This window comes from Moschus berezovskii, chromosome 20 (genome assembly GCF_049115385.1).
Source record: "Moschus berezovskii isolate FMDL1 chromosome 20, NW_MosBer_1.0, whole genome shotgun sequence".
NCBI lineage: Eukaryota > Metazoa > Chordata > Mammalia > Artiodactyla > Moschidae > Moschus > Moschus berezovskii.
Genome location: NC_142479.1, coordinates 62,026,675 through 62,168,814, shown reverse-complemented (window position 1 = coordinate 62,168,814; position 142,140 = coordinate 62,026,675). Strand labels below are relative to the sequence as shown.

At 50.2% G+C, this 142,140-nt stretch overlaps 2 protein-coding genes across 4 annotated transcripts; both read right to left on the bottom strand.

The window, feature by feature from the left end:
• Positions 1–3,011: 3,011 nt before the first annotated feature.
• FASN (fatty acid synthase) lies at positions 3,012–21,781 on the bottom strand. 2 transcript variants are annotated; one of them, XM_055408286.2, is made up of 42 exons: positions 21,625–21,781; positions 19,589–19,726; positions 18,640–18,792; positions 17,106–17,279; positions 16,669–16,869; positions 16,433–16,555; positions 16,233–16,348; positions 16,008–16,142; positions 14,824–15,286; positions 14,533–14,720; positions 14,245–14,434; positions 13,558–13,652; positions 13,283–13,417; positions 12,973–13,176; positions 12,749–12,864; positions 12,349–12,521; positions 12,073–12,264; positions 11,912–11,992; positions 11,608–11,796; positions 11,270–11,449; positions 10,989–11,192; positions 10,096–10,400; positions 9,403–9,795; positions 9,156–9,320; positions 8,920–9,038; positions 8,684–8,838; positions 8,330–8,533; positions 8,019–8,169; positions 7,755–7,933; positions 7,545–7,664; positions 7,226–7,348; positions 6,884–7,107; positions 6,592–6,793; positions 6,304–6,455; positions 6,102–6,193; positions 5,741–5,892; positions 5,413–5,655; positions 5,010–5,198; positions 4,553–4,783; positions 4,241–4,461; positions 4,051–4,149; positions 3,012–3,967 (listed from the first exon to the last, which is right to left on the bottom strand). In XM_055408286.2, exons 2-42 carry the CDS (start codon positions 19,713–19,715, stop codon positions 3,578–3,580), a joined length of 7,548 nt encoding a protein of 2,515 aa, XP_055264261.2. In that variant the 5' UTR covers positions 19,716–19,726; positions 21,625–21,781; the 3' UTR covers positions 3,012–3,577. The 2 variants fall into 2 exon arrangements, with proteins under 2 accessions (XP_055264261.2, XP_055264262.2); XM_055408287.2 differs by lacking the exons at positions 19,589–19,726; positions 21,625–21,781 and adding an exon at positions 19,025–19,160.
• Positions 21,782–24,931: 3,150 nt separating this feature from the next.
• On the bottom strand, positions 24,932–141,479 carry CCDC57 (coiled-coil domain containing 57). Of its 2 annotated transcripts, none has more exons than XM_055408285.2 (19): positions 141,355–141,479; positions 127,198–127,612; positions 119,258–119,366; positions 109,534–109,635; positions 107,995–108,152; positions 107,769–107,843; positions 106,223–106,423; positions 100,572–100,730; positions 98,061–98,223; positions 97,526–97,660; positions 93,725–93,944; positions 92,940–93,089; positions 89,036–89,139; positions 85,708–85,908; positions 80,300–80,486; positions 60,381–60,481; positions 55,842–55,961; positions 55,221–55,437; positions 24,932–25,437 (listed from the first exon to the last, which is right to left on the bottom strand). In XM_055408285.2, the coding sequence occupies exons 2-19, from the start codon at positions 127,602–127,604 to the stop codon at positions 25,238–25,240; spliced, it is 3,009 nt and encodes a 1,002-aa protein (XP_055264260.2). In that variant the 5' UTR covers positions 127,605–127,612; positions 141,355–141,479; the 3' UTR covers positions 24,932–25,237. The 2 variants fall into 2 exon arrangements, with proteins under 2 accessions (XP_055264260.2, XP_055264259.2); XM_055408284.2 differs by having other exon boundaries at positions 141,287–141,470.
• Between the last annotated feature and the right edge of the window lie 661 nt (positions 141,480–142,140).

The following is a 142,140-nucleotide window of genomic DNA, read 5'->3' as shown; positions in this document are numbered from 1 at the left end:
TGCTCCATGACATGCTGCTGCTGCTGCTGCTGCTAAGTCGCTTCAGTCGTGTCCGACTCTGTGTGACCCCATAGATGGAAGCCCACCAGGCTCCCCCATCCCTGGGATTCTCCGCAAGAGTACTGGAGTGGGGTGCCATTGCCTTCTCCATCCATGGCATGAGATCCTCCCAGACCAGGAATCGAAACTGTGTCTCCTCTATGGGCAGGCAGATTCTTAACCACTGAGCCATCATGGAAGCTCTACAACTGGGTTTTGTATATTGATCTTCTCTCCTGCAATTTTCCTAAATGCACTCGTGAGTTCTAGCAGATTTGTAGATGTCATCAGCTTTTCTACAAAAACAATGACATCATCTGCAAATAGGAGAAGTTTTATTTCTTCCTTTCTAATCCATATGCCTTTGATTTCCTTTCTTGGGTTTACTGAACTGGGCAGAACTTCCAATACAGTGTTGAGTAGAAGTGGTGAGACTGGAAATCTGTTTTGTTCCTGATCTTGGACAATATATTGTCTTTCACCAGTAAGTAGGATGTTAGCTGTATGCTTTTCATAGAAATCCTTTATCAGGTTGAGGAAGTTTCCTTCTATTCCTAGCTGGCTTCGAGTTTTTCTCATAAATGGTTTTGTATTCTGTACATCTGCATTCAATAGATGTTTTCTACATCCACTGAGATAATCATTATTTTTTTAAATTAATATGGTGAGTTATAGTGATTGAATTTTGAATGTTAAACCAGCCTTTCATTTTTAGGAAAACCCCATTTTGTCTTAACATTATACTATGATTCTACTTGCTAAAATTATTTTCAGAATTTTTGCATATATGATCATGATAGATATTGGTAGTTTTCTTATAATATTTTGTCAGGTTTGGGTATCAAAAGTAATGCTGGCCTTACAGAAGAGTTGTAAATTATCCCCTTGATGCGGACCCTTGAATTGGGTCCTCCCCTCCCCCATTCAAGTTGAATGTGACTGTATTTGGAGGTGAGGCCTGCTGCTGCTGCTGCTGCTGCTGAGTCACTTCAGTCATGTCCGACTCTGTGTGACCCCTTAGATGGAAGCCCACCAGGCTCCCCCGTCCCTGGGATTCTCCAGGCAAGAACACTGGGGTGGGTTGCCATTTCCTTCTCCAGTGTGTGAAAGTGAAAAGTGAAAGTGAAGTCGCTCAGTCGTGTCCGACCCTTAGCGATCCCACGGACTGCAGCCTACCAGGCTCCTCCATCCATGGGATTTTCTAGGCAAGAGCACTGGAGTGGCTTACCATTGCCTTCTCCGGAGGTGAGGCCTAGCAGGAAATAAAAAGGTTAAATGAAGTCATAAGGGTGGGGTCCTGATACAATAGGATGGATGTCCTTCAGTCAGTTCAGTCGCTCAGTCGTGTCCGACTCTCCGCGACCCCATGAATTACAGCACGCCAGGCCTCCCTGTCCATCACCAACTCCCGGAGTTCACTCAAACTCATGTCCATTGAGTTGGTGATGCCATCCAGCCATCTCATTCTCTGTCGTCCCCTTCTCCTCCTGCCCCGAATCCCTCCTAGCGTGTCCTTACAAGAGGGAAAAACACTAGGGCTTGTGCTTACTCTGCCAAAGGACATAGCAAGGCAAAAAGGCAGCGTTCACCAGGAACCAAATTGACAGGAACCTTAATTTTGGACTTCTTAGCATCGAGAACTGTGAGAAAACAAATTCCCGTTGTGTGTCACTCAGTCTACAGTATTTTGTTATGGCCCCTGAGAAGACCAGGACATCCCAAAACGTTTTATATAAGTTGAATTCTTTTGCAATTATTGAGGTTGGTTTCCTCTCCAAAATTCTGAAAGTCTGAATAGAACTGGTAACATTTTCCTGTTAAATCCGTCACTCACTCCTGTTAAATAGTGGTAGAATTTGCTGTTCAGGCCTGGAATTTTCTTTGTGGAAAGATTTCTAAACACAAACTTATTTTACTCAATAGATGGAGGATTATTCAGGTTGTCTATTTCTTCTTGACTTTGTTTCACATGGAATTTGTTCATTTTTAAGTTGTTCAATTGTTTGACATAAAGTCATTTGTAATATTCCATTAGCCTATTTTTTTGGCCATATCATGCAGCCCACAGGGTCTTAGTTCCCAGACCACGGTTTGAATCCACACCCCCTGCTGTAGCACAGATGCTTAACCTCTGGACCACTGCAAAGTCCTTAGCCTTTTAATATATGTATATTCTTAGTTAAGTCACCTCTCATTTCTAATAGAAATCTAGCAGGGGGCCTACTCCCCCTGCCCAATTTAATCCTGGCTCACTGCAGGGCCCATCTCTCTCCCTGTTCCAGCTCACCTCTGTTGGCCCAGAAGCCTCCAGCCCAGTGGGTCCACCTCCTCTCTTGGCTTGGAGGGGCTCAGCCTTCCCCAGGGCCTCCCTGCCCCTCTTACTCCCTTTCACCCAGCCTTCCTTCCTCCTAAACCTGTGTGGACAGGGAGGCCTGGCGTGCTACGGTTCATGGGGTTGCAGAGTCGGACACGACTGAGCGACTGAACTGAAATGAACTGAAACCTGTGTGAGTCAGTGATGGTCTGCCGCTGGACTCGGCCAGTTAAGCACACACTCATCTAAGTGTTGCTGTGAAGGTATTTGGTCCATGCGGTGCAGGTCGACAACCAGGTGACTTCAAGTAAAAATGACTCTCAATAATGTGGGTGGGCATCCTGCACTCAGTTGAGGCCAACAAGAGAAAACCCAAGGTTTCCCTGAGGGAGAAGGAATTCTGGCAAGGCTACCCTGGCGGGGTGGGCCCTCCACAATTACGCCAGCTGATTGTCAGATTGCCTACCTGTCTCCTCCTGGTCAAGTTTCCCTGATCCAGAGCCCCTTCCCTGGAGGTGTCCAGCCTGTTTTCTGGAGCCAGGTATCACCCCCCCACCCCCCACCCCACCCCCACCTCCTGAAGGTGGTACTCTCTGGGGCACCAGGGTAGTGGAGGCTCACAGAGCTGATCAGCAGGCAGGATGAAAGGATGCCCAGATTCCAGAGAGAACTTGCTGTTTAATCATGGGAGACACCTTTACCAGGGTGGTGTAAAAATGAAAGAGTACAGACATGGATCTTTACACAGACAATTACAGTAAATTTCAAAACCCAAGCAGCAATTTGAACCTCATTTCTTGAAAAACGAACACAGACAAATAGGGTGGGTGCCCAGCGCCCAGGGCTGCTCCGCGCGACCTCCGGCATCATGGGGCCCCGGGCGGGCTCCCGCCGCCAGCCTCACAGGTGGACCGACCGGCACCCCTGCGCCCCCCACCGCCCCCCATGGCAACGCAATAAATAGGAGAATCCAAACAGAAAAACGACCACCACACCTGTGCGGCAGAGCCCCTGCGGTTCTGGAAGCTCCGCCCGGCTAGCGGCTCAGCCGACTCTTCACAGACCAGGCAGGTCTCCGAGTCGGCGGCGCCGGTCTCGGCCCTGCACCCAGGGCAGCCGCGGGGTGGTTGTGTGTGTGCGCGTGGGGGTGCTGGTCCTACGGGCGCCTGCGCGCAGGGTGTGGTGCCAGGGTCGGCAGGTGGGAGGCGGGGGCGGGCCGGTGGCCTAGCCCTCCCGCACACTGACGCGCGGCTCGGCCAGGGAGCTGTGAATAATGCTAAGGATGGACTCCAGGCCGCTGCCTTCCAGCAGCGTGTGGTGGTCGCCCTCGATGATGTGCACGGACACCTTGCCGTCGCACACCTGGGACAGATTGTAGTCGGCCCCCAGGCCCTCCCCGTAGGCGCTGCCCATCTTGGCGCGCAGCAGCGTCACGTTGCCGTGGTAGGTGGCCCGCGGCGAGTACTGCTCCGCGGCGCGCAGCTTGTGGTAGAAGGAGCGAGCAGCAAAGCTGAGCGCATGCCGGTCCAGGCCCTCGTGGCTCTGCATGATCAGCTCGACGGTGGCTGCCACACGCGCCTCCAGATCCGTGAGGGGCAGGAGGGTCTCCAGCACCTGTAGGACAGGACAGTGAGCCAGCGGCGCTGGGGGCGGGGGCAGGGGCATCGGGAGGCGGGCCTCACGCCGGGTGGACTCACCCTGCTGTGCTCCGCCTGCGTGAACTGCTGCATGAAGAAGCACATGGCCTGGGCCTCCGCCTCAGCCTCGCAGGCGGGGTTCAGCTTGGCCCGGTAGCTCTGCAAAGGGAGGAGGAGCTGCTGCAGTGGCAGGTACAAGGGGCTGGGCCTGCGGACCCAGGGACTCCCATACACTGCCTGCCGCCCTCACCTGAGTGTAGGCCATCACGAAGGTGTGGGAGCCGTCAAACAGGAAGAGGCTGTTGTTTGTGGGGCCAGCGCTCTGCTGGGCCTGCAGCTGTGAGCACATCTCAAAAGCCACGCAGGCCCCGTAGGAGTAGCCAGCGATGCGGTAGGGCCCCTCTGGCTGCACCTGCCTGATGCACTCGATGTAGTAGGTGGCCAGGTTCTGGATGCTGTCCAGGGGTGCCGCTGTGGGCACAGCATGAGGCTTAGCCCTTGTCTGCAGGTGCCTTGCCATCCCCAACCCCCTGGGGGGCAGCCCCGTAGGCCCCTGACATACCTCCTGTACACTGCAGGCCGTAGGTGGGGATGCTGAGCTTGGCGGCCAGGCTGTGGAACACGGTGGTGGAGCCCTCAATGGGGTGCACCAGGAACAGGGGCCGCTCGGAGCTCTGCACCGAGTTGAGCCGTGTCAAGGTAGGGCCCTCGGGGTTCACCAGCAGGGTGTTCAGGTTCAGCTGGGTCTGTGGCTGGGCAGGGCTGCCCAATTTGGGTGTGGAGTCCATCAGCTCTGTGAAGAGGAGCAGATACCAGGGACTATACCATAGGGTCCCCCGCCACAAACACACAGACACGCAGACCTGTTGGCCGCGGGTGGCCAGGGCAGGTGGCTGGGGGTCACTGGGCGCCCAAGGAGGGCTCTCAGGAAGGGGCCTGATGGGTAAGCCCTGACCTTGTCAGAGGCCAAGAGCCCTGAGGGGACAGTGTTGCTTTGGGGACACCCCCTCCATACCTACCATCAGCTGTGCCAGCCTGCGTGGAAACCTCCTGCAGCTTGCGGATTGTGAGCTGCCGGATCTCCCGCATGGACAGCACCAGGTTGTGCTCACGCTCCAGCATCTGGCGCACCTCCACGCCCATGAGTGAGTCGAGGCCAAGGTCTGAAAGCGAGCTGTCCAGGTTGACGGTGGCCAAGTCACGGATGCCTGGGAGTTGGGGGGGAGGCGGCTCAGTTGGCCATGCGGGAGGGGCCCTGGGTGGGTATTGTACCACGGGACCCACAGCCCCCACCCAGCTCTGCACAGACCGCCTGTCCTCCCCCTCCATGAGCAAGCCCAGCATGCCTCCCTTTGGCAGCCTGGGAGACCAGACTTGGGAGATGAGTGTCCGCCGGTGGGGAGGGGCAGGGTGCTGCCTCACCCAGGATGTGAGCCACAGCCTTCACCAGGTCTTGCTGGCTGTCGCTGGGGCCATGGGATGCGGCCTTCTCTGCCAACACAAAGCTGCTCAGGACGGGGTAGGGCTGGTTCAGAAAGAGGTCTAGCACCTTCAGGCAGGAGATGATGCGCTGGGGCAGTGTCCCGCCGACGACTGTTTTGTTAGTGCCCTTCAACTCCATGATCAGGCCCACATCAGCAATTGCACCCCACTGCACGGCGAGGCCTGTGGGTGGGTAGTGGCGCTGGGGTGAGTCGGGGCAGGTGTGAGGGTGGTACTGCGGGAGTTGGGGGGTGGCAGGTGGGCTCACCTGGGAGGCCGTCGTGCCGACGCTTCTCACATATGCGTTCCATGGTGGAGTTGGCGAACCCGTAGTTGGTCTGGCCGGCATTGCCACGCCCACAGCTCACCGAGGAGAAGACCACGAAGTAGTCCAGCTCTGGGCATGCCTCCCGGGTCACCCTGTGGGTTCTTAAGTCACCCCCAGCCGGCTTCCCCAGCCCACCGGCTGTCATGCCCAGGACTCCTGCTTGCCTGCCAAACCGCTTCCCCTTCCCTGGACCTGTGGTCAGACCCCAGCAGAGGCCCATGGCCAGGTCTCTGGACACCAGTGCGAGGGCCGTGCAGGGAAGGGTAGGGAGGAGGAGGGAGAGGAGAAGGGAGGAGCCCACCTGTCCAAGTTCAGGGTGCCATTGTACTTGGGCTTGCTGACGTCCTGGAAGAACTCAGGGGTCTGGTTTTCCAGCATGGCATCTCTCAGGACCTGGGGTGAGGGGATCTTAGCACCTGCCTCGGCCCCAGGCCTTTGGAGGGCTTCTTGGGAGGGGCCCTTCCCTGGCCAGCTGGCTCCAGCCCCTCTAAAGCCGTCCTCACCACGGCCAGGTTGAAGATGCCTCCTATGGGCCCAAGCTGGGCGGCCTCAGTGATGAGGCTCCGGGTGCCATCCAGTGAGCTGACATCACGGGCCGACACCAGGACCTGCACACCCTGGCGTCTCCACTCGCGGACCTGCCTGGCTTGGTAGCCTGCGGGACACAGACAGTTGGGGGGGATGTGCAAATGAAGGTCTGGCCCCAAGCCTAGGTTCCCTGAGCACCAGAAAGGGGTCTGAAGGAGGCCCTTCCCGCTGCCCCCCCTCGTGCCCACCCTGGGGCCACTCACCTGTGCGGATCCCGGAGCGGGAGGTCAGCACCAGCTTCTGGGCCCCTCGCTCCACGAGCCAGTGGCCCAGCTCTAGGCCAAAGCCACCCAGGCCCCCAGTGATGATGTAGCTCTTGTGGGCTGGGCAGAAGGTCTTGCACAAGGCTGCCATCTGGGTGGGCTTGGTCCCGTGCAGCACTGCCTTCTGCTCTTCCTCACGTACCTGCAGCCCAAGCAGTGCCCCTGTTCACGCACTGCTGGCAGGGGCAGGGGTCAGGGCTGGGGACGGAGGCCCTCAGGGCCCCCCACTCACCTGAATGACCACTTTGCCAATGTGTTTGCCCTGGGCCATGTAGCGGAAGGCATCCTCCACCTGGGTCCTGGGGAACACTGTGCGCTTGAGAGGCTGCACCACACCGTCCCGGATGCCTGCCTTCAGCAGCGTCGACACTTCCTGCCACATGGTGCTGTTTTCTTCAAAGAGTAAGTCCAGTAGGATCCCGTGGAAAGTCACGTTCTTGAGGAAGATGGCCATGCCTGGACAGGTGGGCAGGCCTCACCACATAGCCCACAGCCCACCACCCTGCAGACCCCCACTCTGCCCACCAGGCCCCTGCCCACCCAGCCGCCCACCAGGCCTGCCGCCCCATCTCACCCAGGGGGTGGTTGTTGGAAAGGTCAAATTTGCCAATTTCCAGGAATCGACCATGCTGGGCCAGGCACCGCACACTGGCCTGCAGCTTCTCTTCCGCCAGCGAGTTGAGGACCAGATCAACACCTTGGGATAGGGGAGCAAGCGGGGTCCCCATAGTGAAGATCATAGCCCGGCCAACCCGACAAAAGTCTGAAGGGCTAGACCCTGTCCCAGCATGGGCCAGTGTCTCCTCCAGCTTGGCTGTTGAGTAGGGGATGGAGGAAAGAGGGGGCTGAGGATACAGGTGGATGGTGGGTGGTGAGTGATGGGGACCACTCACCCTTCCCGGCTGTGTGCCACAGGACATGCTGCTCGAAGGATGTGTCCCGGGAGTTGGCAAAGCTGCTTTCATTGAGCTGGGGGAACCTGGACTGGAGGTATGCCCGCTTTTCGGCTGACCCTGGCAGAGAGAGGCACACCTGGTGAGTCTGGGCTTTGGCAGCGCTGCCAGGTGGACAATCCTGGGCTCTGGGAAGGGTCGGAGGCTTACCCACAGTGGTGAAGATGCGGCAGCCCAGGCTGAGGGCAATGGCAATGGCAGCCTGGCCTACGCCGCCGGAGCCTGAGTGAATGAGCACCGTCTCCCCCGGCTGCATGCGCCCGCGGACTATCAGCGCGTAGTAGGCTGTGCTGTAGACAACGGGCACCGAGGCGGCCTCCTCCAGGGTCCTGAGGGCATGGTGCAGGGGTCAGCTCTGGCCCGATGCCCGGCCACGCCCACGCCAGCCCCCAGGTCCCAGCCCTGGTGACTTACCAGTTGGAAGGCACGTCCCACAGGAAGCTCTGAGGCACCAGCGTGGAGGTGGCCAGGCCTTCGGCGGGTACCAGCCCCATCACACGCTTCCCGCTGGCATCTCGGCCAGAGAACTCCATGCCTAGCATGCAGTCCCGAGAGGCCCAATTTCCTGGGGGCAGATGGCGGATGAGTGAGTCCCTGACCTCACTGGGAGAAGCCTCCCAGGTTCCTGAGCACTGCGGGGTGAGGACCCCTCTTGTCCCAGGCCCTGGCCCTGGGCGGGGCAGGGGGGGGTCTTTGTTCTGGTCCCTACCATGGGCTGCCTGTACCTGGGATGGCGTCGGGGGACAGTTTGCCCGTGGCCAGCATGATGTCGCGGAAGTTGAGGGAGGCATAATAGACGGTGCAGAGCTGGACGCCAGGGCCTGTGGACTGGGTGTGGCGCAGAGGGGAGCAGACCCAGCGGATGGAAGACAGGTCCCCTCTGGTGAGGACATTTATGAAGGCGTGCTCCGTCTGCTCCTCAGGCTTGTCTAAGGGGTGACAGGAAGTGGAGCCCCTAGGATCACACGTGGCCCTGGCCTGGAGCAGGGATTCTAGCCAGACTCCTCTTGCCCTCTCCTCAGTCCACCCAGCTGGGAGGTGAGAAACCTGGAGGAGCAGGGCAGTCCCGGGGGGCTCACCTTGTTCCAGTGGGAAGTGGTGGAATGCTCCCCAGGCCCCATCACGGTAGACGTTCATCACCAGGTCACTCTGGAGCACCTTCTGCAGCTCCAAAGACTTCGGGTCTGTCTCAGGGATGGGGGATGTGCTGTTGAGGTTGGACACCAGGACGCACCTGTGGGCAGCCAGACAGGTGAGGGGAGGCTGTGGTGGGGTCCTGGGGGGCAAGGGGCACGTAGTGCAGTGGGCATCTCACCGAATCCGGTGCCCACCAGGCTCTTTCTGGAGACATTTCACCAAGCCCACGACCCCTGAGGTGCTGCAGCCAACAGCCATGAGCCAAACGGGCTGGGAGGAGGAATCAGCCAGGATGTTCTATAGAAGGACGAGGGAAGGGTTGACTCGGGAAGGGCTGACTCCGGTGGGGGGTTCCCCAGGTCCCGGCATTGGAGCCGGGTTAGCCCGGCCGGGTGGGGGCTGGGAAGGACTGACCTTCAGGGAGTCAACCCATTGGAAGCTGGTGTCCTCCACGGGCAGGAAGATAGGGCTGTCACGTGGGGCCAGCCGACGGCACAGAAAGAGCACCGAGCCGTAGAAGGACTTCTTCAGGGCCACCAGGTGCAGGGACGCGCCAGCAAACAGGCTCTCCCACTCATCCTGCGAGTTGAGGGGGTCAGGGCTTGGCAGCCTCCTGGCCCCACCCCCAGCCCTGTCCACCCAATCCCGGCCCGGCCTGCACCTGGCTCAGGAGGTGCCGTTGGCCTTGTTGTGGCTCAGGGCAGGTGAGGAAGGTGACAGTCTCTCCCAAGGGGTGTCCTCTGAGCAGCGTGTGCAGCAACAGGAAGCCTCCCTCCTGGAGGGCAGCCACCATGTTGCTGACAGCCGTGGCTGGGTCACTGAGGCTGGCCAGGGCATAGTTGCACACCACAAGGTTGGCCCCACCCAGGTTGCTGGGGGCCGGGTTCAAGGGGTCCCACTGGCACTGGGTTATGTTGAGCTGCTGTAACTTGTCCTGGGCAGCCTCCAGGGCCTGGGGGTGGCGATCAGTGGCTGTGTAGTCCAGTTGCAACAGGGGCTGGGTGTTGAGCAGCGTGGGGATGCGGGAATACAGCTGGCCGTCACCAGCTAGCACCTGGGGTGGAATAGCTTCTTGGATCAGCTGCCACTGGGCAGGCATCCCCCCACCTCAGCTGGGTGTTTCTGGGAAACATTTCGCAGAGGTCACTGGCCAGTGCTGCTCTGCCCACCACACCCCTGGAACCCAGCTCCAGTCCCTTCCCGGTGCCCTCTTCCCCTTCGGTGTCTGGGCAGCCTCAGCACCATCTCGAGTTGGGCAACCTCACGTCTGAGAGGCCCTGGCCCTTCCTTAGGTTCGGGACTGCCTGTATCTGAGACCTTGTGCACTGGGCCTGCGGCCGCGCGGGGTACCCACCTCCACCACCTTCATCTTGAGACCATTCGTGTTCTCCAGGGCAGTGTCCACGCACGCCTTGAGTGCTGGGGAGTTGAGGAGCCCACTGAGCAGTGGGTCGTCACACAGCAGGGCTCTCTCCTGGGCTAGGATCTGACCCATCTCCATCTGTAGGTTCCCGTTGAGTTGCAGCTGGCAGGCGGTGGCCAGCAGCCGAGGCAGGCCTTGCTGTGGGGCCTCCTGGGGATCCTGGGCACCGTCCAGCCCAGGAACCACCATCTTTATCCCCTGCTGGGCCACCTTGGTCTGCAGTGCCTGTGCCAGCCCTGGGGAGGGGAGAGGTGTGTGTCAGGGAAGAGCCTCAGTTGGGCTGGGGTTCCTGAAGCTCCCCCCAACCAGGAACTGGTGACTGCTTGGAGCAGAACCCACTACCTGGTTCTGCCCACTGACAGAGAACAGAGGGATGGAGTGGACCGTCCAGTCCTCCAGGGCTGGAAACTGGCATTGACCATTGGTACACTAGGTAGGCAAAGGGCGGCCCTGCCCCCCATGCAGCTGTGAGCCCCACAGAGTGTGGATTCCCCAGAGGGTGGGTTCTGTGCTTTGCCGGCCCTGGCTGCCCCTCCCCAGCTCCCACCACCATCCTGCACCCCTTAGCTTGGGCGTGAGCCCTGGGGAGAGGGTAGTCTCACGCCTGTGCAGCTGGCTGGCCGCACAGACAAGAGGCGCGAAATCTGTCATCTCTGTGCCGAGGCCCCCTCTGAAGACATCAGTTCCAGTTGGGGGAAGCCAGGGGCACTCACAAGGGAAGGCAGATGTAGACCCCACACATAGGAGAGGCTGTGATGGGATAATGGGGCTCGGGAACTGGGAGCTGGACCCCAGGATGAGGGTGGTGGGTGCAAAAGACTCACCTGCACACAGCTGCAGCTCCTCCTGCAGGGCCAGGTTTCCGGTCAGGCACCCGCTCTCCATGTGCGGTGTGAAGCAGAACTTCTCCAGGATGGGCACTGGCTGCTCAGGCTGATGCCGGGGGGCCACCGAGGTGTGGATCTTCGAGATGTAGACGCCGCCGGCCACCGTGGTGTCCAGACACCTGTTCATTACCATGTCGGCCACTGTGGGGACACACTGGGTGAGGGTGGGCAGGGCCTGGCATGGGGAGATACACGTGCGGGGCCAGGGCAGGGCTGACCTTGTGTCCCATCCTGCAGTGTGTATAGCTTCTGCCGGTGGGTAGCCGGGTGGATGTAGACTGCGGTGATACGTGTGGGCAGGCGCAGGCTGCGCTGGCTCATGGTCAGGACAGACATCTGCAGCATGGCATCCATGAAGGTCACCCAGTTGTCCTTCCAGAGCAGCTGGGCCGTGTTGCCTGGGGAGAAGGGGCTGTCGGTTCGGCCAGGCTGGGTCTCTTCCCGCCGTGGGCCCTCTCCTCCATGTGCCCCAACCTGGAGGGCCCCTCGTGGTTCCCTCACACAAGGCAGCAGGAGTTAGCCCCAAAGCACAAAGTGGGACCTCCCTTGCACCTACCTTCGGAGTTGGCCTCGAGGATACCCTGGAAGTAGGGGCCGTAGTTGAAGCCATGCAGCTGCAGCTCCTTGTACACATCACCATGGCGCAGGTGGATGGCAGTCGTGGGGTCCGCAGGGGTCGCAGGGTCCGTGCCATACTGGTTGTCAAAGAGCTTGGGGTCGGGATCTTCCCACTCGTATACCTTCCCTGTGGGCGGGGGTGGCAGAAGGGCCTGAGTGAGGGCAGGGCTGAGCTGGCAGCCAAGGTCCACCCAGAGACCCCCAGCAGGGACCCTGTAGCCTGGTCCGGTGCCCCTGCTCACCGCTCACAATCAGGTTGCCGTTCTCAGACACCTCGAAGGTACAGGAGGCTTCCAGAAGCCGCACTTCCAGGACCGTAGTCCCTGTGGGCAGCAGGGGCAGAGTCAGCTGCAGGGGTCAGCAGCTGGCCCTCCCGCCTCATAGCCTGAGCCGCCCGCCTCACCTGTCTTCTGCAGGATGGTAGCCTGGTGCAGCATCACGTCCTCGAACACTACAGGCATGTGCTCCATGTTCTGGTCCAGGGCTCGGGCCAGTGTCTTCCACACCAGGAACAGGTAGCCAGTGGCCGGGAAGAGGACGCGACCGTCGACGCAGTGATCCACCAGGTAGTGGTCAGGGGACTCGGGGTTGATGTCTGTGGGGCCTGGGCCTTAGTGCCACCGCCGCAGAGTGGGGAAGCCACCCCGCCCCCCTCCCTGCCTGCATCGCAAGGACTCACCAATCTTATAGACGGTGGCAGAGGAGCTGTTGGAGCCGCTGGGGAAGTCCTCGGCAGCGGGCACATCCCAGCTCTGGCTGTGGTCCCACTTGATGTGGGGGGAGATGAGGGGTGTGCCCCGGGGAGCCGGGAACTCCGCAGGTGGGAACAGCCCGTTGGGGTTGACGTCAATGCTGGAGGGTGGAAGTGGGGAGCTGTGACTGCCCTGTCACACCCGCTGCTGACCCACAGTCAACCCGTCTCCCCGGAGACGGCTGAGACAGGGTGGGGTCGGGGGCATGGCAAGGGTGTGGAGGTGGCCCAGCACCCAGAGGTCCGCTTCCTGGGGACAATCTCAAGGCCACCCTGTGGCCTGGCTGGCGAGGAGCCCCCCAGGGTTGAGCAGGGAGAGCGGACGCACCCGGTCAGGTAAAGCCGGCCCACGTTGCCGAGGAAGAACTCCAGGTTGTCCTTGTGGCCCTTCTTCATCAGCGGGATGATGGTGCAGCTGGACTGGAGGCCTCTCTTCAGGACGGCCTGCAGAGGTGGAGACAGGCTGGGCCTCCCCCTGACCAGTTCCCACCGGCCCCCTGCTCGGTCCCACAGAGCCCGGGCAGCCCGCCAGCCCGTTGGGACCGCGCATACCTGCAGCAGGGCATGGGGCGCGATCTCCAGCACCACAGCGTCCTCAGGCACACGCCACAGTGCCTCCTGGAACAGCACGGGGCTCACCAGATTGTTCACGTTGTACTCGGCCGAGAAGGTGCGGGCCAGGCTCTCCTGCCACTGGGTCTCGGGGATGGAGGTGCTGAGCCAGCGTGAGGAACGTGGCTGGGGCTCCCGGATCACCTGAGTGCAGGGCCGGCGGGGTCAGCCTGAGGGAGCTGGGGCCTGTGCCTTCCCTGCCCGTCCTCAGGGAGGGCCCCCGCTGCACATCACGTGGACAGCCACCCACCTTCTTGAGCTGCTGAAGCAGTGTGGGGGCGATGGCGTCCATGAAGTAAGAGTGGAACGCCATGCCGCCCGTCCGCACCTCCTTGGCAAACACACCCTCCTGCTTCAGCTGCTGCACGAACTCCAACATGGCGGCCTGGGTGGGGGCACAGATGGGGAGGGACAGGGGCGCTGACGGCAGTCCGGGCCTGGGCTGGTGCCTGGCTCCCCGTGCAGAGCACGCCTTGCGGGGGTAGGAGGGGACTTGGGGATGAGGCCTTGCCTCCCAGGGCCCACCTGAGGTCCCGAGATGGTCACAGTGTCGATGGAGTTGTGGCAGGCAGGCACGATGCCAGGGGGGCAGCGCTGCTTACACTCCTCCCAGGTCAAGCCTGGGAGCAGAAGAGAGCCTCAGACGGTGGCATGGGGAGCAGGCACCCCCACACAGCCCTCCCCAGGGACGGGAATGCTGCCCGGGTGGCCCTAATGACAGCTGCCGAGCGGCACCTTTACGAGGCAGTTTCACCCTTGCCGTTGTCTGGTCTCAGGCGGAGGTGTCATTAATGCCGTCCTACGGGCAGGAGCCAGTTTCGGGTCCCACGCCTGGCCCACCAGAGAGGGCTTTGACCTTACTTTCCCAACAGCCCCTCTGGCTCTCTCCAGTCTCCTCCCGTCCCCAACCCTGCCTGTGCCAAGTGTGAGCAGGCCCACTCCTCCGTCTGCAGCATCTCCCCCCACAGGGATTCATGTGAAAACCACGCTGGCCTCTACTGACACTCATGGGCAAGTATGCCGGGCTCCAAGGCCATCCGGGGCATAGCGGGGCAGGCTGTCAGGGTCGTTCTCACCCTGTGGTGAGCTGCCCCCAGGCCCTGGCCTCTGCCAGCGCCAACCCAGAAAGGTGCCAGGACAGATGCCCACCTTCCATGGAGACCCTCAGGCCCAGGGGTGGAGTGGGATGAGGGAGCAGAGGGCAACACCTACCTACAGCTGCCATGGCCCCAGGCGGGATGTTGGCCTCCTTGATGCACTGGCCCCTCCAGTAGGCAGCGAGGATGGCCTCCTCCTGAGAGATGCAGCCATCGGCATAGCCGCAGGCCACCTCACCCAGGGAGTGCCCAATGATGCCGTCGGGTCGAAGGCCCATGGAGGTCAGCAGGTCTATGAGGGCGATCTGGGGGTGGGGTGGGGAATAGGAAGGGTCATGCCAGTCCCGGGGACCCCAGGCTCACTGCCCTGCCAGCTGGCTCACCCCAGACCCCAGGGGCGCACCTGGATGGCAGTGAGGCTCACGAAGGAGATGACGATGTCGTCAAAGATGGCCTCGTCTGTGCTCTGCAACAGCTGTGACACCTGCAGTCCCAGAGGCTTCACGGCCTCGTCCGAGCGCAGGATGGAGTTGCGGAAGCTGCTCAGGCGCATGAGGCTCAGCCCCATCCCGCGCCACTGTGTGCCCATTCCTGTCCCGGAGGGAGATGTCAGGGCAGCGCCATGCAGTCCCAGCCCGTGCAGCCCTCGGGGACGACCTGGGGTGGGGTGAGGTGGGGTGGGGTCGGGGCTCACCGGAGCAGATGAACCAGAGTGGGCGCTTGCTGGGCGGCACCTGCTGCACCTCCTGGTTGCCCCCCTGGCTGCCCAGCACGGCGTAGCCACGGAAGGGCATGGCTGTTAGGGAGGAGGCCGCGATGTCATTGAGCATGCTCACAAAGGCCAAGTTCTGGCTGTGCTGGAGGCCTAGCTCCAGCAGACCCTGCACGCCCTCCAGGGTGCGCCCACTGGCCCGCAGCAAACGGGGCAGGGCGGCATGCGGGGCAGGCGGTGGCGGTGGTTGAGAGTTGGGCTGGAGGATGACGTGCACGTTGGCGCCACCGAAGCCAAAGGAGTTGATGCCCACGTTGCCCCCGAGGACGGGCAGGGGCCGGTCCACCACCTGCAGCCGCCCATCCTGCAGTCCTGGGATCTCGGGGTTTGGGTTGTGGAAGTGTAGGTTGGGGGCCCAGAGCCCGTGCTCCAGGGACAGCAGCACCTGTGGGGGCCTCACAGTCAGCAGGGCAGCCGGCCTTGGGCTCCCTTCCCCTGCTGATCAGGATGGGCTTCAGATACGTCCCCTCCTGAGGACCCTCTGTGCCACCCCAGAGGCCCCTCCCACTACAAGCAACCTCCTTCCCTGCCAATCTTGCCCTGCCCATTGCAGAGGTCTGGTGACCAAGCCACATGCTCTGTCCCCTCTCAGCCTTAGGCCTCATCCAGGGCCCTGCCACCCGCCGAGGGCTGCATGGGCTGGGACTGCATGGCGCTGCCCTGACATCTCCCTGCCCTGTGGGTCTAGACAAAGGCTCCTCAGCCATTCCCCACCCCATCTCCCAAGCTAAGAGCTGCAGACAAGTAGCTATGGTGGCCCAGGGAGCCGAGACCACCAGGAAGCTCCCACCACACCCAGAAGCTCAACCAGTGGTGACCTGGGTCCTCCAAGCTACCAGCTGGTCAGGAGGCCACAGGGAGGGTGAGCCTGGAGAGGCGGGCTGCCCTGTTGCTTCTGCTCCCTCTGGCTGGCCCCTTGGGGAGTAAGTGTTGGGTGAAATGTCTGGCCCCGTGAAGCTGGGCAGGGGCTGGCCACATGATGGCAGCCTGCTCTCTAGGCCTCAGTTGGCCCATACCCCATAGCACAGCCTGGAGGGAGCCTCCCCCAGCAGGCCGTAAGAAGCTGATGGGGCAGGGACAAGATGGCCCTAGACTCGCCTGCCTACCTTGGCCAGCGCCGCGAGCCCCGAGGCAGACTCCGGGTGTCCCATGTTCGACTTGGTGGACCCAATCAGCAGGGGGCCCTGGCGGGTGCCACACAGGACTTCCGCGATGCTGTTCAGCTCCTGGGGGTCGCCCACCTGTGGGGAACCCAAGGAGGTCAGGACCCCATCATGGTGCCTCTCTGGCGTGGGATGTGGGGTGTGAGCAGGGCCAGGCAGGGGTCTTACCTTGGTACCAGTACCATGGGCTTCGATGTACTCCAGGGACTCCGGGTCCAGCCCAGCCGGCTTGTACAGGGAGCTGATGAGCTGCTTCTGTGCCTCTCCGGAGGGGAAGGTAACGCCTAGGGGCAGGGCATGCTTCAGCACACCCAGCACCGCCTGACTACCCACAGCCCCACCCTCGCCCGCCCTAGGCCAGCTCCCACCTTGCTCTTTGTAGCCGTCCGTGTTGGTGCCAGCGTTGAGGATGGTGGCGTACACCCGTTGGGCCAGGGACTTCTTGGTCAGAAAGACGGCTAATATAGCCTCTGAACGGCAGTAGCCATTCCCTGGGGGTGGAGGGTACCTCAGGTTCACGAACTCAGGGAAGGGCTCAGGGGCTGGTGCCGGACAGAAGCGGGGGTGGGGGCACTGCCCGAGGCCTCATGCCCACTGCCCTCACCTGATGCATCGAAGGACTTGCAGGTGCCCTCGGGGCTGAGCATACCCAGCTTCATGAACTGCAGCGAGGTGTTGGGCTTCAGCAGGACGTTTATGCCGCCCACAATGGCCATGGTGCACTCTCCTCTCTGGATGGCCTGGTAGGCGCTCTGCAGGGCCAGCAGGCTGGAGGAGCAGGCCGTGTCCAGGGCAATGCTCGGCCCTGCAGGCAAGGATACAATGCAGCTGTGGGACCGCCTCCCCACCCTACCACCTTGGGGCCCTGACAGCTCTATTGAGCGTTCTCTACGTGGAACCCACAACACCAGAACCTCGTTCCTGATGGCCTTCCTGGGGGAGGTGCGGTCAGTCTGGAAGGGTCTCAGCTGTCATCTGGCCCCTGCCCACCACCCCGCCCCTGGCTCAAGTCAGAAACAAAAGGGCTGTGTGAGCACCCACCTTTGAAGTCAAAGAAGAAGGAGAGGCGGTTGGCCATCATGGCACGCTGGCAACCCACCATACTGTAGCCCACGAGGGTCTCCGGGTCTCGGCTCAGAGCCTCTGAAGCCTCAGAGCCACTCACACCCACCCAGACACCGGTGTTCGTTCCCCGAATGGAAGCTGGGTTGATGCCTGTGGGAGGCAGAAGTCAGACCTGCAGCTGTGCTGTGCCCAGCCTGCTGTCAAGCTCTGGGAGGTGAGGCATCCCCCCTTGGCCTCTCTGGCCGGGGTGACTACGTACATGCTAAGTTGCTTCAGTTGTGTCCAACTCTCTGCGACCCTATGGACTGTAGCCCCCCAGGCTCTTCTGTCCATGGGATTCTCCAGGCAAGAATACTGGAGTGGGTTGCCATTCCCATCTCCATGGGATCGAACCCAGGGTTCGATCCTACGTTGCAGGAGAGAGGAGGTTCTGCCTTGCCTGACTCTGGAGTGGCTGGGGAGTCAGGGAAGAGACAGCGGAGCCAGAGTCGGGTGGCCGGTCCGGGTAGGGTTGACAACAGATAACCAGGTCACAGGAAACTGGTGCCCGGGGGACAGACAGGGTGCCAGGTGGGGCTCCAGTCTCTGGGTCAGGCAGAGGCCAGAGACAGCCGGAGGTGGGGACAGAGGACAGCGTTGTCCTCAGGCTACTCCCCTGGGCACTGGTACTGCTGGCAGGGTCTGATGAGCCCTGAGAGCGGCCTGCTCTGGGCGGGCCAAGATAAGAAGACAGAGAGAGACAAAGGCCGAGTGTCCAGGCTTGGGGAGGAGGGAGAGACACTGGCCAGCCCCTGGAGAGTGGCATCCAAGGTCTCCGGGTGGGGCCTGGGCAGTGGGAAGGCCTCTGCCTCCCTGCTGCTCCCCCCAGGCAGTGCCTGTCCAGGACCCTGTCACACTCAAGTGTCCCGTGTTACACTCAAGGGTCAACCCCAGGGGCTACTAGCATCTGCTGCAGGACAAGAGACCTGTAAGGCCAGGGTACCTGCCCTGCAAACCACAGGTGGCAGTAGGCAGGTCCTGGGTTCCCCGGCTGCCCACCTGCTGAGGGGCCTCACCCCCATGGCCAGCCTTCCCTCTCCCACTCAGCACAACTTCCATGTCCCTGGGACAAGTCTGTGCCCTCGAAGGACTTTTCCAAGGCTAGGCACAACCCAGCAGAGGGGAGTGGAGGGTGAGAGTCCTGGGGCCAGATCCTGCCTCCTGCTCTGCCTGGCACCTGGTGTCCTGCCCTCGCCCCCAAGATCAACCATGCAATGAGGAGTGAGGAAACTGGGGCAACGGGACATGCCCGGGATACCACTGGTGTGTAGTTGTGAAACCTGAGTTGCCTGAGGCCCACACCTCCCCATCCCGTCGGCCCCAGCCCAGGACTCCGCTCCCTCCTTAGCACCTTCTGTTTTGGATGTTTTGTTACGAACACACAATGCTTTTAGAAGCAAAAAGCGAGGTTTTCAAGAAGGGCAGCAGGAAACTCGGGGATAGGTCCTCTGCAGCCCCCCAGATAGCCCACCTGCATCCACAATGGCCTCGTAGGTGACCTCCAGCAGCAAGCGGAGCTGGGGGTCCATATTGTGCGCCTGCTTGGGGTGGACCCCGAAGAAGGAAGCGTCAAACCGGGACAGGTCCTTCAGCTTGCCTAACCGCCGAGGTAGGCCATACAGTCCTAGGGAACACACACAGGTGGGGAAATCAGTCACAGGACATCATGGCCCTGAGTGACTGATTGTTGGGGGGGGGGGGTTCCCGCTGCAACAGTGAGCTGAAGCTCCCTGGGATGGGTGGACCCACTTCTGAGGGACAGCCCTGGTGGGGGAACCTCATGGGTGATGGCCCCAGAGCAGAACAGAGCATTGTAGGGGGCAGCGCTAATTCCTCCCACCTCCCACTGTCCTGACCTGGCTAGAGACCTTCTGCCTGGCCCCATCCAGGCTTGGTAGCTAAGGCCAGCCAGACTCTGCCACACTGACTCACATCCTGCAGATCAGGTGGAGCCGCTCTGCGGGAGAAACTACTGGGCGTGAGGGAGTCAAACCAGCTTCCTGGGGGAGCCTGATGTCTTATCTGACAGCCTGGGACAGCACATGGGCGGGCCAGAGGGCAGGCAATGGCTGGTTGGAGGTGTTCACCTACCTGGTCTTGCCCTGGCTCCACCTCCAAGCAATGCCCCTGGTCTGTGAAAGGGGCAAAGGCCACACCCAGGGAACCCCAGACTCCCACAGGCTGGAGTTTAGTCCCTAGCCCACTGGCCAGAGGTCCCAGGTTCCCCTAGCCCAGAGCCTTCTGGTACCATCTCCAGAAAGAGGCTGCAACATGGCCTCACCTTAGGTGACCATTGGCTCTGACAGTGGGACCGGAGTGCAGGCCAAAACAGGCCTGCCCTGGTAACGTGGGAGATTGTGTCCACAGAAGCGGTGAGAAAAGAACATCTCGAGTAGGCGGGGAGCCCCAGGCCCGCTTACCTGCCTTCCACCGCCTGTCATCATCTGTCACCATGTCCACACCACCAATGAGATTGGCCCAGAACTCCTCCAGGTTCTCCGACTCGGGCAGCTTCCCGGACATGCCAGCGATCACCACCTCCTCCATGGCTGCTCTCTCTACAAGGAGGGTGGCGCGGGGGCCCAGACACCGGTCAGCCTGGGCCCCAGCACTGCCAGTCTACAGCCTCGCTGGAGACCCAGCTGCTCCCCAACCCTGGCTTTCTGGCCCCTCTCCTCCATCTGGCCCACCCAAGGATCTGAGAACAGCAGCTCAGAAAGCCCTGCAACAAAGATCCACGTGGCCAGCTCTGGGGCTGTGTACCCGCTGGAATGTTGTGTGTGTGCATGTGTGAAGTGTATGTACGGTGGTTGGGAAAGGGGAGTTCACTCTGGTCCAGCCTGCTGACACCTCGCACTGGGCTCTTTGGGCATTGGCCTTGGCCTGGGGTGACCCCACCACAGCCCTGCTGCAGGAGACTCAGGAAGGGGCTCCAAGGTGGGAGGCAGGGCCCAAACCCTTCTGAGGAAGGGACTGCCTGGCCGTCAGCCTGTTAAGAGTTGGCCCAGGGAATTTAGTAGGCGAAGGAGAAAGGGCAAATGTGGGGGTGGGAAGAAGCGCCCACACTGCCTAGCTGGCTCGGTGCTCAGCATCCCGAGCTGCCCTTCAGGCCGGAACCACAGCTTGGGCTCCTCAATAGTGCCAAGGCCTGGCGGGGCTCTGGGGAAAAATTGGTCCCTATCCCACAGTGGGCAGCCCCAGCCTGTACGGCCCCTCTAGCAGGCTCCAACCTGGAGAACCACTCTTGGTTGGCTGCCAGGCAAGCACTACCCAGACTCACACATCTGCACAGATCGAGGCCTCAGGACTGCGCTTGCCTACTTCCGTGCAGCCTGCCTGTCCACCCTGACCCAGGTATCCCAGCACCAACGAGGCAACCTAGTCTACCCTGAGCCTGGACCCAGGATGGGGGCTCCTGTGCAGTCCCTGAGGCAGGGGGAAGACCAAGATTGGTCCTGCAAACTTCACCAAGGCTCCAGGGCCTCATGGCGCCGAAGACTGGTGAACTCGCCAACTACCGACCCTTCAGGGTTCCTCTGAGCATGGGAAAGTAGGAGTGGAGAGAGCGTCTTCCTTGGGTGGCCTGATCGCCCTGGCGTCCCGGCAGAGGGAGCCCCCTCCCCCAGCGTTGAATAAAGAGCCCTTTGCCGGCCCAGAAGCACCAGCTCCCGGGGCGGCTGCTTCTCCAGAAAGCGCCCGCTCTGTTCTCCCCCTACTTGCTATTCACGCGGAGTCCGGCGGGACGAGGCAAAAGGGTGGAGACCCCCGCGGCGCTGGCGAAACCGCGCGCGCCGCCGCGAGGTTGCACCCGGCAGGAGTGGCTCTCCCCCCAGAACTTTGGGGGCTCCAAACGGAGCCCACGTGGTGGAGAAGCCGTCCTCATACGGCCCTGCGCCTCCTCCATCCACCTCCCCTCTTCTCAGGCCCTCCGGTCGGCCGAGACGGCGATCCTGCACCCGAAGGCAGGGGGATGCCGCGGGTGGAGGGGCTCGGCGGCCAAGCCAGAAAAGGAGGCCCTCGAGGGCGCTGGTAGCCGGCGCCCACCTGGCGGCTGGGGGCTCCAACAGGCCCTCGAGGGTCCGCAGCCGCCCGGCCCAGCCCAAGACCAAAATGGCTGTTCGCGGCGTTCCCCGGCGTCTGCCCCTCGCCATCCGCTCACCTGCCCCGCGGGGCTCAGGCACGGCGCGAGGGCCCTTCGCCGCCTAGCCTCGGTGTCTCGTGGGGCTCGAACATCCAGACCGGAGGCTCGGACCCCGAGACCAGGGCAGGCTGTGCGGGATGAGCCCTCACCATCAGCGCGCCGAAACATGCGCACCCAAGGCCAGAGGATGCGGGCCGGCGGCGCCCCCTCGAGCCCGGCCTCCTTGCTCCCGCCCCAGCCCCTGGTCCAGTCCGGCCCCAGGACCCGGTTCCCGACTAGCAACTTCCGACCCCGGCCGGGCCTGGCCGCTTGTACCTGGTCTGGGCGCGGGCGGCTGTGCGAACGGCTGGGGGAGAGAGAGGATGGAGCGCGCGGTGGAGGGGAGGCCGCTACTGTCTCTCTGGCTCCCTCTAGGCCCGCGCCGGCGCTATTTAACCGCGGCCGTCCCCGTGCGGACACGCCACATGGGCTGACAGCTTGGCTGCGCCGCCCAGGCCAATGAGCGTCGGGGCTGCGCCCCGGGACCAGGCGCGCCGCCGCCAGTGGGGTGATGCGGCGCGCCGCCGCCGGGAGCCGGGACCCTGCGCGGGGGCGCGCCCAGGGGGCGCCGGGTTGGGGATCCCGGACTCGGGGGGCTCCGGGGCGGGGCACGCCCCCCCACTTCCGTTCCGTGCTCCACGCCTCCCGGGGCCACCCCACCCCCGGGACCGCGGGGGCCACGTGTGCACGGCGCGCGGTGGAAACGGAACGGGGCTTTCTTGGGTCATTCTGGGGGGTCATACTGGGGCCACACGGGGGGCTAGACGGACCCCCAGGCGTACGAATTGACCCGCCCGCGTCCGGGCTGCGCGGAACCGGGCCGGGGGCGTGGCTCTCTCTGCAGCCGCAGCCAATCGGGGGCCGGGGGCGTGCGAGCTGGCCCAATGGCGCCCCTCGAGTGGGCGTTGCTAGGTGATAGGGTGATGGGCCGGGCGGCCCCGGGCGCTGCGCGGGCCGCTGCGGGGCGAGCGCGGTCATTGACCCGGTCGAGGGTGCCCCGTGCGGGGTTACTGTCGGTCACCGCAGCGCAGCGCCCCGGGTCCTCCCTGCCTCGCCGCCGAAATTCTCGGGGCGAGTGCGGGAACCCGGGGGACGCTCCGAGGCCTGGAAAGGGCCTTCCGCAGATGGCCGCGGAGACGGGGCGCGGCCATCTGGCGAGCGGGCTGTGCACGGACACCTCTTGGTGTGGTTTGAACAAAGGAGCCTCCATGGGCAGAGGCACTCGCGCGCACGTGGCCACTCTCACCCACGGGCACGCACACGAACCGACGGAAGTGCGTCTCTCCTCGCCAGCACGCCTTCCTTCTGTAATTCTCGTGCTCAAATGTTTATCCATCTTATACACACACAAAAAAATCCTTGACTTTCCAGCCTGAAAACAAGACAACACGTCTCGGGAATCACGTGAGCCCAGGAAGGACGGCCTGGTGGCCACGCCCTGCATGGCCCTTACTATCTCCTGGGACCACTGATAGACCCTTGTGAGGTCAGAAAAGCCCTGGCAGAGGTGCCCGGCCGCTTCCTCTTGTAATCAAACGCTGCTGCTCTCCTCCTCTGCCTCCTTGCAACCGCTCTTGTCTTGCTCTCAGAAACTGAAGACTGTGGAGCATGGCACTGGCCACAGAAGTTGTGGGCAGGACAGAAGGGGACTGCCGCGTCAAACCAGATAACTTGGCTTCAGGTGCCTCTCCCTCAAACCCTACAGTGCTCCCTAGCCTCCAGGCAGTCCCAGTGGCAGCTCATCCCTCCTGCTCTAGTCTTCTGTTGGCATTGTCACTGGGGCCTTCTGGTTTGCACACTGTGAAAGAAAGGGCAAGACAGGAAACAAGGAGAGGGCAGGGAGATCCCGCAGCTCAACTGCTGTCCCAAATAGCTTTGTGGGATTTTCTTTTCCTTTCTACTTAAGAACTTTTCAGACACCTGGTATCCTGGATCAGGAGCGGGTAGACCATGCTGCACAAACACCCTCACTCTTGGTGTCTTAAACTATCCCAGGCTCACTTCCTGCTGGTCAGTGGGGCTCTGCTCACTGCAGTCTACCAGGGGCCCAGGTGACGGGACGATTGCAGGCTGGGTGGCTGAGTTCGAGACTCTTGTTTGCACCAGAGGGATGGTGACTTACAGGATCTGTTTCTAGCAAAGGGGACAGGGCTCACTTTTTCAGCTAAAGGAAGTCACATGGCCACATCTCATTTACATGGCCATGTGCCAGACAAAACAGTATGGAGAGCCTGCCACCCGGCAGCAAAGCTACTCCTGGCATGCTCCTTCTTGGCACATTGGAAGAGACCTGCCATTTTCTCCGCAGCTCCCCAAACACTGTGTGCCCAGGATAAGCAGTGCATCGGTGGTTAGGACGTCAGTGTGCCTATGTAGATTTTTATCTTCCTTCTTTTCACAGAAATCAAAGCCTGAAACCTAGATAAACAAGATGACATTCATGAAATGTATGCTTTCAAAGGAGCTTGTGGGGGGTTCTGCCCCTCTGTAGGCCAGGCTAAGCACCCCACCATCCTCCTATGGAGGGGCCACCCACCTCCGCACCTAGCCAGGTTGCAGACTGGCAGCACACATGCCTTGAGTGGCTGCCCTCTGCTCCTCTTGGCAGGAGGGACGCTGTGAGTGAGGCAATGCTCTTCCTTTCCATAGAAATGTGCCCCCTTGGGAGGGCTGCCAATTGGCTCCAAGCACAGTAGCTGCAGGTCTTGTTCCAGGCCCCAGGCGATGACCCTGAGGACCCTGTGGGCTGCTTTGGGAACCCCCTCCCAATCCCCTCACTCCTTGTCCAGGACAGACATGCCCTGCAGGGCAGGCACACAGCACTCAGGGCTGGGAGTGAGCTTTGCACAGACCTACTGTGTGCCTAGTAGCTGCCCACAGCTTCTCTGCTGCTCCCTGTCTGATTTCAGCTCAAGTGGGGAGCCTGAGGCTGGCGAGGAGGCCAGGAAGCCTCTCCCGGGGCCTGGGCCCCAGAACAACTGACCATGTGAACACAAGCATGGCATGTGCTGAGTGCCGCCTTGGTGCCAGGCCCAGCTCTTAGCGAAGCTTCCTGGACACACATCCACCTCATGCCCGGGCCCTACATATGGGGTCCCCTGGCCTGACACAGAAGTGGTGCAGCTGGGCTGAGAGCAAAAGGCCAGGATGGTCAACCTGCAGCCTCTGGGCTCTTGTCCCTCTGTCAGGCCTTCCTCAGGTACTGCCAAGAGTAGGGCTCCCGTGGAGCTCTGAAACCCGACCTATGTCCCAAGCCTTGAATTGGGCCCCCCTTCTGTGGATGGCTGGGCTTTTCTGCCCACCTACAGGGCTCCCTCAGTCCCCATGTGGACCAAAGAAGGCTCAGCCCTGGTGGCAGAGTGAATCCTGAAACCCACATGTTGGTAGCAGGGTCCGTGGAAAGTTGAACAGAATTTTATGCTACGAGATCCCTTGCTCACTCGTGTGTGACATCTGTAGTTCAGGATTGTAAATAGCTCTATTTTAAACTCAGATATAAACAGAGTAGTGTGTGTGATGGTACCAAAAGCACTCATGGTCGAACCTTTGAAACACAAGAAACCGGGCCAATGAGAGTCACATGTGCAAAGCCCTGGAAATCTTTTACTATCCTTCCCAAGTTCAAAGAAGAATCTGGGATTCGGTGGTCAGTCTGTGAGGTGCCTTAGCAGTTCACCACCCCCACTGTATACACACACACACACACACACACGCACGCGCACATGCACCCCTGACATGAAGACAAAAGCACCAAGGAGGAGAAGGGGAAGAAGACTAACAGATTGGATGGAAGGGAGCAGGAGGGGAAAGGGGAAGAGAGGGAAGTGGGGGGGAGGAGAAAGGAGGGCATCAGAAGGGGGATGGGGAGGCGTGGGGTGGGGCAGCGAGGTCAGTCCTTGGAGTTGTAGTTCCGAATCTTGGGGGGCCGCTGGCAGCCTTTATGTTTTGGAGGATGAGCCCTGGGGTGTCTAGCAGGCTTGCCCCTTGTCTGGGCTTCCATCTTCATCCCTTCAACGCCAAAGGCTGCCCACGTCGCAATGGGGCTCCCCTTGGGGTGCTGGAGGCTACAGGCTGTCGGTGCTGGGTGCTCTAGCAGGTGAAGAGAAAAGAGAAAAGAGGGTGAGTCATCACAGGGCAGGAGGATGCGGTGCGCACGGAGAGCTGGTTTCCCCGCGTGCTGGCCGAGCTTCTCACCAGCAGGAACCAGAGATTCCGTGCCAGCTTTCCTGTGGGAGCCCATGCAGGCCAGTGTCCTCTGGGGTAACAGCTGTATCTGGAGGACCTGGCCCTGGTGTCCTGCACAGAGGGTTTGTGTGGACATGTGCTCTCCAGGTGTTCTGCAGGGCCTGGACCTGCCCCTCCACTGGGCACACAGGATATTTGGCTGTGAAAAACATCTCCTGTCGTGATCATTTCGTAATGGGTCCCATGGAGGTTCTGAGGTTAATGGTTGACTTACGGCACTTCCCAGGCCGTCACCTACCCTGTGCCTTCTGGCGATGCTTGCCAAGCATTTCCAGCAGCACAGCAGCCCTGATGCCCGTGGCCAGGCCCCGGCCAATGACCCTGGAGCTATAGCACATGCTCTAAGTGTGGGCAACTGCTCCAGGGCAGCCGTCCCAAAATACTGGCAACAATTGTCTTTGCACGAGGGCACTCTAGGTGATGTTTGAAAAGTCCCTTGAGCTTTTCACTGTTTTCCTAGTTTTTAAAACTAAAAATGTATTTCTTTTTTTAAAAAAAATGTACCAGGAAGATGTTATTAAAAAGCAATTGTGATGCTACAAGACTGTATTGTACAACATGTGGAATATGGACAGTATTTTGTAATAACTGTAAATGGAGCATAACTTTAAAAAACTGTATAAAAATAAATAAAAAATGAAAAAAATAAAAAGCAGTGTTGAGATGATGCAAATTCAGCGGCAGCTCTCTTTTGTGGGCTGGCCCAGCATGCAGGGCCAGGGTCTGGAGCTCCAGGACGGTCTGCGCTAAAAGAGAATGCGGTGGTTAAGACGCTGTGCTTCCAATGCAAGGGGCATGAGTTAGATCCCTGGTTGGGGTCGTGATCCTGCATGCCATGTGGCTCACCCAAAAAAATAAAATGTAAAAAGTAAAAGAACGCTGACACAGGGCGTCAAGACAGGATAGGTGGGGCCTGGCTGCCTGGTACTGGTATCTCACACATGTGAGACACACTTCAGGGACGCACACCATCTGCCCAGTGTCACCGAGCCCACCACCCTGGGCCTGGCGGTGTGACGCTGAGCAGTCTGGAGGGGTCTGCCCAGCACATGGCCACGTGCTGCACAGGTGGACAACAGGGACCAAACTGGCCCAGACTCCAATCTGGGGAAAGGCCAGCAGAGCAGCTGCACAGCCTCTGGAGGGAAAGAACAGGGCTGGCATGGAGCTGGGTGACGGGAAAGGCCGGGACTAGGAAAGCACACACAGGGCTGTGAGCCAGGCTTTCTCCAGTGACTCCAGCACCATGAGCTGGGTGTGGGCCAGGGGCGCCCCGCCCTGGTCCCCTCTCTCGCCTTGTGCCCCTTCTGCTCCTCTGGCCTCTGGAGATGTCTGGAGCTGCTTCTCCTTTCCTGGGAGCTTCAAGGGTCACACCCAGTGGCCTCCCCGTGTGCCCTCAGACACAAAGCTGGGCCAGGTCCTGCTCTCCCCCTGCCCTCTGCCTCCCAGCGCCAGGTCCTGGAGCGGGGTGAGGATGTGGGTCCCTGGAGGTCCCCAGGTTTCCCTTTACTTCCTTTGGCCATGGCTGCTTCTCCCTCATTGAGAAAGCGCCCGTGTCTTCGGTTCTTCAACCCCAGGTGAATTCTTTCTCTCTACACAGAGACCTTCTCACCCTAGATGCCTTTACAAGTGCTTATAAAGGGATCTCTGGTCATCCCTGTCCTGCTAACTTGGTTTCCTTCTGGAAGGCCATTACCACTGGGGAGGGTCAGGGTCAGAAGCCTGACCACTGCGATGCTGGGGGTCCCTCCCTACAACTTGAGGAACCAGCCCCTTCAAGGGTTCGTGGGCATGACCTGAGTCCATCCCATTGTCTGCCTGGGGGACAAGGTGTAGGGAGATGGGCCAGCCTAGGGCCCGAGACGTTTGCTTGGGAGGCCGCACTCCCTGTGGCCAGTGGTTAGGAGCTGATTGCTAGTTCAGCCGGATGCCAGGCAGGTGGTTCCAATGTTTCTGATGGAAGCACAGGCCAGGCAGACCCACTTGTCTGCCTAGGAGCAGGGCCTCTTAGCTGAGAGGATGGCACAGCCAGCCTTGCAGGGCACTGGTTTCTGTCCCTCTCCCTGCAAAGTCACCCTGAGGGGGTGACTGGCTCCTCAAGGACAGGCGTCCAGGGCATGGCAGTCCTGGCTCAGGCATGAAGCTGAACAAGTCAGGCTTGCTTGCCTTAGGACACTTCCTGTGGCTGAGCAGTGGTCTCTGCTTGAGTGATCTGTGCCCTCACTCAGACCAGGGGCTGGGGTGTGGAAGTGAGGCCCCCATGGTGCTCTCTGCTGCCTCCTCCTCGCCTGGCCTGTTCTGCTCTCTTTCTGTTCTGGGCTCTGATGAGGCTTCAGGGACATTTAGGGGCATAGCACTCGCCTCCTATGGGATGCTGGTACAGCCCCAGCCTTCAGGAAGGTTCAATGAAATGCCCAAGACCTGGGGGCCCGGCAGGGGCTGACTGAGTCGAGGGGGTTGTGGGCCTGCCCTTTTGGTGGGTGGTCTTCCCCATGACCTTCCTGGCCCCTATTGACCAGGAGCCTGGCACATCCCATGGACCAGAGCCCTGGGGGGAGGAGGGTTAGTCTCCTGTCTCGGGGCCTCCTGGGGCTCTCTGCGCACAGGGGGTCCCAGCTCTCTGGCTGCTCGGAGCTGCTGCCCAGCTCCCTTCTAAGTTGTCTTCCCATCTGCCTGCCCATCAGGGTTGCTCTGAGCACAGGCACGTTGGGCCTCTACAGGCAGTTGGAAAGGCATTCCATGAGCTCCTGAGAAAGGGGATATGGAGCCATGTCCGCCCTGGTTCTCCAGAACCTTCCGTGGAGCTAGGGCGCTGCTCGAGACTCAGGTCCCAGTTGTAGCCTTGGCCACAAGGGGCGGGACCTCCTCAGGCTCACTTCAGCGTCTGCTGGGCTTGCTGGGCCTTCCCTCTCCTCTCTGGGGTGACCCCTCTGGGTGCTGATGGCCCCTCGCTTCTGCTGAGATCTCTCTCCTGCTTGCCTGGGAGCCCCTCGAGTCCCCAAGTTCCACATTTCTCAAGTTGGGGGAATTATACCCCCTAGGGCTCCTCACCCTCACCCTGGGCATCCTTGTGAATCAATCAGTGGTTAAAAGTTAGATTCTGTTACACTCCCCGCCGCAAATCCTGTGGGAGAGAGCCCCAAGCCTTCAGTGTATGAGGGGTGTCGATGGTGGGTGACGTAGACCCCTGAGCCTGTCCTGAGCAGCCTGGGTACTGCTGCAGGCCCCTGGTGCAGAGGCTCTGGACTGATACTTCCAGGCTTGACTCCCTTCAGTCAGGGTGGAGGAGGGGCAGGCAGGAAATGCCAGGTCCTCAGGGCCCTGCGGCCACTCCCAGCTGTGGGCTGGGGGCGCTGACCAGACAGCCCTGGTTAACAGGCCAGCATCACCACTCCTCCCCTCCACTTCCTGGGGGGGAAGTTAACGCCTGACGCCAACCCCTAACTGCTCTTTCCTACCATCATTTTTTGGGGTACCTCCTTCCTGGTTCTGGGCTCACCCAGGACTGTCTGCTAGTGCCCCTGTGTGGCCCCGCGTGGCTCCCATCCTGGGTGTCAGGAAGCACCTCAGGCAGGAGACTTAGAGGGGAAATGCTCTGTGGCAAAGGAGAGCCGGCACTGCCTCCGTCATGACCCCGCCCCTCTCGGGCCCTGTCTGAGGCCCAGCTCCTCAGAGGAGAGGGACTGGGAAAGGCCACGTCAGGTGGCTGGGCAGAGTGGGCAGGCTTATGAGTGCAGGCGCAAAGTGGGAAGGGGAGAAACAGCGCCAGGACAGAGGGCAGGATGGTGGGAGCTGAGGTCAGGGAGGCAGTGGGAAGCAGTGGCTGGGCCTTCAAGCCTGGTTGGTTCCCCCACTTGGAGGGCGGAGGGCAGTGGGGCTGCCTGGACTGGGGGAGCTGAGTGCCCAGGCTGTACCCAGACAACTTGTGTCCTCTGTATGGTATGTGGGGGGACAGCAAGGAGGGCACGGATGGGCATACCGGGTGGGGGTTGGATGTTGATCTGCCTTCTTTTCATAGAGGGGCTACCCTGGTGGCTCAGATGGGAAAGAATCCTCCTGCAGTGTGGGAGACCTGGGTTCGATTCCTGGGTCAGGAAGATCCCGTGGAGAAGGGAATGGCAACCTACTCCAGTATTCTTGCCTGGAGAATCCCACGGACAGAGGAGCCTGGCAGGGTCGCAGAGAGTCGGACATGACTGAGCGACTAACACACTTCTTTCCATAGAGAGCAAACAATGAAAACCAGATGAACAAGGTGACATTCATTAAAAGGTACACTTTCACAGGTGCTCTTGGAGGCTCTGCCCCTCAGTAGGTCAGACCAAGTACCCAAGAATCCTAGGGTCCTCCCATGGAGGGGCCGCCACCTCCGCACCTAGCCAGGATGCAGACTGGCAGCACACATGCCTTGAGTGGCTGCCCTCTGCTCCTCTTGGCAGGAGGGACACTGTGAGTGAGGCAACGCTCTTCCTTTCCATAGAAATGTGCCTCCTTGGGAGGGCTGCCAATTGGCCCCAAGCACAGTAGCTGCAGGTCTTGTTCCAGGCCCCAGGCGATGACCCTGAGGACCCTGTGGGCTGCTTTGGGAACCCCCTCCCAATCCCCTCACTCCTTGTCCAGGACAGACATGCCCTGCAGGGCAGGCACACAGCACTCAGGGCTGGGAGTGAGCTTTGCACAGATCTGCTGTGTGCCCAGTAGCTGCCCACAGCTTCTCTGCTGCTCCCTGTCTGATTTCAGCTCAAGTGGGGAGCCTGAGGCTGGCGAGGAGGCCAGGAAGCCTCTCCCGGGGCCTGGGCCCCAGAACAACTGACCATGTGAACACAAGCATGGCATGTGCTGAGTGCCGCCTTGGTGCCAGGCCCAGCTCTTAGCGAAGCTTCCTGGACACACATCCACCTCATGCCCGGGCCCTACATATGGGGTCCCCTGGCCTGACACAGAAGTGGTGCAGCTGGGCTGAGAGCAAAAGGCCAGGATGGTCAACCTGCAGCCTCTGGGCTCTTGTCCCTCTGTCAGGCCTTCCTCAGGTACTGCCAAGAGCAGGGCTCCCGTGGAGCTCTGAAACCCGACCCATGTCCCAAGCCTTGAATTGGGCCCCCCTTCTGTGGATGGCTGGGCTTTTCTGCCCACCTACAGGGCTCCCTCAGTCCCCATGTGGACCAAAGAAGGCTCAGCCCTGGTGGCAGAGTGAATCCTGAAACCCACATGTTGGTAGCAGGGTCCGTGGAAAGTTGAACAGAATTTTATGCTACGAGATCCCTTGCTCACTCGTGTGTGACATCTGTAGTTCAGGATTGTAAATAGCTCTATTTTAAACTCAGATATAAACAGAGTAGTGTGTGTGATGGTACCAAAAGCACTCATGGTCGAACCTTTGAAACACAAGAAATCGGGCCAATGAGAGCCACATATGTAAAGCCCAGAAAATCTTTCACCATCTTTCCCAAGTTAAAAAGCAAATGCTGGGCTTCCCTGGTGGTCCAGTGGTTAAGAACCTGCCTTGTAATGAAAGGAACGCCAGTTAGATCCCTGGGCAGGGAAGATCCCACACACCTCGGGGCAACTAAACTGATACACCACCTCAACTGCAGCCTGTGCACCTTGGAGCCTGTGCTCACAAGAGAAGCCACTACAATGAGAAGCCCACACTCTGCAACTGGAGAGGAGCGCCTGGTCACCATAACTAGAGAAAGCCCATGTGCAGCAACAAAGAGCCAGAAGACCCAGCGCAGCCAAAAACAAGAATAAATACATAAAACAAACCCCTCATTTCCCAGCACATTTGTTACTGTGCTTACTTGAAGAATGAATGGCATTCTTATAGGATGTTAATGGAGGACATAATTTGGATATGCTAAACTTACACATAAACTTCTACATCTTTGTACTGAACTCTGTTAAACACAAACTTTAAAATCCCTACCGGGATGCAGGCAGGAGGGTTTCTCAAACAAGTGGGATAAAAATTCTGGTTCCGTCTAAGGAGCCACATTGAGAGTACTCTTGGGAGAAGTGCTTACATATGGAGAAAAACAAATATAGAAGAAGCTGCCGGACACTTGGGAAATAGGGAAATCAAACTTATACAAACCCACAACAACCCAAAATGAGAATTCCAGATATTGTGGCTGTGATGGGGGTGGGATGGTCAGATGTAGGGAGAAAGGGAGCACGTAAAGAACACGCCTATGAAGGGAAACCAGAAGCAGTAACAAGTGTGAGAAATCAATAGGGCTGTGTGAACACGTTTGAGTGAGTGAGATTATCCTTGGGCAAAAGCAGAATGGGTAACTTATAATGCAGCAGAAGGAAACTTGATTTCTCTGATGAAAGGTAGGAATGTAGAAAAAATAAACAGAAATAAAGCAAAGAGATGAAAAATAATAACATGGAGAATTAAGCCCAATAGATAAATGAGTTAAATTCAACCAATGAAGAAAAATTCTCAAATTGGATTTATTCAAAACAAACAAACAAGATTCAACAAGATGTGTAAAGATGTTTTAAACCTATTTAAAACAAAAGACAGGGAATTCCCTGGTGGTCTAATGGTTAGAACTGTTTCCACTACAGGGGGCCTGGTCAGGGAATAAGGTCTCACATGACTTGTGGTGGTGTGGCCAAAAACAAAAACAAAAAAGACACATAAAAATTGAAAACAAACACAAAATAAAATAAAATTAGGCACAAACTGTCATAAGGGGTAAAGAAGAACTCTGAGTCCTGGTGAAGGGACAACTTCAGAACATACCAAATAACATCTGACAGAGCTGCAAGGCAAAGTAGATAATCCAAAAACAGGTGGGTGGAGGTTTTAATCACCCCTATTGATCATAAACCCATACAGAGATGGCAAAGACTTAGTCAACGGAATTAATTAGCTTGAGTTATTAGACACAGAGATGTCTAAACTAGTAGGCAGATAGTACACTTTCTTTTTTTGCCGAACACAGACCATGCACAGAATCAGACCACATATACTCTTTGCGGCCCCATGGACTGTATCCCACCAGGTTCTTCTGTCCATGGGATTCTTCAGGCAAGAATACTGGAGTAGGTTGCCATTTCCTTCTCCAGGGGATCTTCCCAACCCAGGGATCGAACCTACATCTCTCATGTGTCCTGAACTGGCAGGCAGGTTCTTTACCACTACTGCCACCTGGAAAGCCCCTCAGGCCACAGGGCAAGTCTCAATTCATTCCAAATAGAATATTAATACAATAAAATTAGAAACCAACATCAAAATCTCCCTAAATCCCTTCTGCTTGGACACTAACTTATTACTGAATAATCCTTGAGTTATGTAGGAAACCATATGGTGAATTCAAAAAATATTTAGAATCGAATCTCAGAATTTGTAGGACATAGCTCAAGCAGCTGCCAATACACTTATCTGGAAATACTAACAGTTAAGACTAACAGGAGATGAGCTAGCCTTCAGGAGGAGAAACTGGAGAGAAAGGAACAGAACAAACTTGGGAACAAGAAAAAGGAAGTCATAGCATTAAAGGCAAGATTCAGTGAAATGGAAACTCCAAGAAAACAAGCAGCACAGAGCATCAACAGAACTCAAACTGTTGTCTGCAGAGATTAATAAGATTAACCTCTGCCAAGATGGATCCAAAAAAAAAGGGAGAGAAAATGAACATGGCAGGAGAATAATGGGTAAAAATGAATGTTATAAACACCTATTCACTAGTAAGTTAATAAAATCTAGATGAAATGGAAAGTTCCAAAACCAGTACCAAAAAAAAAGCATTTGAAATATCCAGTAATTAATAAGAAAACTGAAATGATGATCAAAAACTTCCCTCCCCAAAGACTTGTGGCTCAGATGGTTTTACAGGAGGTTCTACTGAATTTTCAAAGAAGAGACCCAAATTTCAAGGAACAGTCAATTTCTATCTTATTTCAATTACTCAGAAAAGTAGAAAAAAAGCTCATTTTATGAGGTAATCTACATTTCTAAACCAGATAAAGACAACCCAAGAACAAAAATATTTAACTTATAAATGTAGCTATAAAAACTATATAAAGAAACATTAGCAAGCCAAATTAGTATTAAAAATATATCAAGTATAGTTTATCCCAGTAAAGAAAGGCGGGTTCCACATCAGAAAATCTACCACCATAGTTTACCACAATAAGCAAAAAATATATATATGATTATGTTAATCAATGCAGGAAAACATCTGATGAGGTTTAACACTTATTCATGATGAAAACTCTTGGTAAATCAAGAATGTAAGAGAAAATTGTAACTTGATAGAGGTTATATGTAAAAATTCACAGCAATCACTTTAGTGCAAAATGAGCCTCAATCTCTTCAAGTCGGAGAATGAGACAAGATGTCCCTGACAACACTCCTGTTAACACGGTTTCAGGGCCCCAACCAGTTCTGTAAGGAAATTAAATGAAACAGGAGTATAAGCACTGAAGGGAAGAAACAGTCACTGTTTGAAGATACCAGGATCATCCACTCAGGGAAAAGAGCACGCCAAGACAAACTGTCAGTGCGTCCCTCATAGCTCAGTTGGTAAAGAATCTGCCTGTAACGCAGGAGACCCACGTTCCATCCCTGGGTCGGTCAGGAAGATCCCCTGGAGGAGGAAATGGCAACCCACTCCAGTATTCTTGCCTGGAGAATCCCATGGACAGAGGAGCCTGGCGGGCTGCAGTCCATGGGATCGCAAGAGTCGGACACGACTTAGCAACTAAACCACCACCACCAAGGAAGTTCAGCAAGGAGGACGGACAGATGAGTCTGCTGCGTACTACAGAGCACTTCTCTGAAGAACTGTGACCTTCCAGCAAATAGGATAAAGTACTGGAAACCGCAAGAAAACTCTAAGTCAGCCTGCCCTATTTTGAAAATGAAGTCTCACTGGAAGGCAGCCCAATGTGCCCCGTTGTGGCTGTCTGTGGCCAGAGGGTGGCTGCTCTTCCCACTGCTGCTTCTGCTACCAGCCCCTGGGGGCTGTCCCTCTCCTCACAAAGTGTGAAATGTGCAGCCTTCTCCAGAGAGCAAATAACCCCTTATGGATAAAAACAAAACAAAAACAGAAGTGGGTGGGTTTGTTCTATACACTGATTCTATACTTTTTTTTTTTTAAGTTGAGTTACCATTTCTTCAAACAAAATCTCGAGTGCAGGCTTGCGGGAAAGGACAGCCCTGGCTGGGACGAGCGTAGGATGCCAAAGGCTCTTCCAGCCCTCCCACCTTCAGGGCTCTTGAGGCCCTTCCAAAAGGCTCTGGGGCCCCGCTGTGAGGGCACTGTCGACAGTAATGACCTCCCCGAGGAGTCCTGAGTGCCCAGTGGAGGATAATTAAGAGGGCCTGAGTAAATTGATATGAATTATAAGAATTCTGCAAGGATCTGCAGTGGTGTGAGGCAAGTTGACACTGGGTGTCTGTCCTACTTTGGCTCTTCTTGATTTTGCCTGGAACAGACATGGATAACCCAGACTAGAAACCAAGATCAGAAGGGACCATGTAGCAGGAGAGAGACAGAACATCAAGAGCAGAAGGCCAGAGTTCTCCAGAATACGCTGCTCCCAGCTGCTGTCTGGGTGATAATGAACATAGGAGATCTTTTGCTTTTTGTTTGTTTTTTAAAAAAATAACTTCTATTGAGCTATAATTTATATACAATAAAATGTACTCATTTGAAGGGTGCATTTCAATGGGTTGTATAAAATCTATACATCTATGTCTATGGAACATTTCCTTCAACCTTAAACATCCCTGCTCCCAGCCTGAAGCAACCACCGATCTGCTTTTTGTCATTACTGACTATGTAGGTCGTTTCTACAAGTTCACATAAAAAGAGTAAACTAGGGGGCTTCCCTGGTGGCTCAGAGATGAAGAATCCACCTGTCAATGTAGGAGACACACGTTTGATCCCTCATCTGGGATCAGCTAGGCCTGTGTCCCACAGCTGTAGAGCCAGAGCTCAAGAGCCTCAGAACTGCAGCTACTGAGCCCACGTGCTGCAACTACTGAAGCCTTTGCACTCTGCAGCCTGTGCTCCACAAGAGGAGCCACTGCAATAAGTTCATGCACTGCAACTAGACAGTGGTCCCCACTGACCGCACCTAGATGAAAGCCCACGCAGCAGCAAAGACCCAGCACAGCCAAAAATAAAAACATTAAAAAAAAAAAAAAGTACACTAGGGACTGCTTGATGTCTGGTTCTTCCAGAGATCAAAGCAATGTTTCCGAGGTCCATTCCTGTTGTCATACGTACTAGGAGTTCTTCTGCTTGTCGAGTAGTAGTACAGCATACTTGTTTTGTCCTTCAATCGTGTCCGACTCTTGCAACCCCATGGACAGTAGCCTACCAGGTTCCTCTTGTCCATGGGATTTTCCAGGCAAGAATACTGGAGTGGGTTGTCCTTCCCTTCTCCAGGAGAATCTTCCAGACCCAGGGATCCAACCCACGCCTCCTGCACTGGCAGGCGGACTCTTTATCACTGACCATCAACAGATAAATGGAAAAGCAGCACATCACACTGCTACACAGTTCTTTGCTTTTCCACTTATGTGTTGATGCACATTTGTGTTGTTTCCAATCTGACATTTGTGTTAAGGCCTTTGGGGCGTGGATGTTCACTGGAAAAGAGTCAGATGCTGGGAAGGATTGGGGGCAGGAGGAGAAGGGGACGACAGAGAATGAGATGGCTGGATGGCATCACCGACTCGATGGACATGAGTTTGAGTGAACTCCGGGAGTTGGTGATGGACAGGGAGGCCTGGCGTGCTGTGATTCATGGGGTCGCAAAGAGTCGCACACAACTGAGCGACTGAACTGAACTGAACTGAATGGCTGAGTTGTGTAGCAAGTATTTTTCCTTTTGATAGGTAAGAAGTGGATTTATTTAGAGAGACACACACTACACAGACACAGTGTGGACCATCTGAGGAGGCGAGAGCAACTGCAAGTTTGTTTTTTTTTAAGAAACTGCCAAACTGTTTTCCAAAGCAGTTGACCATCCTGCGTTCTCTCAGGCAGTGTGAGTTCCAGCGGCTCCATGTGTTTGCTACCACTTGATATCACCATATTATTGTATGTTCTTGGTTGTCTGAGTGACTGTGCAGTGGCACCTCACTGTGGTTTAAATTTGCATTTCCCTGATGACTAACACTGAGTATCTTTCATGGGCTTGCTGGCATCTGTATCTCTTGTATTTTGAAGTGTCTTCTGTAGTATTTTGGCTATTTTAAAAATTGGGCTTATTTATTTACCACTGAGTTGTAAAGTTCTTTGTATATTCTGGATCAGGTCCTTGATATGTGTTCAAATATTTTCTCCCAGCTTATCTTGTCACCTTCTTGAGAATGTCATTGCAGAAGCAGAACTTTAACATTTTGATGAAGTCCAATCCAACAAATTTTCTCCATTTAAGGTTGAGACATTTTTCTATCCTAAGAAATTTTTGTCTATCCCAAAGTCACAAAGATCTCCTATGATTTCTTCTAGATGTTTTATAGTTTTTTTTTTAATATTTATTTAGTTATTTGGTGATGCTGGGTCTTAGTTGTGGCATGCAGGATCTTGGATATTTATTGTGGCATTCGGGATCGTTTTTTAGTTTCAGCATGTAGGATCTTTAGCTGCAGTGTCTTGGATCTAGTTTCCTGATCAGGGATCAAATCTGAGCCCCCTGCATTGGGAGCGCAGAGTCTTAGCCACTAGACCACCAGGGAAGTCTCTTCCTGCCTACTCTTGAATTTGTGTTTTTTTAAATCCCATTTTATCTCTACTATAGCCCTATTAGCTATACATCTTTGCGCTTTTTGTTTGTTTTGTTGTTTTTGAATGTTGCTCTATGGTATATACATTTTTAATTTGTCACATTCTACCCTGAAGTAGTATTATACAAGTTCACGTATAAGAGCCCAACAGGAGCGTGCTTTCTTTTCCCTTTCCCGTCATTTATGCCACAGTGGCATACATTTCACTTGTGCGTGTATCATAAACCCCATCACACACTGTTATCATGTGTGCTATAAACAGCCAGTGATCTTCCAACGAAAAACGTAAGCCTGTTGCCTTTATTTATCCACAAACTCACCTGCTGCCTCTGTATTTCTGATGACCCCAATTTTCATTTGCCATCATTTCCTTTGCCTGAAGAATGTCCTTTACTATTTCTTGTAGTGAAGGCCTGCTGGTGATGGATTCTATCTGGTTTGTCTGTGAACGTCTTTATTTTGCCTCCATTTTTAAAAGATCTTTTTGCTAGATACAGAATTCTACTTTGTGAGCTCCTTTTTCTTTCAGCTTAGAGACAAACGATGATCCCTTGTTGTCTGGTAGCTATAGTTTCTGAAGAGAAGTCTGCCATAATTTTTATCTTCATTCGTCTTCAAGTAATGTGTCTTTTCTTTGACTGCTTTTAAGATTTTACTTTATTGCTAATTTTAAGAAACTTGATTATGATAGTCCCTGGATTGAATTTGTGCCTGTGTGTTTATCCTGGTGCTTGGGGTTGACAAATTTTTTGAATCAGTGAATTAGGAGTTTTCGTCAAATTTAAGGGGAAAAAAAGGGCTCATTTCTTCAAACACTTTTTCTGCCCCTCTTTCTCCCCTCTGTTAGACTGGTGGATGCGCTCTCTCAGGTTGCCAAAGCTGTTTTCCATGCCCTATGTTTTCTCTCTGTGTGTCATTTTGGGTTGACTCTATTGCTATGTCTTCAAGTTCCTTGTGTTTTCTTCTGCTATCTCTATTCTACCGTTAATCCCATCCAATGTGTTTTCCTTATCAAATACTGTATTTTTCATCTCTGGAAGTGTTGTTTGGTTTTTTATAGTTTCAGTTCTTATCATTGTTTTCCTTTAAATACCTGAATATGTTCGTAACAGTCATCTCAACGTCTTTGTTTGCTTATTTCCTCATTTCTGTCATTTCTGGACCTCTTTCCACTGAATGCTTTTCCTCTTGGCTTTGGATCACATTTCCCTGCTTCTTCACAAGTCTTGAAATTTTTAACTGGCTATTGTACATTTTAGGTATTGTGTTGGAATTTTGTCTTTTTAAGAATGTTGAGCTTTGTTTTACAGGCTGTTAGGTTCTCATTTCGTCAATTCAAAGGCTGTTTTTGAGCCTTTCTAGGGTAAGTCTTGGAGAAGGCAATGGCAACCCACTCCAGTACTCTTGCCTGGAAAATCCCATGGACGGAGGAGCCTGGTAAGCTGCAGTACATGGGGTCGCTAAGAGTTGGACACAACTGAGCGACTTCACTTTCACTTTTCACTTTCATGAACTGGAGAAGGAAATGGCAACCCACTCCTGTGTTCTTGCCTGGAGAATCCCAGGGATGGGGGAGCCTGGTGGGCTACCATCTATGGGGTCGCACAGAGTCGGACACGACTGATGTGACACAGCAGCAGCAGGATAAGTCTAGATGAGTCTGCACTTCAGAGACACTTAGCTCTATAACCAAGGTGTGACTTCTCTGGGTCTCCAATGAATGAAGGTTGGAGACTGACTATCTCTCCAACATCTTAGAGGTCTGGAAATGGTTACGCTTACAAGCTACTTATCTTCCCTTTACCTGAATTTGTGGAGTTTTATTCTGCACATCAATGAACTAGGACACGGTAAAGACTCAAGACAATTCCTATGAGGATTTCTGGAGCTCTCTTCTGCATACCCCTCCCCCCCACCCAAACCCCCTCCCCTCAAATCCTTCCTGCAACTTCTAGCTCCTCTGCCTTCCCAGACACCAGTTCCTGTTTCTTCCTCCAGAGAAGGCACTGAGAGCCCTGCTTGATGCTCCCCTCTCTGTGACTGCAGCCCAGAAAATGCCTTAGGTCAGAAAGCCAGGGGGACCTGACAGGTGCCTCATTTGTCTTCCTTCTTTTAAGAATCACAGTCCTCTGCTACCTATTTTCCAACATCTGAAAACAGTTGTTTCATATATTTTGTCTATGTAGGGGTGGATGTTAATGTATAGTCCTTAGTCTGGCCAGGAGTAGGAGCGAGTGCTGGTCATGCTGTGGCCCCAGAAAAAACAGCACTGAAGTAGATGCAACTTGGCCACATCAAAGTATTTACTTTGTTTTAAAAGTTATTTCAACACAAGTTTGTTTTCCTAAGTGGCAGGAAAAGCTGTTTCATCATATCAACTTCAAAAAAGAGCTAACAGAGATCTATTTGACTGGGTGTGTGTGTGTGTGTGTGTGTGTGTGTGTGTGTGTGTGTGTGCGCACGCATGCTCAGTTGTGTCCGACTCTTTGCGACCCACTGGACTGTAGCCTGCCAAGCTCCTCTGTCCATGGGATTTCCCCGGCAGGAATACTGGAGTGGGTTGCCATTTTCTCCTCTAGGGGATCTTTCCAGACCAAGGGTCAAAACCTGCATCCCTTGCATCTCCTGCTTTGGCAGGTGGATTCTTTACCATGGTGCCACCTGGGAAGCTCCTATTTGACCATATATTTCTCAAAAAGTTTAGAGGATACTCTACGTCCTAAAAAGTCTCAGGTTATAATAAACAGTAAAGGCGGGAAGCTGGAGTTGCTCACCTAATTCAAGATACTGCATGGCTCCCTTCTTGGACCAGAACCCTGGTTCTTAGATTTCTCTGGCTGCAATTACAGAAGATGCTAAAGGGTGGTGCACACTGGTGAACTTGGCTCTCTCATTCAGTCCCATCCTAAGAGGAGTAATGTGCAGAGCCAAGAGGACAAATGTGATGCTGGCAAACAGGGCAGGGCCCTTTTGATCCCCACGGCTCCCCAGAGGATGCTGGGAGAGTCCTGGTCACGCTGCTCAGGGGGCCACTGGTGGTGTTCCCTTGGGCAGTTCCCATCACCATCCACTCACAAGGTTACTGTGAGAGTGGCTGCTTAGAGCATGGGCAGAGCCATTCCAATGACTTGTGTTCCCATTATCACATTAATCTCCCCATGGGTCAGGTTTGCCCGTCTCAGAGCTGGGTCTGCATCTCACTATGATACACTAGGAGCCTGATGTCCACCTTTGAGGACAGATTCTCAGACCCTGGTTTGCATACAGGTATGAGGACCACAGACAGGGAAAAGAGAATATAACACTCCAGGTGTGTTTGCCCTGTTCTCTGACTATTCTTGGAGGTCACCTGCCCTGAGATTTTCACCTTTTCTTTCTTATAAAAAATCCAACCACAAGTGGCTGCTCCTTCCATCCTTCACTCAGTGCAATGCTGGGGTGCCTTTATGTTTACTGAGAAACATAAAGTTTCTGTGGGGAGGCCAGATGATGATGCTCCTGGTCTTGAGAGCATGCTGTGTTCAGAGTTTGTATGTCCTCAGAGCATGGCTGAGCTGGCAGACCCACGGCTGAATCAGTCTGCCTTCAGAGAAAGGCCCCAAACGCTGCTTCTGAGTCCAGGCATCCTTCAGGGGAAGCCTGGAACAGTCTCCACTCAAAAATACACAATGCCAGGGTAAGCTAGTATCCCCAGGGCCCACTCAACCCTATTCAGTGACTGGTAACACCCTGCAGAATGGCTCACTAACCACAAGGATGAGACCAAAGGGACCTGTATGTTGGTTCTGCGGTCAATCACACGTGACTCTCAGAGTAGGAGAATCTCAGTTTGCCTGGCAGTCACTTTATTCTGGGTCTGGGAAGGTGCTTTGCTGGAGGCTGTCCCCTGGGGCTGGAGGCCACACAGACCATGTACCACTGGGCATGGCTGGATCCGGCTCCCAGGGTTTTCTATAGCTTACAGACTGAGCTGCAATTTGGCCTGTATGTTTTAACTAGTTGCCAATATTAACAAACTGAAACATTCCATATAAAAAATGGGGCTTCCCAGGTGGTTCAGTGGTAAAGAATCTGCCTGCCAATGCAGGAGATACGGGTTTGATCCCTGGGTTGGGAAGATCCCCTGGAGGAGGAAATGACAACCCACTCCAGTATTCTTGCTTGGAAAATTCCATGGACAGAGGAGCCTGGGGGGCTATAGTTCAGGGAGTCGCAAAAGAGTCAGAAAAGACTAAGCGACTGAGCTGCTGCTGCTGCTAAGTCGCTTCAGTCGTGTCCAACTCTGTGCGACTCCATAGACAGCAGCCCACCAGGCTCTCCCATCCCTGGGATTCTCCAGGTAAGAACACTGGAGTGGGTTGCCATTTCCTTCTCCAATGTATGAAAGTGGAACGTGAAAGTGAAGTCGCTCAGTCCTGTCTGACTCTTCGCAACCCCATGGACTGCAGCCTACCAGGCTCCTCTGTCCATGGGATTTTCCAGGCAGCGACTGAGCACCATACAAAAAAACATGACTTCTAATACCTCTTAAAAAATGGGAAGATCTGGCTTATTGAACCCGCACTGCTGTGCAGGGATTGCTATGGGGTAGCATTATCAACTGCTTTTGCTGGACAGGCCACTGGTCAGGCCCCCACCACCCGCTGGCCAAGCACTGCCCAGCAGTCAACATCGTCCTGCCTCCCTTCACTCAGCCACCTGTTGCCTGGCACCCGGGGCACTATCATTTGGGACCTTTTTCAGTTCTGTGGACTCACGGGCAGGAGTTGGACAGTTTGGATTCTGATCCTGATTCATGAACTGGGGGCTGTATGACCTCGAGCAAGCAGCATTAACATCTCTGGGCCTGGGTCTCGTCATCTGAATGTCAAGCCCCGGCCTCCAGGAGCTGTTGGCAGAGGATCCGCGGTGGTGGGCAGAGTGATATCTGGGCTGATGGCAGCACTGGGCCCTATGTGAGCAGACACTGAGCTGAGAACAGGAAGTGGTTGGTTACTTGCTTCCTGGATCCTCAGAACAGCCTGGCAACTAGGATTTAGGTGCCATCTCTACGGTGAGATATGCACAGAAATGTTCTCATTATACAGGGTTTAAAAATAACTTTGGATTAGCAGCAGTTAACAGGCTCACGCATGCCTCATCTTAAAATCTTGTGCAACCCTTGTTAAAGGAAAAAAAAATTTAATTTCAGGAGAAACAAATATGATTTTCAAAAGAATAAACATTTAAAGAGGAAAAAAACCCCCAACCCTTTAAAATTTTTGTCCCCTTTTGTTCATCCTCAGTGAGTGGGGAGCACCCAGGGGGAAGAGCCTCTACCACCAAGAATGCAGGGCTCACAGCCGAACTGCTCAGAATGCTGGAATAGGGGAAGGCGTGTCCGGCCCCCAGGGCAGGGCCAGGCGGTTCTTCTCTTTCCGAAGAAATGTTTGCATTCCTTGGGAGCTTCTGCCCATTATCTGTGTGACCCCAGGGACAACCTTGGCCCCTCTGGACCATCTGCCTGAGGATGAGGTCAGGTGTCTCTGCTCTGGAATTCCAGGGGGTGGGGAGAGGGTTTGGACTTGAGAACTCTGGCCTGGGTGGTGACTCACTGCCAGAGGTCTTGCAGTCCTCCTTTGGAAAGGGGACCCACTGACTGGATGGCATGGGTTTATGGTGGGAGTGGATGCCTTAGCACAGGTGGGCACCTGGCAGGCACTCAACAAACATTTGCTTCTAGCTGGACCCTTCTCTTTAAAAATAAAAAAAAATTCCGACTGCATTTATTTGTAAAAATCACGTCCAGCTCCTCCCCCCATCCTGCACCCAAAGCCCTCCCCAGAGCAGGGGCCACAGCCTCTTCTAGAGGACTTTTCTACCCTTGGTGTTCTGACTTCAAGACCACAATGAATATGCATTTTCTTCTGTTGCCACCTTTCATCGTCACCTTAAAAAAGGGTACAAAACTGAATAACACACAAACTACACATAAAATGACCAAATTTAAAACCTGCAAACTAAAACCCATACTGAAATACCATTTTTTAAACCTATCAGACTGGCAAAAAAAAAAACAAAAAAAACGCTTGATAAAAATCTACCAGTACAGGAGTGAGGAGACGTGATTTATACCCTGTGGCACGAACATGAATTGCACCAACTCTCTGAGGGTGATTTGGTAATACCTCCCAGAGCTCAGACCACTCACATCTTTGACCCAGAGATTTCACCTGACTACACATTCCCATAAGCAACCACCCACACCAGCAATACTGAAAACTAGAAGTGACCCAAGTGTCCGTGAATGTCAGACAGATAAAAGGAAATACACACAGGACCACTCAACTGCTTACTGAAAAGATCTGTGAGCTCAGTGTCAACCAAAATGGAGAAACACTACAGACAGAAACTTAAACAGCAGCAAGAGAATATACACACACACATTTAAATATAAGCTTCCATAGCCACAGAGTACAGAGTACGTCTGGAGAAGAGCAAGGGAACCAGACAGAAGGCCAGGTGGGCAGGGGAGGGGTGATGGAGAGGACTGATTTCCACTGAAAACCCTCTACGCTGTTTTGGTTTATTTCTTAGCCAAACGGAGTGTCACTCATGCTGAAGGAGGTCTGGAGCCCCTTTGCTTCAGTGGACATGCCACGGCATCGTGCTGAGCTGGGCTGCCTGCACACACAGCATGAACACTAGGGAGGCCAATGACTCCAACAACCGCTGGGACAGAGTCACCAATAAATGCCCTCCAAGAAGGCCAGGCGGCTGGGCCCCACCCTCCAGTCCCAGGGTCAGCTCTCCAGAGGCTGCTTTGCTGGCAAGTCAGATGCCCGTATTTTCTGGTACTGCCTTGGCTGAGTGTTTTTTGCCACTGTGCATGTATCTGGTCAACTTGGATGAGTTATTTATACATGGCTGACCTTTGTCATGTTGCTTAAAAATGTCTTTCTAGTTGGGTTATTTTTGAGGTTAAAAAATAAATATCTTAGAAATCTGTGATTCTTAAGTTACAACTAAGATGATATAACCTTTACAAATGATATAGTCATTTGTAAATAGTTATAATTCGGTGTATTTTTAGGTTTGATCTAAGGCATTTAGCTGTGCCTGGGCTCAGAGGTTAAAAGCGTCTGCCTCCAATGCGGGAGACCTGGGTTCGATCCCTGGGTCGGGAAGATCCCCTGGAGAAGGAACCGGTAACCCACTCCAGTATTCTTGCCTGGAGAATCCCATGGACGGAGAAGCCTGGTAGGCTACAGTCCACGGGGTCGCAAAGAGCCGGACACGACTGAGCGACGGAACGGAACGGAACGGGCTGCATTTTAGTGCATGGTCTGGATGCAGGCAGGGAGGACAGAAGCATGCTGCATTCCCACCCTGCTGTGTCTGGGACTCTGATTTGCAGACTCTGGAAGGAAGGGCCTATGCTCTGTGCCTGCCCTCTAGCTATCATCAGGCTGGGTATCCCTACTTCCACTACCCCATGCATTTTATTGCTCCCAAACTTGAAAACCCACTTCTTTAGCTTCAAGAGAAACTCTGTCCCTATTTCATTGAATTACACTGTTTACTTCAATTAGGAGAAAACAGCTGTCTTTATAATATTTAATACTCCATCCAGGAAGAGTCTGTCTTTCAAATCTGATACTTTTTAGACAATGCATGGTGGTTTCTCTAATCACACACACTTCCTGAGCCTCTGGATCCTTGTGCTGTGGATACAAGGCCTTGCTGGACTCCCATTCTTTGCAGTTATCTCGCTGCACATCCTGACCGAGCACCTATTGTGTACCTACCTGTCTGTGCTGGCCAGGGGACAAGGATCAAGGAAGTGGCCCCCACTTCCACATTCTTCCAGCAGAGAGGACAGAGTCAAGATAAATGAGAAAAACAGCAAGTGATCTGCAGACTAGCATTTAGTGGGAAGAAGACAAGAGACAAGCAGGGAGCGAACTTTGGAGGAGGTAGTGAGGGAGGGCTTCAGAGAAGAGGCGGTTGCTAGGGAGAGGAAAGTGGAGGGGGCCCACCCACATGCACAAGGGTCTGCAGGCCTGTACAAGGTTGCGGGGGGGGGGGGTGTCCTCAGGTGCGGCAGGGAGCTGGGCTGCTTGTGTCTGGGAAGGAGGGGACATGGGGTCAGAGTCCCAGAGCCACAGTGGGCAGGAAATGGTGGGGAGCAGGAGGGAGAGAGGAGGGAGTGAAGTGGGGGCAGAAGGGGTGGGGAAGGGGAGAGGAGGCTAGGCATGGAGAGGAGGATGGAGGAGGGGGCTACAGTGGCCCTGGGGTCTGGGGTATGGCAAAGCCTGGGGCATCAGGCTGCAGCCCTGCTCTGAGACCAGGCTGCAGCAGGACTCGGTCAGGCCTGCAAAGTGGCAGCTCTGTGTGCTGGGCGGGATGGGGAGTGGGCAGGGGCAGAGCAAAGGTGGGGTGGGGGGACTGGCGAGACAGGAGGGTGGCGGGCACAGGTGGGGCAGGTAGGGGCAGGGCAGAGGTGGGGGGGTCAGCTCTGGTCTCACTTCAAAACCAAGAGGAGTGTGGCTTTTCAGCATGAAAACCTCCCTCTGTCCTGAGAAATACCATATAGTTCTTCATGTTATTAATGCAGATGCTACAACTTGGCAAACTATTTCATTATCACTTTTAACTCTGTTTATGACTGCTAGGTCTCACAGTCTGCTATTCACAATGTGCTGAAAATGTTAAAAAAAAAAGCAGAGGGCAAGACATTCCACTTTCCAGAATGGAGCTTCCAGACTGCTTGACCGTGGACCAATACCCACACCATCCTTTATCATAAATGCTAACATGCTTACATCTTAACCAAAGTTGTGGTTATCATTTGAGTCACCAATAAGGTTTTAAAAAGTACTCTTATACAAAGTAGACATATCACAGGTAGTTAAGTTATGCATGCTCAAACATTCAAGATTATAAGGAGAGCATAAAGAAGCTTTGTGGGAGCTTAAAACAGCTGGTGCTGCTAAGTCACCTCAGTCGTGCCCGACTCCGTGTGACCCCATAGACGGCAGCCCACCAGGCTCCCCGTTCCTGGGATTCTCCAGGCAAGAACACTGGAGTGGGTTGCCATTTCCTTCTCCAATGTGTGAAAGTAAAAAGTGAAAGTGAAGTCGCTCAGTCATGTCCGACCCTTAGTGACCCCATGGACTGCAGCCTACCAGGCTCCTCCATCCATGGGATTTTCCAGGCAAGAGTACTGGAGTGGCTTGCCATTGCCTTCTCCGTTAAAACAGCTAAACTGCATTAATTTCCATCTTTCTTCCAAACCAAATCAAATCTTCCACAGGGTGAACCAAAAGCCTAGGCAGCAATCATTCCTACTTTATTACTGCAAAGAAAAAGCAGCAGCAGCTTCAACCGCTGTGGGCAGGCGTCTCACCACCCTCCCCTGCACAGACTCAGCTGCAGCCCACTTACAGCCCTTTCTCAGCTTTCTTGCCAAGGAATCCCAATGCCGTTTAGTTCCATGCCTGCAGCAAGTTCTCAGGGTCTAAGACAGTCTCCCAGTGACTGGTCAAGTGGGGCCACATGACCCAGGCAGCCACTGAGATGGAAGAGCGAGTCCAGGAGCTCTAGGGAAACATATCCCTTTATAACTAAAAGAAAGAAAAGCAGGAAGAGAGAAGTAGGTCTTCTGATGTGATGCTTGGAGCTGCTGCAGCCATCTTGAAACCATTAGGAGAAAAGAGCCTCAGAGAAGTCAGCTTTTGAAGAAGAGGAGCCATTTACTTTGGCCTTGATATCCCGCTGCTGTACATGCATATTGTATGTCAGAAAGGTTATGAAGATGCTGGCTGCTTTGGCTCCCTCCTCCTCATGCAGTGACCATGCGTGATTATCTATGGGTGCCATGATGAGATAACGGTTGGGAAGATGCTAAATGCCGCTTTCATCAGGCTGTGCTGTAACCTGTAGCCAAAAGCATTTAAACGAACACACACAACCCCTGCCTCCCTACCAGGCCAATTCCACTGCTCCGGGGCAGCGCTGGCAGTGACGCTCCTCTCACCCCATCACGGTCATCACTTTCACCTCCAGCCACAACTGGGCTGTTCTTGCCCTGATCCAGGCCCTGCTGTCCATGAGGCCCTGCTGGGCTGATGGCGCCACCCACCCTTACTTGTCCCTGTTTCACTTGTCAGATGGGACCCTTCTTTTTTCCCTAATATTTATTATTTTATTTATTTGGCTGTGCTGGGTCTTAGTTGCAGCATGCGGGATCTTCAGTTGTGGCATGTGAACTCTCAGGTGCAGCATGTGGGATCTAGCTCCCTGACCAGGGATGGAACTTGGGCGGCTGGTACTGGGAGCTCTGAGTCTTAGCCACTGGGCCACCAGGGAAGGCCCTGTCAGATGATAGTTTTGCACTTCTCTTTCTACCTCCTCCTGCACCTCCTCCTCCTCTCAGAGTCCATGGCTTTGCCCTGTACTTGAAAGGAGAACCTGCCTCTTGAGAAATCTGTATGTAGGTCAGGAAGCAACAGTTAGAACTGCACATGGAACAACAGGCTGGTTCCAAATAGGAAAAGGAGTACGTCAAGGCTGTATATTGGCTCCTTGTTTATTAACTTCTATGCAGAGTACATCATGAGAAACACTGGGCTGGAAGAAGCACAAGCTGGAATCAAGATTGCCGGGAGAAATATCAATAACCTCAGATATGAAGATGACACCACCTTTATGGCAGAAAGTGAAGAAGAACTAAAGAGCCTCTTAATGAAAGTGAAAGAGGAGAGTGAAAACATTGGCTTAAAGCTCAACATTCAGAAAACTAAGATTGTAGCATCTGGTCCCATCACTTCATGGCAAATAGATGGGGAAACAGTGGAAACAGTGGCTGACTTCATTTTTTTGGGCTCCAAAATCACTGCAGATGGTGACTGCAGCCATGAAATTAAAAGACGCTTACTCCTTGAAAGGAAAGTTATGACCAATCTAGACAGTATATTAAAAAGCAGAGACATTACTTTGCCAACAAAGGTCCATCTAGTCAAGGCTATGGTTTTTCCAGTAGTCATGTATGGATGTAAGAGTTGGACTGTAAAGAAAGCTCAGTGCCGAAGAATTGAACTGTGGTGTTGGAGAAAACTCTTGAGAGTCCCTTGGACTGCAAGGAGATCCAACCAGTCCATCCTAAAGGAGATCAGCCCTGGGTGTTCATTGGAAGGACCGATGTTGAAGCTGAAACTCCAATACTTTGGCCACCTGATGCAAAGAGCTGACTCATCTGAAAAGACCCTGATGCTGGGAAAGATTGAAGGCGGGAGGAAAAGCAGACGACAGAGGATGAAATGGTTGGATGGCATCACCGACTCAATGGACATGAGTTTGGGTAGACTCTGGGAGTTGGTGATGGACAGGGAGGCCTGGTGTGCTGCAGTCCATGGGGTCGCAAAGAGTCGGACACAACTGATCAACTGAACTGAACTGAACTGAAAGGAGGAAATAAAAGGAACCCGTGGGGACCTGTTCTTCCCACCACCAGACCTGCTGTCGGGATGGTTCTCCTCCGGCCCTGCAGGCTTCTGCTCTGGACTCTCTCACTGGGTGTCTGCATGGCTGACAGCTTCAGAAGATGAGAATACCACTCCCTTGGGGGCAAAGGGCAGATGTGCCTGTAGCCCAATAGGAAAGATTCGGGTTCCGCCTGTTTGGGGTCACTCAGCTGAGACTCCTGACCTGGCCCATGGGACAGGGGTTGAGGAGACCCTTTGGCTGTCCGCTGTGCTGCGATTGACAAGTCCTCCTTGTCTTCTGCAGGCGTCTGCGAGGCTGTGGCCACTTGCTTGTCAGGTGTGGTCAGCAAAGTTCCCAGTCTGGGTGTCCATTGCCTTCCTGCCTCTGGCCTGTCCGATTAAATCCAAGCCCCTCAGCACACCCCACTTCTCTCCTGAGTTTGCCCTCCTCCCCAGCCACAAGCATTGGCGTATCTCTCCCATCTTCCCCACCTGCATGTAGGCAGGCTGCACCTTCACAGTTTCCTCCAATGTTGCTTTTTAAAACTATATTTATTTATTTACTTTTAGCTGTGCTGGGTTTTCATTGCTGCGGGGGCTTTTCTCCAGTTGCAGTGAGTGGGGGTGCCTCTTCGTTGTAGTGTGGAGCCCAGGCTACAGGCTGAGAGGACTTCAGCAGCTGCGGCGTGTGGGCTCAGCAGTTGCGGCTCCTGGGCCCTAGAGCACAGGCTTGATAGTAGTGGCGCACAGGCTTAGTTGCTTTGTGGCAGGTGGGATCTTCCCAGATCAGGGATTGAACCCTTGTCTCCTGCACTGGCAGGTGGATTCTTTACCACTGAGCCACCAGGGAAGCCCCAGTGTTGCTTTTTAACTGCTGCTTTTCAGAGCAAGACCTCTTCAGTAAGCAGTCCACCTGTTCTTCCCCAGCCTCTTCAGCTAGGAAGAGGATGGATGACAATTACACTACTCCACTAAGACCGCCACAGTGGCATGGAACATTTTTCTGCCCTGACCTTCCCTGACCTCTCTGCCCAGTTGACCACCCCCTTCCTCTTAAAACTCTTCTTTATAAAAGATACCCAAACTACAACAAGCACATATAATATACATGTATCGTTTAAAGAATTTTTTAAAAATAAAGAACTAAACAAAAGCCTGGGTACTCAGCTTGAGAAACAGCATTAATATCACTTGTGCATGTCAATGAAGTTTTATTGGTACACAGCTATGCCCACCACGTACATATTGTCTGCAACTACTTTTGAGCTGCAGGTGGAGATTGCAAGAGAGACCACTGGGTCACAAAGCCAAAAATATTCACCATTTGGCCCTCCTTCACAAAAACGTTTGCTGATGCCTACTCTGGAATTTTTTTTTTTTGGTGAGGGATGTGTGGGCAAAGTTGCTCAGTTTTTACTGTCTGAAAAATCTTTGTTTTGCCCTTTTAAGTGGGATTCTAGGGTGACAGCTGTCTTCCCTCAGCTCAGACAGATACTGTTTCCCTGTCTCAGGCTCCCACTGTGGCTGGTGAGAAGTCCAGTATTCCTCAGGGATGTCTCTTTGAGGGTAACTTGTCTACTCCCTCTGCCAGTTTTCAAAACAACCTCATCACCTCTGGTGCTTTGTTAGGACAGACCCAGGTGTGGGTTTCCTTTAATTATTTGGATTGGGATTTGATAGACTTCCTGGGGTTGAAATTAGTATCTTGCCATACTACTTCAGCCCCATCCCTTCAAATGTGGCCCCCGCCCATCTTCTCTCTCCCGCTAAAGCTCTGACCAACATGGGTCAGACCTTCTTACTCTAGTCTTTAGGCCCCTGACCTGTTTTTATTTCTTTCCTGTTTCTTTTTTTTAAATCTGTGTGTCTCTGGGAAATTTATTCATATTTAACATCATATCATGAGTTCTGTAGTACATACCCTGCTGTTAAGCTCATCCACTTAGTTTTTAATTTTAGTAATTATAATTTTTCATTTATTAGACCTCTGTTTGGTTCTTTTTAAGTCTGCTTGGTCTTTCTTTATATTTCCTTGCTTCTTGAATGTATTTTCTTGCTGGTATTTTACTTCATTATGAAACACAGTTACTTATACCCTGATATCCCAGGTTGCTTCTGCTGGCCTCATTCCTGGTGCCTTGCACCCTGTGTTTGGGATCTGATTTTTCACAGGAATCTGATCTGTGCAAATTTTCTACAGCCTGGGATAAAGGTGATTCCCCCTGAAGTAAGCCGCCACTTGCTGTTGCTAGTTCTTGGGGATGGCACCAGCTCACAATCACTTGAAATGAAAGTTCTAGACACCCAAGGGTTAACTGGGATGAAACCATGAGGAGTGACTCTTGGTGGCAAATTATTAACATATGTAACAATCTTTCCTTTGTCACTTAGTGCCAGATCACGTCCTCAGTCCTCACATCCCTGGCCCCTGATGGCGGTGGGGGTCTACCTGTCCACCTGCACACGGAGACTATGGTCCTTGGAGTTTCAGCTTTGGGAGGTGGGGGGGGGATTGCGCCATCACATTCCTGTCCTGGGTGGGCCTGGGTTTCATCACCATCACCTGTTTTCTGAAGCCAGAGAGGTGACAACACCAGATTTCAAGCCCACCGAGGCTGGCGAAGTCCCTGGTCAAAGGCAGTCTCAGGTTGCTCCTCTCAGCCTTTGCTTGAGACTTCTTTACCTTCTTGCTATTTACTGATGCCTCATAAGTGTGTCTTTCCTTTTTATACAGCGGTTTTACTTGTTCTCTGTGACAGTGTTAATCCAGGTACCCAGCCCGCTACATTATGAGAAATGGAAGTCTGGAGTTTTATACTCAACTAAAATATGTAAATGTGAGACAAAAATACTCTGTTACACAGAGGCCTCAAAGTTTCCTATATAAAAATTCTCTTATATAATTACCTTGGAAGAAGAAAAATATATCTAAGAGGATACTATGAGAGAGCTGGAAAGCAAATATGGATAAATTATAAAGGACTTTGTCAAATTCACTTTTGTTTAAAAGACAATCACCTCCTGCCCAACAGCTCATGCTTTCATTGATATCAGTAGAAAATTAGAAAAATACAGAGGTTGATAAATTTAAGATATGGATGGGTAAAATGAAAATAAGTGGAATCTTAGCCACTGAGGAAGAATAAGCATAGAGAATGTAACTTAAAAACAGGCAGAAGGCAATGGAAATGCGATCTTCCTGATGAGACTGGAGGAAATAAAAACTTTTAAAATCACGCTAAAGACAAAACACAAAGTAAGCTGTTGGAGGACAGCCCTGATACAGGAGCATGGTAACAGAAGAGTAGGAGACACTGAACAGAAACAGGCTTTCAGACCCAGGGAAGGGAATAGCAAAAGGGCACTATGCTTTCTACAAGCGGGCGCCACTGGCAGAAGCAGGCACGTCAGTTACTGCAGTTAGAGCAAAACTATACTCTCAGAAGAGCTGACACCATGGTGATCTTATTCTCTAACCAAAATGTAAATATGTTAGGAACCACTAACTAGGACTTCCCTGTTGGTCCAGTGGTTAGAATCCGCCTGCCAATGCAGGGAACGCTGGTTCAATCCCTGGTCTGGGAAGATTTCACATGCCTCGGGGCAACTAAGCCTGTGTGCCATAACTACTGAGCCTGTGTGTAACTACTGGAGTCAGCATGTCTCGGTGGGAGGGGAAAGCAGCTGAGCTTCATGAAAATGGGCAAAGATAAGTCTAGGCTAAACTTACTTAAAAACACCAACAAGGAAACTGCTAGACAGGACAATGTCCCTGGTCTCTTTTCCCGCACACATTTCCTACAAATACTTGGTAGAGGAAAAATTACCTCTTTTAAAGATGAGGGGGAATAAAGGTACAAAAGTGCTATGAGAAAAAAGGAGGAAGGAAACCAGCAAAATGGCAATGAACATTTACCAAAAACTTCCAACAGAGTCAGTGAAAAGTATAGCAAAAACTTTCCTGAATTTAAAATGTACTGAATGGCTTCCCTGATAGCTCAGTGGTAAAGAATCTGCCTGATCCAGGAAGATCTCACAGGCTGTGGAGCAACGAAGTCCATGTGCCACTTCTATCAAGCCTGTGCTCTAGAACCCAGGAGCTCAACTACTGAAGCCCGTGCACCGTAGAGCCTGTGCTCTGCAATAAGAGTGTGCGTGCAATGAGAAGCAACCACAAAAAGAAGTCCAGGCACCACAACTAGAGAACAGTTCCAGCTTGCTGCAACTAGAGAAAAGCCCATGCAGCAACGAAGACCCAGCATGGCCACAATAAATAAATAAATAAAATTATATATATATACAAAAGACAGTATGGCTTTAAAAATATATATACTGAAGCAGCAGCTTCTCAGATTCATGAGCTTGGGCAGGAGATGTGAGGAGAACAGACCAGTCTGCATCGGAGGAGACTACTTGAAGGCATCACAGGGGTGACTGCTGCCCCAGGGAGCAGAACTCAGACTAATTGGAGGACTCGGCTCCTTCCGGGTGCAGGACCCAAGATTAACAAATTCTGAGAAGAGGCACAACAGAGTTTTGGGGCTGGGACTAAGGGCTGTACAGGAAAAGTAAAAAATAAATAAATGAGAATTACCAGGAAAACTCTGAGAAAGAAGCATAATTGGAGAATCAAAGTCAGCAGACATTATGAGGGACCAGGAAGTGGTAACAATTCAAACAGCACTGCATGTAGACGGACTGAGACCAATGAACCACGGGACAGAACAAGAGCCCAGTGACTCAAGTACACACAAAACGTTTAATATTATAGTGAAAGTAGGATTTCAAACAAGTGGGGAAATGTGAATTACTCAGTACCTGGTGGGGGTGGGGGAGGATATCTGAATTGCCACCTGGGGTTAAAAAATAAAGTTTGGTTCCTATTTCATAACCTACAAGTGTGATAAAATTCCAAAAGGATCATGGATTTAGACATGAAAAAAGGAAACCATAATTGTGTTAGAAGAAATCATGGCAGAATAATCTTTCATCTTGGAGTGGAAAAGACCCTAGGTACAGCAAAAACCCCAGAAAGGATTAAAAACAAGAACATAAGTTAGACTACATTTTAAAAAATGTGCATGACAAAAAACCACCTTAGGCAAAGTAAAAGAACAAATGAAAAACTGTAGGAAAATATTTGCAATTTATGTCTCAGAAAAGGTCTGACTTCCATTATATATAATGAGCTCATATAAATCAATAAGAAAAAGATTATAAATCCAATAAACCAATGAGCAGAGAGCTGAAGAAAAGGAAAAGACATAATTCAAACATGTGAAAAGATGTACAATCTCCTAACAGGTAAAATACGAAGTAAAACGATATCTATCAGACTGGCAAAGTTTACAGTTTGATGACACTGCTGGAGAGGGTCTGGAGAAGAACACCCTCTCAGCTTTTGCTGGGTGGGTGTGAACTGCTGCTTTCTGATGGAGCCCAACTAACAATATCTTCCCCAACTAGACAGGCACATGTGATGGTGGTGGTTTAGTTGCTAAGTGTGTCTGACTCTTGCGACCCCATGGGCTGCAGCCTGCCAGGCACCTCTGTCCATGGGATTTCCCAGGCAAGAATACTGGAGTGGGTAGTCATTCCCTTCTCCAGGGGATCTTCCCAACCCAGGGATCGAACCTGTGTCTCCTGCATTGGCAGGTGGATTCTTTACTGCTGAGCCACCAGGGAAGCCAGAAATGCACACACCTTTGGACAGAACAATCCCCTCTCTGGGAATTTACATTTATACTTTAATTCATGCACTATAGCAGAGTCAGACATGACTGAAGTGACTTAGCAGCAGCAGTAGCATGTACAAGCTAATTCACTGTAACATTATTGTAATGGCAAAAGATCGGGAATAACCTAAAATGCCCATTGGCACACTGGGCACAGTGGGAGGCAGTCACGCATTAAGGCTGAGAATGAGGATGCTAGCTGCATACTGATCTGCAAGGGGCTCCAAGCTCACTCCCCTGACTCCGGTCTTCAAACAGCCTCCCCTTCACCCACCGTGCTTGCTACACCTCGGTCTCACGCAGTTCCCCCAAAGGTGGTGGCCCTTCAGATGAATTTTCCTGATTACCTCACAGTGACATTACCAGGAGCGAGATTCCCAGGGGGCCGAGGACACACTCTTCATGGGCTGCCCCGGCCTCCTGAGGCTGAGCAGAACACAGAACGCTTGCCTCCCCCAGAGTCACAGACTGACCACACTATACCCACCCCTTGAGGGCTGAGGGTCCTTGTGACCCGTGGTCTCCACCCTCAGTAGATCTGGTAATGTGGTCAGCTGGACGTGGGCCTGGGAGACACACTCCTTCCCTGGGGGACGCTCAGGCACCAAGTAAGAGGACAGGACTGCTGTTCTCATGGCCAGTATCCGGACTGACAGAGTAGCAGCCTACCTGGAGGTGAGTCATCCTGGGAAGTGAGGCCAGAAGGGCTGGATCCCAGGTCCAACAACTTCCATGTGTCCTGGAGGGAACTGCTGGCAAGTGATGAGGACTTTCGGGTGTGGTGGTCAGTTTCCTCCTGGAATTCTTGAGCCAGGCGTGGCTTTGGGGACCGATTTTCTTTCTGAGGAGCTGATCTGCGAGTCACTGTGGAGCTCCTGTGTTGTCTCTGTGGAAGAGAGTAAATAGAATTATCCTTGAAAGCCACTCTCTCTCCCTTCCCTCCCAGGGTGATAAGACAGTGAACCTGGCCCAAGGAGAAGCTCTGGACATTCAAACATGGAACATGGGGAATTCCCTGGTGGTCCAGTGGTTAGGACTCCTTATTGTCACTGCCGAGGGCCTGGGTTCAATCTCCGGTCAGGGAACTAGATCCCACGAGCCACGTAGTGCAGCCAACCTCCCCGCCAAAGAAACAGGATCGTGAGGGAGGTGGGACTGGAAATCAGGGCCAATGCCCTGAGGTGAAGACACTCAGGCAGTCACTCTCTGCAACACCAAGTGCTCCAGTTCTGGGTGCTTCCCGAGTGGGGATGTGGGTCACAAGAGCTGGCCCTGGTGGGTCCTGCGTACCAGTCCTGGTCCCGCCGTGCAGCCTGGCCGAGCATCCTTTCTGCAGACTGTCTGTGCCAGGCGGGCTTGGCTCTTTCCTGAGTATTCGGAGAAGCATTCTTTCTTGGCTTTCCTAGGGTCCTGTTGTGGAAATTTAAGTACAAGAAATTCAGTGTTTGTGGGTCTTTGATGGGCTGTGTTACTGAGTTTTCAGTGTTTCTGGTGCTTTGAGGGGGCGTGTTACTGAGTTCTCAATGTTTATAGGGCTTTGATAGGGTGTGTTACTGAGTTCTCAGTGTTTGTGGGGCTTTGATGGGGCATGTTACTGAGTTTTCCCTCAGGATTAGGAAGAAACACCTTCCCCACATTTCTGATTTAGGGAGTTGGCTCTGTGATGAGCCAAAAGTGGAGAACGTGTTTGTGTCCACCAGCCAGTACGAACTTAACAGGCCTCGAGATGGTGATCCAAGTACCTTCCCAAGCACCTGACAGTCACATAACCTTCCTGTGGTGCCCAAGGAGGGCGCCCTGCACCCCACCGGGCACAGGGTGAGGGGCCCTGCAGCTCTCCTTTGTGGCACATCTTCAGTGCACAGCTGAGACCACTCTGGCCCCCTGCAGCCTGAACACTCACATCTGCCTTCTGAGGGGAGGCCTGTGGAAAAGCAGTTGGGAGGGGGAGCCGAGGAGAACCAAAGCCCTGGACTGTGCAGAGTGCCCGGCGCAGAGGGCCACTTGCGGCTGCCATTCTCCTGCTCAAGGTTATGTTTGGATTGTGAGCTGAGTAATGCACATGTATCTTTCAGTTTTAACTTTCAGTGTCTGGGTGGCAGTGATAATGAGCAACTTCTCATGTTTGTTGACTCACTCAATGAGTTTCTTCTTCAATGGCTTCTGAATGTTGCGTATGTGCGTGCTCAGTTGCTTAGTCATGTCCGACTCTTTGCAACCCGATCCTATGGACTGCAGCCTGCCAGGCTGCTCTGTCCAAGGGATTCTCCAGGCAAGAATACTGGAGTGGGTTGCCATTTCCTCCTTCAGGGATCTTGCCAACCCAGGGATCAAACCAGCGTCTCCTGCATTTGCAGGTGGATTCTTTACCACTGAGTCGCCTGGGAAGCCCCTTCTGATTGCTATCCTTTGCATATTTTTCTACTGGTTATCTGTCTTTTTCTTCTTGAACTATAGGCATTCTTTTCTGTATATTCTTCCTATTTCTTCCTACACAGCACCATTTACTAGTGGAAGTAAAGAGGAACTGAAAAAAAGGACCTCAAAGAGTCTTCCTTTCTCAAATTTTAAGATGAGTTATTTCACTGGATGTAATGAATAGCTTTGTAGTTTGAAAGAAATTGAGAGATTGATAAAGTTTAATAAACTACTTAATTTATTAGAAAGAAATGGAGGTCTAGATAAGAGTATATGTGTTTCACCACAGAGGGTAGCAGGCACATTTATTTGATGATTTAGGAGAGATTTCTTCTAATAACACACATTTAGAGACTTAAATGATTAATGCAGAGGACTTGAAAGGTACAAGAAGCTTAGGCAGGCAGCTACTTCGATGCTTTACCACCACTTTCCACGAATGGTGAAGCGGGAAGGACTCTGCGTGTCTTTGCGCACGCGCACACACATGAGCGGAGTCTGGAACAAAGCCTCTCGGGTTCCACCAGACCCACCCAGGTGAGGCCCAGACCAGGGTGCCGAGGCCTCAGTGAACCTGCATTTCTTCTTTCTATGTGCTTTCCTTCTTCCCAAATACATCCTCCACAGGCTTTTTGTCAGTGGAGGAGTCTGTTGGTGGAAAACACTGCTTCCTGGGCCCCTCTCAGAGCCAGCCCTTCTCAGTTTCTCAGGCCAGTGTCTCCTGGTCTGGCACCCTGCCTCCCTAGGTCTCTCTGTCCCCCCGACCCATTCCTGACTGACCTTTGCTGGTGACTTAGAACCCCTGCACTTTGCTGAAGACTTCTTCCTCAAACTCCACATCTAGATGTGTAAGCTCAGACTGAAGGTAGGTGTGTCAATGGTAAAGGATCATCTCGGATCTAAGCCCGTCCATCAGATCTCCAGCTGCTGCCCAGGCCTCAAACTCTTTAGGGAATCCTGACTCGCATGGCACCCTCCCAGCCCCCACCCATTATGATCCAGCCACTGTCCCAGCCTCAGGCCTCCTTACCAGCCCCTCCTCCCACCCTCACCCACCTGCGCCTCTTACCCAGGATGGAGCTTGTCGCTAAAAGCCACATGTCATCTCATGGTGTAACAGGCCATCTATCTGTTACTCGACTCGCTATTTATTTTAAACAAACTGAAAAGACAAACTACACACTGTACAAGTCATCCAACAGATATGGATTAGTATATAGAAAAGCATAAACACCCAAGTAGAAAATCAGCATAAAACATGCATAAATAACACACAAAAGAAGAAATACAAATGGCTGACGAACAGATTAAAAATCTGAACACACTCAGGATATAAGAAATGTTTAGAAGATGCATTTTAAACCTGTTATATTGGTAAAGATTTAGAAAACAATACCTAGGTAGGTAAAGCTATATAATACATATACGATATACTTTATAACTTTGAAAAACTAAGATCATGGCTTTTGGTCCCATCACTTCATGGGAAATAGATGGGGAAACAGTGGAAACAGTGACAGACTTCATTTTTGGGGGCTCCAAATCACTGCAGATGGTGATTGCAGCTATGAAATTAAAAGACGTTTGCTCCTTGGAAGAAAAGTTATGAACAACCTAGACAGCATATTAAAAAGCAGAGACATTATTTTGCCAACAAAGGTCCATCTAGTCAAAGCTAGGGCTTTTCCAGTAGTCATGTATGGATGTGAGAGCTGGACTATAAAGAAAGCTGAGCGCCAAAGAACTGATGCTTTTGAACTGTGGTGTTGGAGAAGACTCTTGAGAGTCCCTTGGACTGCAAGGAGATCCAACCAGTACATCCTAAAGGAAATCAGTCCTGAATATTCATTGGAAGGACTGATGCTGAAGCTCCAATACTTTGGCCACCTGATGCAAAGAGCTGACTCATTGGAAAAAACCCTGATGCTGGGAACGATTGAAGGTGGGAGGAGAACGGGAGGACTGAGATGGTTGGATAGCATCACCAACTCGATGGACATGAGTTTGAGTAAACTCTGGGAGTTGGTGATGGACAGGGAGGCCTGGCATGCTGCAGTCCACGGGGTTGCAAAGAGTCAGACAGAACTGAGCGACTGAACTGAACTGTATATGCTGATAAGTTACTGCTAACTATGCTTTTTTTTTTTTTTATATATAAATATGTTTATTGAGATATTCATTGTCAAAAATCTGTAAGCAAATGTAATGCCCAAATAAAAGATAGTTGTATAGATTATGACACAACCTTATCATGGAATATTAAGCTACAATTTGAAAGACTAAATTAGAACTAAACCCTTTGACCTGGATTACTATGCCAATGGTACTGCTGAATGAGAAAAATAAGACAAAACCTAAATATTTAAAGGGATATATTTAAACCTACATATTTAAAAAACAGAATGTTCATGTATGTGTAGAAATGAATGTATATGTAAAAATGAATATATCTATGTGCGTGTATATATATATATATGAGCACTTACATATAATTATATGAGCATGCCGAAAATTACGAAAAAAAATACATTCAATTAACATGGGTTTGTGGAAAAGGAGGTGATGTAATTGGATGGAAAATATAAATTGGAGAAAAGGGACGTAAGTAAAAAAGAAAAAAATAAGACTGGAGCACCATGAAGTTTTATACATCCAATAATCTCACAACATTATATATGTGCCTTTATTTGTATAAAGATATAAAATTAATTTAAAAATGTCAAGTCCACACTCCTTGGCTGAACATACTTAAAATAATATTCCACAAATTATCTCTGTATTTTTTTTTTTTAATTATTTTATTTTATTTTTTTTGTGACTTTCTCAAAATTTATTTTTTTTTTTTATAATTTTTTTTTCTTTACAGTTAAAAGTATTTTTATTAAAAAAGCACAAATGCAAAGAAATGAACAGAGGAAAATTTATGCGTCGAACCTGGACTGGTCACTTATGATAATATACATGCTACAATTCCATTCTCCCCAATCATTCCACCTTCACCCTCTCCCACAGAGTCCCAAAGACTGTTCTAAATGCCTATGTCTCTTTTGCAGTCTCTTATACAGGGTTCAGGTTACCATTTTTCTAAATTCCATATATATGCGTTAATATACAGTATTGATGTTCTTCTTTCTGGCTTACTTCACTCTGTATAATTGGCTCCAATTTCATCCACCTCATTAAAACTGATTCAAATGCATTCTTTTTGATGGCTGAGAAATACTCCCTTGTGTATATGTACCAAAGCTTTCTTATCCATTCATCTGCTTAAGTGTTGAAAACTGGAAGCTTTTAAAATTGTGTTTGCCATATTCTAAAGTTTCTGTTATAAAAATGCAGTATTTGAGCAATCAAATAAACTTTTAATAAAAAGTTTATTAAAAATAAGTTTCTTAGATAAAGGACTGTTACCTGAGTTGTGAGGCAGGGTTGCCACTGTCCCAAGCATACATCAGGAGCCTCACCTGAGCCCTGCGCCTCAGGGGTACGGAAGGGGTGATGAGGCGGCTTCCCTATAAACAAAATGAGAGAAAGGGAATTTATCCTTTGTGTGCATATCACTTCGGTTCCTCCCGTCCTGAAAACAAATACTCAAGGAAAACAGCATGTGCATCTTTAAAACCAAAGTCACTTCTCTTTTAAGAGAATTTGGGTGGGGGTGGTGAATGGACATGTGTGAACTGTGCAACACACACCAGCATTTCAGCAGACTTCAGAACACACAGAAACATTCCACAAAGGGACATACCCTTGACACAGCTTCTCAGAGTGGCAGACATGAGCACATCCATTAACAGACCCCAAGACATACCCTCTCTGCAGCATAGAAAAATAAGAAGCAAAAGTTTACATATGTATGCTCGAGGATTATTCTTATAATCAATGCTTCAGCAGTCTGCCTTAATTAGATATGATCTAGGCATCAAATGGACATTCATTTGTTAACTCGGCTTGGGTCATATTACCTGAAAACCTTAGAAATTTATCTTTAAGCTGACATACTATGAGAGAAATTACCATTGAAATAACAGTTTTTCAGAATAACGAATTAATTTGGTTAAATACAAGGTTATCGAGGACCCGAGGTTCTGGTTTTTGGTGTGTATGTGTGTGACTTACGTGGAAATTAACCACGGGATCCTCACTAAAATGGAGTTGAGAGGCCGGAAGGGGAGCTCTCACTCATGTCCCGTGCACATTAGTGCAGATCCCAACAGAAGAGGCCACCCTGCAGCTCGGGAAGGAAGTAACACTGCTGGCAGCTGGAGGAAGATTTTATCCCTGCCCGGCAATGGCCCAGCCAATAAAAGCCGCTGTGCTTTGAAATTCCAATTTCTTCCAATGGACTCTGTTTTTAACAGCTCCTACCAACTTCCCCTTCTCTATAAAACAGGCTCCCCTCCTTTGCCTCAACATACTTGCACACGGTTCATTGTAGTTGCATGTCCCAAATTGCAATTCTTTGCTGCTCTTGAATAAATTCATTTGGTGGGTAAAATTACTGGCTGTTTTACTGTTTTTGGTTAATAACTATTGCTATTTACAACGTTGGAAACTGAAGCGGAGAAATTTTTCAAAAGCTTATTTCTCCATTCATTTAAAGATAACGACGATAGACATATTGTGTGTTATTAACATCTGAGTAGTTATGAAATTAGTTTTGCCACCATGGTCCTTCTGAGACAAGGCCTAAAGTAATGTATATTTTTTCCAGGTGATAAAAAGACATATGAAGAACAATGTTTGGAAATGAATATACTTTCCTTAGTTTATAATACCTAAGTTTAAAGGCTATTAATTCTGAAGTTACAGAAATGGGTAACAAGCCAATAAAAAGACGCTCAACATCATTAGTCATTAAGGACATGCAAAATCAAAATCACAATGAGATACTACTTTGCACTTACTAGGATGGCTAAAATAAAAAAGACAGAGGACCTTCAGTGGTTAAGAATCTGTGCTTCCACTGTAGAGGGCATGTTATCAATCCCTTGTCAGGGAAGTTCCCTATGCTACAGGTACAGCCAAAAAAAACAAAAACAAAAAGACATGAAGTAAGTGTTGTTGAGGATGTGGAAAATCAGAACCTCAAATATCACTGGTGGGAAATCAAAATGCAGCTACAGTCAAAAACAATTTGGTGGCTTCTCAATGAGTTAAACATTGAATTACCATGTCACTGCAGCAATTCCATTTCTCGGTATATATCTAAAAAACGGAGAACAAGTTGAAAGAAAAACTTGTACAAGAATTTTCATAGCAGTATTATTCACAATAACCAGAAGACAGAAAAGAGAAAACCCAAATGTCTATTACTAATGAATGGATAAACAGAGTGTAGTCTGTCTATACAAGGGAATATTATTCAGCCATAAAAAGGAATGAAGCACCAACACACACTACAATGTGGTCAAACCTCAAAAACATTATGTTCAGTGAAAGAAGCCAGACATAAAAGGTCATATGATGCATGCTTCCATGTATATGAAATGTTGAGAAGACCAGAATAGCTTTCTTTGCTTTATGTTGACTTTATTACATTTCATTATTAAAAACAAATAAACAAAGCTACCTCCCTTATGGGAGAGCTAAAGTTCTTTACAATGACATTAACTTCTGTGTTTACTTTTAAATGTTTATTGTCACTTTCACCTGAGTAGACAAATACTGTTGTTTCCCAGGCATCCATGATCCTATTTTAGTGTTCAAATCTCCTGACAGCCTTTGATAATTTTCCTTTTCAAACTGAATCTTAGGGGTAAAAATGAGATAAACTTCCAGGATACTCTTTTCACCTAAAATTATCTTTGTGCCTTGGAAAAATCACAGATTTGTTCTTAGAAGTGTTAGAAATAATTAGGTTTATTTGAGGTATTATTATCCATGAGTTTCATGAGAGGAGTTGTTGAGTCCGAAGAAATGTTCAGCCAATCCCATTTTATATTTGTTGGTAAAGTATTGTTCATATCATGTGTTTGGGAACTTTCCAAAGATCTGTCAGGGTCCTAGGTGCCTATCAGGTTTTTCTTCATCAGAGTCCTAAAGTGTCTGCCCAGTGCCATGAGGAAACAGGAGGGGCATAGAGCTTAAAAGTTGGCAGACTAAGTCACTGTTTTAAATATTTACTTGATCACAACCTTACTTCTTTAACTTGAATCCAGCGTTTTGGAGGCCAGGAGTTTGCAGCTGGGCCTTCACATCTCATAGTTAATATGCAGATGGTCAGGACCTGCCCCACAACTCCTGACTCTCTGCTTGATATTCCTGGTATATTCATGGTACATTATGTTTCAGGATTATTTTGTGTTATATCGCAGGAATTTTGCCTCTATAAAAATTATGTTCATTGATTTTCAGAAATCAGATATAGTGTTCACAGTTCAGTTCAGTCGCTCAGTTGTGTCCAACTCTATGCGACCCCATAGACGGCAGCCCACCAGGCTCCCCTGTCCATGGCATTCTCCAGGCAAGAACAGTCTTCTTTAAAAACAGGCATAAACATCTTAGATTAACTTTATCTAAAACTTTTTTCGGGGGCGGCTTTGTTTTGCACGGCACAGAAACAACCAAATATAACTTCTCAGTGGCACTTTTCTTGTTATGAACTCCCATCAGATTTTCACTTTTGAAAATTATCATTAGTATAAGTTAACCATGGCCATATTATGTCTTTGTCATCCATGTGGACAAAAAAAAAAAATGTGGTCTGCCATTTCAATAAACAGAGAATATTGCCTGCCACCAAGCAATCAGCCACGGCAGCTGTCCCAACCTTGCACCCTAACGGGATTCAGAATGGACAAAAACAGGATATTGGCCCTAGATAGTTCAGACGCATATCAGAGGAACGGTTTCAATGGGCCCAGACTCTTGCATCTTTCCGTATATAAAAAGGCACTAAAATTCTCGAGATGTCTGTTTTTTTTTGTGTGTGTGATTAGCAGTACTCTTTCAATGTTTGGCTACATATATATTGTTTTAGCAAAAACTCCTTCATATCCCATTCTCCTTCTTGACCTCTCTGGAACAATCTCTCAGAGCCATCAGATAGGCTGCCTTCCTGGACTGTTGTTGTTTAGCTGCCAAGTCATGTTCGACTCTTTGCAATCCTATGGACTGTAGCACATCAGGCTTCCCTATCCCTCACCATCTCCTGGAGTTTGCTCAAGTTTATGTCTATTGCATCAGTACTGCTGTTCAACCATCTCATCCTCTGTCATCCTCCTCTCTTCCTGCTTTCAATCTTTCCCAGCATCAGGGTCTTTTCCAAAGAGCTGGTTGTTTGCATCAGGTGGCCAAAGTATTGAAGCTTCAGCTTCAGCAACAGTGGACTGTAGTCCTCAGGAATATTCTCGGAAAAAACCTAAGTCTCCACTTTTAGATTGTGCATTTTCTCTTCAGTGAATAACTACAAAGAGTTTGTTTTACTTTAATGAAAAGAAAAAAACAGAAGAAAAAAGAGAGTCAGGCCAGCACAGTGGGAAAACACTGTGTCATGGACATTGCTTAGACCACTATGAGGCCATCCAGTGGCCTGACTCAGGATTTCCAGAACTCTAGTAAAGAAGCAGATGGATTGTTGAGATTTCAGAACCAAGACGGAGTGGAATAAGGATTAATCACCTAGGACTGAAGGAACTGACAAGGGACAATGCAGCTGCTGCTGGGAACACTGTGCATGTGACTTTAATGCTCTTTCTCGATACACAAGGAACCCTTTCTCTTTCCCCTTAAGCTGTGGTGGTGGTTTTAGTTGCTAAGTCGTGTCTGACTCCTTGCAACCCCATTGACTGTAGCCCGCCAGGCTCCTCTGTCCATGGGATTTCCCAGGCAAGAATACTGGAGTGGGTTGCCATTTCCTTTTCCAGGGGATCTTCCTGACCCAGGGATTGAACTCGCGTATCCTGTATCTCCTGAACTGGCAGGTGGATTCTTTACCACTGAGCCACCTGGGAAACGCTGAAGCTGTCTGTAGTCCATACAGATTTAGTGGCCTCTGGTTTTATAAACTGAAATGAAACATTTATAAGTGGTATCTTGTTCTCTTAAGTCTGAGTCCTCCAGAACTTGGAAACTCTTGTTGAGTATTCTTCCTTTCCTGGCAATATAATAATTTGCAAAGGGAATCTTCTTGTTTCTACCAGGATTTGACTGGCAACATGGATTGCGCAGCCAAGCCCTTGCCTGGGTGGCCACAGTGGAGAATGATACTCATTCAATCACCAGGACCCAGCATGTGTAAGAATCTGCAGTTCAGAGATCGAGGCTCACAAGGCCCTCCCAGGAAAACTGCCAGGTGCCAGCCTCATAGGGGGATAAGGAAGTTCATCTCCTGGCAGGTCCAAGAGTCTCAGGACATTCTGGAAACCTCAAGAAAAAAGGAATTTGCTTGAAATAATCCATCAGGTGAAACATGGCGGGTTCTTGGCTTCCTGGACTCAGGACAACAAATAAGACACTTTCAAAAGTCCAACCTGAAATCCTGACGGGAACTTCCAGCAAAGCAAACTCAAGAGGGGCAACATGATGGATTGACACTCTGCACACACGGAAACAATCATGCCAAATGAGACCAGGCTTGTTTTGTGATCAAGAATAATCTTTCAGATGAATTTTATCAAAAGCTGAGAAACTAAAGGGAAAAAAAAAACACCTATGGAAACTGCATTGCCTACTGCACATCCTGAGGAGCTATCCAGGTCTTGCCTCTCACGGTACCTGAGCTACTTGACAACTCTGGAAGCTGCTGGACATGCAGACTATGCCTTGTCCCTTGGATTTTTCATGAGCTCTCCCTCCTCCCTTTAGAGAAACTGGTTCTGCCTCCATTTGCAATTCAATTCCTTTACTCCATATACATTTGCTTGTTTAATTTTTCCTTGAATTGGTTATAACATTTGACTGGTTTCCTCACTGTTCAATGAACAGGGGAAAATTCTAAACATGTGCTGGCTTTCATATCTGTTTGAGAGTCGTATCTTACTTCTCCCTGAAAATTATCTTTTAACACTTGTTAAAGAAATATTATTAAAATGTTATCAGATATTAGAAAGGACAGTGAATAATATGAACCCTGATGAGCTGTAACTGGCACGAGCACTTCTGCTCTAAGTAACATGGCGTGAAAACTGATGTAACACAGAGGTGAGGAGTGGAAGGAGAAATGGACAGAAATACAAGAACAGTGCAATATTTTATTGCAAAAATCATAGTTCTTGGCATTTCAAGTTGATGAGTATACAAAAGTTTAGAAAGAGTGTTAGTCATTGTATTTAAGCTGAGGCGTCCAGGCACTAGAGCCTACAGGCTGTTGTGTGGAACTGGGTCTTGGTGCTGGGGTGGTGGCTGGCCTCCAGGAGAGCTCACCCTGGTGAGTACCTCCGCCACCAGTGTCCTTGTCCCCACAATGAGCCACAGTAGCCTCCCACCTCCCCAGAGACCCTCCAAGACCAGCAGGTCACCTTTGGTGTTCTGCTCATTTGTTTATCCACATGAACCTAAATTCCAATTTGTCCAGTGCCACGAAAAAATGTGTTAGAATTTTCATCTATTTGAGAACTGATGTCCTCAAAAAAGTAAACTCTAGTTTACTATGTTAGTGGAAATACTATACTTCTTTTGATCTAAGTCTTCTTCAGCATCTTTAATAAAACTGTATTTTTTTTTCCAAAAAGGCTGCTTAATAGAACAGAATCAAAAGTAGATTTCAATTCTCTCTTCAATTTTGAAACTCTCTCTTGTGAAAATTAACCAAGGGTAGGTAACTCACTAAGATGGGAGTCAGGAGGCCAGAAGCGGAGCCCTTATGCATACCTCACTCATGTAAGTACAGATCCTAACAGAAGAGACTACTTTGGATCTCTAGACAGAAGTGACACTGCCTTGCTGAAACAAGGAGGAGAAAGATATTTTCTTTGCCTGGCAGCAGTCCAGACAATGAGAGATCATTACAGATCAGCCAATGAAAAATCAAAATCACTGTACTTTGAACTCCCAGTTTCCTCCAAAGGACTCTGTTTATAACAGCTAACCACAATGTCCCCTGCTCCTCTATAAAAAGGTTTCCTCTCTTTTGCTTTATCTGACTTGCATGTCAAGAAGCAACAGTTAGAACCAGACTTGGATTATTTGCTTTACAGGACTACGCAGGTCAAGAAGCAACAGTTAGAACTGGACATGGAACAACAGACTGGTTCCAAATTGGGAAAGGAGTACGTCAAGGCTGTATATTGTCACTTTGTTTATTTAACCTATATGCAGAGTATATCATGTGAAATGCTGGACAGGATGAAGCACAAGCTGGAATCACAATTGCAGGGAGAAATATCAATAACCTCAGATATGCAGATGGCACCATCCTTATGGCAGAAAGTGAAGAGAAACTAAAGAACCTCTTGATGAAAGTGAAAGAGGAGAGTGAAAAAGCTGGCTTTTAGCCAGCTTGAATGTTTGAACTCAACATTCAAAAAACAAAGATCATGGTATTCAGTCCCATCACTTCATGGCAAACAGACCAGGAAACGATAGGAACAGTGACAGACATTACTTTCTTGGGCCCCATAATCATTGCAGATGGTGACTGCAGCCATGAAATTAAAAGATGCTTACTCCTTGGAAGAAAAGCTATGACCAACCTAGACAGCATATTAAAAAGCAGAGATTACTTTGCCAACATAGGTCCGTCTAGTCAAAGCTAGGACTTTTCCAGTAGTCATGTATGAGAGCTGGACTATAAAGAAAGCTGAGTGCCAAACAATTGATGCTTTTGAACTGTGGTGTTGGAGAAGACTCTTGAGAGTCCCTTGGACAGCAAGGAGATCCAACCAATCCATCCTACAGGAAATTAGTCCTGAATATTCATTGGAAGGACTGATGCTATAGCTAAAGCTCCAATACTTTGGCCACCTGATGCGAAGAACTGACTCACTGGAAAAGACCCTGATGCTGGGAAAGACTGATGGCAAGAGGAGAAGGGGATGACAGAGGATGAGATGATTGGATGGCATCACCGACTCAATGGACATGAGTTTGAGGAAGCTCCGGGAGTTGGTGATGGACAGGGAGGCCTGGCATGCTAGAGTCCACGGGGTCACAAAGAGTTGGACCCAACCGAGACTGACTTGCATGTGGTTCACCACAGTTGTCTGTCCCAAATTGGAATTCTTTGTTGCTCCTGAATAAACTCATTTTGCTGACAAAAAATAAGTTTTAGGTTAACACTGGAGGTCCCATCAAGATCCAGAGCAGACTCCTGACAACCCTGGGGCTGGTAAGCAGAAGGGTGTGGTACTCACTAAGTCCACAGGGCTCACTACTTTTCTAGTCACCCCTGGAGTTTAAGGGGAAGGAAGGTTTTCTCCTGGATTGGAGCTCCGCTCTTGGTGCATTTAGAACTCTCAAAGGCTTTATCTGGGATATGTTTAAAGGCTTTACCCTTTTTGTTAAGGCTTTGCTTTATCTGTGAGCACTCATTTGGCACTTCAGCCTTACTTGAAATCAGGCTGTCCCAACTGGAACTGTGCTGGCCTTCGGTCCAATTCCTTTTGGAACTGGGCTGTTCCTATTTGGAACTGTGCCATTCGGCCTTTGGCCTGATTCTTTTGGGATCATGCTGTCCCAACTGGAACTGTGCTGCTATTTGGCCTGCAGGCTGTTTAAGAATTGCCCCCTTCGCTTTAGACAAAAACAAAAGAAAGAAACCTCCAGAAAAAGGGATCCCAGTTATCTAAAATGTCTTGAGAGTGCCCCACATTCAAAGACCCTGTCTGATTTTATGTTTAAAAACCACAGCCCCTTCTCATGCATGTTTCTAAAGAAATGGACAAATTTTAACCAAAAGTAATTTAAAGCATCACTGGCTATTATGGAGAACTTTCAGACCCCCCCAAGCTTACCTTTCTTAAAGCTATTAGACAGCCATGACTCTGAAATCATCAAAATTAAATTGGGTGCCTCTGTTGATTGCTATTTTGAGGCTTCTAAACATTATCAGGAATTTAAAATTGTCTCTCTGCAAATAGAATAATTATACCGTCCGAGGCAAACAGAGACACAATGGCTCTGAAGCCTCACGCTCATCCCACTTCTCTGTCCCTGGCATCAGCTCATTCATCCCCCCACTCCCCCTCCCCTTGCTTCTCTGTCTCAGTCTCTGCCACCCTCTATCAGAAACTGCCCTTTAAAGGGAAAACTTCTGGGACTTCCCAGGTGGTCCAGTGGTAAGACCGCACACTCCCAATGCAGGGGGCCCAGGCACCATGCCTGGCCAGGGAACTAGATTCCGTACTCTGCAACTAAGAATTTGCATGCAGCAACTAAGAGTCTGAAAAACACAACTAAAGTCTCACATACTACAATGAAAATCAAAGACCTTTGAGGGCTGCAACTTAGATCTGGCACAAATAAATAAAATTAAATAATTAACTAAAAAAATATAGAGAAATCTTCTGAGGGTCCGAATAGACCCATTGCTTATATTCCCTTGACAAAGGCTGAATTGCCACACACAGTTAAAAGTTTCCAAAAGTGACTGAGGACCTTGGTAGATTTGCTGAAGAACTTAGCAGAGTTATTCAAACCTACCAGTCTGGTTTCTCAGATTTATATCAGCTAGTTCACAAGCTTTTTGAGAGGCAAGCCAAACACTGAATGGAATTAGGCTGAAGGAATCATCCTGGGGGCCCTATAGAAAAACAAACTCCTAGCTTCCGGTACTCTTGCCTGGAAAATCCCATGGGCGGAGGAGCCTGGTAGGCTGCAGTCCGTGGGGTCGCTAAGGGTCGGACACGACTGAGCGACTTCACTTTCACTTTTCACTTTCCACTTTCACACACTGGAGAAGGAAATGGCAACCCACTCCAGTGTTCTTGCCTGGAGAATCCCAGGGACGGGGGAGCCTGGTGGGCTGCCGTCTAAGGGGTCACACAGAGTTGGACACGACTGAAGTGACTTAGCAGCAGCAGCTTCTAGTAAAAGAATCTGCCTGCAGTTCAGGAGACACAGGTTCGATCCCTGGTTCGAGAAGATCCCCTGAAGAAAGAAATGGCAACCCACTTCGATATTCTTGCCTGGGAAATCCCATGGACAGAGGAACCTGGAGGGCTACAGTCCATGGGGTTACATGAATCAGACATGACTTAATGACTAAACCAGTACAGCTCCTGTTAAGAGGTCAGAACGTTTGCTGAAAACCCCCACCAGCAGTTACAATTGCCTTTCCCAAGCCTGTTGATGGGAACTAAATTCAGGTTTGCACACAAAAATCTGATAAACCTGTTCGTGACTATTTCAGTTCAGTTCAGTTCAGTCGCTCAGTCATGTCCGACTCTCCGCGACCCCATGAATCACAGCACACCAGGCCTCCCTGTCCATCACCAACTCCCGGAGTTCACTCAAACTCATGTCCACAGAGTCCGTGATACCATCCAGCCATCTCATTCTCTGTCGTCCCCTTCTCCTCCCGCCCCCAACCTTTCCCAGCATCAGAGTCTTTTCCAGTGAGTCAACTCGTCGCATGAGGTGGCCAAAGTATTGCAGTTTCAGCTTTAGCATCAGTCCTTCCAATGAACACCCAGGATGGATCTCCTTTAGAATGGACTGGTTGGATCTCCTTGCAGTACAAGAGACTCTCAAGAGTCTTCTCCAACACCACAGTTCAAAAGCATCAGTTCTTCGGTGATCAGCTTTCTTCACAGTCCAACTCTCACATCCATACATGACCACGGGAAAAACCATAGCCTTGACTAGACAGACCTTTGTTGGCAAAGTAATGTCTCTGCTTTTTAACATACTATCAAGGTTGGTCATAACTTTCCTTCCAAGGAGTAAGTGTCTTTTAATTTCCTGGCTGCAATCAGCATCCACAGTGATTTTGGAGCCCCAAAAAACAGTCTGACACTGTTTCCACTGTTTTTCCATCTACTTCCCATGAAGTGATGGGACCAGGTGCCATGATCTTTGTTTTCTGAATGTTGAGCTTCAAGCCAACCTTTGCACTCTCCTCTTTCACTTTCATCAAGAGGCTTTTGAGTTCCTCTTCACTTTCTGCCATAAGGGTAGTGTCATCTGCATATCTGAGGTTATTGATATTTCTCCCAGCAATCTTGATTCCAGCTTGTGCTTCTTCCAGCCCAGCGTTCCTCATGATGTACTCTGCATATAAGTTAAATAAGCAAGGTGACAATATACAGCCTTGACGTACTCCTCTTCCTATTTGGAACCAGTCTGTTGTTCCATGTACAGTTCTGACTGTTGCTTCCTGACCTGCATACAGGTTTCTCAAGAGGCAGGTCAGGTGGTCTGGGATTCCCATCTCTTTCAGAATGTTCCACAGTTTATTGTGATCGACACAGTCAAAGGCTTTGGCATAGTCAATGAAGCAGAAATAGATGTTTTTCTGGAACTCTCTTGCTTTCTCCATGATCCAGCGGATGTTGGCAATTTGATCTCTGGTGCCTCTGCCTTTTCTAAAACCAGCTTGAACACCTGGAAATTCATGGTTCACATATTGCTGAAGCCTGGCTTGGAGAATTTTGAGCATGATTCAAATTGTCTCTAAAGAAAATGCTGGTCTTCCTTCAGATGTTGAAATCACTTGGGTAGTCCTTATCGCCTCACTTACTAATGGGCTGAACCAGGATCATTCTCTTTTCGTTAGAAGGACAAGGGTGGAATGGGAGATTATGTCCACTCTAGATTTAGTTAACTTGGCAAATCAGCTGACTAGAATCCTAGGTGAGCCAAGACCACTAAATTCTTAATCTTTAATTTCTGAAAATGAAGGCGCCTTAACAAAACCCTTCTAGTCTCTGCTATTACTATAAAGAGCCAGGACACTGGAAAAAGGCTGCTAAAAGTGTAAGTGTTTTGGGCATCTTTAGTCCTCTAACCAGCCACTCAAACATCCTCTCAACTTCCTGTGAGGGGCTCTGAGGAATGACTGGGGCTCTCTCAATCCTCTCCTTGAATCAGCTTGGAGAAACCACTCTCCAGGTTGCAAACGAATCTCTGTCTTTACAGACCCCAGATCACACTCTCAGGGCTCAGCCCCACCACTATAAAGAAAAATACTAAATTGGTCCAAATAGTGGGGGTCTCTAATGAACCTCAACAGGGTCCTGTTTCTGAACCTCTTCCCTTTTGCTTAGACCCTTTAAAAGGTACATACCCTTTTCTCCTTAGCTCCTCCGCCCCTATTAATTTAGGCCGGGGCTTCTTGGAAAAGTATCATGCTGGAATTTCTTTCTCCCAAAAAGGGAAAAACAGTTCTAAAATTTGACAGTTGCCATCAAAATAACCAATCAGGTGAATTAAACCACCCTTTGACTTCTTTTACTTGCTCTGTCTCTGATAGCACTGGAGATGCTACTGGAAACACTGATCATTTGTCTCTATTGAATCAGCTACTACCCTCCTTATGGACAAACTGTCCAATTGATATTGGCAAAATCCTCCCATCAAGATTCAAATAGATTCCCTCAAATGCCCTCCCCAAGTAAATAAGCACTTCAATGTATAAAGTCTGTAACAGAAGAGGCTACTGGGGCTCAGGGCCTCATTATCCCCTACAGTAGTTCTTGTCTTACTCCTATTTTACTTGAGAAAAAACTCAAGTTCTCTCCATTTTTTTACTGGATTTGCATGTGGTTCACCATAATTGCATGTCCCAAACTGCAGTTCTTTGTTATTTCCAAATAAACTCCTTCTTCTGGAAAAATAACTGGCCTTTTGTTTTTTAGGTGAATACTCCTAATCAACTTGAGTGAAATAGAAAACCTGAGTCTGTAGTGGTAGAATATCTAGCAACTAATCATCCTGATAATATTATCCCTCAAAACCTCTAGGGTGGGACTTCCCTGGTGATTCAGTGGTTAAGACTCGGTGTTCCCAATGCGGGGGGCCCAGGTTTGATCCCTCACGCAGCAACTAAGGATCCTTTGTGCCACAACTAAGTCCCAGTGTAGCCAAATTAAAAAAAAAAAAGCAAAACCCTGGGACATGGCAAAATTGATACTCAGAAAGGAAATTCATATCTTAAAACTATGCAATTACTAAACAAGAAAGCATAAAATAACTGCTTAAGAAATCAGAGAAAGAATAAAATCAACCCAAGGAAAGGAACGAATAAAAATAAAATGGAAACTTCTGATAAAGACATAGAAAACCACTCACTGACTCCAAGCAGTCATCTTTGAGGAAACCCCCTGGAAGGAAGCAAAGAAATTCTAAAACACACAGGTTAATTAACACATTTAAAGTGCTCTAGGAGAGATTACAAAGAAATGGGAAGACGTGGTATTTAAAAACACAATAACTGGGCTTCCCTGGTGGCTCAGTGATAAAGAATCCGCTGGCCAATGCGGGAGACACGTGTTCTTTCCTGATTTGGGAAGAACCCACATGCTGTGAACAACTAAGTCCGTGTGTGTGTGCCTGCAGTTGCTCAGTTGTGTCTGACTCTTTGTGACCCCATGAACTGTAGACCGCCAGGCTCCTCTGTCCATGGAATTTTCCATGGCAAAAATACTGGAGTGGGTTGCCATTTCCTACTCCAGGGGATCTTCCCAACCCAGGGATCAAACCTGTGCCTCCTGTGTCTTCTGCATCTTTTGCACTGGCAGACAGATTCTTTACCACTGCACCACCTGGGAAGCCCAACTAAGCCTAAGTGCCACAACTACTGAGCCTGTGCTCTAGAGCCTGGGAGCCGCAACTGCTGAGCCCCTCTGCTGCAACTATTGAATGCAGCCTGAGAGCCCGTGCATCACAACAAGAGAAGCCACCGCAACGAGAAGCCCATGGACTTTAATTAGAGAAAAGCCTGCACAACAACGAAGACCCAGCACAACCATAAATAAACATAATTAAAAAAAAAAAAAAGACAAATAGTTGAGAAATTTAAAGAATGGAAATAAAACCAAAAAACCCAACCAACCACAAGTCTTAAGATGTGGGGAAAAAAAAAAAGCAACGAAACTCATTCCAGAGCAGGTTAAATTAAAGCAGAACAACCCTCATGGAGACACAGGATGATAGAACAGGAGCACAAATGGGTTGGAAGAAAAATCTTAAAGCAGCCATAAATGAAAGGGAGGCCACCTGCAAGGAAGAGGCTCATACTGACGCTGGCTTCTCACAAGACAACAGGGTACTGTCTGACAAAAAAGTTGTAAGAAAATGCCAATCAGAAGTCTCCTTCCAGCTATGCCATCGTTCTAGGAAGTGGTCAAAATAAAATCATTTTATGAAGACAGAGTTTACTGCCCACAGGCCCTTCTTGAAGGAAAGAATAGATCCCTGAATGTCAGATCCTTTCCCTCCAAGGCCCTCAGAACACACGAGTGAAGCTGTGCATGACCCAGGGCTTCCAGGGGTTCAGAGACGCAGAGTGTGGCACGGCACTCATAGAGAGGGGCAAACCTACCAAGAATTCATAAAATGTGACTGAAAATCACTGCTTCTCAATTAATATCGTTTACAGGACTGGAGATGCACATGTGGAATCATAATTAATAAACTAAACGTAAAGAGGTATTTTCCTATTTATGCATGTGTGCCCAATAAACAGTATTGGGTCAACCAGCTAACCACCTAGGAAAAAATAAAATAATAGATCCCTAACCTGTTTCTTTTTCACCAAATCATTTCTAGATGAATCAAAGATTCAGCAGTAAGAAAGGTGGGGGAGAGCACAAAAGAAATTCAGCAGAAAAATTACATAATGAGATACAAGTGGCCAACATACACAGATCCCACACACAGAAATGTAAAGAAATACAAATTAAAACAATGAACTAATTTTACCTAATGAAACTGGCAAAACCAGTTTCTAATGAATTTTTAGCTTCTGTGAAGCTGTGGTCAAAGAGACACTTTACTATTGTAAAAAAACACCCAAATGCGCTTTCCCTGGGGGCGGGGGTGGGGGGTAAGGAACAATTCACACCCTCCTGAGAGGCTGGTTGGAGCATGTCTGCCGGAGTCCACTGAACAGACATGTGATAGAAACAGTCCAGTGCATGGGGTCTCCTCTGGGGCCAGCTCAGTGATGTCCCCGAGGGAGGGTGTGCAGAGCTAGGCAGGAATCACTCAGTTTCAACATGAGGGTGATGTGACAGCGTGAACAAACAATCCAACAGACAGGCAGCAAAATGCAGATAAGTTCTAGTTGGCAATTTGTGCTTTTCAGTATAAATTAACTACGTCTCAGCATTCACTTTAATTTTTATAGTGAGCAAATAGCCTTTTCAAAATCAGGGGGAGGGGAAGGAAGAGCCTTTAAGAAATGTTAGATATCAAAGAATACATATTGTGTGATCCCCACTCTATGACATGCTGGAAAAGGCTGAACTACAGAGACAGGGAAAAGATGAGTGGTTGTCAGAGGTCAGGAGGGAGGGAGGGTGACCAGGTGGAGCACACAAGGTTTAAACCCACAGAACATATACCATGAAGGTGAACGCTGATGTAAAACTGCAGGACCTGGGTGATGCTGTGTCAAAGCAGTTTCACTGATTGCAATGAATGTACCATCTAGAATGGATGTGGGCTTAGCAGGAAAGAATATGCTTGCAGTGCAGGAGACCACCTGTAATGCAGCAGACTTGGGTTCCATCTCTGGGTCAGGAAGATCCCCTGAAGGAGGAAATGGCAATCCACTGCAGTAGTCTTGCCTGGGAAAATCCCAAGGAGAGAGGAATCTGGCGGGCTACAGTCTACGGGGCTGCAGAGTCGGACATGACTTAGCAACTAAACTGCACCAAGTAAATGTGGATAACAGGGGAGGTGTGCGTGTGCAGGGCAGGAAGTGTATGGGAAGTCTGTTGTCTTTTGCTGTGAATCTAAAATGACTTGCCCTCCAAAATAAAGTCTTCCAAAATTGTCAGATGTTAAGATCCCGATAACCAACACTCTAAAGAATCCCAGCTGTGTACTGGATGAAGAAAACATCACAGGCTGTTCCAATTTGGGGGAAAAGGAGAATTGGCAGCAGGAGGAAGAACAAAGTAGGGGAGAGGTGGGCCAAGTTGAAGTCCATTCGGTCTGGCCTCATGGCCTGTCCTTTTCTGGTCTTCCATTGTGCAGGCCGGCTCAGGCTGCACTGGCATCTGTCGTGGTCTTGGCCTTACCCCCAGCAGATGGTGTGATGGCCTCTATCTCAGAGGTGAGGGGTGAGAACTTGCAGCTGTGCTGATGGGAGTGCAAATGGGGCTGGGACACCTGAGGACAGGTGACGCCCCAGCACTGCCACCTACCCACTCACTTAGAGATGAGGTTCAGTTCAGTTCAGTCACTCAGTCGTGTCCGACTCTTCGCGACCCCATGAATCACAGCACGCCAGGCCTCCCTGTCCATCACCAACTCCCGGAGTACACTCAAACTCATGTCCACAGAGTCGGTGATGCGGTAGGAGAGTGAAATTCTGAGTCAGGGCCACACGCTCAATCACACGAGTCTGCCTGTCTGAAAGTGGAGATCTGAACCACATGAGCCTGCCTGTCTGTAAATGCAGATCTGAAGGCCTGGAACTGGAGAAGGGGGGATGTGGCTGGGACAGGAGCCTGATCCCAGATCGTGGGGGATGCAGGACGAAACCAGGGCCAGTGAAGGGGCGGCTCCGCTAGCTCCCTGGGAGATGAAGTCCCTTCCCAGAGGTGGACAGGTGAGGACAAGCCCTGGGGTTGACCCTGCCTGGTGGTGCTGGAACCAGAGGGAGCCTAAGTGGGCATGACTCTGCCTTGGCTGGATGGTGTCGCATTTTCAATATTGTCAAGTGATGATAACATACTTCTGTCATGGTTGGTCACTCTGTACCACTTAATGACCACAGTCACATGATTGATAACCTGGATAAATCAGCTTTGTAAAAAAACATGCAGACAGAGCAGTCTTGGTCACAACCTTTGCTGTCTCCCTATGTGGGAGAGCAGAAACCTACTGCCACACAGTACTGGGGGAGGGTGGCCTTCCCAAAAGGGAACTAATGGAGTGTGCTGGGCATTCTTAAAATAGTTTTTTCTTTTTAAGATTAATTAGTTTGGCTGTTCCAGGTCCTCATTGCTTCAGGCGGGCTTTTTCTAGTTGTGGAGAGTTTGGGGGCTACTCTCTAGTTGCTATGCTCGCTCTTTTCATTGCGGTGGCTTCTCTTGTGGAACGTGGGCTCAGCAGTTGTGGCTCCAGAGCACAGGCTCGGAAGTTGCAGCACACAGGCTTAGTTGCCCCGGGGCGTGTGGGATCCTCCCAGACTGGCATCAAACCTGTGTCCCCTGCATTGCAAGGTGGATTCTTAACCCCTGGACCACCAGGGAAGCCCTGTGCTGGGCATTCTTACAAACCACCGTGAGGCACAAGTTCACAGAGCAAACCCCTCACCCCTCTCCTCTCCTCTCCTGTTGTGCTCAAAGTGTTGGGATGGAGGTGCTTCCTTCCAGTCTGTCCTCTGTGTGCATGCGTGCACACTCTGTATATGTTCACCTGGGCCTCAGAGCACACTGTCCTGCCGGCCATTCTTCTCACAGGCTGACAAGTCTGGGCTGGCACACACATCATGTGGTCAGCAGGCTGAGCCTGGTCCAAAGAGTGTCCAAGCCCATGAGGAAACAACACAAAGTGAGGAGTTGTGAAGTAATTCGGAAGGGCCACATTTTATTGTACTTGACAAAATAATCATCCATAGTGGACTGCAGCTGAAGGGGGAAAACGGGCTGTCTCTTTCCTTTGAGAAGTGCTGTGCTGACAGAGATGGCGCCCGATGGGGATGCGGGAGACTTGTGGGCATGCGAGTGGCCCACACGCTCTCTTTTTAGAAATTTGCTTACTTATTTTTGGCTGTGCTGGGTCTTTGTTGCTGTGAGTGGACTTTCTCTTGTTGCAATGTGCAGGCTTACTGCAGTGGTTTCTCTTGTTGTGGAGCACAGGCTCTAGGATGTTAGGCTTCAGCAGTTATGGTGTATGGGCTCAGAAGTTGCAGTTCATGGGCTCCAGAGTGCAGGTTCAAGAGTTGTGTGGCAGGGGCTTAGATGCCTCGTGGCATGTGAAGTCTTCCCGGACTAGGGGTTGAATCCATGCCCCCCGTATTGGCAGGGGGACGGGACCAGCAGGGAAGTCCACCCCACATGCTGCTTGAGGGTTAAAACAGCATCCACGGTCCGATTCCAGTGTCCCAAAGATGAACCCCTAGACCTTCCTAATTGCTTTCTTACTGTAACAAAAAGCACTGCCAAACATCATTGCATATGCATCTTTTTCAGATTTGTGAGAAAATATTTTAAAAAGATCTCTACGGGAAGATTTGTATATTCAATGGGTATGATAATTTAAAAAGTTGTGAGATACAGGTAAACTGCCCTCGGAGAGGCTTCACTGATGACAGCTCCTGCGATGGGACTTTTTAGTCTGGGCGTGAACTCAACGCTAACTTACTTGCCCTCTTTAGACTCCTGCAGAGGCAAGTGGCATCCACACCCTTGTCACTTCTGGGGATTTTCTCCTGGATACAGCTGATTAGACTAAATATTCACCACGAGGGGAAAGAAAGGTTCACTGGAATAACAGGTCACAGGGGCCGGGAGGCATGGCTGTGCCTCTCTCTGGAAGCCTCGGGGGCTGAGAGGGCACCTGAGCAGTGGCAGGGCTTGGCACAGAGGCCAAGGTCAAGGAGAAGCAAGGTTCAGATGTGGGAGGGAATGCAGTGGAATTAAGAAATGGAGCCGTAAGTGAAGGCCATGAACAGGCCATGACAGGCGTGTGGGGTAGGGAGTACGAGTACACGGCATGGCCTTTTAAAGTAAAAATAGGGTTTTTAGTGAACTTGGCAGAAGATGGCCCAGAAGTGCCCCTAAGGAACAAGAAAAGTCAAACCTTCCCCTTCAACCTGTGGAACAGAAGGAGGACTAAATGGAAGGAGGGCTTTGTCAAATGGGTCCCAAGGGAAGGAGCCAGCTCCTGTGAAAGATGCCCACTGTTGCTGCTTGCACATTGATGACATCTAGAAATACACTGAGCACTGCTCACCCTTCTTCTTTCAGGGGTGGGTTCTTAGAAGGACAAAGTCTCTGAGGTAAGTCTCGCCCAGGTCCCCTACCCACAAAAGGTGGATGTGTACAGCGTTCTCCAAGTACAACTGGGGGTCATTTTACATGGACGGTTTGGTTTACCTCTGTATCTCAGGCACCTGGCACATAGCAGCCACTCAGCAAGATGTCTGCTGAAAACACAAATGACTTGTCTGCTCCCCCTTCGATTTTCCAGGGTCTTCCACACCCTCTCCCCTCAGTTCCGCTGTCGCCTTTGTGCTCCCGAGTCCCACTTCCAATCACTTGGTAATTTCAGGAGTCAACATATTAAGGCTAAATATTAATGTATTCAAAACAACTATTCTTGTTCACGCAGGTATGTGCTGGGGAGAGACCAGGGTGGATGTTCTGTCCCGTCTCCTCCCCTTCAGTGGGAAGTGCTTTCTGGACACTGCAGTGGTTGGGGGTGAGAAGGACCCAGGAGGGAAGCTGGGGCTCTCGTTAGCCGAGAGAAGCATACTGTGGATACCCTGTTGCTCTGATCTCTTTACAGGCACACTGGGGCACTCTGCCTCCAATAGGAAATGCAAGTCAGGGACCTTGCTCCTAAAGTAGGTGAGCTGTCGTGGAGAGAAGGATGGCTTAGTTTCACATCAACAACAAGGTGAAATCCCAAAGACCCGAGATTTGGAGATCATCGCAGTTACTCAAAGCTGTGGCTGGAAAAGGGCAGAGGTAGGAGCCACAGAAAGTGAGGGGGAGGCTGCAAGAAAGGGGCCGGCACCTTGGCTGCAGGAAAACCAAGGGGCTTAAAAGCAGGGAAGCTGCTGTGCTGAGACGCCGGGAGAGGCCCAACGTCTAGTAGTGCTAGTGGGTTAATTGTGGGACCTCAGGCCCGATCCATGGGTCCCTTTCTCAGAAACCAGCACCCAAGGCCCCCACGACGGGCAGCCTGGGCGTCTGCAGCCCACAGTCCGGGCTTTGGCCGCACTGTACACACTGCTGCCTTTATCCTAAGGAGACCAAGGCTGTGGCTGGCCTGGGAACACGGCAGCCTTTGCTGCCACCACAAAGCCACATAGAAACGCCAGCTGCTTCGCTAACCTGTGACATTTTTCTCACAAAACGCTGCCAGAGGGGTGGGTTCACAGGACTCCCACCGCAGAGATCAAGTCAAGTCCAGTCTGTTCTTCCTTCTGTCCCCACCCCCAGCTTGAGCTGCGCCGCCTCTCTGCCCAGCCCTCCTTGGGCCAGCCCTCCCCTGCACCCTGCACCTCCATCCCCAGAGCAGGAGCGGAGTGGGGGGGGATGACCCACCGGTGAGGTGCCCCAGCTCTGCTCGCAGCCGGTTCCCCAGCTCCAGGAGCTGCTCCTTCTCCAGGCGCAGCTGCAGGATCTTCCTGGCAGCCTCCTTGAGCTTCCTCTGGAGTTGGGGCACAGACAGGACCTGCAGGGGCCGCATCCCATGGTCCTCCGTCCCTGCGGGTCCCCCGTCTGCAGGAGCCTATGAACAAACCCACACGGCAGAGACCATCAGATGAGCCTGGGGTTGGGGGGGAAGGAGGAAGTAGGAGTGAGGGTGTGGACGGCGGGAGCCACTGCCTGTCCCACAACCCACACCATGGGGTGACGTCCCTCCAGCCTAACAGACAAACCTGTGTCCCTCCAACATGATGCGTCCACAGCAGCCTTCGCTCTCACTGGGGGGGAGGGGACGGGGGGAAGTATGTGATGAAGGTCCTCAAGGCCAAGGCTTGCCTGCCCTTGCTTACTCTGTGGCTCCCCAATCCCCTCACCACCAGTGCTTTTGTGTCTTTCCAGTGAAGACAATGAGGAAGCAGCCCAGGCCCGGGACCCATGAGGGCTACGCATGTGATCACCACCTGCTCTGCTGGCCCCTTTGTCATGGGCTGGGTGCCTGCTGTCTGTCTGGTGTGCAAGGGGGCCAGCGGAGACCCGAAGTGAGGCCTGTGACGGCAACCCAGCCTCGGTTACTCTTTCTCCAGCCCTGGCCATCTGCGCGGCTGGGTCCCTCTCCAGTGCCTCCTCTGCCCTCACTCACTAAGCACGTTGCTTCCTCTGCCTCCTCTCTGACTTCATCTGTCCAGACTCCTAACGTGGACATTTTCTCCACCTGTCCTTCAGACTTCCCTCAACCATCACAGGCTGGCCCAGGTTTCCCACCGTCCTGACCCTGACAAGAGTGCAGAGAGAAAGCAAAGGAGGCCAAAGGAAGGAGCAGTGACTGCTTGGGGTCTCAGCTTGTGGGCCGGGAGGTAGCCCTGGGAAAAACACCCAAGGTCTGAGCCCCCTTACCCGGGCGGCACCATGCAGCCCTTCACTCTACCACTGGCCCAGCTGTCCCATTTCCCACTATCCCACGGTCCAACCGTGTGGCTCTTACACACACATGCTGTCTCACCTAGAGGGATTTTTGGAATGGGGTGGGGTGTGGGAAAAAGAGAAAGGGAAAAAGGAGAACGGCTGCCTTTGTGCCGGGCAGGGACCCAGGAAGAGCCAGTGGTGTCCAAGGCCCCGAGGGAAGCAGGTGGCCTACTTAGGCATGGCTATTGCTGACACCTATGAAAAGCTGCACTGCTGCCGACCCAGCCAGGTGAACTGGCGCCAGAACGAGCAACCTGCTCTGTGTCCCTGGAACAGACCAGCACACCCTGTCCTGGCCCAGTTTCCTGGTGTGTCTTTCCGGGGCTGGCATGCACCTGTGACCTCCTATGGCCTTGGAGCCACGGTGACTGCACAGCAGTGCCTCCAGCACATGCCTGGCATGTGGTATGAAGGGGGTGTATGGAGGTGAGATGGCAAAGGGAACATCAGAGAAAGGCCTTGGCTCAGGGTCTCTGGAGTGTGACAGAGCCCCAGGCGGCTGACATGATGACCCCTTTGGAAAGTTGCACAGCCTCCAGGGGTGAAGCCCTTGGGTTGGGGGACCAGGCCAGTCAATTCTCCAGGCTTGGTCCCTCTCTACAGGGATATGCTGTAGGATTATCTCGCATTATCTGAAGTAAAATCCTGAAAACAGAGACTTTCCAAACCTCAGAACACTTAGAAATCTAAAAATCTCTTCAAAAGCAGCAGCCCTGCACCACCCCCACCCCCCACCCCCACCCCCAGCCCAGCAAAGATGGCCCCTGGCCTGAGCCGAGGAACCAACGCTGCCCAGGACATGGCACGACTTGGGGCTGGGGAGTCCTGATCTTGAATGGTCCATGTTCTTTCACACAGTGACCGCATGCGATGAGTGGGGGACTACAGCTGGGTCCCCCACACTTAAGCTCAGTTCCTGGTAAGATGAAGCTTGTTTTGATGAGTCCACAGCCTCAGCCCACAGTGACACAACGCTAATAATGACCTGAAACACCTAGGAGCTTCTACACTGCTACATTCAGGGGCCAAGGTCCCACCCTGTGACGGCAACGTCCGCCTGCCCCACCTTGCTCAGGTGCCAGTCCCAGCATCTTGGCCAGAATCCATGCAGCAGAGGGGAAGCTTGAGGCGTACTAATGACTCTATTCCCCAGGGAAGGGAGTGCCTGGGCTTCCCGGAGAAGCCCTGTGGGGAGGCTGAGAACCAGGAAGAAGCAGTACGGGCTCCCTGGGGGCAGGTTCCCAAGCTTCCAGTCAGAGACAGTGGGAGGGAGAGCAGCGCCGGCAGCCAGCACTGCCCCGTAGTGGTCGAAGCTGGGAGAAGTCCAGTAGGCGTCTTGTCTGGGATCTGGGCAGAGGGGCCCACAGGAGGGAGGGGCTTGGGTGAGCAGAGAAACAGGGTAGTGTGACCAGGCAGCCTGAGGGGAGCTCTGCGATCTGCGTGTCCCTTCCGGTCTGGGGATCTGGTCTTGATGTGGCAGAATCTCATCCCCAGGGAGAAGCTGCAGGGGTGGCCTGAGGCCCCACGCCCCTGTCTCACTGCTGGTGCTTCCTCCCCTCTCCACACACATCTCTCTCTGAACCATCTGAGGGTGAGTTGGAGACACTGCACCCCTTTATGCCCCGATACTTTAGTTTGTACTTTTTAAAATAGGGACATTCTCTTAGTAATCAGTTAAGAAAGCTGTTCAGATGGCTGACCCAACCCATCCTGAAAGCTGCATAGCCTCTAGGCGTGCAAAGGTTGAGGGGGTGGGGGACCGGCCAGGCCATCCTTTCTCTAAGCTTGATCCTCCTCTACAGGGCCATGGCATTATGACCGAACGCACAGTCCACAGGCACCTCCACCAGCTACCCAGAGGACATCCTTTATGGCCTGTTTCTCCTGCTTGGGGTCCACAATCCCACATGTCTTCCATGTCCCGAGTCCCCTCAGTCCTCAACAGAATAGGCTGTGTGTTCAGTGTCCCTCAGTCAGGATCTGTCCAAGATCTCATACTTGGAGTCAGGAGTGAGGCTGTCCCTCTCCTGTCCATTGGCCCATGATATCCATCTGTCCCAGTGTCGGCATCGGAAGCTGATCCCTTGGTAGTAGTGTCCATGGGCTGCTGCACTGGAAAGTTACTGTCTTCCCTTCACAATAAGAACTTGTGGAGAGATTCCTCATAAACAGCTTGTCCAGAATTTCAGCATCCACTGATGACCTTCCCATGGTGTCACTCCCTTCACATCCTTGGCTGACATTCTAAGTAAGAAAGAATTTCCCTCTCTCCTTCCTTTCCTTGCCAGCTTATTTGTGTCAGCATGAAAGCAAATTTTGGTAGGCAAATTATAACCGTGATTTCATGATTGACTAGTCTGGATCTGGTCAGTGGAAGCCCTTTATGCTGGCTCCTGCCCCCTTGTCATGTTTCTGCGGTGGTGGAATCAGCCTCTTACCCTGGTTCTTCTCTACAGAGCAGGAAATTCAGGAATGCGATCAAGGCACTGGCTGTGTGCTCACCCACCCTGGGGAGCCACTGTTCCTTGGCTCCCAGCGGATGGAGCCAGGATGGGTGAACACCTCTCTCTTCAAAGTAACCCATGAGTTTAACCTGGTGACTCCAACCCCAATTTCTGCCCCAGAGGTACCTCAGCCCTCCCCACCACCATTTTCCCCAGTCTCAGAAGCCTGGTGCCCACAACCTCTCCTCTCGGCACCCAACACACAGCTGGGCAATATATGAGTGGAGCCTGGATTGGGTGGGCCTGGTCTGGGCCAAGGGTTTCCTGTGCCTCCAATTTCTCACCCTAGGAGTGACCTCACCAAGGTCATGGGACACCTAGACCTGGAAGGAGGTGGGACCCTGACAGCTGTGCAGAAACTACAAGACCCAGAGAGCTCACTCAACACCCACCCTGGGAGAACAGCCATGGGCCTCAAGTTGCTTCAGATCCCAGGCTGTCTGCCAAGGGATAAGTACCTCAACTTTAATTTCCACTCATTTGCAGGGTTTCTTTCTCTTTCGCTCAAAACAGGTGGGGTCAGTGAGTTATGTGAGGGCTGCTAACAAAGGAGCTATGAGGGCCACTGGGGCTGCAGCAAGCCCCTGGCAGCACCTGGAGCAGCTGTGGCCATGGCAGGAGAGCAGACACATCACCGCTGGCAACTGCTGCCCAGCTGGGCCCGGAGTCTCTGGACTTGACTCCTGAGATACTACCGATGGCACAGAGAGTTCACTTTCCACTTCCAGTGTCCCCACAGCTCAGACTCCCTCAGCCTCCCCCTCACCAGCCCCTAAAGACACTCCTCACATGTTTGCCCCCGCCAAGGCACAGTGACCCGCCTCGTGTTCACTGGGCCAGACAGCGTCCTAGGCTGAGTAGTCTCCCTTCGAGGTCCTTCACAGCACCCGATAGTGGGTCCTGGAGTTGGGTTCCTCCTGTGTCCCTAAGTCACTCTCATAGCTTGGTCTGTGGGATGAGAGCCACTCAGCAGGGGGTGGGGTGGGTGGGGAATACAGTCAATGCTGTTTCTGCCCGAGGACTCTCAGCACCTTCCAGATATCATCTTATTGTCCCTAAAACCTTCTGTTTATGACTATCACCATCTGCAAACATAGGTAACACAGGTAACTGCAGGTTACTGCAGGAAACAGATAACTGCAGGTCACCGCAGCAATCACAGATCATCACAGGTAACTGCAGGTCACCATCTGTGATTGCAGGTAACTAACAGGTCTCAGGAGGTGTGTCACATGATGCCCTGTGACAAAAGCCATTCTTTGCAGCATTTCTATAACGGCATTCAGGAAGCGGGAAAGTAGCCTGTCTGGTAGGCATGTAGGGAAAACGTGCTGCGGTAGAACTCATGCCCTGGCTTGGGACCTTGGCCTAAACCCAACCATGGAACTGGAGGGGGACTGGGTGCCAAGGGTCTGACCAGGACCAGGACACTAGGTGGCCTGGTGGCCAATGCTCCAGGCAGTATCTCAAACACTCTGAGAAGCTCATGAGATCCACAGGGTCCACCCCTGGGGGTCCTCTGGAAGGAAGTCACCTGTTACATCCATTTCAGGGCTTCCCAGGCCCTTGAAGCACATGGTCAAGGCCTCCTGTTCTAGAGGACATGGAACAGCCCCCTTTATGTGTGTAGGCTCCCTACACAGTTTTAAATGAGGGATCTCAGCGACCTGCAGGACAAGGGTGGGGTGGCAGCCCTTTACGGCGTCTGCAGAGAACAGCCCAGACAAGGCCAACCCAGCCAGGGAAGAAGAGGGAGGGTGGGGCGGGTTCCCCACTGGCCAAGACTGCACCACAGACCAGTCCCGCACAGGATGCAGAGCACCACAGGGCACCCACCTCTCCTCCAACAGCTGCAGTATCTGAGGCCTTTGGTTGCTGCCTGCCGGCAGCGCCCCCACTTTCCTTCCAAGCTGACCCGAGATGCTTCTCCAGCTCGGCCACCTGCTTCTGCAGCTGCAGAGCCTCCAGGTGCACCTGGTCCAGCTCGTGGGGAAGCTCTCGCTGGATGGTGTCCACGTCCAGGGGTTCCTGCAGCACCTGGGAGGCCATTTTAGAGGCAATATTAGGAAAGAGGCAGGCTCTGGGAGGGGGTCTGGAACAGATCAGCAGGGAGGACAGGGAAGCAGGAGAAGGGCGGTACTAGGAGGTAGAAAGTCCAGAAATATCAGAAGGACACATGCCAGTCAACCTCCCCTCTCTGGCTTAATTCCAACCTCCATAAGACTGCAACCCTGTAACCAAGCCACTGCACTTCTGCATGAGCAACCTGGGTCAGCTGCGGGGTGGCTGGGAGGTACGTGAGCAGAGTCCAGGCCAGATCTCTGGAGCCACCCTGTCCTGCAACTGCCTCTCTGGACGTCTGCCCTCCCGGCATAAAGAGGGAAAGACAGGCAAAAAGAAAGACACACTTCTCTACACCCTCAACTTTCCCATTTTATTCTCAGGAAGATAAGATACCATCTTCCTATTCCGGAGGCTTCCACCAGGCTTCCACCTGGTGGCTCAGCTGGTAAAGTGTCCGCCTTAATGCAGGAGACCTGGGTTTAATCCCTGAGTCAGGAAGATCCCCTGGAAAAGGGAACGGTAACCCACTCCAGTATTTTTGTCTGGAGAATTCCATGGAAAGAGGAGCCTGGCAGGTCACAGTTCATGGGATCGCAAAGAGTCAGACATGACCGAGTGACTAACACTTTCCTGTTCCAGGGACTTCTATAACAAGTTTGTAATGAATATTTTATTCTTTGTCACATACACCAAAAAAGGTGATCATCTGATAAACACTGTTAAGTAAAAAACAAATAAAAAACACTTTCAGTTCAGTTCAGTTCAGTTCAGTCGCTCAGTTGTGTCCGACTCTCTGTGACCCCATGAATCACAGCACGCCAGGCCTCCCTGTCCATCACCAACTCCCGGAGTACACTCAAACTCATGTCCACAGAGTCGGTGATGCCATCCAGCCACCTCATTCTCTGTTGTCCCCTTCTCCTCCCGCCCCCAACCTTTCCCAGCATCAGAGTCTTTTCTAGTGAGTCAACTCTTTGCATGAGGTGGCCAAAGTATCGCAGTTTCAGCTTTAGCATCAGTCCTTCCAATGAACACCCAGGATTGATCTCCTTTAGAATGGGTAGACTTTTTCCCTCAGGATAATCAATTAATCTGTGATTACCAAGACAAAATTAAAAGTTCTTATTTACATATTTATTTCCTGTTTGTAGCCTGTGGGGGCATGTGAAATCCTCATGGTGGGGCAGAACTGGGAAAGGGCACAGATCTGAAGGCCCCCTCCCCTCGTATGTGACACAGGTCTGCGATCCCAGAAAGAGAAAAGTTGTCAAGTTCATCTCCACTGCAACAGCACAACTGCTCTTCAGTCAAGGTAAGGCATCTGATTTCCAGGCACTGCCTGCTCCCCACAGAAGACAGAAAGCTCCGAGCAATGTGCTGTCACTAGCCAGGAGTTCTGTTCCACAGAAGATGCAGAGTCTGTAGGATGGTGTAACCTGCATACTTATGGACTTGAAAGGACGTGGGAAAATGGCCCCATGGGAAAGAAACATCACAAGGCAACACGGAGGTGTGGACACTACCAACACCAGCAGGAAGGGCTGTGCTCCCAGGGCCATCATCAAGACCATGAAAAGATAAGTCAGGGAACGGGAGGAAAAGTCTGCAGACCGCGTATCTGACCGGAGACTTGAACCCAGAAAATAGAAAGAACTCTGACAATTCAACAATGAGACGACAAACAGCCCAATTAAATGGGCAGAGGATACTCATGAACATTTCTTCAAAAAAGACATACAAATGGCTGATAAGCACATGAAAACATGCTCAACGTCATTTTTTATCAGTTCAGTTCAGTTGTTTGGTCATGTCCGACTCTTTGCCACCCCATTTCTTTTATCAAGAAAATGCAAATGGGCCACAGTGAGGTCCACCTCAAACCTGCTAGGATGGCTAGAGTCAAAAAGACAGAAAGCAGCTGCTGCTGGTGAGGACATGAGACACAGGGGCCCTCGTGCACCTTCTGGGAGTAGAAAGTGTGCAGCCACTGTGGAAATGTTTAATGGTTCTCCAGAAAGTTAAATGTAGAATTACCCTGTGAGCAGGGATTCCACTCCGTTACATCTACCTGGAAGAACTGAAACAGGCACTTGGACAGACAGGAGTCCACCACATTGACAGCAGCCAAATGGTGGAAGCAACCCAAGTGTCCAGCAGATGAGTGGGTACACTGAATGTGGGGTTCTTAAGAGGAAGTTCGACCCCTGCTACAATATGGATGAACCCTGAGGACGTTATGCTGAGTGAAAGCAGCCAGTCACAGAAGAACAATACTGAGTGATTTCACTCATAGGAGGCTCCCAGAGGAGCCAGCTTCACAGAGACGGAAAGAGTAGAGTTTACCAGGGGCTGGGGGCAGGAAACAGGGAGTTAAGTGTTCAGTGGGGACAGAGTTTCTGTTCAAATGATAAAAATGTCCTATTGGGAATAGACCCTGGTGTTGGTTACACAATACTGTGAATATACTTAACGTTACTGAATTGTCCACGCAAAAATGCCAAATTTTGTTATGTATATTTTACCAGAATTTTAAAAAAACACTAAACAAAAGAGGTATCACGAGATAATAGCAATAAAGCACAGGCTGGGTCACCAGCCCCAGGTGCCAGGGTGGAGCTGTCCTGGAGTTTGTCCAGTTGTCCCACCTCCACAGGAAGCAGTGGGTCAGCCTAGCGCCTGGTTACAACCTGTCCCCCAGAAGGCAGGGCCGAGGGGACTGAAAGGGCCGGCGCTGGGTGAAGCATCTAGAGTCTCAGACAGTGGTGATGAGCACATGCTCTTGCCACAGCTTGGTGCCTGGGTTTAATGTGGGTCCCTGGACTCGCCCAGCACATCCTGGGTGGGCAGAGACAAGGCCCTGCGTGTCAATGGCCAGCACTGTCCCTCCTGCCCTGGACTCCCCTCTGTCATCCACCAGGTCCCCACCGTGTGCCTTCCAGGGACATATGAGAGGTGAACCAGCTGTTCCCAACAATAACCCTGTCCTCACAGGGAACCGGAGGCACAGAGAGGCCACAGCAGATTCCTGGGGTTCACAGCCACCCCAGCAGTGCCCTCAGTTGGAAGACCTACGCAGTCGAGCATCAGAGGGTGGCCATACCTTCTGTCTCAGTCGTGTCACCAGGAAGCTCAGGAGATGTATTCTGTCTCCAAGCCTTCTGAGTGCCAGTCCCATGGACGCTCTATCGACTGGCACAGCTCCTCCTGCAGAAAGAGCGATTTTGTCAGACTCACATTCCTACAGTCCTGGGGGAGCTCCCAACTGCCTGCTGTTGCCTTGGGGAGGACATCTGTGGTGTCCAGGGCAGAGGTGCGTAGGTATGTTCTTCTCTGCCCTCCTCCAAGGATGGCTACTTTTCACTGCTGGTCCACTGGGATGTTGAAGACGTTCTAAAGCTAAGTGGATGCAGCTGGGTGCCCACAAGGACAGAGATGCACATGAAGAACAACCTTTGTGCCAAGAAAGTTGGAGTCTTTGCAGAAGAAAAATCCAACTTTACCAGCTAGTGTCTGTTAGAGGCCGACCTGTGTTGACTCCTACTCATTTGGCTAGGAATAACGAAGATGTCCACACAATCCACAGGTCAAAGAAGAAATCACAGTGGATATTAGAAATTACTTTGAACCAAATTACCATAAAAGCATGGCTTATCAAGACTTAAGGAATGCATCTAAAGCTGTTCTTTCAAAAGTATACAAGCCACAAAAGATTTTTTTAAGAAAAGAAGGATGAAAGATCAATGAGCTGAATGTCCATTTCAAAAATGAGGAAAAAAGCAAATAAGGTAGAAGAAAGGACAGAATAAGCCAGTATTAGATGCTGAGGAAACACAAAACAATGTGTAATAGAGGATGACACAATACTCAAACATCCATGACAGAATCCAAAATCACTTGTTACACCAACAAGGAAAATTGTACCTTGAATGAGAAAAGACCATATCAAAATGACAGATTAAAGCAATTCCAACAGGCAATATGATACACTCTCAAAACAAATGGAATATTGGAAGTTTTAGCAAAGGTATGAAAAAAAAATTTTTTAATGGAAATTTTAGAACCAAAACCATAATAAAAATCTCACTGGATGGGCTCAACAGAAGAAAGAATTGGTGAACTTAAAGAAAAAACAGAAAATTTCCAATCTGAACAATAGAGAAAACAGATTGGAAACAGACAGACAGAGCCTCAGTGACCTGGGGGAGAAAAACAAAAGTTCTAATACTCTTGCCATTGGAGTCCAAAAAGGAAGGACAGGGTGGAGCTAAAAAAAATACTTGAAGAAGTAATGGTTGAAAACTTCTCAAATTTGGTTCAGTTTCAATGCCAAAAGGATAAGCCAAGGAAATCTATGCCCAGACCATCATAATCAGATTTCTGAAACTAAAGACAAACTTTGAAAGCAGGCAGAGAGAAATGATTCAAAGGCAATAGACTTCTCATCAGAAACAATCATCTGATTTCTTCCCAGAAGAAAATGGTTTAAGTGCTGAAAGCAAAGAACTGTAAACTCATAATTTTATACCAGTGAGTATACTCTTCAGGGATGAAGGTGAAACAAAGACATTGCGGATATAGGAAAACCTTGTGAGTTTGTCACCAGCAGCCTTGTTGAAAAGGATCTGCTGAAACAAGTGCTTCAGACAGAAGGAACCTAGAATCAAGAAAGAGTCACAGAAAGAATAAGGATTCAAGGAAAAAATGGACCATACCTCTCCTCCTGAGTTTTTAAAATTATGTTTGACAGTTGAAAGCAAAAATGAGAATCCTGTCTGATGTGGTTCTCGATGTACAGCAGGGTGGTATTCGCAACAAGAAATGGGGTGTTGAGGCCTGACTGGTGGTAAGATCCCCACATTCCACTTGAAATTGCAAAGTGCTGACACTAGTTGACCGTGATAAGTAAGTATACTGTAATTCCTGGGGAAAACACTAGAAAAAGTACCTAAAGAGATAGACTGAAAACCAAATTAAAATAGAACACTAAAAAAATGTTCAAGTAACCCAGTGGAGGTAGAATCATGACAAAAAATACAGATTTGTATTATAATAGGAATAGGAAGAAATTTCCTTAATCTGACACAAAAAAGTAATGATTAAACTTAAAAGTGCTGAAAATTCTTCTCTGGGATCAGGAAGAAAGTCAGCTATGATCAACATCATACTAAAGAGTTCAGTCGGGGGAAATAATACAAGAAAAAAAAAAAAGTAAAAGATATCAGCATTGGAAAAGCCAAAAGTAAGACTTCCACTACCTGGGACAAGATGACTATGTAGGCAGAGTGTCCTGCCTGCCTTTTCATTTCCTTCCTGAACAATAGCCCATAAATCATCAGATGGGTGGCTGGAAGTTATCTTCCAGGGCTGATCTGCCTGAGAGCCGCAACCCAGCTGGCGAGGGAATCGGGATGAAGGGCAGCCTGGCTAGGTTGTCAGAGCCAGGGTGGGCCTGGGTCAAAGGGTGGTGCCTCTATGTAGGAAAAGGCCTCCGTCCGTGCAAGGGAGGGTGCTCACACCCAAGAACTGGATGGAAGAAGTAACGTATGGAGGACAAGGACTCAGACTTCTCGTTGGAAAAGGAAGTTAAGAGAAATGGAAGTGGAGACCAGAACAAGCCTGTAAGGCTGGACTGACCATAGAGGAACAGACTGATGAATAAATTTGTCTTCAGTTCACTTCAGTTCAGTCACTCAGTCATGTCCGACTCTTTGCGACCCCATGAATCGCAGCATGCCAGGCCTCTCTGTCCATCACCAACTCCCAGAGTTCACTCAAACTCATGTCCATCGAGTTGGTGATGCCATCCAGCCATCTCACTCTCTGTCGTCCACTTCTCCTGCTCCCAGTCCCTCCCAGCATCAGAGTCTTTTCCAATGAGTCAACTCTTCACATGAGGTGGCCAAAGTATTGGAGTTTCAGCTTTAGCATCAGTCCTTCCAATGAACACCCAGGATTGATCTCCTTTAGGATGGACTGGTTGGATCTCCTTGCAGTCCAAGGGACTCTCAAGAGTCTTCTCCAACACCACAGTTCAAAAGTATTAATTCTTCAGCGCTCAGCTTTCTTCACAGTCCAACTCTCACATCCATACATGACCACTGGAAAAACCATAGCCTTGACTAGACAGACCTTTGTTGGCAAAGTAATGTCTCTGCTTTTTAACATGCTATCTAGGTTGGTCATAACTTTCCTTCCAAGGAGTAAGCGTCTTTTAATTCCATGGCTGCATCACCATCTGCAGTGATTTTGGAGCCCCCAAAAATAAAGTCTGACACAGTTTCCACTGTTTCCTCATCTATTTCCCATGAAGTGATGGGACCAGATGCCATGATCTTTGTTTTCTGAATGTTGAGCTTTAAGCCAACTTTTTCACTCTCCTCTTTCACTTTCACCAAGAGGCTTTTTAGCTCCTCTTTACTTTCTGCCATAAGGGTGGTGTCATCTTCATATCTGAGCTTATTGATATTTCTCCTGGCAATCTTGATTCCAGCTTGTGCTTCTTCCAGCTCAGCGCTTCTCATGATACTCTGCGTATATGTTAAATAAGCATGGTGACAATATACAGCCTTGACATACTCCTTTTCTTATTTGGAACCAGTCTGTTGTTCCATGTCCAGTTCTAACTGCTGCTTCCTGACCTGCATATAGGTTTCTCAAGAGGCAGGTCAGGTGGTCTGGTATTCCCATCTCTTTCAGAATTTTCCACAGTTTATTGTGATCCACATAGTCAAAGGCTTTGGTGTAGTCAATAAAGCAGAAATAGATGTTTTTCTGGAACTCTCTTGCTTTTTTGATGATCCAGCGGATGTTGGAGACATCCAACAGACGAGAATACACACTTGTAATTCCACTTACATGAAAATTCAGCCATAAGAAGTCAGGAGAGTGACTGGCTCGGCAGGAGGAGGTGGGGCTCCTGGGGTGGCACCTTTGTAACATCTCCGTGGGCTGTGTTACTGGGAAGTCACTAGACAGAGCACACAACACGAGACAAGGACTCTCACCGGTGGTATCCGTGGAGGCCAGGACACTGGGTTGAGCGCAAGCACAGGACAAGGATGTCTTCGAAGGATCTAACACATCTAGTTGTTCCTCCAGTGTTTTAAATTTATGCTTTAGATTTTGCATTTCTGCTTCAAGGGCCAGAACGTAACCTTCCAAAAAACACAGTAAACACATAGGCACAGGCGTTTACACTCTCACCCTTTATCTACCGCCCGCGCCCTCCCCTGTCCAACCCTCGTTAATGTCCCATGCTGTCTGTGTGTCACCCTCCCCTCCAGAGACCAGCTTGCCATGCTCTCTGAGTGGGGTCCCATGATCAGGAGCCCTCAGTCCTGTGATCCTTGATGCAGACTTGATAATCCCATCCTGAGCACAGCCGTCAGAGGTGCTGCCCCTCCATTCACCATCCTTTGAGTCCCTGCCCTGAGCAGTAGGAGGTGGGGCCACCTTTGTGGCTCGAGAAGCTCCCCTGAGGAAAGGCCTGGTCCCCCAGGCCAACTGCCTACTCCAGGAGAGCGCAGTGCCAACTAGCCCCTGGTCCAAGTCTGTCTCTGGTTTTTAAATGTGTCACGTGTGTATTCCTCCCTTTTCCCCTCCACGAACCAGTACAAAGTTTTTATTGTACATAAAAAATATGACTGAAGATCTTTTCTCTTCGAGGGAAAGTAGCTGTCATACTTTGACATAATCTATAACGGGGATGCTCATTTTTAAGACTCCAAGTGAAGCCTATTTACGGACCCAGTAGAGATGACTCCTCATCTTCCCTCTCCCACCTGCTTACCAGGAACCGCGGAATCCGCTGCTGCCTTTGGGTCAGGCTGGTTAGTGTGTGAGGTCTCCCCTCCTAACTGGGCAGAAGGAAGAATTTGATCACTTAGAGCTTCCATTTCTTTCCTCATTTGTGCAATAACATTTCGCAAACTTGTGTTCTGCTCTTTTAGCCGCTGGATCTCACTAGACGGAAAACTTTTATTGATTTCTTCTTGATACCTTAGAGGCCTCTGTCAAATACAGAAAAAAAAGAAAAAGAAAATGGTTAGAGCCAAGAACCAGTGATTCCCTTGTGCGTCTGAGGCTGGCTGTGTCTGTGTCTGTCTGCATCCTCCAGCCCCACATCCCTGCTGCCCCTCATCTGTCCTGGAGGTGGGTAATGTTGACAGAACTATGAAAATGCTTTTTCTGTTTCATAAAGACAAGACCACCATTTTTCAAAGATAATGTTTATTGAGAGATTTGGGGACTCTCCCTTTTTAGTAAAAAACCCATCATTCACCCGTTAGAGTGGCAGTTATTTAAAAAAAAAAAAGAGAGAGAGACTTCCCTGGAGGTCTGGTGGCTAAGACTGTGCTTCCGATGGAGCGGGCCTGGGTTCGATCCCTGGTCAGGGAACTAGATCCCACATGGTGCAACTAACCCAGTGCAGCCACATAAAATAAATAAATATAAAAAAAGATGGACAATAACAAGTGTTGGTGAGGATGTGGAGAAAATGGAAAAAGGTAAAAGTACTCAGTGGTTTGTAAATGTAAGATGTAATACAGTGCAGCTGCTGTGGAAAACAATCTGGCTGTTCCTCAACAAAGTAAACACAGAGCTATTACATAACCCAGCAATTCCACTCTTGGGTACAGAGCTGAGAGCAGTGGGCACAGATCTACACAGAAACCTGCAGACATGTTTGGAGCAGCATTAATCAAAGTAGCCAAAATGGAAACATCCAAATGTCCACCAACAGATGATGGATAAACAAAAGTTAACACCAGGAAATATTACATAGCCATAAAAAGGAATAACGTTCTGACACACACTATAACATGGATGGAACATGAAAACATCATGCTGAGTGATAGTCAAGGACTTTAAAGCAGTTCACATAAATATACTCCAGGATTTAAAGAAAAATATGAAAAAACAGAAATAGAAGATTTCAAAAAGAACAAAATAGAATCAACAGAGATGAAAAATACATTGTCTGAAGGAAAAATTCACTGGATAGGATGGGATTAAGAGCAGATAAGATACTACAGGAGGAAAGGGTAAGTGAACATAAACACAGAGCAGTAGAAAGTATCCAAATTCAAGAACAGAGTGAGAGACAAAAGAACAAGTAACAGCAGGGCTCTAAGGACTGCAGAACAGTACGAGGCAGACAGACACTAACCCAGATCAAGGAGGGGATGGAAAAGGATTCAGAACGTGTTGGCAAAAAAGTTTCAAATTTGATGAAAACCTAAGTCCACAGATCCAAGAAGTTCAAGAAACCCAAAGCAAGATAAACACAAAGAAAGTTACACCAAAGAGCTCATCATGGTCAATCTGTTTAAAAACAGTGATGAAGGAAATCTCTTAAAAACCATCAGAGGAAAAAAGGGACGTTACATTCCTGCAGAAGGACAAATAAAAGAAACTGCCAACTTCTCATAAGAACCAATGAAACTTAGAAGACTTCCCACTAAGATACCATGCCGAGAGGTCCAGCCATGTAACAGTTGAGCTGGGGTGAACGTTGGGCCAGCTTTAGTCCAGAGAGCACTGTGGTGAACTAAAACTGTAAAATTTCTGCAGTGGTATATATTACTTTCGTTTCCAAAGTGAAGCTATTTCTTCTGTTACCGCTAGTCCCCAGCTTTTCAGAGCCCCCACCTCTGGCTCTGCTATGCACCTGCCTGCCTCCTTCCAGCCACTGCTCTGGCCCCACTCCTGCAAACACCCAACCTCCCTCTCTGTGCCCACTGGGACATTCGCCACCTTCTCTGTGGCAGAGCCTTAGGCTGCTCCTGCTCAGGCAGACAGTAGAGTGGTCAGGGCTGTGCAACTGGCCGGCACTGCTCACATTCTCCCTCTGCCACCTGTGGGGAAGGGACTACCCCTCTTAGGGCCTCAGCGTCCTTGTCCTGAACAAACAGGATCCACCTCAAAGTTGCAGCGCAGCCCATTCCCAAGGTGAATCTTCTGTCCCTGTGGCTGCGTTTGCCCTAGCAGCCTGCCTGGCGGTGGTGCCTTGGTCTCTGTGGGGTGATCACTCCGGCTCTGCTGAAGTGCCGTCATCAAAACTAGTGCGAAGCAAAGAGGAAGCTATGGCCACAGCCAAGAGGCTGCCTGTCTGTGCAATGCAATCTGTGGCGGGCTCACTGCTTCCTAGGAAGCACCATGTCTTCCTTCCTGAGCAGCCTCTGTCTTTGACTTCAGTATATGACAGATCCCCTGCTGTTCCTACTTAGTGTTTGCCAAGAACACTAGAACTCAGCACCAACCTCTGCCTGCCAGCCGACATCTACCGCTTTACCAGGTGGTCCCATCCTTAACCTGGTCACAGTATTAAGGCCCTGAAGGGGGAACACAGGTGTTTTGCTATTATCTGGAGGATTTAAGACTTCATTCCTCTGGGTCAACAGAAACTTGCACAGCATCCTCCACCACCCTGGGTTTCTGCTTGATAAGGAAGCCACATATCTGTGTTAAGATCACCAGGCCAGCTCACCTTCACTGGTGTCTGAGGTGCTGCTCTGCCACGCCCCCTCATGTTGCCTCCAGGGCCCCCTGTAGAGAACAGAGGTGCACATCCCCGCAACTCTGCATGGGGCACTTGTTTCTGACCCCTGGGACATTTCTGAGGTTTCTGTTCACTTAACAAGGCAACCAGCCACTGACAGGTCTCCCTGACCAGCTGAGCTGCTGCTTGAAGACAAATGTCTTCTTGTAATTGCCAGCCTGGCAGTAAAATACAAAAAAGAAAAATTTGGGTAGGGAGGCTCATTGATAAAAACAACAAAAAAAGGAGGCATTTGTTTTCTCTCTATGCCCTGGAGAAGGTACCCATGCAAAAACCACCAGCGATGAGTCCCCAGGACCGTAGGTGACCCTGGAGACTAGTGTTGGCCCCTCCTTTCCTCCTGGGAACACCAGTGCTCCCAAGCCTGACCACTGGCTGAGCGTGAATCTTCCCAGAGGTCTGTTAACAGACACACCTTCCGGAGCTTGACCCCTAGGGCATCAGGCCTAGTGTGTCCTGCTGGGATGCTCCCATGTGACCTTAATTAATCATCCATCTTAATTAATCACATCCATAAAGACCCTGTTTCCAAGGAAGGTTGCCTCCTGAGGCACCAGGACTAGAATACGCCTTTCGGGGCCACCATTCAACCTGGGGTCGTCCCATAGTCAGTGTCAGGCTCTGGCTGGCACACAGCAGCACAGGAGTCTGTGCTTTTTGAGAGGAACGGCCATTGTCGCATATCGAATGGCTCAGTCACCACATGTGAAGAGGCGTGTTTTGGGATAAAGCTCTAACCTTTTGGTTCTCTGTGTTACTGTCTGCCATGGTACAATATATGAATTTGAGGCTTTTTGATATTTCAGATACTAAAGACACAAAGAAGACTGCGTGCAGATTCCCATTAGCTGGCCGAGCCTCGGCCTCACCTTGTGTGAACAGTCATCTTAAAAGAAACATGGCTGAAAAGATCTACCTCCAGTGCTGATTCTATCTGGCGTGTTTTCCCTCTGGCTGGGGGAACAGATATCTCCAAGGGGTCCAGGAGGAAGAGCTGCAAGGGGACTCAGGAGGAGGGCGGCCCCTCACCTGAGCCTCCTCCTCAGGGAGCAGCCCACGTGTCCGCAGAGCCTGCAGGGCCTGGTCTCTCTCTCGGGTCACGGCCTTCAGCACCAACTCTCGGTCACACAGCCGCCGCTCCGTCTCCTGGAGCTTGGCAACAACCTGGGGAAAACGCAGACTCAGTTCATCTTGGGAGGATCAGAAGGGAGTGGTGCCACTTTCAAGGTCCAGACCAGCTCCCTACCCAGCTGGGAAGCAGATAGCAGACACGGGGGTGAGAAACCCCAGGAAATATGTGGCCATCAGAGCCAGAGGAGCACAGCAAATGCTGGGGCCACCTATGCATCCAGCTCCAGAGGCAGCTGCCTGGCCATTAGAGAAAGGCTGTGGGCAGGGACTCATCACTGCAAGTGCTGCTGTTATAAACCAAACTGCTCAGTGAGGCCAAGTGCTTTCGAGTGCAAAGGATAATTTGGTGAGGGCCCAAGCCGTCTCCATGCCGAGTGGACATTCCCAGCCCTTCCTTCTGCAGAAAGAAGTCAGAGTGCAGGGGAGTGCAGACCTGATCTCTGGCCGCTGTCAGGCCCTGAATCAAGTCCTCGGCCTGCTGGTACTGCTCCCGCTCGACACCCTCGCAGCGGCGCTGCCAGTCCAGCTCTAGCTGCACCTTGTCACGCTCCAGGCTCTGCTCCCTCTCTACCGCTAGAGACAGCTGCTGTTTGTACCTGCGGGGGTTAAAAAGTGCCAACATTAACATTGTCCTGAGGTTCCTTTGGGCTGTGACGTAGCGGAGATGGGAGGTGTCCCTCCTGGGACCCCTGGCCAGCCAGGTTCACGGGCTTAGCCAACACCTTCACACAGGCCTAGGTTCAGAGGGGAGCAGGCGGCCGGGTCCCCCACTCCTGAGAAACTCAGCACTGTAGGAGATGAGGTCAAATTCAGTAAGAGACGGGAAGAATGCCAGCAATCTCAGACAAACAAGAAAATAGCCGCACTAGAGAAGTGCAGGAGGGTTCCCAGCAGAGCACACAGAGCTGGAGGGTCAACAGTAAGCTGAAAGGTCAAACCTAATTCAGCGTCCATCTACTGGGGGTCGGGAGAGATCAGAACAGAGGGAGGAAAGAACCACACAAGTAGGAGGAACTGTAGGTTCCGCCAGTCAGCACAGTGTCCTTAGGAATCATCAGAGGAAATCCAGAGTGCCCAGTGGAGACCCTGGGGTGACATGCAGCAACGGGGCTAGACTGGCCCTAGTGAAGAAACCTTACGTGCATGTGTGCTCAGTCATATCTGACTCTTTGTGGCCCCACGGACAGCAGCCTGCCAGGCTCCTCTGTCCATGGGGTTATGGTATTCTCCAGGCAAGAATCCTGGAGAGGGCTGCCATTTCCTCATCCAAGGATCTGACTGGAGGGACCAGATCTCCGTGTCTCCTGCATTGGCCTGTGGATTCTCTACCACTGAGTCACAAAGAGACTCTAGAGCCACCATAACAAAGATTTAAAACAACCCTTAAACTATCAACCTGCTCTGCTGCTGCTAAGTCACTTCAGTTGTGTCCAACTCTTAGTGACCCCATGAACTGCAGCCTACCAGGCTCCTCCATCCACGGGATTTACCAGGCAAGAGTACTGGAGTGGGGTGCCATTGCCTTCTCTGAGCTGCTCTGCGGGCCTAACTAATTAACCAATTAACTAACTACAGCTGAGCAGCAGGGCCCTGTGAAAAGAACATGACAAACCTAGAGGCCTGCTGACACAGTGGCCACATATCTGACAGCCACAGACAGCTGTGACATGTGCAAGGAAGCAGGATACTGGCCTCTGTGCCACAGAAACAGACTCTCAACAGAGGTGGCAGGAAAATACGTAAAGCAGCTCCTGTAAATATGTTCAGAGATTAAAAGCAACCACACACACAGTGAGGAGAGAAATGAAAAGTAAAATGTGTGAAATAAAAACTTCACTAGCCTTGGGACTTCCCTAATGGTTCATGTGGCTAAGACTCCACACTCCCAATGCAGGGGGCCTGGGTTTGATTTCTGCTCAGGGAACTAGATCCCACATGCCGTAACTAAAGATCCTGCACGCTGCACCTAAGACCCAGTGTAGCCAAATAAATAAATAAAAATGCCAATTCCCCACAAAAATAAACCCTCACCAGTCTTTCCAGCAGATGAGACCTTGTGGGGAAAGTCTTAGAAGCTAGCAAAAGAACATCAGATTAAAGCAAAGAAAACAGAAGAAAGACAATAATAAGGATAAGAATAGATATTGAAATTGAAAACAGAAAAACCACTGAAAAAAGTCAAAGAAATCAAATGTTGGCTCTTTGGAAAGATCTGTAAAATGGATAAATCTCTAGCTAGACTGATGAGAAGAAAAGAGAAAATACGTGTCATCAATATCAAGAGGGGAGAGGACCTTGTTACAGACTTTACACATATTAGAGAGACAGTAAAGAAATACTATAAACAATTTCATGTCAGTAAAGTCAGCAATTAGATGAAATGAACAAACTCATTGAAAGACACAAATTACCAAGGGACACATGCACGAAATAGAAAACAGAAAATCTGAATATTCAAATAAATATCCAAAGAAACCAGACACAAAAGAGTATGAACTGTAGGATTCTATGCAGATGAAATTCCAGAACAGGAGAAACCCATAGTGGCAGAGAGCAGTCCACAGGGTGCTAGGGAGTGAGGGGACTTTGGGCGATGGAAGGGTTTTATATCCTGATGGCACTGGTGGCTGTACCACATACTTAAGTATATATTTGTCAGGATTCATCAACTGTACAGTTAAAATGGCTACATTTATTATATTTCAATGATTCCTTAGGAGAGAGAATATTACCTTTACTCACGTGTTCGTTCTGGCTGATAGGAAAAGACACCAAGACACTAGAACAAATCAGAACTCAGAGATGATTCCTGCCACGGGACAAAAACAGCACACACCCTTTGACAGCCCTGGCGCAGACTGGGAACTGTGCTCTGTGGGAAAGGCTGCCTCTGGCCCCCTGCCCTGCCGCCCCCAACCTCGCCCCCTTCCTCCATCACACACACCTCCCAATATCCTGCTGGCATCTGCTCAGCTGTGCCTTCAGCTCCATCTCCTCTGCCTGCAGTGACTGAACCTGAAGGTCTTTGGAGATCATCTCCTTGGATAGCTGAGCAATCTGGGCATCCCAGCTAGATTTTAGAGCTGATGCATCTTCCCGAAGTCTAAACCAAGAAGGGAAGTGACGTGAATGTGGGCATGGTTCTCACCCAAGCTCTCTTTTACAACACACACACATACACACACACACACATGCAGTCCTCAGAGGAAATGCTGCAGATCAAGGTCTCTTTTACACACTTCAGGGCACAGACTTCCCTGCCTAGATTAAGAAATAGTCCTACCCAAGAAGAAATATCTACCCATCCCTCCCACTGGCCCAGGCACTGACTAACACACCTGTAGCACGCCAAGCCCATACCAAGTGTGTGAGGGAGTAGGGGCCAGGAGATGTCACTTGGAGCCAGAGGTCCTGAGACAGCCCCATCTGACACACCTGGGCACCCCTTGCCATGCCTAGCACAGTCCCTCTACATAGAGACATTCAACACGTATCTCCAAACTGAACAGTAAGATAAGGTTCTACATTCATTGGTAGAATCTAGAAAAATTTGATAAATCTCCCAAGAAGCAAAACTTGAGAAAAACATCTAAAGATATTGACTGGAGTAGCTATGATATTAACCACGCAACGCTTGCAGGGTAGTCACCCTATCTGTGGTTCTGGCCTGTTTCCCTCCTAAGCTGCATTCAGCATGCTGTGGAATAAATACTATGGTCATGCACTGGCCACTGCCCAGAGCCACAGGCCCATGGGTGGGCCATGGACTGCGGCACAGAAGTGGACAAGCCATGGGAAGGCAAATGGCCATCAGTCTACAAGGTCTAGACCAAAGTCCTGACTGCAGTTGCCTTGAGACTTAGAAAAGCTCCATCCAAACAGGGGCAGAGACAGGAAGGAGAAAGGAGCAGCTGCCCTCATGGGAAACTTCTTTCAACATTTTAGCTTAAACAGGCCTCAACATTGAGGCTGGTGTGCCGGTTAAAATGCCCTTGGCAAAGGGTCAGCTGACCCCACAGGAACAAGATGGCTCTGCTCTGCTCTTCCTACCCTGGCCCTGTGACCCCCAGGCCTATGAGCCCCTGCCTGAGAAGCCCTGTGCTCTCCACTCTCTTGGGCATCCCAGTGCCCTCGCACGCCTGGCACAGACATGTGGTGGCTGGGTAGGGCTCTCTGCTTACAGGCAAAGCCCACTGCAGTGGGCAGAGGCTGGTTTGGGGGGGTCCCACAACCTCAGTCCTGGTCAAGCCAGGATTATCATCACTCTGAGTAGCAGAGTTCTCTGTTCATAAAGGACTGCAGTGAAGCTCATTTGGGAAAACCCTTTAAAGACCAAGGTGGGAAAGAAGAAGGGGAATGAGTATGGGGAAATGTACAAAACCCCACAGCCCAGAGGAAAGCCATGCTGCTTGGTAAAGCATTAGGATTCTTCAGATCTATTGCTAACTTAGGAAAAGGCACCCTCTTTGAACCTGCCTAGATACAGTATGTAATAAAAGTGTCACATTCTCAAAGGATTAAGACCTTTCAAGTGTGAGCTTTCCAGTGGTATTCTTATTTAGTTAGTCAGTTCAGTCGTTCAGTTGTGTCCGACTCTTTGCGACCCCATGAATCACAGCACGCCAGGCCTCCCTGTCCATCACCAACTCCCGGAGTTCACTCAAACTCATGTCCAGTGTTATTCTTAGCTATTGGAAAAAGTCATTTTTCTTAGTATGATTTGAACAAATTACTTCTAGTACGTCCAGATTCATACTGACCTCTTACCGAAAATAAACCAGCTCATCCTAGTAACACAGGGGGCTGCAAAACGTTGGAAACTTGAGAACGTGTCCAGCTCAGACACAGTGCTGGTGTCAGAACAGGGGCTGCAGCTGTTCCTCTCCAGGTCTACCCAGTATCCCTTCTCTGGGGCAGTGCCTGCTCTGGTCCCATGTAGTTGTTGGGGTGATAAAAGTAGCAGGTGGGGGCCCAGGTGAAGTGAAAGTCACTCAGTCATGTCCAACTCTTTGCAACCGCATGGGCTATACAGTTCATGGAATTCTCCAGCCCAGAATACTGGAGTGGTAGCCTGTCCCTTTTCCACAGGATCTTCCCGACCCAGGAATCGAACTGGGGTCTCCGGCATTGCAGGTGGATTCTTTACCAACTGAGCTATCAGGGGGCCCATGAGCCAGTGACAAAGCTGCCCCCCACCTCATGAGCCAACCTAGAGCCAAGACCACACGGGGCAGTATGTATAGGCGGGCAGGGTGCTCATGGAATCCGGGCTTCACCCTGGCTGTGTCCCACCAGACACTTAGCCCCGGAGCCTCGAGTGTCCAATGTCTGACATGACAGAGGGAAATGAAAGGTTCTTCTCTGTTCTGTGTGTCACTAAAAGACAAAAGGACAGGAGATGCCTAGCCTGTCCTGGAATTCCAAAGCACTCCTTTCCGTCTACCTACTCACTGGCAACTCTGCTCCAAGGCCCAAGGAAAGGGAAGCAGCTGACAGCCCTGGGAAGTTGACTGCCCAGGCCCCATGCATCAAGCAGGATGTCTGTTCTGAGCTTCCCGTTATAGTCCCTGACCTGATCCTTCATGATTCCATATGTGTTGGGCTTCCGCAATTATAAGAGAAGTTGCTGGAGCTTGAGAGCCATATTTTTATTTCTTCTTAATTTCTAATGAATTCTCACGAGATGATCTGCACACAGCAGGGGCTTTGTATGTGACCATGAATGGGATCCTGGTTCCTGCTCCACTTTGCCAAGACCAAGACAGCACAAGCAGGCCTGTGTTCTGGAGAGCAGAGAACTTGCCCTCGTCGAGTCCTGGCTTCTGTCCAGCATTTGGGCCAGCGCTGCCCAGCACTGAGCCAAGGGCCACTCAAGGCTCCCAGGCATGTGGCCAGCCTGAATTGAGTTGAGATGTGCCTTTAAAATTTAGCATCCAAAAATGAAAAATACCTCAATAACAATTTGCTCAGGCAAGTTTAGGCATCCATCTTCACTAATATTTTTAAACTGATTACTTTTTTCTCAAACTTAACACTTTGTATTTTGTATTGCGGTGTAGCTGATTAACCAATTACTTTCCCATGTGGCAGCAGTGGTAAAGAACTGGCCTATCAATGCAGGAGATGCGGGTTCAGTCCCTGGGTCTGGGAGATTCCCTGGAGTAGGGCACGGCAACCCAGTCCAGTATTCTTGGCTGGAGAATCCCATGAACAGAGGAGCTGGCAGGCTATGGTCCACAGTGTCGCAGAGTCAGATGCGACTGAAGTGACTTGAGCACACAAGCACACAATGGGATGGTATTTTGGACATACTGGGTTAAAAAATGGTATTGAAGTTAATTTCATCTACTTTTTGCGTCTGAGCCGTGAATTTTAGGAGGTTAAAGTGCCCTCTGGCCCCACCATGTTCCTTTTGATAGCTTACATGTATGCATGGTTACATGCACACAAGGTTCTCACAATACTGTCTCAGCTCATCATTTCTCTACCCCGCTATCCACAAACTAATGGTCACAAGAAAACCAGCACAAATAGGCCCAAAGAGACAACAAAACATAATATGGGCCATTTTGTTGCTGACTGGTAAAGAGCATGTCTTGGTAGGAAAAGACCCTGATACAGACACTAAGGCTTCTCCTGGGAACCCACTGATGCTGCTCGTCACCCACCGCCTCTTGACTGTCCAGTGGGGAAGCGGGAAGGAACACGATGTTGCACCCGCCAAGAGGAGAGAGCAGGGGCAGGAGGCCTCCCCACAGGAAGGCCTGTGCACCTGGACCCTCGGCTCTGAGTCCCTCTCTGTGAGAAGGGCCCCGGGAGAGCCTGTCCGAAGCAAACAAGGAGTGGCTGGGAGACACACATCCTTGAGATCGAGCTGCCTCACCCTTCCAGCTATTGCCTCCTAGGTTTAACAGATCAAACAATAAAACCCGTGACTCTAAGTAAGCTATCCTGAATAAACTTGACTTCCTGGTATTTTATAGTTTTTCACTTCAGTAGAAATATAACTTGCGGAGAATTCTCTGTAAGAAAGAGAGACAGAAATATTTCCCAAACAAAGGGGAAAAGCCAGTAGCTAAACAGCAGGCTTTGCCTTAATCATCTTCCGTAAACACAGCTTCTCTGAAGATCACTTCCTTACTGGCTGCCAAGAGGCTGAGTTCAGTTACTGTTTCAGTTACAATGATCCTTCAGAGACACCAAGCACAGTGGGATAGTGTTTGTGTATGGCCTGGCTTAGATGTCAAAAAGAAAACTGGCTTTGAAAAGAAGTTAGTTTGGAATTCCCCGGCAGTCTGGTGGTTAGGACTCTGTGTTTTCGCTGCCAAGGGTCTGGGTTCAATCTCTGGTTGGGGAACTAAGATCTTACAAGCCATATGGCATGGCCAAACAAATAAGTAGCTTAAATAAAAAATCTAAAAAAATTTTATTTTTGGTTGTGCTGGGTCTTCATTGCTGTGTTCGGGTTTCCTCTAGTTGTGGAGGGCGGGGGCTACTCTCCAGTTGCCGTGCAAACGCTTCTTACTGCAGTGGCTTCTCTTGTTATGCAGCACGGTCTCTAGGTGCACGGGCTTCAGCAGTTGCAGCAGGCAGGCTCAGTAGTTGTGGCTCGAGGGTTCCAGAGCAAGGGCTCAGTAGTTGTGGTGTGGGGGCTTAGTTACTCCTCGGCATGCGGAATCTCCCTGGACCAGGTATCAGACCCAAGTCCCCTGTACTGGCAGGCGGATTCTTATTCACTGTACCACCAGGGAAGTCCAAAAAGAATTTTTAGTTGAAAAAAAAAAAAACAATAAAAAGAAACTAGTTTATGGAGAAACTAGGAACCCTTGTGGAAAATGGTGCAATTACTGTGAAACACAGTTCCTCAAAAAGTTACATCCAGCACCTCCGCTTCCGGGTACACATCCAAAAGAACTGAAAAGAGACCTGAGCAGATATTTGCTCACCCACAGTCACAGAAGCACTAGTCACGGCAGCTAAAAGGTGGAAACACCCAAAATAGCCATCAATGGGTGAAATGATAAACAAAAGGTAGCTGTATACAAGCAATGTGATATTACTCAGCCTTAAAGAGGAAGAACATTTGTTGCCTGCTACAACAACATGGATGAGCCTTGAGGCCATCACGCTGAGCGGAACAAGTCAGTCAGAGGAGGACAGACAGTGAGGGATTCCACTCATGTGAGGCCCTTAGGGACGTCAGATTCACAGAGAAGGGCAGTGGGATGGTGGGCGCCAGGGGCTGGGAGAGGGGGATGCGGAATCATTATTGAAGAGGCACAGCTATAGCTTGACAAAGAAAAGGGGTTTGGAGATGAACGGTGTGACAGTTGCTCAACAGCGTGAATGTGCTTAATGCCACTGAACTTAAAAATGGTCAAGATGGTAAATTTCCTACTATGTGTATTTTACCATAAATAAATAAATGCACACATTCATACATACATCCACACACACTTTCAAATGAAACAAAAGGAAAGAGAATGGTTAAGAAAAGTGATGGGAGAGCTGCAGGAGTGACTCCCAACACCCGGTGCCCACTTCCCTTCATCTGAAACAGGTAACTAGGCAGCCAGGCCCTTGGCCCGGGCTCACTTGTCAATGGCGGCGTCCTTCTCCTTGGTGGCGTCCACCTGCTTCCACTCGGCCCTGCGGAGCTGTACTTCGAGGTTCTCACAACGCGCCTGCAGCTCCAGGGCCCTGGCCTCCGCTGCCTGTAGTTGCTCCATGTGGGCGCTCTTTGCTGCCATCAGCACAGCGTCCCTTTCCCTGGCCAGATGGTCCAGCTCCTCATGCCTGAAACACAGGGAGGTCCTCAACAGCTCACATGGGCCCTGTTCCGGACCCCCTAGCCCAGAACCTCCCTCGTCCTGCTGGAGGGCTGCATACGTGTCCTTTTAGAGGGCACTTTTGCCCACTTCTCTCTGCTCCTCATTCCTCACGAGGAACCACTGACTGAGAGATTTTCAGACACTGGCCCCCCTCCCTCCCAAGCTCACAGTCCTTGGGAAAAAGAGACTTGGGCAGATATTTGTGCCTCGGGAAGAACCCAGAACAGGTACTTCAGCAAAGCACCACCAGCAGAACCCCCACCGATTAGGGAAGAAGAATGCAGGTGCAAACTGCCCTTCCTTCACAGCTACCCCAACTGCTGAGTTGCTTTCAACCCAGAATCGGAGACTTCCAAGAACTGGGGGCCATGGGAGGCAGGCTGCATGTCCGTCTTGGTCAGAGATGTCAAACCTATCAAAACTCTGTCAATGGAACTGATATTCGTCTCGAAAATACAGGTGTTGCTGACATGCAACACCAGGCTGACATTATGACTTTTCATGCTTTTATTCCATTTGGCTTCAGTGAAAAGTAAAAAGCCCTAAAAAATATAATTCTAAAGCATTCTCTTCAGATTTCATCAGCATTGTTTGATGAGATGGCTAAGCCTTATTTAATCAAGTCATGTGATGTACTTTTCACTCCAATTATGATCAGTCCTCATCTTACTCATCTTGCAAACTGTTCAGTATTTTCCACCTTCTAGTAGCAAAAAATATATACACATAGAAGCTGCTGTACCCGTTAGTTTCTGGTAAGATATACCTTTTTTTCTGACCAAATCACAAGAAGTGTTTGATCATGACAACTAGTGAAGGGAAGGAGTTATCTCTGAATGCATCATCCTGTGATCATTGGTTAGTTATTTTCAAGAGGCAAACACCAAGACTCCAGGGTACAGACACCACTGCCCACATCAGGGAGTACAGGTTCCTTGTCACCTTGGCTAAATAAATAATGCCACCTGGGCTGCACATGACTCTGCAGGGCCAAGCAGTGTGACAACACAGAACATCTGTGTGCACCCTGCTACTGTGACTTGTGTCAGTGGGTCAAGTATATTAGTGCTAAGGTGTCAACCTGGATGGCTTTCAGCAAGTCATTTCACCACGCAAGTCCTATAATTCTCAGTGTTTTGATGATATTCCTCCAAACACACACAAATATGCTCATTAGTACAGAAAAGTGAGGGGCAGTCCTGGAAGAGCAGGCCTGACCCTGATGACGTCCCACAGAAGGGCGGGCTTTGCCTCCAAGGTGGTCGGGGGACATTATCCCTACACTGACACTGGAGCCAGAAAACACTCACTTCCTCCGAAATGTCTCCTCTTCTTTTTTCCTGGTGAGCTGCATAGAGTGAAGTTTACCCTCTAAGTCTTTTATCCTGAAAAGAAGCAAATGTTAGTGGAAAAAGCACATAAGAGGATACTGCAAAGCCAACCTGGAATAACCCAGGACAGGCAGATGCCTTGGGGCTAGAGCCCAGACCACTCATCGGCCACGCCCACCCACAGGGAGGTGGGGAGGCTCCACACCGGGCATCCTTCACGGCCACCAGGTCTCGGAGCTCCCACTCTCTTCGCTGCAGCCTGTCTTCCAGCTCTGCGTTCGCCACCTCGGCACCCTGCAGGGACTCCGCAGCCTTTGCCCCAGCCTCTCTCAGGGCTGCAAGCTCTTTGTTCAGCAGTTTAATCTTCGAGAAGAGGATTAAAAATGAGGATGTAAGTGGAACGAACAGAGGTGTTAAGAGTTAAGTATTACCATCTTATCAGAACGGGGAGAGAAGAAAGACTAGCATTTGAGAAGCAACAAAAGTGAGACTCTTCTCACATGCCTCACAGCCTCGAGCAGACCCCTGTGTGAATCCAAGTTGCACCCCAGCACCCCAACTAGGCCACGATCTGGATACTGGAATCACAGAGGCAGGTGGAGGTTGTAAGAACGTGGTTCCGTGCTGAGTGATCCCACTCAAATCCCAGCCACATGCTCAATTTTTAAATAGCTTCTCTGGGGCCTTGGCTTCCTAGACTATAACGTAGAGGTGATGGTACTGCTGCTCCCAAATTTGTGTATAACCTGTGTACAAGCTGTGATGCCCTCCAGGGACAGGTGTTCAGGGGACCAGAACCGGCTCACGGCAGCTAGAGGTGGGAGTGGGGCATGCCCTGGCCCACCTTTCCCTGCTCTTCTCCAGAGGGGTGCCCACTCCACTATGAGGTATAGGTTAGCCCCATGCGTCCCACTTGTCTTCTGTCCCCTGGTGCTCAGAAGTCTCCAAAGAGGCCTCATGGGGGTCACCTTGTGGCAGCTCCAGGCTCAAAGTCCTGCTGGCCCTGGGTGACAGGGACAGCATTCTTCCAGGGGGAAGTCAGAGAGACTCTTGTTCAAGGGTCAGGCAGGGCCCAGTGCTGCCCCTTGGACTGCGGCCCTGTGGGAGGCTGGCAGCCTGGAGGAGGCACCTTGATGATCACTAGGGCAAGCATCGATCCACCTTGGCTGGATGCTGCCCAGGTGTGACCAGCTCGGGTGGCAGGACTGGGCCAGACGTCAGCCCTGCTTCTTCGTCCCCCACACGCCTCCCCCTCCTCTCCCAGCTGGTCCTTGTCTTGGTGCTAAAGGCCAGGTGTGTGTTCTTCTCGCGTGTGCCCCGGCCAGGTCAGTGCTTTAGAGAAGCCATGCTCGTGGACGGCAGCCAGCACCACAGCTGGGAGCACCAACAGCAGACAGGCCTCCTTCTGAAAATAGGGGCGAGTGACGACCCCGCACAGGCCCCTTCCGAGGTGTCACGGGATGTCACAGGCCAAGGACAGGGTTTGTGGGATGGCGGTTTCTCCTGGGGGAGGCCCTTCCTCAGAGGAACCAGACCCAGACTGGTGGCACCGGTGCTCCTCCTGCTGGGCAGAGTGGCCATCACTCCTGACTAGGGCCCTGGCAGGCACGGTGGCAAGCACGTCACCAGCATGGTAGAGACCCCAGCCCACGCACAAACGGGGAGGCCTTGGTGTGAACCCTAACTCGCCAGGGGCTTCTCACTTACGCTGAGGAAACAGTTACAGTCTGAGGGTGCCCGCTACCTTGAGTTCGTGTGCCAGGACAACACTGCTCATGTTGTCAGCCCGCAGGCGGAACTCGTGCTCCCGCTTCTGCATTTCAGACTCAAACTCCTGGAGCAGCTCCTGGAACAGAAAAGGGCTGGTGGTGAAAGGAGCACAGTGGGGCCGGCAGAGGCCCCACAGGCTCGCTGAGGGTGGGAGAGACGCAGAGGGCCTCATGGAGGATACGGTCAACGGTGGGATTGGGACCTGTAATACTCGACGAAGGGCATCGGAGAGCCTGTGTTTTCACCCTGGGCGTGGGTTTGTCTGTTTACTCCGTGATCCTGTGGGGTTTTGCTCTGCCCAGACAGAGCAGCTAGCAAACCCACAAGGAAAGGTTAGCAGAGGCCCATGAACCCAGAACCACCCCTCCTAGCAGTTAAGCTGTTGGTTCCATCTGTGTCTATAAAAAAAATGCCTTTCTTCCCCATCAGTCCTCCATGCAGCCTGCAGGGTTCCAGAGTAGCCCCACCCCACTCCCCAACCCAGGGTCATGGCTCCACCCCCCAGCTCTGTGAATGCCTTGCTCACGGGCTGAATCCAAAAGTCCCTAAATTATTATACTAGTGATTCACTGCACACCCAACAGTGAACAACTATGACGGTTCCCACCTCATCGTTTTTCTGAGTTTTCAATTCCCCTCCTCCCTCTCCCCGACCACTTCTCTGGTTCTCTCCTGTTTCCCAAGTGGTGTCCGCTTCCCAGGACACATACCATGGTATCACTCTTTCCCCTCCTGGGATTCCTCTCCCTGAGCTGCCCCACAGCCAGTATCCAGGCCTGCCCTTCACAGCTCCCCAGGTGGTCCCCAGGACCTCTCGATGCCCTCTCCCCCTCTCTCTGTTTACTCTTGCAGGAAAGGAGCCCCCTCCCCGCCTCAAGAGCTCACATCAGGGTGAGAGTCCCAGGATCCCCGGCCCCAGTGGGCCTTCTCCCAGTTGTGGGAGTGGGAGCCACCCCCTGCCCAACCTCGCTCAGGCTCATGGGCTCCATGTGAGGCTGCCAGCTGGGCCCTGTGACTGGAGCCACCCTGTCCTGGGGATCCAAGAAGCCCGCCCAGCTCAGACCTTCCTTCTCCCAGCAGTCTTCTCTGCTCCCTCCATCTTTTGGTTCTCAAAGTTCTAAACTCAGAAGGGAAACAGAGGTCGCTAAAGGTTGACCCTTTGGCCCTGACCCACAGGTGCTGCTCAGAGTTCACTCAGCAGTTACACTCCAGTAACCTCCTGAGAGGCTGCTGCCTAGTTTAAGGCATCCATAGCCTCACACTCCAGGGCTCTGGCCTGGCATCGCTGCCCCACAGCACTGAAGACCTTTTCAAGTCTATCCGAAGCCATGGTCGAGGGGCTGGGGCCAGGCTCTGCCTTATAGGCTTTCTGGATGTTTGCAGCATCTACTCTTTGTTTCTCTGACACACTTTCATTCATGGCTCTGTAGGGGCAGGGGTTTCAGTCTGAAGTCCCCACCCCAAGAAGCAACTGCACCGTTTACTAGACAATCTGATCCCTTCCCATTCTTTGCTGTATGTTTCTGGAATTTATATTGTTAGATGAATCCTGGACTTATCTTCCATGTCTTTTAAATTTTCTGTTGGACTTTCTGTGTCTTTTTTCTATCTTCTGAATTTATTCCTTTATATGTACTTGTAATTGTCAAAATTCTTTCTTGTTCTGATTGGCCCTTTCTCCTAGCATCCTGAGTTATGGATGCAAAATACATTCCTGGGGGCACTGATCACAGGAAGCCCCCATGACACGCCTTGAGGTACTAAAAGTGAAGACGCGCTGGGATGAATGGCTGGTTCTGTTCTGTTCCCAGCCCATTCTCCCTCCTCCACGCCACCCCCACCCCACCACCCCACCACCCCCTGCAGGCTCGAACTCTCACCTCAGGGGAAGGACAAAGGAAGAGCCCTGTGGGGAGAAGGGAAATAGTCAGCCTCTGCCCCAGGAGCAAGAAGGCAGCTATTCTCCTGAGCCGGCTCGGGGACCACACTGATGAGAGTTGCAGAATTATGGCATTGCCTGTGGGGCCTAGGCGGCCATGGCACCAGAGCCATCCGTGCAGAAAACTAGCCCAACACAGACAACCAGACGCCACGCACGGGCAAACCCAGCACGGGCGGGTCCACAGGGCCCACCCTGCTGCCCCACACCCGCACTGGTCACACAATGGTGGGCTTTAGGATCACTGTCTCAGGAATCACCTTTACTGCTCCTCTGGGCCTCTTCTTGGGTTGCTGGCATTTCTCTGTCTTGTAATCCTGCCTCAGTGACATGCTCCTACTCAGGAATGAGGCAATAAAAAGTTCACTAGGATGTTGAAATTAAGACTTACGAAAAGGAAAAGGTAAGGCACAGAACAGGAGAAAATATTCAAAAAAATACATACTTAAGGACTTATTTCTGGAGTATTCATGAAGAACCCACAAATCAATTATAGGAAGACAACCCAAATTTTTTTTTAAGTACAAAAAAGCTGAACAGACACTTCACAAGGATATATGAATGGCCAATAAGCACGTTAATAGATGCTTAAACTCTGATCATCAAGGATAAACGCATTTAATTCCCAGCTACACACCCATTAGACTACTAAAAAGGAAAAGACTAAAAACACTAAGTACGAGCAAGGATGGGAAGTGACTAGAACTCTAATCTGCAGCTGGTGGGATGTGACCCTGTAACCATCCTAAAGGACAGCTCAGCAGTTTCTCAAAAACTTAGAGCTGTAGTACGTGTCCCAGAAATTGCACTCCTGGTCGTGGAGCCTGTGTCCATTCAAAGACAGCCAAGAATGCTCACAGCAGCCTTATTCAAACTGGCCCCAAACTGAAAAGACCCAAGTGTCCAAAGTGTGAGCTGACAGAGAATGGAAACATACTGGCACCTCCATGCAACACACAGCACCAGCAGGCACCGAGAAGGAGCAAGCTGCCAACCGCACGCCATCCATGCGCCTCAGACACGTCACGGCGAGAGAGAAGCCAGACAAAAAGGGGAAACAGCTCGAGGCTCCGTTCTCACAGGACTCTCTGAAAAGCCAGTTCTCACTGCAAGTGGAAGGCAGCAGGCTGGTGGGACCAGGGCCGGGGGCGCTGCTCCCTGATCACAAAGAGGCACACAGAACTTTGGGTGGCAGTAAAGTTCTGTCTTGGCTGTTACCCGGCTGTTACCTTGGCTGTGTTAAACTTGTCAAACTACACACAATATGGTTGTGTGGACTGTAGGAAATGACAGCTCAATGAAGCTGAATCTTGGCAGAGCTGACTGAGTGTGCTGTCTCCCTTAGGTGAGACCTACGCAGCAGGCACTTGGGCCCACACAGCTGCCTTCTTTCTCCCCATGAGTGATTCAATTTATTCCAAGAAATTTGTGCTGAGCTTCTGCCTGGGGACAGGCACTTCCCCGGCTGCTGGGCACTCTATCTGCCTGTGAGCGGGGGTTCGTGGCCCCAAATACAGACTCCCACCTGCACATGCACAGCCCTCAACATCCTGAGGCCTAAGATCTCTGAGTCTGTAGGTCCATGGGGTGCGTCTCCCACAGGTCCCCTCCCCCGGCTACCCACCCCCCACCTCCGGGGAAGGCACAGGCTCGTCCGAGTGCTGAGGCCCTTCTCCTGCTCCTGCCACTGCTATGGGTTCTCACTGTCTTTAATCCTTTACAGTCCTGTCTGTCAGGAGAGCAGACACACATGGCGGATGTGGCCTTTGAATAGGAGATCTGGATACAGACACAGAAATCACAGCGAGGGACAGAGTCAAACTGAAATGCATGTCCTGGAGCGAGTCTGACTCTAACCATCTCTCCTGGTCTAAAACCTCATAGTGACTTTACCTGACACTCGTCGTTAGGGTGAGCACAGGTTAACATGGAACGGGAAGACAGGAGGCCCAGACCATGGAGGAGCTGTGAGGACAGGCTGAGCCAGTCCAGCACAGCACGTGGAAAGCACAGTGCGTGAGAAGCACAGCACACTAGCAGGGTTCCAGGTTTCTGACCAAGTGATGAGGGCCCTGCTTTTGAGAGCTGGACAGATTCAGTTACCAGAAGGAAAGAGTCAAGGGAGGCTGAGCCCAGCCAGAGTGTGCAGGCAAGAATGGGTACGTCTCTGCCTCCTCCCTGCGATAAGTGCATGGCAGGCTCCCTCCCCTCCTCTGAAAGTCAAGGTTGGGGGCCTCAGAGACACTGCATGGTACAATTGAAAATATACATTTTTAAAAATCCCTTGAGAAGCAAGATGACGTTTCAGGGGGTCACAGGAGTAACCTTCGTTGGGATCAGAATATGAAAATCATTGAGACTGACTGCTCTGTTCAGTTCAGTAGCTCAGTCATGTCTGACTTTTTGCGACCATATGGACTGCAACACACCAGGCCTCCCTGTCCATCACCAACTCCTAGAGCTTGCTCAAACTCATGTCCATCAAGTCGGTGATACCATCCAACCATCTCATCCTCTGTTTTCCCCATCTCCTCCCGCCTTTAATCTTCCCCAGCATCAGGGTCTTTTCAAATGAGTCAGTTCTTCACCTCAGGTGGCCACAGTTTTGGAGTTTCTGCTTCAGCATCAGTCCTTCCAATGAATATTCAGGACTGATTTCCTTTAGAATCGACTGGCTGGATCTCCTTGCAGTCCAAGGGACTCTCAAGAGTCTTCTCCAACACTATAGTTCGAAAACACCAATTCTTTGGCACTCAGCCTTCTTTATAGTCCAACTCTCACATCCATACATGACTACTGGAAAAACCATCGCTTTGACTAAACGGACCTTTGTCGCCAAAGTAATGTCTCTGCTTTTTAATAAGCTGTCTAGGTTGATCATAACTTTTCTTCCAAGGAGCAAACGTCTTTTAATTTCATGGCTGCAGTCACCATCTGCAGTGATTTTAGAGCCCCCCAAAATGAAGTCTGTCACTGTTTCCATTGTTTCCCCATCTATTTGCCATAAAGTGATGGGACCAGATGCCATGATCTTAGTTTTCTGAATGTTGAGCTTTAAGCCAATGTTTTCATTCTCCTCTTTCACTTTCATCAAGAGACTCTTCAGTTCTTCTTTGCTTTCTGTCATAAGGGTAGTGTCATCTACATATCTGAGGTTATTGATCTTTCTCCCGGCAATCTTGATTCCAGTTTGTGCTTCATCCAGCCCGGCATTTCGCATGATGTACTCTGCATATAAGTTAAATAAGCAGGGTGACAATATACAGCTTGACATACTCCTTCCCAATTTGGAATCAGTCTGTTGTTCCATGTCCAGTTTTAACTGTTGCTTCTTGACCTGCATACAGATTTCTCAGGAGGCAGGTACGGTGGTCTGGTATTCCCATCTCTTGAAGAATTTTCCACAATTTGTTGTGATCCACAAAGTCAAAGGCTTTGGTATAGTCAATAAAGCAGAAATAGATGTTTTTCTGGAACTCTCTTGCTTTTTCAATGATCCAACGGATGTTGGCAATTTGATCTGGTTCCTCTGCCTTTTCTAAATTCAGCTGAACATCTGGAAGTTCACAGTTCACGTCCTGTTGAAGCCTGGCTTGGAGAAGTTTGAGCATTACTTTGCTGCTAACACTACAAAATACTGAAGCCTTTGGTTTCTGCTCAAAGCTGTGCAGGCTGTGGCCGCCAGGGGGCAGGAAGCCCGCGCACAGGCAGAGCCTGGCCCAGACCAGTAGTAGGTAAGCACTTAAGGTCCTTGGTGAGGAAACAAGAAACCCATTGCACTCTCCGTCCCCACTTCACCCTAGAGGTACGGGACTCAAGCCTGCCTTCTGACCACGTTTCTCTCTTGTTCCTGGGGACCCCTCTCCTGCTAGTCCACAAGCCACACCTCTGCCCTGTGACGATGTCCCCTAAACTTCCCTGTTCTTGAATTCAAGGTTCAGTCTGGACAGCTGGCTCCTCTGTCTACAGACACCCTCTGGGGAAGCCCCAAGCTTCCAGCTCGGTACCTTGTGACCACCCTCCTTCACCCTGACCTCCCAGTGTGTCTTCCTGGGAGCCCAGGAGCCACCTCCTTGTACACAGCCTGACCAAGCGCCCTGCCCATCCTTCCTGAGCAGTTCCCCCATCTCAATACATGGCAAGTCATCCCGCCAGGCACTCAGCCCCAAAGCAGGCATGTCTGTGGGGCCTGCCTCTCACCCCATCTGATCAGCGTGTCCGCTGGCTCTGCTGTCTAGGTGTATCCAGAACCTGTCAGTGGCTCAAGTCCCCCACCTCTCACCTAGGGCTGCAGCAGCCCTCTTGTGTCTCCCTGCCTCCCAGGCTCCACAGTCTGTCCTCAACCCCACAGAAGAGGCTCTTTTAAAGACCTGACTTGGCTCACAAGCCCCCAGGAGTTTCTCACCTCACCTGGAGCAAAGGTCATTCTCATGAAGGCCTGGAAGGCTTTCATAGCCCTCACCTCAGCCTCCTTGAACTTGAACTCTGTTGCTACCTGTAGACTTGGGCTCACAAGTCTTCTTCTCAGGGTGCCCTGACTTGCCTATTAAAAGACCACTTCTACCTCACCCTGCCCCCGTGTCACACAGGTGATGTCCCCAGGATGCTATAACCAGAGACTATACTGTTCAGGTGTTCACTGCAGCCCCGATGAGGGCCAGCTCACTTCCAGGGCAGGTGGGGCTAGTGCTCAGCCCTAACCTTGGGGCCCAAGAACGTGCTTGGTGAAATCTCTTTGTTAAATTAATAAATCAATAACTCATTGTTTATCCTTTCAGTTCAGTTCAGTCGGTCAGTCGTGTCCAACTCTTTGCGACCCCATGAATCACAGCACGCCAGGCCTCCCTGTCCATCACCAACTCCCAGAGTTCACTCAAACTCATGTCCATCGAGTCAGTGATGCCATCCATCCATCTCATTCTCTGTTGTCCCCGTCTCCTCCCGCCCTCAATCCCTCCCAGCATCAGAGTCTTTTCCAGTGAGTCAACTCGTCGCATGAGGTGGCCAAAGTATTGCAGTTTCAGCTTTAGCATCAGTCCTTCCAATGAACACCCAGGATTGATCTCCTTTAGAATGGACTGGTTGGATCTCCTTGCAGTCCAAGGGACTCTCAAGAGTCTTCTCCAGCACCACAGTTCAAAAGCATCAATTCTTCGTTTCAGTTCAGTTCAGTTCAGTTCAGTTCAGTCGCTCAGTCGTGTCCGACTCTCCGCGACCCCATGAATCACAGCACGCCAGGCCTCCCTGTCCATCACCAACTCCCGGAGTACACTCAAACCCACGTCCACAGAGTCGGTGATGCCATCCAGCCATCTCATTCTCCGTCGTCCCCTTCTCCTCCCGCCCCCAACCTTTCCCAGCATCAGAGTCTTTTCCAGTGAGTCAACTCGTCTCATGAGGTGGCCAAAGTATTGCAGTTTCAGCTTTAGCATCAGTCCCTCCAATGAACATCCAGGATTGATCTCCTTTAGAATGGGCTGGTTGGATCTCCTTGCAGTATAAGGGACTCTCAAGAGTCTTCTCCAACACCACAGTTCAAAAGCATCGATTCTTCGGCGATCAGCTTTCTTCACAGTCCAACTCTCACATCCATAATTCTTCGTTTAGAGGCATCTAATCCTGGGACTGCTAACCAATAATGAAAAAACAAGTCCACAGTCTATAACTTGCAGACATAATAAACATTAAACAGACTAATTCAGCTTCCGTCGTCTTATATTTCTTTCCTCAAGGTAATAATCAACATTACCATTGAATCAATTCTACCTTTGACAAGTCAGTAATGAGCACAAAGATCTTCAGAAAAAGGCGACAGAAAACCAGCCCAAAGGAAGCCACAAAGCTGATGAGCGCATAATACCCTTCCTTCAGTCACAGGGTCGGGCATGGACAGTAGAGCCCCAAGGCTGGCATGGGCTCCAGCTGGCCCTGAACCACACTAGGCAGCAAAGGCTGCCCAGGTTCCCAGCAGCAGCCCTGGACAGAGCCTACAGTTGGAGAGTCCAGACGTCAAGTTTCCTTCCTGCAAGAGACAGAGCTTGTATGAAAACGCACATCTGAAGGGGCCTTCCTTGTGGACAAGGGGGCTCAAAGCCTGAACAAGCCTGAGTCACAGTAAGGACTTCTTTGAGTGTGGACAAGCTGGGAAGTCACCCAGAGATCCAGCCCAGTGACCACAACAGCCACCAGGGCCACTGCTGCCTCCACGTGCCACTGACTGCCCTGCTAATAGGGACGATTCCACCGCCACCCAGAACCCTTCTGAAATTCCTTCTCTGGAAGAGATTCCGACACCACTTGAGGAAACCTCATGACCTAGATGAGTCACAGCTGGTCTCTTGATCGCCCAGCTCAGCCCCCAGTGACTTCGGATGTTTCCTAAAGTCAAACCTGCCCATAAAAGACAAAGTTCTTTGGTCCCCAAGGACTCCAAAAGAAAGTCCTCTGCAGGAAATGTCAAAGGCTCTACAGAATGTTTTGAGTGATGTTTTGAGTGTCCACAACGAAATTGTGGACAATGAAATTCAAGCTTCCAGAGGGAAAGGAAAGGACAGGGCCTCCTCCTGTGCGAATGGTGGTTAATAGATGTGGCCAGGCCTGAAAGCTCGGTCATAAGGACAGTTGCGCCGACGGGTATCTTCCGTTCCGATGGGCACAGCCCATCAGGATGCTGTCCTATCTCAGGGCACTGACACCATGCTATGGGATGGAGGGCCCGACACTCAAGCCGCAGTCCTCCAGCTGACTGGTCTTTCCTTCTTGAGAACTGCTGGCCTCAGTGCCAAGAAAGGACAGGCTAGCATAGGCAGGCACAAAGTTCATATCCGCCCCGTGGCACATCCACTGGGAGACCAGGGGCCAAGGTCGGATCATTCCAGATCACTCAGTCACTATCACTCCAAGGAGGGCATAAGTGGGGACACAGCCAGGCTGACTTCCAGATCCAGCTCCTCTCCAATATCGTGAACGCAAGTCTAAAAATAAGTCGTGAGTCGCTAACCCACGGCAGGAAGACAGTGCCTAAGAGTTCACCCGCTGGAAGTGTCCTGGACTCAAATTACGGCTCCTGGATTTACTGAGGGGGATCTTGGGCAGGTTACTTAATGTCTCGACCTCGGTTCCCTATTTACAAAATGCAGAACAAAATGGTGTCTCTGTTGTATTGAGCAGATAAATTCACACACATGCACAAGGAGCTACATGAGGCAGTTTCCATAAACACCTGCCGCTGCTACGACAACAGAAGCTCGGTACATCCTGGAAGGAGAACAAGGGGACCCATGTCGCTGTATACATGCAGCCCTGCCAGACATGAACTTCAGCCCTAAGTGTGAAGGATGTCCTTCACCCAAACTCCAACATAGCGAAGTCTCTCAGATGTGGAGGCTGAGCTTCAGGGACACCGAGGAGAAATTTCGGAGACAGGTTTAAGTGTCTCCTGTCAGCTGACACAGCTATATTTAAACTTAGGGTCATTTATTGCTTGTTGAAAGAAATACAATTATCACAATTTGAGTTCCCAGCTCTCTTCCACAGTAAATAACTCTAACTTCCTAATACTTCTTTCTCAAATAAAGGACAAAATATTTACTCATTCCCAAGGAAGGAGAATTCTGGGGGAGTTACCACAGAGGAAAATTTAGATACCCTGACACATTTTGCCACAGATCACCACAAAGTGGAAACCTGTGCTCCCAGGCTGATACTATATGACCAACAAAACAACGGTCCTGAGGAATAAGCGGATCCCCCACCCTACCTGCCGCTGCAGGCCAAGTTCGCCGTCTAGCTCTTTGAGCCTCCTCTCCAGCTTCCACTTCAGGTTCTCATACTGCTCCCGCTGCTGATCCAGCTCACTATTCCTGTCACTATGTAAAAAAAAAAAAAGCTCAGTGTTAAGAAAAGTCACACTGAATAGTCTCCAAACTACACATTTGCAGGGTCTCCTTTGCAAATGTGAGGTGACAGGTTAATGCCTCTTCTTAGGAGTGGCTTTGGCAGGACCCAGGGGACCCGCATGCTATACCTGGACAGGTGACTATCTGCAGAGGAGAACATGACGTGGGATCCAGGCTCTCAGGACAATCCCACAAGTGCCCAGGATACAATCAAAAGTCACCGGTCATACCAGGACTTCCCTGGCAGCCCAGCGATTAGGACTCTCTGCTTCCACTGTAGGGGGCACAGGTTTTCATTCCTTGTTTGGGGAATGAAGAACCCACATGCCGAGCAGTGTGGCCAGAAAAGAAAAAAGAAACACAAAAGTCACTGGTCATACGAACAACCAGGAACTCTCTACTTGAATGAGGACACACAATCCACAGATGCTAACACCAAGATGACACAGATGCTGATATGATCTAAAAAGGATTTTAAAGCAGCCATCATAAAAATGCTCTGACAAGCAATTTCACACAGCCTTGGGACAAACGGAAAACAGAAACTCTCAGAAAAGAAAAAGAAAAATATAACAAAGAATCAAATGGAAACTTGAGAACTAAGAAGTACAATAACCAAAACAAAGGACACTCTGCTGCTGCTGCTGCTGTGTCACTTCAGTCGTGTCCGACTCTGTGTGACCCCTTAGACAGAAGCCCACCAGGGTCCCCCGTCCCTGGGATTCTCCAGGCAAGAACACTGGAGTGGGTTGCCATTTCCTTCTCCAATGTGTGAAAGTGAAAAGTGAAAGTGAAGTAGCTCAGTCGTGTCCGACCCTTAGCGACCCCACGGACTGCAGCCTACCAGGTTCCTCCATCCATGGGATTTTCTAGGCAAGAGTACTGGAGTGGCTTGCCATTGCCGTCTCCAAAGGACACTCTAGTTGGGCTCAAAGGCAGAATGAACACATTACAGAAAAGAACCAGAGAATGACAAAAGTTACCTGATCTGATAACAAAGAAATATGCTGAAAAAAATAAGCAGAGCCTAAGAGACCCACGGGATGATAACAACAGATGTAGCATTCACATTGTCCTCACTGCAGTCCCAGAATGGAAGGAAAAAGAGGGTGGAGCCAACAATGTACTTGAAGAAATAATGGTTGAAAATGTCCCAAATTTGGTAAAAAAAAAAAAAAGAATGAGCAGAAGTCCGGGGAGACACTTCACAAAACAATATAAAGCACGTCAAGGCTGCAGCAGAGCATTCAGCTGAGGCCTGTCCTTTCTCATCGTGAGTGGAGCCCATGGGCCTGACAGCAGCTTCAGGGTCTCAGTTGACCTGCCTCAAGTCAGCTCTTGGTTTCAGATTTAATATATATTTCACATCATTAATGGAGAAGGAAATGGCAACCCACTCCAGTATTCTTGCCTGGAGAATCCCATGGACAGAGGAGCCTGGTGGGCTGCAGTCCACGGGGTCGCAAAGAGTCGGACACAACTGAGCGACTTCACTTTCACATCATTAAAACAGTAAGTCCCCTACATACGAACCTTCTGGAGGCGAACTTTCCAAGATGAGAATATGTGTTTGCAAATCTAATCACGTAAGTTAGTTCATGTTTGGTGTACATTGTCATGTGCGTGCATCCTCTACATGTGGTTGGGCTTTTGGGTACTTTACTGTACAGAGTACAATATCTTTATTTCAACCCCAGGATGTCCAGAAGCAAGCGTAAAAGCAGTAGTGATGATGTGGCTGGTACTGTACTGTAAGATTAAAAATGTTTTCTGGGACTTCCCTGATGATCCAGTGGTTAAGAATCTGTCTTGCAATGCAGAAGTGGGTTCAATCCCTGGTAAGGGACCTATGATCCCACATGCCTTGAAGCACGTGTGCCCATGTGTCATAACTATTGAGCCTGTGCTCAGGCCTGAGAGTTGTAACTACATTGAAGCCCTCGGGTGTAAGATCTCATGCTCTTCAACAAGAAAAGCTACCAGAATTAGAAGCCTGAGCACCGCAACTAGAGAATAGCCCCCGCTCACCACAACTGGAGAAAAGCCCTCGCAGAAAAGAAGACCCAGCTCAGACAAAATTAAATAAATAAATATTTTTAAAAAAGAGATTGTGGCAATTTATGTCAGAGTGTTCTGCCTATGTTTCCTGTAAGCGTTTTATAGTGTCTGGCCTTACATTTAGGTCTTTAATCCATTTTCAGTTTATTTTTGTGTATGGTATTAGGGAGTGTTTTAATTTCATTATTTTACATGTAGCTGTCCAGTTTTCCCAGCACTGCTTATTGAAGAGGCTATCTTTTCTCCATTGTATATGGACCAACAAACATATGAAAAGATGCTCAAAATCACTAATTATCAGAAAAATGCATATGAAAACTACATTGAGGTATCACCTTACACAGGTCAGAATGGCCACCATCAAAAATCTCGACTCCTTTGTCACAGGTTAGGTGACCATAGGTGCATGGGTTTATCTCTGGCCTTTTGATCCTACTCCACAGATTTATATTTCTGTTTTTGTGCTAGTACCATAGATTCTTGATTATTGTAGCTTTGTAGTACAGTTTGAAGTCAGACAGCCTGATTCTTTCAGCTCTATTTCTTTCTCAAGATTGCTTTGACTATCCAGGGCCTTTTATGCTTCTATACAAATTGTCATTTTTTTGGTTGTTATTGCTATTCTAGTTCTGCGGAAAATGCCATTGGTAATTTTACAGGGATTTCATTGAATCTGTAGATAGCTTTGGGTGGTATAGTCATTTTCATAATATTGACTCTTCCAATCCAAGAACATGGTATATCTCTCCATCTGTTTGTGTCATCTTTGAATTCTTTAATCAGTATCTTATAGTTTAGTACATCTAGGTCTTTTGCCTCCTTAGGTAGGTTGATTCTGAGATATTTTCTTCTTTTTGTTGCAACAGTAAATGGGATTATTTCCTTGATTTCTTTTTCTGATCTTTTGTTGTTAGTGTATAAGAATGCAAAAGATTCAGTTCAGTTCAGTTCAGTTCAGTCGCTCAGTCGTGTCCGACTCTCCGCGACCCCACGAATCACAGCACGCCAGGCCTCCCTGTCCATCACCAACTCCCAGAGTTCACTCAAACTCATGTCCACAGAGTCGGCGATGCCATCCAGCCATCTCATTCTCCGTCGTCCCCTTCTCCTCCCGCCCCCAACCTTTCCCAGCATCAGAGTCTTTTCCAGTGAGTCAACTCGTCGCATGAGGTGGCCAAAGTATTGCAGTTTCAGCTTTAGCATCAGTCCCTCCAATGAACATCCAGGATTGATCTCCTTTAGAATGGACTGGTTGGATCTCCTTGCAGTATAAGGGACTCTCAAGAGTCTTCTCCAACACCACAGTTCAAAAGCATCGATTCTTCGGCGATCAGCTTTCTTCACAGTCCAACTCTCACATCCATACATGACCATGGGAAAAACCATTGCCTTGACTAGACGGACCTTGGTTGGCAAAGTAATGTCTCTGCTTTTTAATATACTATCAAGGTTGGTCATAACTTTCCTTCCAAGGAGCAAGCGTCTTTTAATTTCATGGCTGCAATCAGCATCTGCAGTGATTTTGGAGCCCAAAAAAATAAAGTCTGACACTGTTTCCACTGTTTTCCCATCTATTTCCCATGAAGTGATGGGACCAGATGCCATGATCTTTGTTTTCTGAATGTTGAGCTTCAAGCCAACCTTTTCACTCTCCTCTTTCACTTTCATCAAGAGGCTTTTGAGCTCCTCTGCACTTTCTGCCATAAGGGTAGTGTCATCTGCATATCTGAGGTTATTGATATTTCTCCCAGCAATCTTGATTCCAGCTTGTGCTTCTTCCAGCCCAGCGTTCCTCATGATGTACTCTGCATATAAGTTAAATAAGCAAGGTGACAATATACAACCTTGACGTACACCTTTTCCTATTTGGAACCAGTCTGTTGTTCCATGTCCAGTTCTAACTGTTGCTTCCTGACCTGCATACAGGTTTCTCAAGAGGCAGGTCAGGTGGTCTGGGATTCCCATCTCTTTCAGAATGTTCCACAGTTTATTGTGATCGACACAGTCAAAGGCTTTGGCATAGTCAATGAAGCAGAAATAGATGTTTTTCTGAAACTCTCTTGCTTTCTCCATGATCCAGCGGATGTTGGCAATTTGATCTCTGGTGCCTCTGCCTTTTCTAAAACCTGCTTGAACACCTGGGAGTTCACGGTTTACATACTGCTGAAGCCTGGCTTGGAGAATTTTGAGCATGACTTTACTAGCATGTGAGATGAGTGCAATTGTGCGGTAGTTTGAGCATTCTTTGGCATTGCCTTTCTTTGGGATTGGAATGAAGACTGACCTCTTCCAGTCCTGTGGCCAGCGCTGAGTTTTCCAAATCTGCTGGCATATTGAGTGCAGCACTTTCACAGCATCATCTTTCAAGACTTGAAATAGCTCAACTGGAATTCCATCACCTCCACTAGCTTTGTTAGTAGTGATGCTTTTAAGGCCCACTTGACTTCACATTCCAAGATGTCTGGCTCTAGGTCAGTGATCACGTTATCGTGACTATATTGGTTGTGAAAATCTTTTTTGTACAGTTCTTCTGTGTATTCCTGCCACCTCTTCTTAATATCTTCTGCTTCTGTTAGGTCCATACCATTTCTGTCCTTTATTGAGCCCATCTTTGCATGAAATGCTCCCTTGGAATCTCTAATTTTCTTGAAGAGGTCTCTTGTTTTTCCTATTCTGTTGTTTTCCTCTATTTCTTTGCATTGATCACTGAGGAAGACTTTCTTATCTCTCCTTGCTATTCTTTGGAACTCTGCATTCAGATGCTTATATCTTTCCTTTTCTCCTTTGCTTTTCGCCTCTCTTCTTTTCACAGCTATTTGTAAGGCCTCCTCAGACAGCCATTTCGCTCTTCTGCATTTCTTTTCCATGGGGATGGTCTTGGTCCCTGTCTCCTGTACAATGTCACGAACCTCCGTCCACAGTTCATCAGGCACTCTATCTATCAGATCTAGTCCCTTAAATCTATTTCTCACTTCCACTGTATAATCATAAGGGATTTGATTGAGGTCATATGCAAAAGATTACAGAGTATTAATTTTGTATTCTGCAACTTTATTAAATTCATTGATTAGCTATTAGTCGGAGAAGGCAACGGCAACCCACTCTAGTACTCTTGCCTGGAAAATCCCATGGGCAGAGGAGCCTGGTAGGCTGTAGTCCATGGGGTTGCTAAGAGTCGGACATGACTGAGTGACTTCATTTTCACTTTTTTTTTTTAACTATTAAATTAGCACTTTTTTTTCCCTTTCACATATGATAATATACAAGTTTCAATGCCATTCTCCCAAATCATCCCACCCTCGCCCTCTCCCACAGAGTCCAAAAGACTGTCACTTTTCACTTTCATGCATTGAAGAAGGAAATGGCAACCCACTCCAGTGTTCTTGCCTGGAGAATTCCAGGGACGGGGGAGCCTGGTGGGCGGCCGTCTATGGGGTCGCATAGAGTCAGACACGACTGAAGCGACTTAGCAGCAGCAGCAGCAGCTATTAGTAGTTTCCTGGTGGCATCTTTAGGATTTTCTATGTAGAGTATCGGGCTTCCTTCATAGCTCAGTTGGTAAAGAAACTGCCTGCAGTGCAGGAGACCCCAGTTCAATTCCTGGGTTGGGAAGATCCCCTAGAGAAGGAAATGGCAACCCACTCCAGTGTTCTTGCCTGGAGCATCCCATGGACAGAGGAGCCTGACAGGCTACAGTCCATGGGGTCGCAAGAGTCGGACACGACTTAGCGACTAAACCACTACTACTACTACGTAGAGTGCCACATCATCTGCAGACAATGACAGTTTTATTTCTTCTTTTCCAATTTGGATTCCTTTTATTTCTTTTTCTTCTCTGACTGCCACAGCTAGGACTTTCAAAACTATTTTGAATAACAGTGGCAAGAGAAACCATAAACAAGATGAAAAAACAACTCTCAGAATGGGAGACAGTATTTGCAAACAAAGCAACTGACAAAATATTAATCTCCAAAATATACAAATAGTTCATACAGCTCAAAAATAAAAAATGGCAGAAGACTTAAATAGACATTTCTCCAAAGAAGACACACAAGTGACCAACCAACACATGAAGAAAAGATATTCAAAAATCACTAATTATTACAAAAACGCAAATCAAAACTATGATGAGGTATCACCTCACACTGGTCAGAAGGCCATCATCAAAAATCCATGACAATAAATGCTGGAGAGGGTATGAAGAAAAGGGAACCCTCCTGCACTGTTGGTGGAAATGTAAATTAATATAGCCACTATGGAGAACAGAGAATGAGTTGGCTGGATGGCATCACCGACTCGATGGACATGAGTTTGAGTGAACTCCAGGAGTTGGTGATGGACAGGGAGGCCTGGGGTGCTGTGGTTCATGGGGTCGCAAAGAGTCAGACACGACTGAGCGACTGAACTGAACTGACGGAGAACAGTATGGAGATTTCTTAAGAAACTAAAAATAGAACTACCATATGACCCAGCAATCTCACTACTGGGCATATACCCAGAGAAAAACATTATTCAAAAAGACACATGTACCCCAATGTTCACTGCAATACTATTTACAATAGTCAGGACACAGAAGCAACCTAAATGTCCATCAACAGAGGAGAGGCAGGGACTTTGCTGGTGGTCCAGTGATGAAGACTATGATTCCATTGCAGGGGGTGTGGGTTCAATCCCTGATTGGGGAACTAAAATTCCACAATGCTGCGTGGTGCAGCTAAAAAGTAAAAAGTTTTAAAAATGACAAAAAACCAACCAAGCCAAAAAATGCCAGAAAAATAGATAAAGAAGTGGTACGTATAAACAGTGTAATGTTACTCAGCCATAAAAATGAACGACATTGGGTCATTTGTAGAGACATGGATGGACCTAGAGACTGTAATGTAGCACAGAGTGAAATTAGCCAAAAACAGAAAAGCAAGTAACATATATTAACATTATATGTGGAATCTAGAAAAACGGTAAAAACGAGTTTATTTGCAAAGCTGAAATAAGAGACACAGATGTAGAGAACAAACATGAATACAAGGGGGAAAGTGGAGGGAGCAGGGTGAATTGGGAGACTGGGATTGACAGTATATACACTATTGATACTGTGTATAAGATACCTAGTGAGAGCCTACTGTACAGCACAGCGAACCCTACTCAGAGCTCTGTGGTAACCTAAATGGGAAGGAAATTAAAAAAAAAATACATATATATATACACACACATATATTCACTTTACTGTACAGTAGAAACTAACGTAACACTGTAAAACAACTATGCTACAATAAAATTTTTTTAATGTTTTATTTTTTGTTTTTTATGTATTATTTGTGTGAAAAGTACTATAAACCAATCACAGTACAGTAGTACTATTACTACGCCCACCTCAGACCCCCATCCAAGTGCCTGCTGCCACCAAGGCAGGAGGATGCTCTAACGAGTTACCAGCTGCACCTGGACTAACTTTGCTGGACTTACAAACAGGCCCTCAGAACAGAATATCATTCATATGTAGAGGACTTACTGTAATTATAAGCTCAAATATGTTTTATTACAATAATTCGGATTTGTAACTCATGGAAAAAATTTCAAATAGTTAAACCAGTCTCCACTAATTTCAGCTGCACTGGGACCCAGAAGAAAACATCCACGTATGGCCTTGCCTGCCTTCCTGTGACAAACACTGAGCAGGTGGGAGCCGGGCAGGCCTGCGGGGAAGGAGGCCCGTGGAGGGCAGGGCGTGGGGTCTGGCCCTCACCTGTGGACCTGCTCCAGCTCCAGGCGGTGTTCCTGCAGCCTCTGCTGGTACTGCTGCTGCAGGTCCTCCAGCCGCCGGGCCTCGCTGGCTAGCGCCTGCTTCAGCTTGGCCACCTCGATCTTGAGCTCGCTCACCTCGGCCTGCCTGGCCTCCTCCAGCCCTCGGGCCTGGGCGAACGCGGCGTCGTAGCGCTCCAGCTCCCGGTCCCGCTCCTCCAGCACCTGCAGGTTGTAGATGAAGTCCTCCCGCAGGCGCCGCAGCTTCCCCTGAGCCTCCTCCAGTCTGCGCTGCGTGTCCTGCAGGGCCGCCTCCTGCATCTGGGTGCGCTGGGCCTGCAGCACTCGCCACTCCTCCTCCTTGCGAGCCAGCAGGGCGTTCAGGTCCTGCTCCGAGGGTGGGGGCATCATGTCAGCAACTGCAGCAAAGAGAAGGCGGGCACTGGCTTCACTGCTAGGAAACCTGTGCTCCACAATGCCCACCTCAGACCCCCACCTAAGTGCCTGCTGCCACCAAGGCAGGAGGATGCTCTGACTAGTTACCAGCTGTCTGGTCACACCCTGAATTCTGGAGAGCCAAAGGCAGCTCCCCTAGGGTCCAGCAGGGCAAGGGCACACAGGCCCAGACTCCAAAGGCCCTTTCTACCCTCTCCTCACCCTGCAACAGAGGGAAGAGAAGAAGGAAAGACAGGGAGTGTTGCCTGCTCATTTACAAGAACTAGGTTCTTTAAAATAGTTTTATGAAGTGCTCTCTCTATTTTACAAATAAAAACCCGACGCTGCTCCTGCCAGTCCCACGAGGCTCCAGAGAGCCAGTGCCCCTTCCCACTCCCATGATCTACTCCTGGAGCTGGAATGAAGCTCTGGAGATCCACCATCCAGGAGCATGCTCCTCTGCTCTTGGGTCCAATCTATCGTGCACAGACATGTTTTTAAAAACACAATAAAGTGCTAGGAAAAAAATGGAAAAAAATACATAATACACCACTCCAGTTTTTTAACTGTTAGATTCAACAGCATAAAACCACTTTGTCAAATTTCCAACAAGTGTCTGGAGATCTCTTGCTTCCCATGTCCACTGAGGATGCCCACACATGGGGCAGGGCTGCCGAGAGTTGCTCCCCACCCGGGCACCTCCATGACTATTCTGGTCCCAGCACCAGCAGAGATGGGGTGGATTCTCACGTGCAAAACTGCTTGTGGGGGTGTGGAGTGGGGATGGAGTGGGAGTGATATCTCCCTGGTTGACTTATGCAGTGAGTCTGAGGCCATGGGTCATGCCCCACCAGCTACACAGCAGGCCCAGAGGGATGCAGGCTTGTCCAGGTGCCATGAGCATCTTCTGGGACAGAGGGTGGAATGTGAGTGATGCCTGGCTCTGAGAGGGCTTTTCCAGGAAAGCCAGGTGGGGTCTGAGACAGGCATCTGGCAGTAACTTCTGTGTATCATTGTCCTCAAAGCATCTGAAATGTCTGATTCATTTTAAGTGGGTCTTATTTTAAGATGAAAAGACATACAGTCCCAGGCCATCTCAACACACAGGGTCAATACACATTCACAGAATTCCTCCTGGACAGAGGGAGATTTCTAACAGGAACAGGATTTCAGGGGCCTGTGAAGACAACCTGCGGGTTGTAAAGATTCCATGTAGCCCCTCCCCTGAGGGGTACCAGCAGCATCAATACTGGTCTCCCTTGATCAAAGTAAAGCAAATATCCACAGGCAAACCCAGAAACAAGAACAAGAGAACCTAAGGGTCTTTGGTTGGTTTGTTTTTTTAAGCATTACATTGACAGTAAACACTCTCTGAACCAGAAACAACACTACTTTTTTTTAGAGACATGAAGTTTATTTCACTCCTGAAATTACTAACAAAAACCAACAATAGTTCTACCATGAACCCTTACTTTCCAAAACTCAGTGAAGGTAAGAAATGGACAAATTTTTCACGTTGTTCAAGGCTTTGATGGCATCAGGTTTATTGTGATGGAATGCTTTGAGGGACCTCAACTCAGACACCTGCAGATCTGCTGCACCAGCACTGTGGAAACAGACAGTCCTGTGTCCTCAGACAGCCCGAGTCTTGCTTAGTTTATGAGTTGTGAACTCTTTGCCCTTTGAAAGGTGACCACTAATAGTACAACACATAAAACTCTAGAGGAAGACAGCAAAAAAACAAAAAGCAAGTCCATACATACCCCACCAAAAAATTATCTGTTGTAATCAAAATTATTTGATTATACTATAACATCCTGGTAGCAATATGAAAAAATAAAAAAGTAAAGGATAAATTGTCAGAATGGTCTGGGTTTGTATTTAGAGACTCCTAAAGGAGATCAATCCTGGATGTTCATTGGAGGGACTGATGCTAAAGCTGAAACTGCAATACTTTGGCCACCTCATGCGACGAGTTGACTCACTGGAAAAGACTCTGATGCTGGGAAAGGTTGGGGGTGGGAAGAGAAGGGGACGACGGAGAATGAGATGGCTGGATGGCATCACCGACTCTGTGGACATGAGTTTGAGTGAACTCCGGGAGTTGGTGATGGACAGGGAGGCCTGGCGTGCTGTGATTCATGGGGTCGCGGAGAGTCGGACACGACTGAGCGACTGAACTGAACTGAACTGAACTGAAAATATTCCATCAGGACTAAAGAAACAGTAAGGGTGTGTTTTCTGGAAGATGTGTGCTGTGTGCTGGGCTACCCCAGCGGACAGTGGGAAAATGAAACAAGCTTTCTAGACATTTGTTTCTCTGAGCGGAGCACAACAGTGGTCAGAACACAGAAAAATAAAATAAGAAAACACAACATGAAGCACATTAGGACTGGGCAATAAAGGCCGGGTAATTATGAAGTACTAAGGGCGGCTTGTTAGAAGGCAAGGCACAAAGGAAGACAGGATCCATCTTCATATGGATTTGCACCCTTCATATGGAAAAAGTAAGGCAATCTGGCATTTATTAGATCTAGACATATTCCTTATGTAGTTCTTCCTATCGGAGAAGGCAATGGCAAGCCACTCCAGTACTATTGCCTAGAAAATCCCATGGATGGAGGAGCCTGGTAGGCTGCAGTCCACGGGGTTGCTAAGGGTCGGACACGACTGGGCGACTTCACTTTCACTTTTCACTTTCACACATTGGAGAAGGAAATGGCAACCCACTCCAGTGTTCTTGCCTGGAGAATCCCAGGGACAGGGGAACCTGGTGGGCTTCCGTCTATGGGGTCACACAGAGTCGGACACGACTGAAGTGACTCAGCAGCAGCAGCAGCAGTTCTTCCTATAAGGGTAATAGATTGTGCAGGGCAGGGCCTGGCAAGCTTTGTTCCTTTTCGGGCCAGTCAGTAAATATTTGGGACTTTGTGGGTCACAGGGTCTCTATGGAAACGTCTTAACTCTGCATGAAAGCAGCCAAAGAAGACAGAAAATGGGTAGGCTAAGTTTGGCCCACAGGCCTGCTGTGCTGGCCCCCTGAACCTTACACAGGAGATGTTCTTAACAGCAATTGTGTGACAAACACTATCATTTCTTAAGACTGGTCACTGCACCCTTAATCCTCAGGGGTCCGAGATGAGCTCAATCCGGACACAAATATCCATCCACAACTCTTGCCTGGTGTCCAATGGTGGTGTGGGCCAGGCTCACGGCAGGGAAGAGACACACGTACTTCCAGCCCAGCCAGTCTCAGGGTTACTGCAGCAGAGAGGAGGTACAGAGGGGAGTCCCCGCCCCTCCCCACAGGGAGAGGGCACAGGCACGAGAGGCTGAGAGAGCAGGAGGAGATCACAGGGCCCTGTGATGCTGTGATAGAGTAACATGTTACTGTGGTCTTCATCCACGGTTCCTGGCATCAGGCTCCTAAAACCCTTATTTCCTAGATGACAGGAGCTAAACAGGTATCTTTGGTTATACTGAGATTTTGTTCCTAGTTCCTAAAAAAACTCTGGGTGAAATGATGTCTCCCATTATTCATAACAAACCTCTTTCAACCACACCTGAATCAGTTAATGATGTGAGTTTGGAAAGCCCTTGGATAACCAATGAATGAGGGCTGGTTTCCAGGGGAACTAACCACAGGATTAGAGGGTTGAAACTTGCAGCTCCACCTCCCAATTTTCAGGGAGTGGAGAGGAGCTGGAGGCTGAAATCAATTACCAGTGGCTAATTGTTTAATCAGCCTGTATAATCTGGTCAGGATTGTCAAAATCCTGCCAGATGCGCCTCCAACCCATGATTTGCACAGGACTGCCAAACAATCGGAGAAGGCAATGGCAACCCACTCCAGTACTGTTGCCTGGAAAATCCCATGGGTGGAGGAGCCTGGTAGGCTGTAGTCCATGGGGTCGATAGGAGTCGGACACGGCTGAGTGACTTCACTTTCACTTTTCACTTTCATGCATTGGAGAAGGAAATGGCAACCCACTCCAGTGTTCTTGCCTGGAGAATCCCAGGGATGGGGGAGCCTGGTGGGCTACCGTCTATGGGGTTGCACAAAGTTGGACACGACTGATGTGATTTAGCAGCAGCAGCAGCCAAACAATCTAAGCACAAGTGCGTTTCTTTAAAGGAGGTTACTCAACCAAAAGACATCTTCCAAACCCAAATGCTCAAAACCCAGAACCTGTCTCTTTGCTGCAAAACAAAACTAAGCACCAAATCTCAGCAGCACCTTCCTGGGGAGATTCAGGGGCCAGTCCCTGGAAAATGTAGACCAGGCAGCTGCTCAGACTTGTCCACAGTCTTTCAGGACCAGCAAGGGGCCCACTAGCCACAGGCAAAAAGTCCCTCTGGACTTAACCTCCTGGCTGGCAACTAGGTTCATTTTGCCCCCATACAACAAAACTCCCTTAGACAAAAAGGTTTGCAGTCTTTATTTGCAAGACAGTCAAGCGACGACAATGGATTTTAAATCCACCTCCCCAGAGACAAGTGGCTTGGGGTATTTATGAGATCAGGAATAAAGAAGCAGGGGGGTCAGAGGTGTGGGGAGCATGAGGAAAGGGGATTGAAAAATGGGACTTCCCTGGTGGTCCGGTGGCTAAGACTCTGCGCTCCCAATGCAGGGCACCTGGGTTCAATCCCTGGTCAGGGAACTAGATTCTGCAAGCGATGACTCAGACACAGGGCAGTCAAATAAATCAATATTAAAAAGAAGCAGCAGATTGGTAACCGATCTTCACAGTTATCCTAATTATCCGCAGTATCCTCCTTACACACTAGGATACAGGTCTCTGCACGTTTTCTTGTTTAAATTCATTAACTCATGTGGCTGCATCAGGTCTTGGTTGTGACATGCAGGGCATTTTATTGCGGGGTGTGAGCTTCCCTCGAGTTGTGGTGCATGCGGGCTCAGTAGTTTCAGGGACCAGGGACCAGACCCGCAGGGAAGTCCCCCTCTGCACGTTTTGAGGGTGGGGTTTTCGACTCTCCGATGTCAAAAGGTCACCAAGCGGACATTCCTACTTGTCCTTTTGGAGGGTCAGTGATCCTATCCAGTCTTAACTGGCCCAGCTCAAACTAGATGCAGCTGACTCCAAGTCCCGGAAAACAACTCAGGCAAATGTCGTTTAGGTTACATGTTGCTGGCAGGATATCCAAGTCTTAAAACCACCCTGATCAGTGAAGGCAGGTGAATGGGCTTGACTAATTATTACGCATGATTTCAAAAGCACCCATAAAAATCCCTGAACTGCCAGCTTTGGAGAGCTTCTAGGCTGGTGAAGGTGTGGCGACGTGGAGGGCAGTATGCTGGGAGAGAGGGGTGGGCGCTCCCAGCCCCTCCCGCCTACCTTGTCCTGTACGTCTCTTCCAACTGGCCGCTCAGAGTTGTGTCCACTTACAATAAACCGTGGATCTAGTAAGTGAACCCTTCCCAGGGTTCTGGGAGCTGCTCTGGGACATTACTGCACCTGAGGAGAGGGGTCCTGCCCTGATTCAGAGCAGCCAGGAGAAGCACAGACGACAACCTGGACTTGCCACGGGCATCCCGTGGGGCTGGAACTAATCCTCGGCAGTTAGTGTGGAAACTGAGGTAAATGTAAGATGTCTACCAGGTGTGTGCTGATAATGCTTGGTGGAGGAAGCAGCCCCTGACGAGTGGCATCCGGGAGGAAGCAGGCCTTCTGACCGTGACAGCAGGGAGGGAGGAAAAAGCAAGTGTCCTGATAGCGCCATCCTAACCAGGGAGGCGTGGTGGCCTCCCCACAGGGCTCTGGAGCTGAGGAGAGCTCCGCCGGGGCCAACCGTGGGCAGAGCTCCGGCCTCCACCCCCACTCCTGCTAGGCAGTCCCACCCTACCCACAGGCACCTGACGGAAACCCCTGGGCCTGCCATCCTTGATTCTGTGTGCCCCTGCCCCTGTGGCCCTCAGCTTGTCAATGGCACCCCCCCTCCATCAGGCTGCCCAAGCTAAACACCTGGAACCAGCCTGTATTTCCTGCTGTCTCTCATCCCCCAGGCCGCCCTTCAGCCACCGTCATCTCTCACCTGGAGCCTCGCTGATTCCAGACCCTGAACTGGCTCCTCTACTACACACTTGCCCTTTTATGGCCACCAAAGGGATGGGTTAAAAAAAAAAAAAAAGGCTTCCCTCCCCACCACACCCACAAGGGCTTCCTGTTCCTCAGTCCGCTTACAACACCTGGATCACCACATTCAGGGCTGGGAGGTGCCTAATCTTTCTTGTCAGTCAGCTGCCCCTCTGCCTGGAAACTGGCATGTAGGCTCCTTCCGGTCACTGAGACCAACCTAAGTGTCACTGCAGGAAATCCTCCCGAATCTTCAACCAAAACTGGTGCAAGGACGGAGCCCCATTCACATCCAAGTTCTCTGCTTGGCACTTATCAGGAGAGCGGTTTACTGCTTATGTGCCATTCTTGCCTACACGTTCCACATGGTATCCCATACTTGGAACTCCAGCGCACAGGAGGCACTCAAAAGTGTGTACTAAATAACTAAATAGAAAAAAAACTATCCCAGGACACTCATAAACATGGGGCTCTGGAACTAGAGCAGGGGAACTAGGGGAAGGCAGGTATCTCTGCTCCCTGGGGCCCTTCCAAACCCTTCTTCCTCCTCCTCCAAAGGCTCGGCTTCTTTAAAGTGCCCACAGCCCTGTGCGCTCCACCACAGAGGACGGCCCTGCATCCACTGAGTTTGCCTGGCCCACCTCTGCCACCTCATCCACGGTTTCCCCCACTCCAACATACCCTAGCCCCCCACACTCTGATCGCCAGCCCTCACCCTTCAGCTCCGGTCACTCTAGATTGACAATAACTTGAGCTTTACATGTGTTACTGGAGGTATCAATGAACTACAGGAAAACCAACATTCACTTTAACAAGTTTTGAATTCAGTAAAAAACTGGAGTTACTGGCTTCAAATTCAGTCAGGGGCCAAGTATTTCCCCCAAGCAGACAGCTGAGGGGATTCCCCAAGGATGTCCGGCCGTAAGTCCTAGGTACACTGTTCTGTACCCCAATTTCTGGCACACTGAAGGAGAGAACAAATGCTTGCTTCTATTCCATGCAGGACGTATATCATTGTAGCCAGAGAAACATAATATTAAGTAACGTAAAATTCTCATAGACATAGCAAACTTTCTTAAATACATTCATTTATTCATTTAACAAGTATTTATTCAGCACTCACTACATGACAAATACTGTTTCACCTGCTGGAGACACAGGGGCCAGGTCCCCACCCCAACGAGTTGTCATCCTTGCTGGGACAAGACAGAGATGCACAGGAATAAAGGGAGGAGGAGGGAACTTCTGGGAGTGGCTGGAGGCCCCAGCCTCCAGCAGGAAATAGCAGGAAGTGGCTCAGCTTAGCCTTCAGGAGGCTCACATCCTGCTCAGCTGTGGCCCCTGCCCTGGCGCAGGGTGCCCAGGACCACTGGGAAACCAGGGTTCCGGCAGGTCAGGTTGGCCACCAAGTTCAGGCAAAGTCCAGTGTGAGATAACAAGGCGACTCAGTGACCTCCAAAATTTCAGGTTCACCCACACTAATTGAACATCTAATGGCTGGCCCCCCGCAAACCCCAACATATGCACAAACCCAGCTGCCTATGGTGGGGCTGTGTGAGTGCGAGCTGGTGGGTGGCCTAGCGAGTTCTGGGGTCTGGCACAGAACTCACTTGTCAACAGAAATCATGCATTCACAGGCCACCCACATACCTATGCACAATCACAGGCAAAGAATCAGTTTTTAAGCAAATATACAACTTTAAATGATACTGATGCTACTGTGATCATTGATGAAGTGCCCATGAGTCACCACTATGGTTCTTTATGGAGACAGCAGGCCAAGGTCTGTGAGGTCAATGGGGCTCCCTCTTCTGAGGACTCCCGTAGGCTTGCCTCTTAAATGCACCGATCGCACAGCCACCCATGGGAATTACACTTCTAGAATAAAAATCTGATTATGTGATACTGTGCCCACGGCACATGGCCTTGTTGGAAAAAAAGTTCAACCTGTTTGGTACAGTATATGAAGACATCTAGGGGGCTTCTCTGGTGGCTCAGTGGTAAAGAATCCGCCTGCCAATGCAAGAGACACGTGTACGATCCCTGATCCGGGAAGATCTCACATGCCTCACAGCAACTAAGCCTGTGTGCCACAACTACTGAGTCTGTGCTCTAGAGCCAGCGAGTCACAATGGCTGAGCCCACGTGCCACAACTGATGAACCCAGCATGTCCTTGAGCCCATCCGCCACAATAAGAGAAGTCACCAAAATGAGAAGCTCGCTCACTGCAACTAGAGAGTAGCCTTGGCTCTCTGCAGCCAGAGAAAAGCCCGCACAGCAATGAAAACCCAGCACTGCCAAAAAATAAATAAAATTATCTTTTTAAAAAAGACCCCTAGGATGGGGGCTAGCCCACCTTGCCCAGTACAGCTCCCTCTGGGCCTCCAGCTGATCCCCAGAAAGAAACCAGCTTCTACTGTGTACGCTCCACTGCACCGCGACATGCCCAGCGCTTGTGCTCCTCTCCTTCCCACTCCAATACAGCCCTGCTTCCGTTATAAATCCTAAAAGTGCCGAGGCTGAGATTAATGGATTTTATTAGACACAAGATTCAAAATCTGGACCCAATCTGTCTGTCAGCCAGTAGGCATCCCCAGCAAGCATCCAGTTTCCAGGAGGGATCAAACAAAACTGGGGAAACTGGAAGGTGGTAGGTGGGGAGCCCACTGTCAACTCAGCTTGGCCCATAGCACTCATGGTCTTCAAAGAGAACCAGTGGGCTCAGCGACTCTATGCTAGGTCATCTCATCACTCTGATGTTCTCATCTGTAAAATGCTGAACTTTCTCAACTTCGTTGTTTTTTTTTTTTTTAATCTAAAGAAGATTAATCTGTTAATTCTAAAAGGCACTTGGAAACCCCTGGGTTTAGGAAGAGGGGAATTACTCCTCATGAAAGCCTTGGTTTCCCAAACATGGAAACTTTGCAGGCTGCAAACAGACACAAGCAGCAGAAGCCCCACCTGGAAGAACACCTCAGTCCTGAGTGAGCAGGAATGCACCCCTGGAGCACTGCCACTGCCGCAGACTACACAGCAGATAGTGGACAGTGTGGAAGAGCCTGGGCACCCACTCACTCTCTTACCCAAAACCCAGCAGTGGTCTGCAGCGGCTGACCCTGACCGTGCAGGACCATCCTTGTCAGATCAAAGGGACCAGCGAGAAAAAGGCTCAGAAATTGGCATGTCCAGGCAGTGAGAGACTCGGAGGTGTCTCTTCACGGATAACAACAGGGAAAGGGCTGCGAGGAGGACCCATGGCCAAGCATCTCCTGACAGCCACTATCATACTTAAAAAGAGTTTGGGGCAAAAAATAGGAAATTAAAAGACGCTTACTCCTTGGAAGGAAAGTTATGACCAACCTTAATAGTATATTAAAAAGCAGAGACATTACTTTGCCAACCAAGGTCCGTCTAGTCAAGGCAATGGTTTTTCCCGTGGTCATGTATGGATGTGAGAGTTGGACTGTGAAGAAAGCTGATCGCCGTAGAATTGATGCTTTTGAACTGTGGTGTTGGAGAAGACTCTTGAGAGTCCCTTGGACTGCAAGGAGATCCAACCAGTCCATTCTAAAGGAGATCAATCCTGGGTGTTCATTGGAAGGACTGATGCTAAAGCTGAAACTGCAATACTTTGGCCACCTCATGCGACGAGTTGACTCACTGGAAAAGACTCTGATGCTGGGAAAGGTTGGGGGCGGGAGGAGAAGGGGACGACAGAGAGTGAGATGGCTGGATGGCATCACCGACTCTGTGGACATGAGTTTGAGTGAACTCCGGGAGTTGGTGATGGACAGGGAGGCCTGGCGTGCTGTGATTCATGGGGTCGCAAAGAGTCGGACACGACTGAGCGACTGAACTGAACTGAACTGAACTGAACTGAAGGAATTATGAAAAGGAGCTCCATGGAAGAGAAAAAGCTTTCCAAGCCAAGCTGGCTCTGCAGAGGGGCCTGCCCTGCCCTGCTCTGCCCTGGCCGGGCCTCACCTCTCTGGCATGCTGCCTGCTGGGATTGTAAGCCAGATGTACTGGGCGGGAGCCTGGCAGAATGATTCTGTCCTTGCCAATCTCAGCCCTTGCCAAGATGACCAAGTCATTAGAACAAAGCACGTTCAAGTCAGAGAGGAACTCACAGGCTACCCAACTGCAGACATCACAATGGAACTGATCATATTTTTGTTCATCTGACTGAAAACTTGGAGCAGCTGTTTTAGAATAAATATTGACAAGTACTTAACTGAAAATACATTGCATGACCTCAGTAAAACCTAAGCAGTTGCAAAATCTAAAAGTTACACAAAACGCTGTTTATAAAGGCTCAAAGTCAGATACAGAATGTTGTCTTACTGGTGCTCTGTAAATATATTTAATAAGCTCAATCTGTGAAACACGTTTGTGGGACTTGAAAGTCCAGAGGTGGCTCATCTCTGTATTCGGGATAAAGGACTCAAGGCTGGCACCCTCTGGAACCCCCGAGTGAACGAAGCTCACTACAGGTGATCATTAAGGGGATCAAGAGGGTGAAAATTATGGGCCTGTGACTCCTGTCCTTCAGTTCAGTTCAGTTCAGTCGCTCAGTCATGTCCAACTCTCTGCGACCCCATGAATCACAGCATGCCAGGCCTCCCTGTCCATCACCAACTCCCGGAGTTCACTCAAATTCATGTCCACCTGTCCTTCACTGACTGCCAAATAGTACCCACAACCATTTGTAAAACCTGAGGTGAGAGAAGAGCAGCCGATGGATCTTAATTCCATCACTGGAACTTGCTGGGGATGAGGGATACTGCTCAAGTGAGGCGAATATAGCGCTTTTTTTAATCCAAATTTACAGCTGCCAAATTCCCATGCCTCCCCCACCCTGCCCAAAAAAACAAATAAATGATAGGAGATAAGTTGAACAGTCTTGTAGTTAAGAGCTGATAATCTGCTCATACTTTTAGAACCACATAAATGTTTCACATACCAAGACTTAAAATCAGTAAGGACTTGGGAATTCCCTGGCGGTCCAGTAGTTAGGACTCCGTGCTTTCACCGAGGGCCCAGGTTCAATCCCTGGTTGGGGAACTAAGATCCCACAAACTGCACAGCACGGGGGGTGGGGGTGGGGGTGGGGGTGGGGGGGTGGAATCAATAAGGACTCTAAGTGAAATATAACCAGAAACAAATGAACCTAACTTTATTACAAATAACATAAATACACTAAGGCAACTTTGTAAAATAGATTTTGACTATATATTTAAAGAAAAAATAAAAAACAAGCACATGCAAATATCATACCCTACTTAAGTAGGTTTGTTTTTCACAGAAATATGGCTTGGTAATACTGAAACTATATGTAGTTTGCTGCTGCTGCTGCTAAGTCGCGTCAGTCGTGTCTGACTCTGTGCGACCCCATAGACGGCAGCCCATCAGGCTCCCCCGTCCCTGGGATTCTCCAGGCAAGAACACTGGAGTGGGTTGCCATTTCCTTCTCCAGGACTGAGCAAAAAGGTAAACATACTGAGGACAACAGGGCTTCCCCTGCGGCTCAGTAGTAAAGAATCCACCTGCCAGCGCAGGAGGTGCAGGTTCGATCCTTGGGTCGAGAAGATCCCCTAGAGAAGGAAATGGCAACCCACTCTACTATTCTTGCCTGGAGAATTCCATGGACAGAGCAGCCTGGTGGGCTACAGTCCCTGGGGTTGCAGAGAGTCAGACATGACTTGGGGACAAAGATAAGACCAGCCTGAGACAGCAGCAGCCAGAGTTAGAGAGCAAAAAGGAATGTATTAATAGAAAGAACCCTGTGGTGACTGATTGAAACTGGAGGTATAAACTCAGTTTGTAATATATACACAGATATACGGATATAGAAATAGATACAGAGGTATAGGGTGTACACAAATTTATGTTTCCTAGTGCTGCACATTGAGAAAGGCAAAAAGTAATAACCCTCCTGTAGCAATGAGCATACCTCCAAAGATCTTGGTTTCTAAAAAAAAAACCTTCTAAATTAAAAGGAACCAACACTCCTTAGAGAAATTTCTGATTCCAGGTTAGGTCAAGGAAAGCACAAGATTGAGTCCAGAATATCCTATGGTACCAGAAAATAAGGAAGTGCTCAAAATGTTGGGGATAGGTTAAAAAGGACACAGAAGCCAACCTGAATGGGCCAAATCTGCACAACAGAGCAACAAAATAAATGATAGTAATGGATTTGTGTGTGTGCATGCTCAGTCTTGTGTGATTCTTTGCAACCCCATCGACTGTAGCCGGCCAGGGTCCTCTGTCCATGGAATTTTCCAGGCAAGAATACTGGAGTGGGTTGCCATTTCCTGCTCCAAGGGATGTTCCTAACCCAGGGATTGAACCCCCATCTCTCGTGTCTCATGCATTGGCAGGCAGATTCTTTACCACTGAATCACCTTGGAAGCCCTTAGTAATGGTCTATAACCTATGAAATAGAATTAAAATGTCTACACCAAGATAAATAGCTGAATAAATTAAAATATGGAAGGTTCTTCCTTACACTAGAATTCCAACTTAAAAAGTAAAAATAATGGAAATGAAAAAAATCACTCTGTGGCAAAAGCAACACTTAAAATTGTTTCAGAAAATGCTCACTTCTGGATGCTAAAATTAGTGATTGGCAGTATGGTTATAAACAATATATCTACACACTTTGAAAGTAACTAACTCCCCACGGGGAAAATGGTTAACTCAATGATGGAAACACCTTGTAGATATCTCCTAACACAAACGACCAGTTAGTATTAGCAGTAATGGGACAAATCGACATTATATGACTCCTGATAAGATGCAAAGAAAAACACAATTTCACAGGTAAGGTTTTTCTTACCAAAAATGCATAACTTAAAAGTAATCATAAGGGAACATCAGATAAACCCAAACTGAGGGGCATTCTACAAAATAACTGACTCATAAAAGTCAAGGAATGACTGAGGAAGCGCTCCAGATTAAAGAACAAGAAAGAAAACACGGACAGTCCTGGACCGGATCTTGTAAATGAGAAATGTTATCCATGGGATAATTGCTAAGTCTGAATAAATCCTGTATATTAGATAATGGTTTTGTATGAGTTAAGTTTCCTCAGTTTGCTAAAAAGAACTATGGTAACGTAAGAGATTAACGTTTGGGGGCACCTCGGTAAAAGTACCGAGGCAATCTTTATACTTCTTCTGCAACTCTTTTGTAAATCTCAAATATTTTTTTTTCTTGAGTTACTCTGGACCAGGGTGCCTGGGTCTGAACCTGTGGAACCGGTAAACTCTCCTATCTCTGCAGCGCCCAGCTCTTCAGGTTCCTGAAGGGGTCGGATAACAACGCAGAGCACTCCAGGCGCCAGCGAACGCCCCAGCCCTCCCACCCCGCCTGCGACACGGGCGCTGCAGAGAAAAGCCGGGGCTCTGCGTACCGGGCTCCGCGGGCCCAGCACCGCTCTCGCGCCCACAGCCCTGCAGGGTGGCCCCAAGGGAGTGCGCGGCATCTGGCAGGACTTGGACGCCTCAGGTTTTTCCAAGAAAAGCGACGACGCCCGTGAAAAGCGACCCAAAGGGCCACACCTTCTCGCACCGCGGGCCCTTGAGGTCCCTCGGCGCCCCGCCGCGTCGCCCCCGCGCCCGCGCCTCACCCGGAACGCTGGCCCCGAGCAGCCTCTAGTCCCTCCGCGTTGCCATGGTAACCTGAGTCTGTCGGCCGCCGTCCGGGCGACCTCGGTACACCGCTCAGGTTCCGCCGGCCGGAAAAGCGAGCCCTGACATTTGGTTCCGGATTCTTCGCGCCCCATCCGCGCGCGGGTACACCAGAGGGATGAAGGCTCCGGACTATCCGGGGATGGCAGGTGGCCGGGTTCCGCGATCCCGCCCGTCTCGTAGCCCCGAAGCTGTTGAAGCTCTGACGGGTCGGGGTGGGGCCTACGGGGAGCTGTACCTGGGAGGGGAGGGGCCCAGGCTGTACGTGGGCGTGGAGTGGAGTAAAAGTCCGAGACCAAGAGAGCTGCGTCTTCACTCGTGGATCCTCCGGCAGTGAAACAGGCAGACACTGCGAGGGGGCCCCGGGAGAGGCGGGCAAGCAGTGAGCTCTGCGTGCCCGGGGTTAGCGGGGCTCAGGATGGCAGGATGGCCTTTCTGGCCAGAGCCCTTGTTCTGGGCGCTGTTGCACCGTGTGCTTGGCTTATGAGAATTCATGTTTGTGTGCACTCGTAACCTATGTGCTTTGGTGTTTGTGTGTCCAGTTATGAGTTTAAAAAAAAAAAACAAACATCTCACAGAGGCAACAAGCAAACCATTATGCCAAGGCCCCCATCCATACTTAGAGACCCTCTTCCCCAGCATCTGAAGGTCTACTGGAGCTGAAGAGGACCACTTGTCCGAACAAATGGAGACACCCATATTCAGCCTGCCTGGCCAATGGCACC

Coding starts and splice junctions, on each gene's coding strand:
- FASN (XM_055408286.2), bottom strand. CDS start 19,715: ATGGAGGAGGTGGTGATCGCTGGCATGTCCGGGAAGCTGCCCGAGTCG. Junction 14,435..14,532: donor TGAGCCTCACTGCCATCCAG/GTGCGCCCCTGG, acceptor CCCCACCCCCAG/ATCGCCCTCATAGACCTGCT. Junction 13,653..14,244: donor TGGGGCCATGGCAGCTGTAG/GTAGGTGTTGCC, acceptor TTCTGCTCCCAG/GCTTGACCTGGGAGGAGTGT.
- CCDC57 (XM_055408285.2), bottom strand. CDS start 127,604: ATGATGCCCCCACCCTCGGAGCAGGACCTGAACGCCCTGCTGGCTCGC. Junction 119,367..127,197: donor GAGCTGGAGCAGGTCCACAG/GTGAGGGCCAGA, acceptor TTTTTTACATAG/TGACAGGAATAGTGAGCTGG. Junction 93,945..97,525: donor TCCCTGAGGAGGAGGCTCAG/GTGAGGGGCCGC, acceptor TGTATTTGACAG/AGGCCTCTAAGGTATCAAGA.